Genomic DNA, 144,179 nt, shown 5'->3' with positions numbered 1-144,179 from the left:
GACAAACATTCTTTTATTTTATAAAATTTGTTATGATTTTGCACTGAATTTGTTTTTATCAAACTGATTTATGGCATGAAATTTGAATATGCAGGGTGTTGTAATAGTTGGTACAGTGTATGCTTGATATCATAGAATGCATACTTAATCTTTCGTATAATGTACGCATAGTCTATCATTACCATGCTGCTTGAATTTTAGTTGACGTGTTGTTTGATCGACTATGATTCTATCAAAAATAGTATTGACGTGTTGTTTGATCGACTATGATTCTATCAAAAATAGTATTTAATATTATAGAAAAATAGAAGTATGGTTATTTATTCAATATCACTACATCCATGTTACACTTTTTCAAAGAACGAATACTAGTATTATAGCACATAATATCATTTTTAGGCCATTCTCCCTTTCTTCGGCCAAAATCAATTTTTGTTTCAGTTGATCCCTCTCCATTTGTGTGTCATGTAGCAATACTTTAAAGTGATCCCTATATTCTTCGTCTTCTTTGAACAAAATCATGAGAAAATCTTTATTTTCTTCACATTGTTAGAGCCTTTGTAGTAGATTAAATTTTGTCAAACCTTGAAAATTTAATGTCTCGGGTCCCGAACTCAACGTTGATGGACTGATTGGAGGTGATAGCTCATCAACCCATTTAAAAAACGAGCATGTGTCATTATCCTAGAAAAAAATAATTACATAATGATTAACTTAACTTTATAAAAAAGACATACATAACTTACCTTCACAATTGCACAATTATAAAATTTACGACCTGAACGTGAATTCGTACGTGACGTCCTCAAGACAGCCGCATTCCCACAATGACAAATTAGAGTATTTTTAGAATTGGATGTTTGAGATGCTATAGACATTGTAGAATTTTTAAAAACAAAACAAAGTGAATAAAATAAAATAATGAGGGACGGACACCTTATATATGAAGTAAAAACGAAGTGTTAACACTGATGGATTATAAAAGTAGAAATTTATTACCGTTGGAACATTAATTTTTTTCGGAACTGGTGGTGACACTTAATTGACTTTCGTAAATCATGACCTATGTCAGCCATTAATGAGATACCAAAGTCTACTGTAGACACTCATAATCGATGGACCCTCAATAATATGTTAAAATAAAAAATATTACAGTAAAAAATATACTTGTGCTTTGAGGGTCCATCGATTTGGTTGGTCTGTCGTAGACTTATGCCTCAAGGAGTGCATCGATTGATCTCCTGATTATGCGTAGACCTCTGCTATAGACCAACACGTGGATGTTGTTTAAAAATGAATAAATAAATTAAAAATAAATATAGTGTGGGTTTGTACACATATGAAAGAGTGTAAACAAGTCACATAAACATATTAGAGCTTATACAAATTAGGGGTGATGAATTAAGGAGTCTGTGGATGAGTATTGATCGAACAAATAATATCCTAAGAGTAATGGTTGTAAAGCACAAGTATGTTTTGAGGATGATGATTGTTCAACCACTATCCATTCCACATACTCTTTTGATTTGGGGGTGGTGATTGAAGAAGTATATGGAATGGGTAGTCATCAAATACAATCAACATCCTCAAAACATACTTGTGCTTCGACAAACATTAGTCTTAGGATATTATTTGTTTAGACCAATACCCATCCACACACTCCTTAATTCACTATCTCTAATTTGTATAAGCTCTAATATGATTATGTGACTTGTTTACACTCCTTCATATGTGTACAAACTTACTCTATATTTATTTTAAATTTATTTATTTATTTTTAAATAACATCCAAGTGTTGGTCTATAGAAGTGTACATAGAACTATGTGGTCTACGAATAATCAGGAGACCAATCTATGCACTCCTGAAGATGTAAGTCTATGGTAGATCAAGTAGTTCAATGGAACCTCAAAGCACAATTATATTTTTTATATGAATTTGACATGGGTCAACATCGATGACAGTCTATTAAGTGTCGCCAACAGTTCTAGATTGTTTGTTTAACCACCCCCAAATCATGTGATTATGTGTTTAAACCTTTTTTAATTTAATTATTTTCTTTCAATACTCCCAAATTATGTAATTATGTTTTAAAACTTTTTTAAATTAACTTATTTTCTTTAACCAACCCCAAAACACACGATTTATCTATTTAAATCTTTTTTAATTTAATTATTTCCTTTTACCAACCCCAAAACATGTTATTATCTTTTAAAATCTTTTTAAATTTAATTATATCCTTTCACCAGCCCCAAATCATGTGATTATTTCTTGAAACCTTTTTTAATTTAATTATTTTATTTCAAAATACAATCTACTCATGGGCCATCGATTCATATAGTCTACCGTCGACTACTATGTTTGGTTGATGCAAGACTGAGTCTAAGATCGATGATGGACTATTTATGTGATCTGTATTTACAGATGCATTCACTACAGATGCAAACACAAAAAATAACAATAACCAAAAAGAGGGAAACAAAATTTGAAAATAGAAATACTTATATTAAAATTTATTTATTGCACAATCATAGAAATTTTACATGGGAAACATTGGCACAATGGCCAGAACAACCAAAATAAGCAAAAAATGAAGAAGCTTTCTTCTAACAACAATCCTACCAAGAAAGCTTCTCCTGCAAGGTGTCATACTTTTCTTCCCTCAACAACCAGACACAACCATGAGATAAGCATTTCAACTTAATCAATTTGGTCCAGCTCTTCTCCATATAATAATTAAAAGACTGCCTCGTTGTTGCTGCGTCAAGTAGCATTTTTAGCTCTTTCTTATTGGTGAATGTTTGACCACAATAGAAATTGATTCCATCGGTGAAGGAGTGTCTTGGTTGTGATCTCATTCCACGATTTTCTTCATTATCTTGTGAGTTCGATGAAAAGTCTTCCATATGCACAGAATCATTTTCCATATTAATTGGATGATCGCCATTGATCTCATAATTATTTTAATCATCATTGGTCAAATTATCGTCGACTGTCGGGCACCGCGGTGGGGGTGCTGATGAATTCAGCGGTCCTTCAAAGGACCTCTCAACTATATTTATCCTCAAAATGGGCCTAAATCCATCTACATCAGCATCCATTATGTACGTCAGCACACGTACATCGTTATTTATGATCGTAGGATTCATCTTTTCCCTAGAATGTATTAGATAACTAATCATTATGTCGCTCGGTGTGCAATCTAGATCCCCGCTATGCATTACGCTTGCAATGAATTCATCGTACGAACTGTTGTGATGAATAGGAATAGGAATTGTCACCTTGGTAAATGATCTCTATTTTCAATATTTGAGAGTCTCCACCCATTCTCCCATGAAATCACCAAAAACCAGAATAAATTCTGCAATAGACATCCTAGAATTAAGCTTTGGTCGATGGTATATTATGCTAAGGGTCTATGTTGGGATGTATGCACGGTCGATGACTGATGATGACGGATCGATAGCTGCGCAGATATCTGTACAAAAACTTGAAATTGCAAATATTGCTTCTAATCAATAATTGTTGGGTTTATAGAATAGAGAAATGAACTTAGAGTCGCCTGAGCTACTGTAATGTACTTTCTAAAGTGGTTTTGAGTAATGTGAGTGATTTAATGCTTTTTAACAATGGTGAAAAGTGTGTTTGAGAAGATAGAAAACAAATGGGGTAACAATGGATGCAATGAACAAGCTTATGATGTTTGTGGACTGATTTACAGCTTATCGCCAAAAAATAATGTAGGAAAAGTGGCCGAAATCAGAGCTTTTTGGAGAGAAAAATAACCACCTTCTATTTTTAGCTTTTGGATTTTTTTTAATATTTCTGGAGAATCTAGATATTTTTGTATATATAATGGTCGATGATGGAGGGGGTTGAAGCGTATTATTAGAAACTTGTGGGTGAATTTATTAAGTTGAAAGTATTGGGTTAAAGTGAATTATTATAAAAGTTGTGGCTGAAATTGTTAAGTTGGAAAAGTTGGCGGTAAGGTGGAATTAAGTGGGTATATGACCAATTTTTTTAAACTTTTGGGTATTTGGCAAAATAGTTTTGAAAAAGAGTCTTTTTGGCATACTTGGCCATGTTTCTACAAGTTCTCTTTGTATGAAGAATCTTCCAAATCTTGTGTTTACTATCTGTCATTACCTTCTTCTAGCAAATATTTATTGGGTAGGTTATTATTTTGTTCCACAAAGATTCATTTCAAGCCATCCATATATAGTATGTTACTGCAACCAACACTGCCCAGATTATAAAGGATTTGCTTATCTTCCCTTTTCCCTTCCTTGCTACTCTCTTCCACATACCTTGTATCACTACTAAAAATTACCCCTATGGTGACGGTTGCAAAACTGTTGTAATAGGCAAAAAAACCATTTCCATATCTCTACCGCAATGGTTTAGAAAGCGTCCCATAGGTGGGCGTTACGATAGGTCTATGGCAACGGTTTATGCGACGGTTGTCTAAAACGTCGCCATAGGTTGAGCTATGGAGACAGTTTCCAGAAACTATCACCATATATTAGCCTATTGATGGTTATTTTCTGACTTATTAAGATGCCTATTTTCATCTATTGCAACGGTTACTAACTGTTGCAATAGATGTTATTTCAACGGTTACTAACCATTGCAATATCATCTGTTGCGACACTTTTGTCATTATTTTGCAATGCTTATTGAGTACCTATTACAACTATTTTATTACTTATTTAAACGCTTATTTTCATCTATTGCAATGACATTAAACAGTTGCAATAACATCTATTGCGACGCTTTTGTTATTCTGTTGCAACACTTTTTGACTACCTATTGCAATGTTTTTTGATCTATTGCAACAATGATCACCACATGTTATAAATTGAAATAATTTAATTTATATAAATAGTTGTATTAATGTAAATTTTTATTTACATACATAATAAATTATAACACAATATATACACATCACAAAATCATTCATTACTTATCTCATAATTCAAAATATGCAACAAACTAGTAATTTAAACCCAAAAGTAAAATGTAATCAAGTCCAAATGATTATTTAAATTTTTACTTACTAGCAAGTTCAAGTCGTGATAAATTTCAAAAAATTCAACACAAAACTATTGATATTAGAGCGTTTATCCACAACCCAAAAATCTTCTCAAGTAAGGTCAATGTCTTCATCATTTTCTTCATCTCTTTCTTCATTTTGGACACCTATGAAAAGATAACAATATAAATTAGCACTTAAATGACAACATAAAAAGGACTATATTGATGATAATATTGATGCCTACAGTTTTAGTCCTTCGGACAGACAAGAAATAAGAGATCAGAGATGCTTTGAGGATAAAGCAGAACCATAGATTGAAATATATTGCATTCATGTAAGAACAAACTTTCAAGTAGAGGACATTTTGAGAAGAAGCAACATGTGAAATGTTCGTCTTTATCTTTAAGACTTTCAAGTAGAGGACATTCTCAAGATGAAGCAATTTGAGTTGACGAAATACAAAATGATTAGGCAGTTTAAGTGCCCCATACAGTAAGTTTATCTTTAAGACTTGCAAAGATTCACATATAGTAAGTGCTAGTAAGCAATTTGCACATATCGCCTTTGATAACAGAATCAAATTCACATTACACACTCCTTACGGAATCTCAATCTACATAGAGTTGAAATATACCTTAATGGAAATAAGAGAGATTTACTTTCTTTTTGATTTTTTTCAGCGGGATGTGAGCCTCCAAAGCTTTAAGTATGGAATCATAAGCTCAATTGTTCCTCTTTTGTCCTACTAAATTCAATGGGAAGACACAATCACATTCATCTCACATAACTATTATAGAGAAGCTTTACGTTATCGACAAGAAAGAAAAAAATGAACAAACTAGAAACTAACGACAGAATCTCAAGGAAGTGGAAAGCAAAATAACTACACCTATGAGCAATAGAAAGATACTTCATATCAAGAAATATATCTTGGTAGTTGGTAGAATGTTTGTTCTGTAGGTAAGACAAGATGTCAAAACTATATAATTACACTCTGCAGATTAAAGTACGTTCCCAATATCTTCTTAACGTGAGTTAAAAATAGGAACCATTACCAAAAGAAATGCACCTCAAATGGCCTATCTCTAGGGATTTGGCACATTCAGTACTCTCTTAGTCTTGCTTGTATATTTCTTAATGTTCAAAGCAATAAATTCACTTGTTACTCCCCTTTGGGGCCAAGCATTAAACCCCTGTGAGAAGTTCAAGCCAAGAGAATGAGGCATAACTCTTTGAACCTTTTCAGAACAATCTTTAGTCCCTTCTCGAAAAAATAGAAGAGATGGGGAAAATCCATTAAACTACTATGTCTCACTAATCAAGACTTACCATTCACATGAAAACATAATAGATAAAAAGCAAGCAAAATAAGATGGTGGATGTGGAAATGTAAGCTTATAATTGCCTTTATAAACCATGGATGATTATAATTATGTGGAAAGCAAGCTTATAATTGCTGAATGTATTCAACATAGACACACTTGACTAATCCGACTCTCTTCCTCTGTGGAAACATCTCTCTTAACAAAAATAAATGCAGATAGGTGACTTAAAACTGCAGCTTCATATCAATAAATAAGAGAAAATTGCAGCTTCACATTTATATAAGTCTAACATATGTGAAGACATCTAATTCTACCAGATCTCACATAAAACTATTTCTCTCAATAGAGCAGCTGTCTATAAGGGCTGGCTATAGGAAAATGAAAAAAAAAAGAACTAGTAAAATATGATGAGCATGCTTCTATGGCCTAAAATACTATAGCATTGGCAGGTCTATCTAACCAAAGAATTAGAATTATGGGATCTAATCTCTTCTAGCTGTGAATTAATAATACCAAACTAATAATACCAGGCCACAATACCAAACTACTAATATCAAACTTTCACCAGCAAATCAGCAACAGGCTTACACCAAAAGCAAAAGAAGTTCTACCAAAAGATTGTTACTACTAACAAATCAAGAAATGGGAACTGACCTTGATTGTTACTACCAACAGATGGATGATTTACTGGTTGATTAGCAAACGCTTTTCCTGACGAATGAACATTGAATCCCAGCATTTTAGGACCATATGTTAATCTTGGATTTAGACGCGGAAGTTGTGAAATGATGTTCATTGTAACTTATCTCTCAATGACATCTCTTTGAGCATTCATTCTTTGTTGCATCCTATCTTCTAGCTCATCCAATCTTTTCTCCACTAGTTCATCAGCTTTTGAAGAGGATCCAAAATAGCTTGCTTTCTGTTTCAAAAGAGTCTTGGTAACCTGATACGCCAAAATTACACCTCTCTTACGAGAGAGTAGGCGGTCGTTGTCAAATATATAATCCAACTAGGTTGGGGTTGAATCCCACAGGGAATATGGTGCTAATTAAGTTGTATGAAGATTAGTTGACTTTTAATCATTTGATTTCGTAAAATAAATAGGGGGATTTGATTCAGTTCACAAATTAGTAGTTTCAGTTTAACAAAATGAAATATGTGTAGTAGTATTTAAATTCAGAAAAATAGCAAGCTAGGGTTATGTCCACCTTATAGTTTTCAATACTTTCTAACTATGGGCGTTATGAATTCATACATGCATCGTGTTTACAGAGAAACATATTGTATTTAATAATATAATCCTAGTGTTTCTCAACCATCAAGGACTAATTCACTTTAGTTCTCTCGAATCAAAAGCATTTACTAAAAACAATACGAAATCTCCAAGTAGTTAATCCTGCTAAGGCATTAACTTATGAAATAGGGGTTGGTAATCCTATTTTCTTGTCATTACTCTCTTTTTCGAACAACAACCTTTCTTTCGAACAAGTTGCATTTTAAGGCATATCCTCTATATTTGAAACCACGAGAATTTAAGATAAGCGAAGAGAGTATGATATAAACAAGTCAATGCATAATGAATTCAAAATCCAAAGTAATAGATTGTATTCTACAAGGCTTCCATAACCCTAACTAATAAACTTAGCTACTCATGAATAAAACAAAAATCATCATAAATATATTCATCATACCAAAAACTAGAAAACGATCTTGGTGTGCGAATGGTGAAAGTAAGAGAGAAGAAACGTTTTTCTCTCTCGCCACCCTAAGCCACTATTCTCCTCTCTTTGAATAATACAGACTAATCGAATCCTTCTTAAAAATTCAGCGTTAAGCCTTTTAATAATCTTTTCTCTCATAATTGTCTTCTAGGTCCCTGAACTAATTATAAATGATAAACTAGTCTTGGACATAGTTTCTAGGAGCCACATTTGGTCCAGATTGTAGTTTCTAGGCGCCACATTTGGTCCAAGTTGCTACTATCTCTTGTGTCATATGCCATCCGCATTCCATAGTCCCATAATGTCTTCATCTACCTCATTAATACCTGAAATCATGCTAATCATATCGGTTAGCTCAATTACATAAAAGTAGAGTAAAAACATTAGAAACTAGGCACTTTGTTCTCTAAACATAGCTAAAATATGAATAAATTATGGTGCTTAGGCGTATAAATACACCCAAGATCATTACCCCACGTCCTAGTAGTCTTACTTGACCAGGATGATCAGGCCCCATAACTATACATCAGTTAATTGAGTACCATCTTCACTTTCTTGAGTATCCATTCTCTCTATTTCAACCTACACATCATATTCAAGAGCAAGTAAATTTAGTTGATTCAATATTTAAGAAAACAATGATCTTGATCAATTTTTAAATTAAAAATTTCATACTATTTTGTCTGTAATCTCTTCAGATGTGTCCTTATATACTCGATCATGTTTCCTTCTTCTAGTAGCCACAAAGAATTCCTCATTCTACAAAGCACCAAAATTTTCTTTTTTTTTCTAGTTATATGCAAGTCAGCATTAAAATATTATCAAGTAAACTCAACAAGTTCATAGTAACAATGTGAGAAAACACCAAACCTCACAGATTAAAGCAAAACTTATTTTTCCATAGTGTGTGGATACTTAAACTTTTTCCTATCCTCTTTGTTAGTCTTGGAAGTATCCTGCAAGTCAATATTTATGAATAATTTTTTAATAAAAAGATCAAGGCAGTGAAGATTTAAACATACAGAATTTGATGCCTTATATCGAAAGAAATAACAACATAAAAATAAAGAATAGGCGTGATGAATTCAATAATAAATGCATGCTAACAGAAATATAACAGTTGTCCATATTGATATCACACCTTAGCTTTTTCGGAATTTCAATACTTAAGGAGATCCTCAAATACAGGTTCTAGAACAGTGCTAGGCCTTTTTTCCCTTCGAATTTTATCATTGGTGTAGGCATAAAAGTGATCTTTCTTGATTCTGAACTTATACCCTCTAAACGCAGCATCAATTCATCTCATAGCCCAATCTTTCCTATTGTTGGGAATGTTATATTTCTCCTATAATTTGGTTGAATTGGGTTAGTGTAAAAACTGTGAAAAGCATTCAAGTATAAATCAAAATATTGAGAACTTAAAACCTGAAAATAACTCCACATTTCATCGTGTGCCTTCAAATTTGTCCAACTGAGATTTAGAGAACAAAATATGTCATTCCTTGCCAATGTGCCAAGAAAGTTGAAAATTCAATAACCACTACTTTAGTTTGACCAATAGGCTAGTTCAACTCATTTAGCACTATCAGTTGACGGTTAGTCCATCCATGTACTTCTTGCATTTGTGTAGCGCCTCTTTTTTTATTAGTTGAAGGTCCTACAATAATATCAACAGTAAAATTAATGAAATACAAATAATTTTTGAAATAGTTTGAACTAAAATATATATATTCTTGCCTTTTCCAGATTGTTCATTTGCTTGTAAATTAGAAAGTTGTAACTGATCTTGCTGCACTCGTTCAACTGTGGGTAGTGATGCAAGAATGGTGGAGTCTCTCAATTCTTGTGGCACTTGCTCCTCTACTGGTGTTGCAAGAGAGGTGGAATCTGGAGACACCTGTTGCACTTGTTCTGATACTTGAGATATAGCCGGCACCTGTTGCACTTGTTATGGTACTTGAGGTATAGGTGGAATGTTTTTTGACTTCTCCTTCTACTTTTGATTCTTTTTCTTTGCATTTATGTAGCCTGTGTTCTTTTTCTTCTTGTGTTCTATTATTTGTTTGTTTCGTAGAACTGCTAGTGATCCAGCTGAAAGAAAGCTTTTAGCTTTCTGATGATTTCTCAAACACCCTTGTTTATTCATGATTCTTTAAGTCTTTGTAAGATCAAGATAAAAAATATAATGTCAAGCTGTTTAAACCATTACATGTAAGATCAAGAGAAAAAAAATATAAGACAGTGAACAACCCTCCCACTTCCCAGAACAAGTGCAGGTAGGATCTAACAGTAGAGAACAAGTGTCAGGAATTCATTAGATATGTTTGAATATTTAAGTATGAATCCAGTAACTAAGATGAGCTATTGGGTTAGGTGACAAATTCAAAATCCATAAACTTCAAATCCCATTGCCGGAGACCATGTTCAAATCCAACTAATTGAACAATGATGCATGAAATTCGAAAAACAATAGAACACCAAATATGAGTTATCCCTCTTCCAAGCATTAAAAAAAGAATAATTTTCCCATTCAATGAACTTTATAAATCACGTAATCAACTTCATAGAATTCAAACTAGCTCAAAACTAAAGACATGTTATGAAGAAAATATAGTAGTCTCAGTTTAGAATACAATGTGGCACAGCCAATCAGGTGAAAAACCTATTTATATAATTGTCAGGAACTTTGTAACAAATTCCCAAAGCTTATTCAAATTAAACTAGGAGGTGGTAGAATCCTATTTGGCCATGAATTCATGGAACATGCCATTCACAAGTTAATTTCTCAGGATTTTCAACTTTGTAACTGTAGAATACCTGTCCCCATAAGGATATAATTGTTACTCAATTGCAAGGATCATATGGATTTGGGTGGATTCGGGGATTGAATAATTTTCCAGGAAGAAGCTCGAGGATACAATCAGTGAGAAAAAGAAAAAGAATAAAGAGAATAGAATTTAAGAGAAGAGAATATTTGCAATTTAAAATATAGATGCAAGGATGAAAATGTACGGGAAGCTGTGAGAGGATGATAAGTCTCCTCAGTTCATTTCAACAAAGTGTATTATCATTTTTTGTAATTGCACATCTTAAGCACCCCCCTAAATGTTTTTTCTTTTTATCTGATCAGAAAATAGAGCACCTAGAGGATTTATTGGAAGCTTACCTTCTAAACATAGTTCCAATTCCTATATGAGGATTTATTTTTGAACTTATTAAAGAGCATAGTATTGATAGCATAACACAGAAATTATCTGTGCTCTTTCTTATTAGTTATTTTGTTGTTGTGTTACTTTTCTTCATGTTGTTGCAAGGCAATGTTCACTCTACTTTTATTTGGCCTTTAGAAGTTCAAAATGATGGATAGTTTTCCATTGACTAGAGGGAAAGACTGTTCAAATATACAAAACTAGTAGTCTTCAAAATTTCAGGACCCCTTTGTCAACAATGTAGCTGTTTTAATTCGGCAATTTTTGTGTATGTAGGTTGAAGATTATTGATCGCTGTTTCTCTCGAAGAACAATCATAGAAATCATATCGTCTCTTGTAAGTTTGAGAGATGGACAATTATTAGATGCATTCTTTAGATTTTTTGTGGTGACATTCTTTCTCTTACCCCTCCCAAGGAGCTCCCATCTTTTTTGCTCCTTTGATGACTTGAACTTACAACCTTTAGGTTGGAAGTTAGGGGTGCCTACCATCGGAACAACTCCATCTTGTCTTTCTATGGTGAAGTTACTTTGTTAAATTTTGATAAAACAAGTTATTAGAATACTGATGTGAATTTTGCATGAATCATCAACAGGAAAATGAGGCTTTGAATAATAAGGATAACTAGATCTCTTCAACCATCCAATACCTGAAGAAAGCATCCCCAACAAGTCTTAAAATTTCATTGAGATCAGTAAGTCAATCACTACTTGGTTCATTGCTTCTTTATGTTTTGGAATACAGAGTTTCAGAGGCTGGAAATAGTTTTGGTTAGTTATGTGTTGGAAAAAATTTACTCCTTCAATTGAAAGTTATGTAATGGAGATATAGATGATTTACGTCATTATTGTTTCCTCGAGTACCCGCATATTCTTGCTTTGTTAAGCCTAAAATGCCCTTTAAACAGTTATCAGGTGTCAATTCATGGTAGTTAATTTCTGTGATGAAATAGAGGAAGAAAGGACAATGTAAAACTACTTTATTTTATATTGCACTTCTAGAGAAGTTGGTCGGACCAGCTATTTTGTTATGATCAGGTCAAGAACTTTACTAATAGATTGTTAATAAAAAGTGACTGATCCTCAATTCGAAGCACAGTGACTGGTCCTCATACTGGAAAACATAAGGTTTAAGGGCTAGGCGTCAAAAATTGATAGACTTCAGTTCCATTATAAGCATTTACCCAGATTCTCAACCTCATATAATTACAGTGTATAGTTGGTAGGAAAAGGAACAACACAAGAAGTAGGGAGTGTAATTCAACAACACTACTTTAGGTTTGCAAAGTCAAGAATAATTCAACTTGGAAAAAATCTACGAGTCATTGATTAAATGTCCCACACTCGATGTTGATGCAAAGCAAAGATAGAGTAAACTTGATACATAAGATAGGACTGTGAACAACCATCCCACTTCCCAGAACAAGTCCAGGTAGGATCCAACAGTAGAGCACAACACGACACAAAAGAGAGTACGATACACCTATATTATCATTAAACAAATTCAATTGCTTTCAAGAATATTCAAAAACAACTTCCAAGACTAAATATGGATCCAGTCTTCATTTACAATAATAATTTAAAATCTACTGAGAATCCAAATTCATCATCAATAGTGGAGAATTAAGAAAATCAAGAATGTTGCCTTATTTCTTACTGAACACACAGACTATCACTATCCGCAATACTCCAAGAACTAAAATTGATTGGCCAATACTACATCTGCAAGTAATTTTATCCCGCTTGGAGCTCAGTCAAATGTATCACCTTCTTTGGACTAATTTACTTGAGTTTCTTTTCTGTTTTCTATGTCCTAATTCTATTTTTCTGCTTTTGTTCATTTCCTATAATATCTTAACTAGGTTGGGTGGTCTTCAACTTTAGGCACAATATTTTAAATTCCAAGCCAATTCAGAGGGCCCAACACTGTAGTTCTAGCCCTCAACTAACTTAAATAGAATAAGGTATTAAGCTCAGCAAAAGGTAGTACAAAGTATTAGCCACAAGTTCAAACGAACCCAATAGCTTTTGCTAGGAACACGTACTGCTCGTGTCAGGAATTCATTAGATATGTTTGAATATTTAAGTGTGAATCCAATAATTAAGACGAGCTATTGGGTTAGGTGACAAATTCAAAACCCATAAAATTCAAATCCTATTGCCGGAGACCATGTTCAAATCTAACTTATTGAATATTGATGCATGGAATTCGAACTTGGAGAAATAGCAGAACACCAAATATGAGTTATCCCTCTTCTAAGCATTAAAATAAAGAATAATTTTTCCATTCAATGAACTTTATAAATCACGTAATCAACTTCATAGAATTCAAACTAGCTCAAAACTAAAGACATGTTATGAAGAAAAGGAGTAGTCACTGTTTAGAATACAATGTGGCACAACCAATCAGGTGAAAACCATATATATAATTGTCAGGAACTTTGTAACAAATTCCCAACTTATATGCATACTCCAGTTAATGCTTCTTACCTAATGTTGGTAGTTGATGTAGCTTCCTTCAGCACTAAATCAGACACTTACCCTGCCAATATTTCCCAAATTAGATTGACAATTTTGAGTATCTTAGTTTGCTACCTCCCAACAGAACAAGTATATGGTAACACTCTACCCATCAACCACAAGCAAATATAAAAAAAATCACCTATAGTATTTTGACTCCATAGAATTTAAACCTTCCAAAACAATAGTTTCTTACGCTATAACACAATAAAAACCAAATCTTAATGTTTATTCTCAATAAAGATAAAACAAAATTATAACACCTCTAACATACCTGAAATGGATATCTTGAAAGAACGGCTGCCAGCTTAGAAGAAGCTCCTACTATTGCATACTCAATTGAATTCTGTGAAAGAAATGAAAGAGCAAATACTGAGACGTAATGTTCTCTCTATATTGAGAATTAAAGTTATCAACTTTCTAAACAAGCATGGATATAAAATATTTACGAAAATAAAATTTAACACTCACAAAAAAAAAACTAATGATTATATTTAAAAGAACTTTCTTGTCTAATCATCTGGCTCCATCCAATCCCAATCATTTTTCTCAAACTCATCCTCATCTTTCAATGTTTACACAACTATATCTTCTGAATATCCTTTTGTAGATGGAATATCAACAATAATAACGGCTCCATCTTCTCTTGCCTATCTAAAGTCACCCTTATCTAATCTAGTTGAGGGACTAATGTCATCATTAGGCTCTCTACAAAATGTTTCTTCTATATTAGGGTAATTCTCTTCCTCTAGATCATACAAATCAATAGGGACTTTATTCCTTGCATAATAAACATCTTTCTCAATTGGATCCACAACATAAAAAACTTGATAAACTTGTGATGCCAATACAAAAGGATTATTTTGACTGCATAACTTGTTGAAGTATACCCGAGTTAACCCATACTCATCTACTTCATTCTGATACCAATCACATCTAAACAGCACAACACTAAAACAACCATAGTAATCAATCTTAATGATATCTTGAATGACTCTATAATAAACCACCACTCTATCTATGGGATTTTGGTCCTTAGCATTAGTAAAACTATCAGTTGTTGCTGATTAAGTCACTCCACTATTCTGAGTCTTACGTGGGGCATCCCAATCTTTTGTATGAAATTGATATCCATTGATGAAATACGCATTATATCTCTTGGCCACCATATTAGGCCCCTTATATAGCCATTTTAAATGATGGGATACTTCAATATTTTTAACTCTCTTTTCAAACCAACTACTGAATTCACGACTATGATCCTTGCTCTTACCCATGCATTGGATCTAGTATGATTACTCAATGAATTTTCATGTTCCCTGCAATCAAGAATATTGAAAATATAATTACTAGGCCGTTATAAATAGATGTTTATGTACCTTATCATAAATAAATAAATAAATAAATGAAGTTTAATATGTAAATACTTACTCGATGAACTTTTCCACTTCTTCATCTCCCGTGTTAAAAAGGACATATCGATGTGCTTCATAACGTAACTTTGCATCCATAAAAAAAGTGCAGTTTTTACTTCTCATTTCCAATTGGATAACCATTCTTAGTGAATATAGGGAACAAATTCAGAATAGATTCCTCATCTTCAGTTTGGTACCTACTAAATCGCGTCTTCACACCATCATGTAGGTATCTTGAACAAAAAGTCAAGCACTCTTCAACCAAATAACCTTCTACTACTGATGCTTTTGGACATGATCGATTATGAACGAGCCCTTTAAGGTTACATAGGGTCCTCTCAATGGAATACATCCAACGAAGATGAATAGGACCCCAAGCTTAATTTTATTTACTAAATGAACAGGTAAATGTAACATTATATAAAAAATGATGCATGAAAAATCATTTCAAGGTTAGATGTAATTTCACAAATTTCAATTCTAGTTTTTCAAGATCTCTCGGCCTAATTACTTTACTACATATGGCTCTAAAAAAATTTCACAACCTAATCAATGTCAAACCAACATTCTTAGGTAACACTTTTCTAACAACAACCTGTAGCAAGTGATGCATTATAAAATGAGCATCATGACTCTTGTACCTTGATATCTTCATCTTCTTCATATGCACGTGATCTGATATATTTGAAGCACAACCTTTAGGTAATTTAACATTTTCAAGACGCTGCAAAATAATTTTTTCTATTTCGGTTTCATGGAGAATAAAGATTGAGCCAAACTTACATTTTTGTTACTATCTTCTACCGGTTGTAGATCCTCCCGTATTCCCATTTCTTGTAAGTCATATTGAGAATTTATATGATCCTTTGGCTTTTCATTTATCTCCAATAAAGTTCCAAGAAAACTATCACATATATTCTTTTCTGTGCATTGGGTCAAGATTGTGCCTCAATTTGTTATCCGGCCAATATGATAATTCAAAAAAAAAAAATAGATCTTTTCTTCCAAGGACCCTTTTTATCTCAAAACCTTTTCTTTTTTCCTTTTCCAAAAACATTGTTGAATTCTCACAACTCTTCAAGTACTTCTATACCCGGCAAAGGAATGGGTACGGGTCTATGTTCCTCCTTACCATCAAATGACTTCCTATCTTTTCTCAGTGGATGATCAAGTGGCAAAAATCTACGATGACCCAAATAACACATCTTTCGACTATGTTTGAGATATTGAGAGCATGTGTTATGATTGCAAGTAGGGCATGCTAATTTTCCCTTAGTGCTCTATCCTGAAAGCATTGCTAATGCTGGAAAATCACTAATTGTCCATATTAAGGTTGCATGCATTTTGGATGTTTGTTTGGTTTCAGCATCATCTGTATCTATTCTAGATTCCCATAGCTCATTTTATTCATCAAGTAGTGGTTGCAAATACATATCAATAACATTTCCAGGAGAAGATGGGCCTGGAATAATCATTGACAACATAAGATACTCGGGCTTCATGAAAATCCATGGTGATAAATTATAGTTCATCAGCATAACATGCCACATGCTATGAGAAATACTCATGTTTGAAATTGTAATACCCCAAAGTTTCCTAACTAATTATGTCTAAAGAATGTCAAGTATTAGCTTCTAAATTGAATGATATTTATTCCAAGAGGAATTTTCAATATTTTCACTTATTGTTATGTGGGAAATTCAATAAGCTTTTCATCGATATAAAATTCACCTAAATACGATAACCGGTAAGAAGTTATGACTATTTCAAGTCCCTATCGTAAAACAGCGTCATATTGGTCAGTAGTGCACCGCGCCACAAGATAAAATGACAATTGTCCGCTCTGTATCGCGCCATTTCCCTATTTCTCAATTGTTAAATTCCAGTGACACGGCGCGATAGCGCAACGTTAAGCCAAGAGTCCAATTTGGGAAAATTTCACTGAAATTAAAAGACGCATCCAAGGTTAAAAGGGTCAATTTCCCACCCCTGTTTAAGCCATTTAACACGAGATTCAACTATTCAGAACCCAAAATATACTAGTTTCTCTCAATTTTCTCTCAAGAACAAGCTAGGGTTTCAATTGGGGATTCAATTTCAAGAAAGTCTCTCAGTCAATCTTCACTAAATCAAGAACTAAGGTATGCGTTGTGTTGATTTATGGATTCCTTTTATCCATAAAGCTCAAGAACCCTATTTTAAATTATGAATCATAATATTTATGTTGTGGGTTGGTTGTAACCATGTTTATCTTGTTCTATGATTCCCGAGTTGGAATTTATGTGTTTTTTCATGAAACTACATTCGCAAGTGAGTGAAGTCCATCAATTGAATTATTTATAATGTGTCAATTTGATGATTAGGCCTATGCCCTAAGGGTGCATGCAAGGTGTTTAATTAAAAGCCTAGGAGGATAGAAATTATGCACCATAGCTTAAGTGTGATCCAAAATGACTTCCATGCTATTCTTATGAATTGAAATTGTTTGTCGGATTGCTCATGAGTTAGCCATTTGACATTATGCTATGTATACATGCTATATTATTCACATACCAAGCTATGATAATCAAATGCCCATGAAATATCTTCAATTATTGTATTATGGATTGTTGATGTTTGTCATGTATTCAAGAATGTCATGCCTTGTCAGTTTCCTTCTATTGAATCCTGGGGGTACTTGTACCCAAAAAATATAGTTGTGTGCCTAGAGTCTATGTCATGTTTTCATGATATGCTCAGTCAATCCATGATCCATAGAACTCAGTCAGTCATGTGACTCAGGAAAGCTCAATAATACAATAATCTCAGTACTATTCCGCCAGTCAACAGAACTCAGTTAATTCAGTCCAGTTTAGTTCAATAATCCATTATCAATATCTATTCAGATGGGAGTAGAAATTAGCATCGAGTAAACCCAAGAATGGGAACACACATTGTCAGATGAGGGTGTGATTCTTAGAAGTCATCCTTGCATTCCAGAACTATGTAGTCAACATAGGTTGAGACATCAACACTATCAAATGAGGGTTGATAAGGTGGATAAGCACTGTTAGATAAGGGCCCCACCATTCTCTTTTGGGGACACTATCAGATAAGGGTCACTCATAGCTTGCTCTTACAAGTGGCACGGTATTGACACCCTTCTAATTGGGGCTATAGATTGGACCCCAACTCAACCATAATGTATATTAGGGTTATGTCGGTTAGATAACTACTTTCCATAGTTTCAGTTACAGAATCAGGACTGTTAGATACAGTTAATCAGTCTCAGTATTAGAACTCAAATAGTTCTACAAAATTCAGAACTGTTAGTACAGTCAACTCAGAACAGTACGAAAATCAGCTAGTTCCATTAGACTCAAGACTATTAGGTACATTCACTCATGTTATCAGTTATATCAGCCATCAGAACTCAGTTATCAGTCATATTAGTTCTCAGTAAATTCATGTTATCTCAATCTCAGATATAGTTACTATGTATTCATACATGTATTCTCACATTCATAATAGTCAGTTAGCTATTATTGTTCATGCATATGAACCCCATGAATCTAGTCTACCTCACATGCATACTAGTACATTCAAAGTACTGACACATTTGCGCTATGGTGTCTTATACCATAGGTTCAGAAGCATGAGCTCCAAAGCATTAGTAGCATTTCAGTCTTAGCAGTCAGAGTTAGTAGTGAGTCCTAATCTCTTGAGGAAATGATTATTTATTTATTATATCATTAAGTAATTTATTAGTTGAAATTAGTTGGTGACATGTCCCATCAACTCCTTATTCAGATAGTTCAGTCAGTTAGAGGCTTTCCTGACTATCATGTTTAGATTATCATGTTGTTTCAATTTTGTTTTTGGTATTTCATACCCCATTCAGATGTTATATCTTTATTATTTATGTTACAGTCTTGAACCTTATGGCCTTTCAGTTCATGTTTCTACAATCATATAGTATATTATGTAGTAACAAGTACAGATATCAGTCATGGGTTAACTTATAGTCCTTCGGGGTCATGAGCACCATGTAGCATTTCGGGTACTAGATTCAGCGTGTTACAAACTTGGTATCAGAGCCTAAAGTTCAATAGTGTCCTAAGAAGTCTGAAAGTCGTATCTAGTAGAGTCTTGTGCATGGGTGTATTGCGCACCATATTTATGTATAGGAGGCTACGAGATGTTTTAGGAATAGTTTCCATTCTTTTAGTATTCATGTCATACCAGTGAGTATAATCTTAAGTCAATCTCTCAGTCTAATCTATTTCTCTCTTTTTTCTACAGAACAGCCTCCTAAAAAAGAAATGAGAATCACTTAGCCCCTCAGCCCGAAGAACATTTGGGCAAACATATTTCTTATGCAGAGTTTAGAGCTGCATTTACTACTCCTGCTCAGTCAGTTACTGTTCAGAATGAATGACTAGCTATCTTTCCCGCCAACCCAGTGGCCAATTCAGCTGCAGCCAGGATTCGGGACTTCACCCAAATGAATCCTTCATCCTTTCTCGGGTCTAAGTCAGATGAGGACCCTCAGGAATTCATCAATCAGGTTCAAAAGGTTATAGACATCATGGGGGTTTCTCCTGGTGAGAGTGCTGAGCTAGCTGTATACCAGTTATAGGATGTTTTCCACACTTGGTTTAAATAGTGGAAGTCAGAAAGGCCAGATGATGCAGGGCCTATTGAGTGGGAGGAGTTTGTCACCGCATTCTTAGAGAGGTTCTTTCCCCTAGAGCTGAGAGAAGCCAAGGTATTAGAATTCATCAACCTCAGGCAGGTCAACATGATGGTAAAAGAGTATTCTCTTAAGTTTACTCAATTAGCTAGATATGCCCCTCATGTGGTTGTAGACAGCAGGGCCAAGATGAGTAAATTTGTTTCTAGTGTAAATGATAGTATGGTCAACGAGTGTATGTCTACGATATTGAATAGTGACATGACTTTATCCAGTCTTATGACTCATACTCAATAGATAGAAGATCAAAAGATTAAGATGAGGGATAAGCAGAATAAGAGAAAAAAGAGAGGTAGTTTTAACTTTGCTCAACCTAAATCAGAAGGAGGAAACCATTCTCAGTTTCATCCTAAGCCGTCAGTTCCAACTCCTTCTTCAGCTAGTGCTCCAACTTCTAAGTTCAGGGATGGTAATAAAGATAGGGCGTTAGGCTCTAAGTCTCAGGGCAGTGTCAGTAATGCCTGAACTAATCCCCTTTGTCAGACTTATGGTAAGAACCACAAGGGTGCTTTCAGAGCTAGTAGCAATGTCTATTTCAGATGTGGTAAGCCAGGCCACAGAGTCAGAGATTATCCCCAGTCAGGTTATCAGGTCAGCAAAATTATTCCTCAGCTCAGCTTGGTCGCCCAACTCAGTAGGGTGCCACTTCCAATACTACTAGTAGGTAACGTCCAAATAGACTCTATGCTCTCCAGTCCCAGCAAGATCAGAAAACTTCTCCTTATATGGTTACTGGTACGTTACAGATTTTTTATGTGCATGTTTATGCTTTACTAGATCTAGGTGCGTCCCTATTTTTCGTTACTCCCTATATAGCAGTTGATTTTGGAGTCAGTCCCAAAATTCTAGCAAAGCCCTTTTCAGTCTCTACCCCGATGGGTAAAACCATCACAGCCCGACGGGTATACGGAACTACTCGATTATGATATTTTAGAAAGTCACTTCAGCAGACTTAGTTGAATTAGAGATGACTAATTTTGATATCATTCTCGGCATGGATTGGCTTCATTCCTGCTATGCCATAGTCGACTGCAGAAATAGAATATTCTAGTTCCAGATTCTGAATGAACCCATCCTAGAGTGAAAAAGTAGTGTATCCACTTTTAGAGGTCAGCTTGTTTCCTACCTTCGGGCAAGGAAAATAATATCTAAGGGATGTGTATATCATCTTGTTCGAGTTAAGGACTCTAGTTCTGAAACTCCCAGTCTTGATTCAGTCCCAGTCATGAGTGTTTAGATGTCTTTTCCAAAGATTTTCCAGGAATTCCTCCCGAAAGAGAAATAGACTTCGGCATTGACCTTCTTCCAGATACTTAGCCTATATCTATTTCTCCATACAGAATGGCACCAGCAAAACTCAAAGAACTGAAAGAGCAGTTGAAGGATCTCTTAGATAAGGGATTCATCAAACCCAGTGTGCCCCCGTGTGGTGCACCAGTCTTATTCGTGCGAAATAAAGACTGTTCTCTCAGAATGTGCATAGACTACCGTCAACACAATAAAGTCATGATAAAAAAAGTATCCACATCACAGAATTGATGACTTGTTTGACCAACTTAAGGGTGCCAGTTATTTTTCTAAGATAGACCTCAGATCCGACTATCATCATATCAGAGTCAAAGAATGTGACATTTAAAAAACAGCCTTTCGTACTTGGTATGGTCACTTCAAATTCCTAGTCATGTCCTTTGGTCTTACCAATGCCCCAGCATCTTTCTTGGACTTGATGAATTGTGTATTCAAGTAGTACTTGGACATGTTCATCATAGTCTTTATAGATGATATTCTGGTTTATTCCCGTAGTGAGCGTGATCATAGAGATTATTTCAGAATTATACTTCAAACTCTCAGAGATCATCAGTTGTTCACCAAATTTAGTAAGTGCAAATTTTGGCTAAGGTCAGTAGCATACCTTGGCCATATCATTTTCGGTGATGGCATTAGAGTAGGTCCTCAAAAGACTGAAGTGGTAAGAAACTGACCCAGACCTATCTCTCCATCATATATCAGGAGTTTCTTGGGTTTTGCTGGCTATTACAGGTGGTTTATTGAGGTATTTTATTCTATTGCATCCCCTATGTCTAGATTAACTCAGAAAAAAGTCAAGTTTCAATGGTCAGATCCTTGGGAGAAGAGTTTTTAGGAGTTGAAGACTCGACTCACCTCAGCTAGAGTCCTAGCTCTTCCAGATTGTTCAGATGGTTTTGTAGTGTATTATGATGCATCCAGAGTAGTTTTGGGTTGTGTCCTCATGCATCATGGTAAGTTCGTAACCTATGCCTCCAGATAGCTTAAACTTTATGAGAAGAATTATCCTACTCATGATCTTGAGTTAGCAGCCATGGTTTTTGCCTTAAAGATTTGGAGGCATTACTTTTACGGAGTTTATGTAGATGTGTTCACCGATCATAAAAGCCTTCAGTATGTCTTTTTTTAGAAATATCTTAATCTTCATCAGAGAAGGTGGTTAGAGCTCTTGAAAGATTATGACATGAGTGTCCTTTACCTTCTGGGCAAGGCCAATGTAGTGGTCGATGCTCTCAGTAGGCTGTCTATGGGTAGTGTTACTCATGTCAAGGATAGTAAGAAAGAGTTAGCTCAGGAAGTCCATCAGCTTTCTAGAATAGATATTCGCTTAGTCGATACAGAGGAGGTGATATATAGGTTCAGAGTAGTTTAGAATCATCTCTAGTTTCTGAGGTAAAAGAAAAAAAAGATAGAGATCCCCGTTTAGTCAAGTTGAAAGAGTCAGTTAAGGATCAGAAAATGAAGGTTTTATCCCAAGGGTGAGATGGTGTTTTGCGTTTTCAGGGTTGTCTGTGTGTTCCAGGTGTAGATGACTTAAGGCAGTGAATTCATGAAGAAGTGCATGGTATGCGCTACTCTATTCTTCCAGGGGCCACAAAGATGTACCGTGACTTGTGGGAGATCTATTTTTAGAGTGGGATAAAGAGGGATATTGCAGACTTTGTGGCTAAGTGATCTACATATCAGCAGGTTAAGATAGAGCATCAAAAGCCTAGTGAACCTATGTAGGAGTTTATTATTCCTACTTTGAAGGGGGAAGAAGAGAACATGGACTTCGTGATGGGTTTGCCTTGAACTCATCGCTAACATAATTCAGTTTGGGTCATTGTAGACAGAATAACCAAGTCAGCTTATTTTCTCCTAGTTCATACCTCTTATTTAATCGAGGATTATGCCAAACTCTACATTAGAGAGTTGGTCAGATTGTATGGTGTTCCGTTATCTATTATCTCAGATAGAGGTACCCAGTTCATCTCTCATTTCTGGAAAGCATTCCAAAAGGGTCTTGGTACCTAAATTTATCTCAGTACAGCCTTTTATCCTCATATAGATGGTCATGCAAAAAGAACCATTCAGACCCTAGAAAATATGCTAAGGGCGTGTGTAATTGATTTCAAGGGTAGTTGGGATGACCACTTGACTTTGATTGAGTTTACATACAATAATAACTATAATTCCAGTATTCGGATGGCTCCATTCGAAGCTCTCTATGGGAGGAGGTGCAGATCTCTAATCGGTTGGTTCGAAATTAGTGAGTCCTCAGTTATAGGGCTTACTTAGTATTCGATGCTTTAGAGAAAGTTCAGTTGATCAGAGAAAGACTCTAGGCTACTCAGATCTGATAGAAGTCTTATGCTGATATGCGTAGAAAGGATCTTGAGTTTGAGATTGGTGACTATATCTATCTAAAGATCTCTCTCATGAAGGGACTGAAGAGGTTCGGCAAAAGGGGAAAGCTTAGTCCCTGATATTTTGGTCCCTTCAAAATCCTCAGTCGCTTCGGCAAGGTAGCTTATAAGCTCGAATTGCCTTCATATCTAACCTCAATTCATCTAGTCTTCCATGTCTCTTTGCTGAAAAAGTGTATAGGTAGCCCAGTGTAATACCACGGAAAATTTTTTTAATAAAGATTTCGTGAGAAACGTATCGAGTTCTACGCTTTAGAGCGATCCATAAATTTTTTGTGTAGTATTTCTAAGACGTTGACCTACCATTGCATAGAGTAACGAATAATCTTTCCAACGATATGTAGATCATCGAAAAAGGACACTTGAGCGATGAGTTACGACCATTTCGATCGAACTACGACCATTCTGATCGAACTGTGAACAATAAAAACTGCAGGAAAAAAAAGTACTGAGGCCTGGCATATTTTTTCTCCAATAAAACTGCAAATTTATTCAAGATTCTAAGTTCCTAGTTCAAGAACTTCAAGAACCTCCAAAGTTCACCATTAATTCAGCAAATTTATTCAAGATTCAAGTTTTTAGCTCAAGAACTCCAAGAACCATCATTCAAAGGCACGATTAACATCTCAAAAATGAGTATCGATCTAAAGTTCATCATTCAAGGTATGTGGGGTTTTTCAACAAGAACTCTCTTTCGTTCTTGTGCCCAAAAGTAATTTTCTTTACAAAGGCATGATTTTTATTTGATTTTTATGAATTTGAAGTATGAACCCATATCTTATGATGATTATTATAAAATCTTGATGTTTATGATTTTGAAAGATAAATTTACATGTGTGGTGATATAAAGCATGAATCTTGAATGATATTTATCATGATTTTGATATTTGAATCTCCATTGGAAATTGTGTTTTTTTTAAGAAAGTGTGTGTTATAAGCACGTTGATGTGGAATATTTGAGATATTTTGAATGATTTGACCTTTTGGTCGTGAATGAGTTATTTTGAACTCAACTGTAAAAGAAATCCACATTTTTATTGATTATGATAAAGGGGTAGCAAATTGGATCCCGATGAAAATTGTTGAAGTGTTTATTGTGGATTTTCTTTAATGTGAGCCTCAGGCTGATTTAAATTTCTGAGCTAAGTTCGGGAGTAATATTTAGCACCGAGTGGGAGGTATAAAGTGACCTTACTTCGCTAGAACTACGTGCCCCATAGGATGTGAGCCTGAGGCTGATTTATATAATGATCACTAATGTTTTTGAATTGATACTAGAAGTCCTACTACGATGGCAAAGACAGGACGACTCTCCCCAACGTGGATTGTACGTTGGACTCCATGTAGCTCACATAGTTTATGTCGGTTATAGGATCTCCCAGTGTGTGTGTGTTTCCTTATGTCTATGGTGAATGGTGAAGTCATTTGAAAGTGGAATTGTGAAAGTTATTCTTTCAAAAGATTTAAATGATATTTACATTATGAGAATTGATATTCTTGATGAACTGAAAGTGATTGACAAATTATATGATGACTCACATGTGTTATTGTACTTATTTCATCCTCTCATAATTTTGATGATTTAATTCGAGCTAAGTGAGTCATCTATATCAGCATGCATAATTTTATAAACTGTGATGATATTAAGATATTATTTTATATATGCACTGCACCCCCATATGCTCGGTATTTTTCCATGGTACTGACCCACATATTCGTATGTGGGCTATATTTTCTCGGAATGTAGGTACAAGGTATAGTTGTACCTTCAGATCCAGTCAGTTTGTGGTATCCAGTTAGCAGGTGATTAGTCCTTTTGATTCAAGGGCTTGGGTTAGTTATGCAGAGTTTATAGTGTTGTATTTTCTTTATTCAGTCGTATTGATTTGGGGTAGTCGGGAGTCATGACCCGGCTACCTACAGTCAGTACTAGTAGAGGCTTCATAGACAGTCAGTAGAAGTTGATGTATTTTGTTTCAAATTTGGTTGTAAAGGCAAAATTATAATCCTGTAAAATTCCATTTTTGTATCGATCAGATTCAGAAAAGAGTTAATTTTTGTTGATTTGTATGGATTTGTATTTTTATTCAGTTGCTTATGATTTATGCCAATAGAAGGGTTAGCCTAGGGTCACTTGTGACCTTGAGCACTGTGTGACGTCTCGGGACCCAATTTCGGGGCGTTACACCCAGCAGTTATAGTCCCTATTCAGAGCATAGATATTCAGAATAGCCTCTCTTATGAGGAGATTTCAGTCAAAATTCTAGACTACCAGACTTGTAGACTGAGGAATAAAGAAGTCCCTCTAGTCGAAGTTCTTTGGCGGAATCAATCTGTTGAGGGAGCTACTTGAGAAGCAGAAGCAGACATGCGTACCAAGTACCCTCACCTCTTCTCTGCCGACTCAGATCAAGATCAAGGTAACAGTTCTCCTTAAATTTTTCAGTTTTTATGTCCAGATTTCAGTTATAACTTGGTATCAGCCTTATGTTCAGGATTCCATTTTTAAACTTGGTACTAAATACTATTGCATATCTAATAATATGTTCATGCATCATATTAGTCATGTGTTCACGCATCAGACATGCATTCTCCTTGTGAGAAGACTCAGTTATTAGAAATATCAGTCATGTAATCAGTTCCGTCATGTATTTACTCATAAGATATGTGTGATCAGCTTATCAGTACTCTCAGTCATGCATTCATGTATCAGCTCAGTCATGAAATCATGCATCAGATATGAATGCTCTGTATGAATCTTAGAAATGTCAGTAATGTAGTCATGTTTCAGTGTTCATATTCAGTATGTACTTTGGCTTATCGTTTCTCCCCTCTCAGTCAGTCTCATTCGAGGATGAATGTTCCCAAGGGGGAGATATTATAATATCCCGAAGTTTCCTAACTAATTTTGTCTCAAGAATGTCAAGTATTAGATTCTAAATTGAATGATATTTATTCCATGAGGAATTTTCAAGATTTTTACTTTTTTTCATTTGGGAAATTCAATAAGCTTTCCATCGATATAAAATTCTCCTAAATCCAATAACCGGGTAAGAAGTTATGACTATTTCAAGTCACTATCGTAAAACAGCGTCATATTGGTCAGTGGTGCACCGCACCACATGATAAAATGGAAATTGTCCTTTTTTCAGTGTCCCATCACGATTTTTTCATGTCACACCAAACTTTAAGGTCACAAACGAAGTGGCAACATGGTGGCTCTGCGTCGCGTCATTTCCCTATTTCCCAATTGTCACATTCCAGTGACACGGTGCGATAGCATCGCGTTGCGCTAGGGGTCCAATTCAGAAAAATTTCACTGAAATTAAAAGACACATTCAGGGTTAAAAAGGTCAATTTTCCACCCCTGTTTAAGCCCTTTAACAGGAGATTCAACTATTTGGAACCCAAAATATACTAGTTTCTCTCAATTTTCTCTCAAGAACAAGCTAGGGTTTCAATTGGGGATTTAATTTCAAGAAAGTCTCTCTGTCAATCTTCGCTAAATCAAGAACTAAGATATGCGTTGTGTTGATTTATGGATTCCTTTCATCCATAAAGCTCAAGAACCCTATTTTAAATTATGAATCATGATATTTATGATGTGGGTTGGTTGTAACCATGTTTATCTTGTTATATGATTCCCAAGTTGGAATATTTATTTGTTTTTCATGAAACTACATTAGCAAGTGAGTGAAATCCATAAATTGAATTATTTATAATGTGTCAATTTGATGATTAAGCCTATGCCCTAAGGGTGCATGCAAGGTGTTTGATAAAATGCCTAGGAGGATAGAAATTATGCACTATAGCTTAAGTATGATCCAAAATGACTTCCATGCTATTCTTATGTATTGAAATTGTTTGTCGGATTACTCATGAGTTAGACATATGAAATTATTCTATGTATACATGCTATCTTATTAACATACCAAGCTATGATAATCAAAGCCCATGAAATATCTTCAATTATTGTATTATGGATTGTTGATGTCAGTCATGTATTCAAGAATATCATGCCTTGTCAGTTTCCTTCTATCGAGTCCTGGGGGTACTTGTACCTGAAAAATATAGTTGTGTCCCTTGAGTCTGTATCATGTTTTCACGATATCCTCATTCAAACCATCATCCATAGAACTCAGTCAGTCATGTGACTCAGAAAAGCTCAGTAATACAGTAATCTCAGTACTATTCCGCCAGTCAATGAAACTCAGTTAATTTAATCTAGTTCAGTTCAGTAATCCATGATCAGTATCTATTTAGATGGGAGTAGAAATTAGCACCGAGTGAACCCAAGGATGGGAACACTCACTGTCAGATGAAGGTGTGATTCTTATAAGTCATCCTTGCGTTCCAGAACTTTGTAGCGAGCATAGGTTGAGACATTAACACTATCAGATGAGGGCTGATGAGGTGGATAAGTACTGTCAGATGAGGGCCACACCATTCTCTTTTGGGAAACTTTCAGATGGGGTCACTCACAGCTTGTCTTTACCAGTGATGCGGTACTGACACCCATCCAATTGGGGTTACAAATTGGACCCCAACTCAGCCATAATGGCATATTAGGGGCATGTCGGTTAGATAACTACTTTCCATAATTTCAGTTACAGAATCAGGACTGTCAGGTATAGTTAGTTAGTCTCAGTATTAGAACTCAGATAGTTCTACATAATTCAGGACTATCGGATACAGTCAACTTAGAATAGTACGTAACTCAGCTAGTCCATCATACTCAAGACTGTCAGATACAATCACTCATTTTATCAGTTATATCAGCATCAGAACTCAGTTATCAGTCATGTTAGCTATTAGTAAATTCATGTTATCATGATCTCAGATATAGTTACTATGTATTCATACATGTATTCTCACGTTCATATTAGTCAGTTAGCTAGTATTGTTTATGCATATGAACTCCATGTATCCATCCTACCTCACATGCATACCAGTACATTCAAAGTATGGACGCATTTGCGCTATGGTGTATTATACCATAGGTTCAGAAGCACGAGCTCCAGAGCATCAGTAGCATTCCAATCTCAGCAGTCAGAGTTAGCAGTGAGTCCTCATCTCTTGAGGACATGATCATTTATTTACTATCTCATTAAGTAATTTATTAGTTGGAGTTAGTCGGGGATATGTCCCATCAACTCCTTATTCAGACAATTCAGTCAGTTAGAGGTTTTCCATACTATCATGTTAAGACTATCATGTTATTTCAGTTTTATTTTGGGTATTTCATACCCTATTCAGATGTTATATCTTTATCAGTTATGTTACAGTCTTGAACTTTATGGCCTTTCAGTTTAAGTTTCCTTAATCATATAGTATATTATAAAGTATACAGGTACAGATATCAGTCATGGGGTAGCTTGTGGTCCTTCGGGGTCATGAGCATCATGTAGTGTTCCGGGTACTAGATTCGGGGAATTACAGAAATGGATTGAAACCATCACTCGAGAGACCTAACCTAACATTACGATGATCTCTATAGAAGTCTGGATACAAATGATCAAAATCCTTCCATGCTTGGACATAAGCAGGATGCCTTAGATTTTCGTCATTCGATCGTTCGTTAGCATGCCATTTCATTGCAACAGTTGTTTCAGGACAAATGAACATCCTCTGAAGCCTAGGCTTTAAGGGAAAGTATCTTAAAAACTTTGGAGGACTTTTAGAGCTTGCATTAGTTGAGGCACCACCAACACTCTTCCATCTAGAAGTCCCACATACAGAGCAAATCTCAGCTTTCTCGTTGTCCTTCCAGAATAACATGCAATCATTAGGGCATGCATGTATTTTTCATAATCAAGACCCATATCTCTTATCATATTTCTGGCCTTATTGAAAGACTCTGGTATCTGAGCAAAGGGAAAGGCCTCTTTTATCAACACTAAGAGATCCAAAAAAGCTGCATTACTCAACCTATGCAATGATTTAATCAAGAACAACCAACTTGTGAAACTCAACTTACTAAAAGTCTCACAGCTCGGATATAATTGTTATTTTCCTTCCTCCAATAATTTAAAAAATTTAGTTGCATCTTCAGGTAATCCCTCTCCATCTTCATCTCCATGGCTTGATTCAATATCTACATTTCTAAATGTATTGTGACGTAGTCCATCAATATCATCACGCATATTAGAACCTTCATCATCATTGATTGGATGATGTGCCTTTCTCGAGGAAGCGTTTTCTCCATGAAAAGTCCATTTGGTGTAACTAGGAAGAAATCCTATAGAAAGCAAGTGATCCTCCACCACATCTCTATAACGCCAATATTGATTCTTGTAGTCTCTACAAGGACATAATATCTCATTTCCTTGAGGAGCTCATTCAAACGCCTTATCAAGAAAATATTTCACTCCACGCTCGAACTCATCAGACCATATTAAACAATTCATCCAACTTTTATCTTCACTATCCATTAAAATCCTACATAACACAACGAACTCACCAAAATTATGATTCACGCTAAGCTAAAATATGAACATTGTCAACCACGTGAAATAGGCAGCCAATAAACTTGTACAAAAATTTTAACAAGTTTAACAGACATAAGCAATCCATACTAAAAACACTTCACTGAATAGAAAAATAAAATTATTAGGTTTTTGAGATTGCAAACTTAACGATATCTCTTATCTAGGTTGCTTAGACTCTTCAAAAATGTGAACCAACAATAACAACATCAATGAACACAAGTAGCATAACTAGAACTTTCATTATGGGAAATTCATTGACCATTTGTGCATTCATTAATGTTGGACTCGGAATTATATTGTTTAAAGTTTACTTGATGTTGTTATCATATTGAAAATGTCCGTGCTCCTAATAGACTTAGCATAACGCATAAACAGACACTCAAACATAGATATACACCAATAAAACACCCTTAATGGCATGAGACTTGTATGTAGAAAAAAAAATTAGAAGAAGGATTAGGGGTGATTGAATGCATAAACTAGAATGAACATGAACTCTGCTTCCTCAACTCAGCTTAATTGCAATGAACATGAACTCTGCTTCCTCAACTCAACTTTCCAATACAAAAACAAACAAACAAATCAATACCAATATCAAAATTAATCAAAACCCAGCTACATTAACCGCTAAATTATCTCGTCACTTTCCCCAATAAATTATCAACATGAATAAAACCCACACTTTATAATCGATTAAAAGGCCGCCGGTGTATTAAACCCACATAAGCAATAAACAATATCTAATCATTTATCATCACATAATTCAGAAGACATAAAGTAAAAGAAACAAGCTTAAAATCGCCATATAATTCAAAAGACATAAAGTAAAACCCAAAATCCCCAAAAATTAGGTCAAATAGAAGAATACACTAACCAAAAATCCAAAAATTGAAGCAATTGAAGTGCAAATTTTATTTTATTTTATTTTATTTTTGTAGAGAAATTGCTCGTTCAATAAAAGGTTGACAAATGCATGTACACATTTCCCAGTCTATAGAACATCTAAGCTTCTAAGACAATAGATCTAAGGAGACCACTAATATTTAGGAAGGCAATAAAGTATGAGTACTGACAGGAATATGTAGAAATAATGCAAGGCATACTGTACGAATTACATAAGATTTGGCATTGATTTGAATAATGACATCGAGCCTTCTCTACACAACTTCTTCATGAACAACATTAACACTTTCTTACATGTTCTCTGATATCTTCAAAGTGAAAAACTCCACAATCTATCTAACTGTTTCAAATGTCACCCTGCCTGTCACATCAAGCACAAACCTTCTATTGCTTGGAACTGCCAATGTTGATGACACGCTACTCAGCCATCTATTACTTTGTAGATGAATCGGTTAACTCATATTAATTTTTCTTGGAGGCACTTGCTGAACTGCCTTATCATTTGCTTGCGTTAAATAATCACTTTGGTCAACTATCGAACAAGAAGAATTCAAACTCAAATCAGAATCAGATCCAGAAGCTGTCATCACTTGATGAGACGTCTTCACTGGCGTTTCAATAGCCCCATTACAAACAGAAACTAGAAAGTCCTTCACATTGACTTGATTCTTCAGATTGGTTAACCTAGAAAATAAATCATCATATCGTTTATATGCATTATTTTATTGAGGTAAACTGCAACAATAGTGCTCAGAAATGTCTGGATATAATCAGCAATCATTAGTTTACATCTATCAGTACAAACCACGTCAACCCATCTTGGCATTTCTGATGAATCTGCCTTCATTTACGGGACCCCAGATTGGAAATTCCCATTTAACCCCTCATCCGACCCGTTATTCGAATAGAAACCCATAACCAAGTTCCTTGCAAAGTTACCAACAACAACAAAAACAAATCCATTCCAAACAGTACTCATCATTCTATCCATAACCTTATCAATAAAACTTGAGCCACCTACCTCCTCAATCTTACTCCTATTTTCACTCTCATACCCCCTTGATATCCTAGCTATTAGATCCTGCGAAACTCTAACCACAGAATTGGTAAATTCCTCAGATCTTACAATTTTAGATAACTGCTTCAAACTCCTAGGAAGTTCATCAGAATCAAACTACAAAAACTCCTTTAAATCCCTAGACACAACACTAACAGCTTCAGAAGAATCAAAAACCATTTCAGCCATTGAGATAAAAGCTCCCAACAGCCTCATGACCCTCTTTAAACAAATTTCCCTAGAGCTTAAATTAAGCAAAAATTGAATCTTTAAAGACACCCACAATTTAGAAACCCAAAAAACTAAAAGCACACCAAATTCAAGGAAATACAGAACACCCACAATCAAAATGAGAGAAATTAACAGCAACTATAGCTAAAATACAGAACACCTACAAGCAAGTAATCTCAAAAGAATAATGATATACACAATTAGTGAAAACCCCACAAACGAAGCAAGAAAAATGAAGGTCCAAAAAACCTAAATTTTCACTAATTGCAAAAATCAATCGAACAAACTTACCTGAAACCAAATTATCCCTAATCACAAAATGCCTCAGAACTATGTTGTTTCCCTCTTCTTCTTTTCCCAAGAAAATACCGGCAACTCACTACCAACACCGGTAGCTCACCGCCAGCACCAGCAGCTCACGAAATATTGAAATCGCACTTTTACAGCCATCATTTAAGTGTAGAAATGTTTAAGCGAATGAGCAGTACTAGATCGGAATAAAATAAGCGTTGCTATAGCTTATTTTATTTATTTATTGCAACACTTAATGTCAAAGACAACAGTTATAATGTTAAATTATAGTTAATAGAATAATTATTTTTGGCAATGCTTGAAACCGTTGCAATAAACCACCTATTGCGACGCTTTTTTAACTATCACCAAAAATTTCGTTGCCAGAGAGGTAATTTTCAGTAGTGTATATCTAGATTCTGCATAGTACTCTCTTCCACATACCATGTATGTCCAGATTCTGCATAGTGATATGCATTTTGGTGAATAAGCACATTAAAAGAACATGTTATCTCTTGGTTCCAGACATGCAACCATCACATTGATAGACTTCCAATTTAGCTATTAATCTAGCTCCAGTGAGCAATTTATTGTGCATAGCAACCCAATTAATAAAATAATCTTTTGGTACATTATCATTAGCAGTGGACATGGACCGGGTTGGTTTGTTTTTTCTTTTTGCGCTGGGTTTTTAAATTTATAAATCAAACCAATAAATTTTTTGGGTTTTTCACCTTCAGGACTTTTGATTTTCCCGAATTTTTGGGCTTTTTTGGATTTTCTTTGATAAAATTTTCGTACATACATATAATCAACTTATACTTTAAATATTTCTTTAATCCTAGCAAGGTACAACTATTTTAGGTGTTCCTTAAAAAAATAACACTAAATATTAAATAAAAAGATACATTTAGATTATGTATTTATTCAAAAATAAAGAATATATATATCCAACATTATTATCCCGTTTGGCCATGAATTTTTTTCACTTTTTTTAGAGTTTTTTTTTTTCACTTTATTTCAAAAGTGGCATTTGGCATGAGAAGTCCAAATACAACTCCAAGTTATATTTGAAAATCATAAGTGAAAATAAGTAAAACTTGTTTTTACTTTTACTTTTCTCACAAATAGTAAAACACAACTCCAATTTATATTCATGATAAAAAATAACTCCAATTTATATCCATGTCAATATGTACCAAATCTATTATACATACTAATCCGCGCACCCCCCTACAAATGGTATCAGAGCCCAGTAATCTAAAAAGTACGGAAGAGATATGTATTAGAGTTAGAGTTATAGAATTAGAATTAGATTTAAAGTTAAAAAAAATTACCTACGAAAATATTAAATTAATTATGCGAAGACCATTTAAAAATAGAGAAGCTTTTAGAAAAATTAAAAAATCATTAATTAGTAATTATTCAGAATATATAAGTCTAAATAAAACAAAAGAAAATCCACAAAAACTAGCCTCTTTAATTACATTAATATCTAGTATTGAATCAAAATTAATAACACATTTAAAATCTAGAAGAATGAAATATATACCGCCTAATTATAATAAAATTAGATTTAGATATCCACCAAGATATTATAAATATAATTTAAAATGAATAAAATACAACAATATAAAGAATTAAAACAAATTATCTCTGAAAAACGTAAAGAATTAAAAATACGAATAGAAAGACTAAATTATAATATATTTGCCGGAGTTAGTAAAAATTCAATAAATACACAAAAAGATGAAATATCAAAATTAGAATCACAAATAGATAGCTTAGAATATATATATCAACATGAACTATTCACAATAAAATGAATAAAGAAGAATTTATAATAGATGAAAAAATATATGAAAATTACGAAGGATCAAAAATAAAAATAGTATTTTCTAATCTAGGACGAAGATATAAGAAAATAGGTGAACATTTATATCTAATGTTAGAAAAAGAAGAATTAAAATTAGAAGATAAATTAACAGCAATGGTAAGAATAGAAAAAGAAAATGAAGAGATAGATGGGAAAAAAGAAATAGAAAAAATAAAACAACAAACTACGGAAGAAATACGAAAAATAGAAGAAACCAAAAATAGTAGAATTGCTGAATTAGAAAAAGAATTACAAATGTTAAAAGAACTGTATGAACAAAGACAGAAAGAAAAAGAAGAAAAAGGTAGAGAACAAAAATTACTAAATGAGATAAATCAATTTAAGGAAAAATTAGAAATAAAAAATGAAGAATTAGAAATAAATAATATAGATGTCGAAGAAACAGATAATTATGAGTCCGAAGATAGCGAAACATACACAGAAATATTAACAAATACAAAAAATTTAGAAATCAATGAAGAACAAAATATTAATGAGGAAAACTTAGAAAATACCCAAACAGAAATAAATACTCTTGATACAAAAGAAAATGAAAATATAATACCTAAAACAACAGAAATAAGGAAACCTATATATTATAAGAATAAGTTTAAAAAATATAATGAATATGATAAATGGATACCAAAACAAATAATAAATAAAAATTATAATTTTTTAGATCTAGACTGTGTAATAGATACAGAAAAAACAATACAATTATGGACAGGATATATGACAAAACAATTATTAGATAATAATATAAATATAATAGATGCACCGGAATATATAGAAAAAACATTAATAGGATCAGTAAAATTATGGTTTGCAAATCTAACCGAAAATAGCAAAAAAGTATTAAGAACTAGTAAACCTATAGAAGGAACATCATCGACGACAACTAAACTATCACCTATAGAACTATTAAAAAAATATGAAACAGCTATAAAAGATGAATTTGGTAGTACGACAACAATCGAAGAAGAACAAAATGAAGAAAAAGATACAAATAGAAATTTAATGTTAAAATTAGCAATATGTAATATGTGCTATATAGATGAATATACTTGCGCATTTAAAGAATATTATTACAAAGGAGCATATAGTATAGAAGAAAGTAAAGAAATAAGAAAATTATATTTTAATAAATTACCCGAACCATTTAGTTCGAAAATAATAAAAAGTTGGGAAGAAGCAAAAATAGTAGATACGTTAGGAGCAAGAATAAAATATTTACAACAATGGTATAGAAACTTATGTGAAAAGTATAGAGAAGAATTAAAAATGGAAAAAACATTAATAAGAAATTTAGCTTGTTGCAAAAATAAAATAGCACCCCAATTTGGATGCGAAGAAAGATATTATAAGAAAAGAAAAAGACATAAGAAGTATAAGAAATATAAAAAATCAAAATATAAATATAAAAAACCAAGAAAAAGATACTATGTAAAAAATTATAAATATAAAAGACCATATAGGAAAAAGAAATCTATAAAAGAATGTACTTGTTATAATTGTGGAAAGTTAGGACATTTAGCTAGAGATTGTAAATTACCTAAAAATCCAAAAAATAAACAAATATCAGAAATAAAAATAGAAAATACCGAATACATGCAGATAGATTATATAGACTATGAATTAGAAAGTGAAGATAGTATATATGAAATTTCAGAAAATGAAACAGATAATGAACTAGATAGCGAAATAGATGAATCAAATGACTGAAGAAGATATAAAAATAATAACAAAGGAAGAATATTTAAATGATGAAGGAACGAAACAAAAAATAATATTTGACAGTAATATATTTGATGAAATAAAAGGAAAAGAATTAGATTTAAGTGTAGACAAAATATTTAAAATACCAACAATAAAAAATATTTTTACTAGGAAAAAAGATGAATATTACGTAGTATGCCAAAAAGAACATGTAATAGACTGCAGATATGCAAAAGGAAAAGCTAGTATACCACTAGTAACAAAAAGAATAATTAATAAAGAAATAAATGATATAAAAAGTAAAGGAGATCCAATAAAATATGTACACCTTGGAGGTACAGAGATATTAATAAAAGCATGTTTTAGAGAAGGAATAGATACACCAATAGAATTATATTTAGCAGACGATAGAATTATAAAACCTATAGAAAAAAGCATAATAACTGCCGTAAAAGGAAATCTAATATACCAAAAATTTAAATTTATAATAAGTGCGAATTATTCAGTAGCAGTAACAGATAGGAATATAGATAAATCATTAGTATTATATTGGAAAATATCAGGAATAGAGTTAACCCCAGGAAGTAAAATATTTACAGCAAGATGTAAAAACCTATATGTATTAACAACAAAACATAAAATAACGGGAAAAAATAAAATTAACAAAATACAAATAGAAAGCCCATTTGAACAAATAGTAAAAACAATAGATTATAATGATTATACTTATAGAGACATAGATACAGAAGAAAATTTAGAAATAGTAAATGATAGAATAAGTACAACGAAAAGAATAGCTAATGAAAAGCCAGAGTCATCAAGCTCATCAAAAAGAACAAGTTATGAAACAAACTCAATAAGTAATTTAAACCAATATTACATAACAGGAAAAATAAATGAAAAAGAATATCTAATACTTTTGAATACAGGACAAGAAGAAAATTATATAGCAAAATATCTAGTAAAAAATGAAGAAATAAAAACCGATAATAATATATGCCCAGACTTACCAAGAAGTTTAATAAATAATAAAAATCTAGCAGAAAAAGAATTAATATTAGGAGTCAGAAAAATAAAAATAGAATTCGAAGTAAAGGAAGAAATGCAAAAAGCAGATATAATATTAGGAATAAAATGGTTGGAACAAGTAAAACCATATAATATAGAACATACACAATTAACCTTAACATATAACCAAGAAAAGTTATTCTTAAAAAGAGCCTTAACATGAAATGAAGATACATGTATTAATGAAGATAGTAGTAGAAGGATATTACAGTAGATATTATACGCCTATGATAGATACAGGAGCAGAAGCTAATTTATGTAGATATAATTGCTTACCAGAAAGCAAATGGGACAAACTAAAAACACCAATAATAGTTAAAGGATTTAATAATGAAGGAAGCTTAATTACTTATAAAGCTAGGAATGTAAAAATACAAGTATGGGATAAGATATTAACAATAGAAGAAATTTATAACTATGAATTAACATCAAAAGATATACTTTTAGGAATGCCATTTTTAGATAAATTATACCCACATATAATAACTAAAACAGACTGGTGGTTTACAACACCATGCAAACAAAAAGTAAGAGCAAAAAGAGTTAATAATAAAATAAGAAAGAAAACTGATTGGATAAAAGGAAGTGAAAAAATTACACAAAAGTTAGAAAATATAAACAATACTGAAGATACTGTAGAACTAGTAGTATTTTCGATAAATAAAACAGAAATAACTATATTTTCAATTAATAAAATAGAAATAATCCAGAAAAAATTAGAACAATTATATAGTGAAGATCCATTAAAAGGATGGGAAAAACACAAAACTACTATAAAAATTGAATTAATAGATAAGAATAGCATAATAACACAAAAACCATTAACATATAATTTTGATGATTTAAAAGAATTTAAAATGCACATAGATGAATTATTAGAAAAACAATATATACAAAAAAGTAATAGTAAACATAACAGTCCAGCATTTATAGTAAATAAACATAGTGAACAAAAAAGAGGAAAAAGTAGGATGGTTATTGATTATAGAAATTTAAATGCAAAAACTATAACATATAATTACCCAATACCCAATAAGATATTAAAAATAAGACAAATCCAAGGATATAATTATTTTAGCAAATTTGATTGTAAATCAGGATTTTACCACCTAAAGCTAGAAGAAGAATCTAAAGAATTAACCGCATTTACGGTACCACAAGGATTTTATGAATGGAACGTGTTACCCTTTGGATATAAAAATGCACCAGGTAGATATCAACATTTTATGGATAATTATTTTAAACAATTATCTAATTGTATAGTATACATAGATGATATATTATTATATACAAAAACTAAAGAAGAACATTTAAAATTATTAGAACAGTTCACAGATATAATAGAAAAATCAGGAATAAGTCTAAGCAAAAAGAAAGCTGAAATTATGAAAAACCAGATAGAATTCTTAGGAATACAAATAGATAAAAGTGGAGTAAAAATGCAACAACATATAGTACAAAAAATAATAAATTCGAAAGAAGAATTAGATACAAAAAAGAAATTACAATCATTTTTAGGATTAGTAAACCAAGTAAGAGAATATATACCAAAATTAGCAGAAACCTTAAAACCACTGCAGAAAAAATTAAAAAAGGATATAGAATATAATTATGATGAAAAAGATAAAAAACAAGTTCAAAAAATAAAATTACTTTGTAGAGAATTACCTAAATTACAATTTCCAGACGAAAATAAAAAATTTATATATATAGTAGAAGCAGATGCAAGTGAATATAGTTACGGAGGAGTACTTAAATATCGATACGAAGCAGAAAAAATAGAACATCATTGTAGATATTACTCAGGTACGTTCAACGAAACAGAAATAAAATGGGAAATAAATAGAAAAGAGTTATGTTCATTATATAAGTGTTTATTATCATTTGAGCCATATATTGTATATAACAAATTTATTGTACGAACAGATAATACACAGGTACGTTGGTGGCTAACAAAGAAAATACAAAATTCAGTTACAACAAAAGAGATTCGAAGACTAGTTTTAAATATATTAAATTTCACATTTACAATTGAAGTTATCAGTACTAACAAAAATGTTATTGCAGATTACATATCAAGACAAAGCTACACAGACTGAAATAGTAGAGGAAGATACTCTAGAAAAAATACTTAACACCCTAACTACGCTTTCAATGAAAGTGGACAGTATGGGTAATGAGATAGAAAAGCTAAAGACTAATGAAGGTAAACTGAAGTCTATAGCTACAAATCAGCTAACTCAGCAATGTGCAGAGCTATGTCGATCGGAAGACATTAAAAATCCAGAGATAGAAGGAGACGTTGGGACACTCCATAAAACCCATAACATTTATCAATCTACTTCTGCAGGTACAAGCAAAGGAGTTAATAGACCAAGATACCAAAATACAAATATGAATAAAATATTCGAAAAACCATTTACCCCTAAAACACAAAAAGACCATTTATTCATACCCCCACAAGTTAATACATACCGGGACAGCCTAAACCAAGACAAGAAAATATACAACTACACAGCCCAAAAATACATAGAAAATATATACAGAGTACAAACTTTTCTAAACCACAACCCCAGAGCTACAGATATCAAAGAACCAAATACCAATTATATAACCCAAAAATTACAAGGATACAACAAACTGATAGCACTACCCAAAACTAACCCAAGCCTAGTTAAAACTTGTTTTGACTATGGACTACTAAATACCATATACACCCAAGACGGAGAAGAGTTAACAGCTATGGAGGAATTATACAAGATATTTACTACCTATAAAAGAATAACAAAAGGAACTTTATTTTATATAAAATGTTATACTGCACCAGCAGAGATATTATATGATGAGATAAAACCAGTGATACAAGTTGTAAAGATAGGACTGACAAGAGACATGATTATACCGGAAGATATATCGCGACAACCGGAGATACCTAGAATAGAGATACCAGATTTTTACGCAAATAAAAGACTTATTGGACTAGCTACGATCATACAAGAACTAGCAAATAACTACGCTAACGGAAATCCAATATGGAGCTACTATTCAAGAGACCACCAAATGATATATTCAAATTCGAAAGAACTAAGACAAGCAGATATGGAAGATGTAAGACAGTGGATATTGACACTACTCAACCCAGAAAAACAATCTACCGCACGAGCAATAAAAAAGGGATTTATTTCAGACGGACTACTAACGAGATACTGTAAGATAATTGGACATAAATATCCAGACCACCAATGTTCGAGGTGCAATGGAGAAGATAATATTATTCCAGAGGTACATCTAGAATAAAGAAGATAAAAATGCCAGCTGGAAGGATAAAAATACAGAGCAATAATGGAGCAGATACAGAGCAATAATGGAGCAGATACAGAGCAATAATGGAGCAGATACGACAAAATCAACGGAGACAAGATACTGTACATTAATTAATTTGTTAGACTTTTTACGTAGAAAAAATATATGTAAGCCACTATTGTTGACTATTTTTTTTCTTTAGTTTTAGAAATTGTAAGTTAGATACCTTTTTGACTTCTTAGGCTTAGTTTTAATTGAGAAACTTTACGTAACTTAGAATTTTAGGAAAAGTTAGATGGGGATAGGCCCCACTTCTTTAATTTTCATTACTTCTTAGGCACAGCAGATATGTAAATTCATTCTATAAATACAAAAGGTCGAGGGTATTGCGGAAGGCAAGCCTTCTTTTGAAGCAAACCTTTCTCTCTCCATTCCACAAAAATTACTCAGTTAATTAGATAAATATACTCCAATGGAAAAAGCTATGGAACAACAAAACTCAGAAACATCAAAGCTACCGGAACAGGTATATCTATTTATAATTATGAATAGCTAATTTCATAATTCCCAACAATCATGATATGATAAAATAATTCATATTAGTTACTTTATAGTAGAATTATTCGAAGAATAATATGTTAAGAAGTTTATTAACAAAGAGGAAACGGAGAAATATCCCTAAGGACTATGCCATCCTAAAGGTGAAACCATTGAGGCAAGAAGCCGTGGCGGGGAGTAACCAGAGTAGAGGCGCTGTTTAAGGGAAAAAGTATCCAGATTACCATGTTAATAGTGACAGAAGAACATATTATTTAAGAATAATCTAGTATATAGTAAGCCAATATGACCATATTTTGTTGTGTACGTGATTGAAGGGAATATTTTGAAAAAAGCAAATTTATGAAAAATGAATGATAATATATCTGATGTGATGGTAGATAAATTCAAGATACTTATTTTGTATGCACTTAGAAATATAAAAGTAGCAGATATAAGAAAAATAATATTAGAAAAAGCTTTTGGTAAAAATTATATGTCTAGAATAAGCTATATACCACAAATACCTAACTACTCTTATAAATACTTAAGGTGATAAGTTACATAAAAAAAAAAAAAGATAAAAAAAAAAAACTTTTGCAGTTACTAGAAAAAATAAAAATAAACACATGGAAAACAAAGATATAAAATTTCTTAATAAAAATATGCAAAAACTACTAAGACTAAAACAAACAGCTACAAAACAATTTTAAAAATAGATCATTTAGATTATCTTAAAGTTTTAATATTATATATACTTAAAAACATAGAAATTATAGATATTAAGAAAATAATATTAGAAAAAGTAATAGACTACGAAATTGAAACTATAAATTATCTAGAACAGTTATACGAAGAAATTTACCCAGAAGGATATTATTCAGATTAAAAAATGTTAGAATATATTAGACAAACTAGAGAAAATCAAGAAAATCTAAATAATGAAATTAATTATAGAAACCGAATTAGACAAATAATGAAAGACCTAAAAGAAAAATTAAAATGGATAGAAAAAACCTTAGAAAATTTAGACAAAAGTACATGTGATAGTCTATATAATTTAAAAAACTCACTACGAGAAGAACAACACAAAATAATAAATAACATTGAAAATCTAGAATTAGATATATATTATAGCACAGATAGGATAAATTATTATACAAAAATTTGTAACTCTGTAATTACTACAGGATAAAATAATTAATGAATATATCTTGCGACAAAAGTAAATCATTAAAAGATAACATCCACGCACTAAATAAAAATAGATTCCCTACAAAATATGCACCAAATCTATTATACATACTAATCCGCGCACCCCCTACAAATGGAACAACAAAACTCAGAAACATCAAAGCTACCGGAACAAGTATATCTATTTATAATTATGAATAGCTATTTATGGTCAAACATAACTCCAACTACAATTCTAATATTATTTTTTTTTCTTTGCCAAAACACCTACTGAATATTTTTATTGAATAAACTATACAAATGAATTGTGAGTTCGATATTAATAAAACAACTTTCTCTCTCACTAGGATGAGGGTTCCTTTCAGCTCATGCTGAAATGGCAAGGAAGTCGAAACTCCGGGGAAGGAGGGGGGAGGGGAAATTAGATCCAAGGGGTAAATCGAGACATATGAGTGAACAATCAAAGAATTCCCAAAACTGCGAATGCAAAGAAGATGAGGAATGCGAATTTGTTACAGGGAATTGTACCATTGAATCTGAATCCAAGTCCGAATCAGACTATGGCAAGCTCAGAACTCTAAAATGGAAACTCTACACCAACGACCGCCTCTTCATCGTGGGTGGACCAACTGGAGAAGGAAATTGCAATACAAACAACTCAGCTTCGAAACCCCAAGTCAAATTTGAAAAATAAATAGAGTGATGTAGTGCGAAGTCCTTCGAGTTCGAATGGGCTAGAACTGTCTAATATGGTCGAACATGGGAGGTTTGCAACCTCGGAGGCAAAAGGTACACCACATGAGTGGCAAAATGCCCCAGGGAGTGTCAAAATCACCATGTGGATGATATCCAAGATGAAATTGATCACCAAAGAACTGCGGTAATCTGCTACGTTTTGGGATCAAATCCACCACAAGCTATTATGGAAGGATTCTTTAAAAGGATATGGAAGGACAAAGGTATTGATAAGGTGGCACAAGTTAAGAGAGGTGTTTTCCTGGTTAGTTTTAACTCTGTGGAATATTGAAAAAAAAGTGATGGAAGATGGTATATTCATGTTTGACAGGAAACCTATAATGCTGAAGTAATAGAAACCCGATATAAAAGTAACAAAAAAGATCGTGGACAAAGTACCAGTATGGGTTAGACTTGTAGGTCTGGATGTGAAGTACTGGGGAAAGGCCGCTCTAACCAAGATTGCTAGCTTGATAGGGAGTTTCCTCAGGGTAGATAGAGCAATAACCAACAAGGAGAGATTGACCTATGCTAGAATACTTTCAACAATGCCGCTAAACCAGGCCTATCCTTCAGGTGTGATGTTTTAAAATAAAGTAGGAAAGATTGTGTCCCAAAAAGTGGAGTATGAATGAAAGCCAGTCCTTTGCACAAAATACAAAAAAAATTGTGCATAAAATTGTGGAGTGTAGAGGACAGGGCAAAGATGTGCCAACTCAAGAGCATCAAAATACAAGGGATAAATAGGAAATGGTTCTAGAAGATCAGAACTAAAAGCCAACAGAAAAAGGAAACATGGAGTGCAATAACGCAAAAGGAGTGGTGAATAAGAGAATGCAAGACTATCAGCCTCAAGACACCGACACAGTTATCAGTAACACTTTAACAGTGTTACATTCTGAGCAACAACAAGTCCAAACAAAGGGGTAGGGGAAATTAATGTAAGAAATGATGGGAACTAGTAGCTCGGTACTTGGAAGTTTAGGGGGAAATGATATACCCATCCCCAATGGATAAGATTGGTTTTGAATGTAAGGAATCTAAATAAGATTGATAAATAGAAGGTAATGCATATTTTTATGCAGACTTCTAATGTCATCTTATTTGGACTCTTGGAGACAAAGGTTAAGAAAGCCAAAGCTCATAGAGTATCCCATATAACTAATCTAGTAGCTCATCCAGGAGAAAGAATTTGGATAGTATGGAATACTCAAATATACACTATTGATGTGAATATGAGCACAACTCAATTTATACATGCTGAAGTCCAAAATAGAAGAGACTGAAGAAAATTTTTCATTACTTTGGTGTATGGTTTTAATGATCCAGCATTAAGGAGAGACCGTTGGAAGGACATTAATACACTGAGTGGGCATATTGAGGGAGCCTCGATAGTGATGGGTGATTTAATTGTGTTCTTAGTAGGGAGGAGTGGGTAGGTAACTGTGTCACTTTTGTAGAAATAAAGGTGTTGAAGCAATGCATAGAGGGATGTGGTTTGTACGATATGAAGTCTTCTGGAGCTTACTACACAGAGAGCAACAAACAGAGTGGTAATAATAGAGTTTTTAGTAATCTTGGTTAATACCTATTGGCAATTGCACATGCCAGCAGCTGAGACACACTTTTTGAATGTGGGGTTATTTGATCATTGTCCGGCTATTATACATTAGGATAAATCTTGAGGTCCAAGGAAGAAAAGGTTCAGATATTTCAACATGTGAAGCCTTATATCAACTTTGAAGGAGAGAATTTCTCAAAGTTCGGAGACTGTTATAATAGAAAGGAAAATATATCAATTAGTGAGGAAAATAAACAAGCTACGAAAAAGTGTTTACCAACCTAAATAAAGAGAGGTTCAGCAATGTCCAACAGCAAGCTGAGCAGACACTTGAATTATTGCTTTCTTTTCAGACTAAGATTCAAGTTGATCCTATGAATACGGTTTTTGTTGATGAAGAGTGCAAAATGGCAGGCCACTATAAACTATGCAAAAAATCAAGAGATCAATTCATGAGGCAAAAATGCAAGGTGAAATGGATCTATGAAGGGGATATGAACACAAAAATTTTCCACAGCATGGTGAAATCTAGAAGGAGCACAAGAAGAATTTTCAGTGTCAAGAACAAAGAGGGGCAACAACAAACTATCTACAAGACATAGCACATGGATTTATTATGTACTACAAAGAATTACTAGGCTCCAATGCTAGGGGTAGAGAACGTGTAAACAAGATAGTCATCAAAAAGGGGCGATGGTGACTGTAAAGCAGAGGAGTCAACTGGATGGACTTTACTGAGGTAGAGGTTAAAACCACTTTATGGGCTATTGACGAGAATAAATCCCCTAGCCTGGATGGGTTTAGGAGTTAATTCTATAAAGATGCTTGGAATGTAGTGGGAACGGATGTGGTTGCTGGTGTCCAAGAATTTATTGATAATAAGAAAATGCTCAAGCGACTGAACGACACTATTATTACCTTGATCCCAAAGGCTTATGATCCAGATCATATTGGTGATTATAGGCCCATATCATGTCGTAATAGAATATACAAAATAATTTCTAAAATGTTATGCACCAGATTAAAAAGGATCCTGCTAAATATTGTCTCAGATTACTAGAGTGCTTTTGTAATGGGAATACATTTGTCCAAAATATACTTATTTTCCAAGACCTAATGAGATTGTACAATTGAAAGAATACGAGTAGTAGTTTCTTAATCAAGATAGACTTGAAGAAAACGTATGATTCACTAGAGTGGGAATTTGTGGAAGAGATGATTTATAGGCTGACTTTCCATATATACACTAAATGGGTGATGGAATGCATAACTACACCACAATACTCTATAGCCATAAATGGAGAAATTCATGGTTATTTCCTTCACCTCTATTATTCATGTTATATATATGAAATATTTCACAAGAACCATGAATATAGTAGTTGATTTTACAGGCTTTAGCTTCCATACCAAATGCCAAGCCATGAGACTAGACCACCTATGTTTTGCGAATGATATGTTGATTTTAACAAAGGCAACTTCAGATCAGTTATGCTAATGTTAAGAGTCTTGTTGACGTTTTCAAATACGTCAGGCTTGTCAACCAATGCAAGTAAGTCAAACATATACACTACCAACAAGGAGAAAAAGAAAGAAAATGATGTCTGTGAGCTTACAAGATATGTAAAAAGATTGATGCCCAGTACCTCGAAATTCCAATCTCTTCAAAAAAGATTTTCGTTATTGATTGCAAGATGCTAGTTGAGAATATTTCATATAGAACTAAAGCACGGGGCACTAGACACTTATCATATGCACGGTGGGTGCAACTTGTTAACTCAGTTCTACTGCATATCCACTCTTATTGGGCATAGATTCTTATTATAACAAGGAGAGTTATGAAAAAATATTACAATATGTAGAAACTTTCTATGGAGTGGACAAGAGCAAACACTAAAGATCCAGTTATCACATGAGACTTGGTTTGCTGACTAAAAAAAGGTAGGGTTTAGGCATCATGAATACTGTTTGCTGGAATGCAGCTACTATTACAAAGTACATATGAAAGATTGCTCAAAAAGAAGATAACCTGTGGGCTAAATGGGCGAACCACAAATATTTAAAAGGGAAAGAGTGGTGGCAGCATCAAGTTGGTATTGGAAGACAATCAATGAAATAAAGAAGGAATTTGCTTCTAGTTACGTACAAAATCATTGGCTCACACCAATAGGGAATTATACTATTCATAATCGCTATATGTGGAGATGAGGTGAAAGTGTGCTATGGCCACATTGGAGAGAAATTTGGAGTACGGTTAATGTTCCTAAACACAATTTTATATGATGGATTATGATGCATAATAGTCATACTATGGATAGACTTAGGAAGATATAGATGAGTCAAAGTGACCTATGTCTTCTACGTGGGAGTGCTCCAGAGACAAGAAAACACTTATTTTTTGAATGTAAATTCTCCCATGCTTGTTTAATGGGCTTCTTGACTGGTTACAAATCATATTATTAGGAGAGACGTACTAAAAATCTGGACAAGGCTTGCATGAATGGCAAAAGGGAGAGTCAGTAGAGCCTTTATATGGGTAATAACGACAATGATGATCTATAACATCCGGAGAGCGAGAAATGATGCCCTACGGAATGTTAAAGTACAACAACCAAAGTTCTTGCTGAAACAGGTGATGGAGAAAGGAAAAATCAGAATTTTGGAGATTCTAACGAAGAAGAGAACATGTAAAGACAGGGGTTGGATAGAGAACATGGTTCAGAGAGCACTTGTACATATAAGCATAGTGTAATTTCGGACTTGTTAGTGAAGTAGAAAATAGCTAAGAGTTAAGTTGTAGTTGAGACTTCTATTTATTTTTTCTCCTTTTTCTTTTTATTTTCTTTGATTTCTATTTTTATTTTTTAATATTTTTTTCCACAACTTTGTTATTTTTATTTTATTTTTCGTTTCTTTGATTCCTTCCAAACAACAAGTTACGTCTCATGGGTAAGAGTTGACACCATCACATTATATCTTGATTTATGATATGTTCTATAAATCTTGTCTTAGAGGCAAGACTTGGGAATTTCAAAGAACAAATTAATGTTCTATAAATCTTGCCTTAGAGGCAAGACTTGGGACTTTCAAAGAACAAATTACGTCCCATTAGTAAGAGTTGACACTACTAAATTGTGTTTTGATTTATGAGATATTCTATAACTCCTACCTTAGAGGCAAGACTTAGCACAAAAACATTCAAGCAACAAGTTATGTCCCACGGGCAAGAGTTGACACTACCATATTATATTTTGATTTATGAAATGTTCTACAACCCTTGCTTTAGAGACACAACTTATCCAAAGGATTTTCAAACAACAAGTTACGTCTATTGAGCAAGAGTAAACACCACCAGTAACGTTCAAGCTACACCTCCTCTTAGAAGATGATGCGACTGTTGCCAAATATAGTAAACAAATAAAGGTTGGGGTTGAATTCCAAGAGTATACGTGGAGAGGTTGAATAGAAATATCAGACAAGTGGCAAATATCAACTTTGGTTGTAATCAGTCGTAGGTGAACACTAAGGTTGTGTTTCCCCTAGCTTCTCTACTCCGTAGAATTATAATGCTATGATAAACCAACCCAATAACTTGCATGCAGAATTGATAATTTATGTACCTTCTACAGTCTTTTGGACGAGTAGAAGGATCTTACCTTTTACCTTTTGAGTCTCAGGATGTTGCCTTACTAACCCTTATCTTGATCCCAGTTAACTATTACATTTTGAGTCTCTAGTTATTAGATGAAATCTAACCATCTTTCAAAGATAAACCCTAGAAGCGTGTATCGATAGCTAAACTCCAAATTACTGTTGTCATTATCATTTCCTAGCTACTACTACTCTTTTGGAGTAAGTAGCAATAATCTAGGCGAAATTCTAACGTGTGCACCTATTTAGAGAACTATTATATTAAAGATAAAACAATACATGCATGGGTATCGGTTTAAAACAACAATAACACTTCCCTTACTTCATCAATCTGCTAGGGTTTCCACAACCCCAACTATGGGTTTCTAGCCGCTCATGCTTATGAATAAATCAACAAAGTTCATGATTGAAAGCATATATGAAATCACAATAATAAGAAGTATAAAAAACCACAATCATAACTGAATTAATCAACTGAAGTTAATACAAGAGAATCCCAAGATCACATCTTGAAATCAAAATATGTTTGTGAATATCAAAAGTGCGTAAATCCTACTAAAAAAGAATTCTTTTGAAATGGTTTGGAAATTGATGAGGTTGCAGGAGAGAAGATTTTCAAAATGAGAAAAAATATTTGATTTTAGACATTAAATAGGGTATGAGAGAATGGTTGAGATTAATCGATTAGGTGTGTCTGATGAGATGTGTCCGATCAGATGGACTCGTCTTTTGGACTTAAAGTACATGTAACAGCTTTTTAGAAGAGTTGGGAGAGTAACGTGGCACAATCACTAAACATTTAAAACAGTCACTATTTAGGAATAGTAAATGATCCTAACTTGATTAGGGACCTGGTCCCTAAACAATTTTTTGAACTTAATCATCTTGTGCTATCTCACCTCCTATTTTATATGTTCTTCTCCTTACCATAAGTGTATATCTGCATATGATATGATACTAAATTAGACATGTAGAACATTATCTAACCAGGATACCTGCTTACCAAATCATAGTCACGTATGAAGGATCATAAGAGTCATCTGTATCCACCTGGATCTCATCAACTCCACCCCATATTATATCACTCAACCAGTTCCCTACCGACTTTTATTAAGAACCTACCAAGAATATGTCCTCCAGTATTATGAGGACATTTTTTGACCAACTAGGTACACAGCATCACAAGTATCAACAGACTCTAATTCTTAAAATCCATCACCAAGAAGACATTGCCTCTATTATGGGCCTTCAACAAGAGGTGATCTTCAGATATTCAATCATGTGCTCTAAGCAGCCATCATCAAGATCCTTATGTTGGTTGCTTCCTTATACTTTGCCCTGCATTATTCATCAGTTGTTAGCCTTGAAAACCTATTTAAGTCTGAGTTCCCAGTACGTTGATAGAGGAAATATCAACTTCTTCCTTGTACAGCTAGGCAATCTCTCTTTCTTTTCTCTTGATTCAGTGAGATTTCTCATCCCTCTCTGAACTGTTGCTTTGGAATAATGCATTCCTTTTGTGTGACTATCCCTCATACAATAAGTGCATATTAGATTATCCTTCTTATTTACTGGCTTGATGAAGGAGTTAGAGGTGGTAGCTTAACTGTAATAACCTAAACCTTTCCTTCTATTAGATCCTAGGTTGGTGAGGGTAGTCAGAACTTGTGAAAATGTAGTCCATTTGAGGGCCTTTACAAGATCAGTCTTCACCCAGGCTAGTTCCCTCTCAAGCTTTGAGTTTCTTTTAAGTGAAGCATTCATATTAGCCTTGGCTTCAGTCAATTCTTCTTCCAGCTGAAACTGTATCCTGCTTCCTTCACCTTTTCCCTTAGAATCCTGCTTAGAGATTTGACCTAACTTTTGACTCAAAAGATCATTATCACAAGATAGATTTTTTCAAGTTTCTTGATGCTCAGCCACTTGCACATTCAATTCAACCATTTCTTTCTCACACTTTGCCTTTTCATTGATGAGTGTAGCCATATAGACACTCAACTCAATTACTTCTTCCTCACATTTTTCTAGAGATTTCTTCAAATTTCCTTTGTCTTTATAAATCTCATTCACAGAATCAATCAGCACAGAGACAAGAGATGTCAACGTACTAAGGGAATAATTTTTCTTATTTTCTTTGATGTCAAGGAAAGTCACAGGTTTATCTTCATAATCATCAGTATCTACTATCAGAGCAAAAAGTGAATCAAAAACTTGGACTTCATCTTTCATCACTATAATGGAGACATCTTCTCCTTGCTCTAATTTATTTGAGTCACTTGAAGAGTTCCCCCAGGCTACCAACACTTGATTTGCAACCTTGTCAGCTTCAGATTTGTTGTTATACTTCACAGGGCCCCGGTCTTTGCCTCTTTCTTTCTCAACAACTTGATTGACATATTTCTGGTACTCTACTTTGTGCATTGGACAATCTTTAATGTAATGACCCAATTTGCCACAATTGTGATAGGTGTCATTCGTTTTACCCTTATTGATGTTCTTTCTAGATTCACCTCTTCTAGGCAAAGCCTCATATTTCCTCAAGGCTTTGAGTACCCATTAGCAATATAACAAGTTTATTCATATTCAGCTTTGTGAGTTTCTTTTGTGGCCTTCAGACCAAGATTTTTTTCCACCTTAGGTTCCTCCTTTGACTTCCCAAATTTTTCAGCATCTCATAGGCTTTGAAATTGCCAATAAGCTCATTTATAGTCATTGTATTAAGATTTCTAGCCTTAGTGATTGCATTAACCTTGCTTTTCCATATATTAGGAAGGATACTTAAAACTTTTCTAACTTGCTTGGAGCTTGGAATATCCTCACCTAGAAAATGAAGCTCATTAGTCACTGCAGTAAACCTGGTGTGTATTTCTTGGATTGACTCTTTTTTTTCATAGTGAAGGTTTTATATTGGGAGGTCAGCATGTCCACTTTTGATTCCTTCACCTGACTGGTTCTTTCATGAGCAGTTTTGAGATAATCTTAGGTCTCTTTTGCAGTTTCACAGGCAAAGATCCTGTTGTATTCATCTAAACCAATACCACAGACAAGCAACTTCTTTGCTTTGTACTTTTTCTCAACTCTTTTCCTGTCAGTATTATCATATTCCCTCTTTGTCTTGGGGACTTGCGAGTTCACAGCTCCAACCTTTACTGCCCTTGGAGGAACAAAGGGATCATCCTCAATTACATCCTATAACTTAAAGTCCTCATCCATGATATAATCATGCATCTTGGTTTTCCACCATCCATAATGTTCTCCATTAAATCTAGGAGGTTTGATAGTAGATTGGCTTTCTTTAAGATTAGCAGGAATAGTCATACGCAAGATCCTTCCAAGGTGTTACCCTTTCTTAGAAAAACCTTGCTCTGATACCATATGAAGTGTTGCATTGGGTTGCTCCTCAACTTTGGGACCTGTTCCCAAATAACTCATCTAACAAAAACTAGGAGAATACTAAACAATAAAGAGCATGGAAAGAGTAAAAATTAGGCAAAGCAATTTTTACGTGGAAACTCCTTGCTCAAGGGAGAAAAATCATGACCTGACTCTAGAATTTCTATGCTCCACTATATATAAGCAAAGTTGAATACAAACTCTAAGGATTAACCTCCTAATCCTTTGTCTCCTAGCAATAACTCTATTATAGCACAAGCAATAATTCTACTGCCACAAGCTTCAGCTAACTCTAACTTGACAATAAGCTAACTCTAGCTTAAAGAATCACCTAAATCTAGATGATTATAAAGGACTGAGGTTTACACCACAAAACCTATTAACAATCATAAGCAACAGTAGGCAAGCGTTTAAGAGCACATTACAAAGATTCAAATACAACTAGAAAATAAAATACAACTTGATGGTCTATTAGTTCCCTGTTGCAAAAGGGGTCTTTGATTTCATCTTCAGAGAGATATTTTGTTGTATATGGTAACATTAGGTTTTCTTGTTGAAGAGAATAAGTTATATATAGTATGACATAAGAAAACCTAGAAACAATCCCATTGGCTAAGACAAAAAGGTGGCAACACTTTTCACCAATTTTTGTACTTTCATCCAGTTGTGGGGTTGACTGTAATAGTGATAGGTAAGCCCAACATGTTCGCTATGTAGTAGCAGCTTTAGTCATCACAAGATCTTTAGGAAACAAGTTCCACGTAGAGTTTGTCACATCAGCAAAACTAAGAACTCAACAATACCAAACTTAACCATGGAATATCTCATTTTATATTGTGTATCAAACGAAACAGAATTGGAAAAATTACATAAAACCACACCATAACTTACCATTGTAATCTAAAATTCCAACCCCTTAAAATAATTATAAAAATTTCGAATTGTAATTCATATCCCCAAATCATCGGATACATCACTAAACAAGCAATAAAAATAATTAGAACAATAAAAAATAGCCCACGGAAGCAACAACATAGACAATCTCCATTAACACCATTCATCTCCTTCATTTGTAAAACCCACCACCATTGTCTCATATTCACCATTGCTTTCGATCAAACTCCAACGAAATCTAGGGTTGTTCAAAATCGAACCACAACTGATAAGTCAACTGCAAAATTGACTTATTGGCTTATTGGTATTGGGTTATCGGATTAATGGCTGGAAAATAGATTAAAATTTTATAGTTAACGATTTATCGGTGCGGGGGTGAATTACTCAATTTTCTTATTGGGTAAACTGTTAACCCTGTTGACACCTAATTTTTGCCCTCCACAACTACGTTTAATCTCGAGTTTCTTCGATTTTCAAATAAAATCACATCAATTATTTTTTCCAAATAAATGCATTTTAAAATAGGTATTTGGGCTAAATTTGTCATTTAAGTGATAATTATATATTTTTTCGTATTTGTATATACGAGGTTGTATAAATGATGTCATTTAAATGAACATTTTCATCAAAATTGGACTTTAAATTAAGGATTATTTAGAAAAAAAATTTAAATAATTAAATCTTGATTTAAATATAATTTGTTCTCACAAATAATCTATTTGGAGAAATACTTGTTTGGTTTTATTAAATCAAGAAACTCGGGATTAAAAGAAGTATTAATTCGTATTTAATTTTAATTCAATTTAATCAATCTATTAAATTTGATCATAAATTGAAATTAAATTGGCCACAATCGCAATACATTTGGCCAATTAGCCTTTAATTTGATCAAAATTTAATTAGAATGGGTTAAATGTTAATTGAAACTATTTTTCTAAACTATTCATCCCAATTTTAAACCCAATTTTGCCAAACACTTGGGCCCATCTCATATTTTCTTCAAATAGCAGCTCATTTCTCCCTTTTTAATTAAACGGGCCTAACACTAAAACCACCAGCCCAACACCAAAAATAACCCAACCCGGCCCACCTTATACCTTCTTCAATATCAACAAACAACGAACACCAACCATACGCACCAGCTTCAACCAACAATCTCAACATCAAAAACCAAACCCTAACCTGATTCAAACCAACAACGACCCGATGAGCCCTTCATTTCCCCTTTCATTCACCTCCATCGTACCCCTCACGTGCGTAGCTTATGGTTTTATACTGTGGAAAGTCCGAGAATCGTATAGAACATGCCTAGGTGTCCCTCCAAGTCTTAATCCCGTAAATCGCAGTACAAATGGTACGTATTCGTACATCCTTGGCGATTTTTTATTGGTTCAGGAGGGAATTTTGATTACTCATCCCTTATTGGCTGTTTATTTTGGATTATTAGAGAAAAACTCCAAAATCAGTACCAATCTTGGATGAGAAAACCTTATCCAAAAATGGATATATTCAAAAAATATCTCTTCCTTAAAGCCCTAAAATACCCCTGTTCATCTTCTATTTAAGAGGCCTTTCATTCTTTGTTTGAGAGGTTGGAAAATGCAGAGGCAGAAAGGGGCTTTGAAGAAAAAAAATTTTGAGGGAAATTAGGAAGAAATTTTCATGTTGAAAATTTGGTGGGGGCTTCTTCGAAGTCACTGCTTTTAGGGTTCGAGATTTTTGGGTTTGAAAGGTCGAGAGAAATTTCGGAAAAACTGAAGGAAAATTCTGGAGTTCTAAATTTAGGTTGAAATTTTAGTCGAAAGTCTGTCTGTTGGTGGTTGACGTTGCGAGATGTTTTACTGATAGCTCATCATCCCGTTTGCTGCTCCTTAAAAGGTAACATACCATCCCGTTTAAGCCTTCGACGTTGTTTGCTTCATCTCAATCTCTGAAAATATAAGCTTCTAAAAACCTGATGTTCTGGGTTGTTTGCTGTAAAAATCTTAAGGGACATAAGTTTCTTTTAGTTAGGAAGAATATGTGGTTGTGTTATTGTGTTAGGAGGTCTTTTATTTTGAATCTTATTATACGTGGTCTCTGTCACTCTTTTCCCTTTGGGCATTGATTTGTATCGCTTTCTATATAGCCATTGGTTTTGCAATCTAAAACTTATAAAGTTTTGCAAGACTACGTTTTATGGGATATCAGTGATCACTGTTGTCTATAAAGACTGTCATAGATCGAATAATCCGACTTCCCATGGCACAAGGCTCTCATTTGTCTTAGGTTTGTTGCTCCGATATGCAAAGGATTTTGCTAAAAATATTCTTGTCGTTTTGTCCTCATTGCTGCCTTCAGCTAGTTTGGGATTTGCTTTTTGGATTTGATTTTCTCTAGCTGTATTAAAAGGATTAATACCCGGATTTAATGTTTGTCCATTAGTGCTATGAGAAAATGACTGACTAGATTTCTTTGGTTTAAAACTGTATTGCATCAACTTTCGTTGCTTATGTTCTGGGTAAATGCTATATGGGAGGCTCTGTTTCCCCTATATTTTGGTCAGTAAGGAAGTCTTTGTTAATATTAGTTTTATTTCCAAAGTGTGAACCTGGATGTGACAATGAATGTTAAAATTTTCTCACGTTGTATGCCAGTCTATAATTACGCCTTGAGCATGAATATGATTTTTTAATTGTCATTTGCTGATTATTACGATGCATGCTTAATTATACTAAGCTCAAATAGCCTAGCGCAGAGCCTTAATCTTTTCTTTATTTTTGATAGATGCGAATATGCCATGACCGAGTTCACCATGAACTCTTGATTGCATTTGCCTCATCGAGCCGACTCCTAGAAGAAGTCCCAACATCAATCTCATGACATACCCAAAAAAAAGGGGTTGAAAGAAGAATGGGGTGAAAGTCCTATCATTTGAAGCAGCCACGAGACCCAAAAGTCTCATTTATCATTTTGTCCACTTACTTATTGTCGTCTTCATTTATGTATTTATTTATTTTCTTATGTATTCATTTGGGCCTCGAAGCCAAAGTTGTACTTAATACAGGTGGAGCAAGATTCGAGCCAAAGGCTCGAAAAGTAGACTAGGACAAGTGAAATGGGTCGAAAGACCAACTAAATTAGGACAGGGTAGACGGTTTGGGCTTAAAAGCCTAAATCATTACTTTCCCGCTTCTTCCCCTTTTTTCTTGTCATTTACTTTCTTGCTTGTCTCTTTGAGAACCTAGTTAAATCCCTAACTAAGTTGCTGAAAAACTAATTTCGCGAAAACCTTTTTCTTAATCAATTACTTTTTCAGCAAATCGATTTTCCAAACTTAATCAAAAGAATATTTTCAAACAGTCTAGATAACCAAAAGTTAGCGGACGTTTTAGGTGTCTAACACCTTCCTAAAACGTTAATTGGAACCGCTTACTCAGAATCTCTAACTTAAAACGATTTTTTTGTTTTAAATCGTTTGAAGTAACTCTCTAAAGGTTTCTTAATTCCTTTTCAAAATTAAGTGGTGACTCTTCAAAAAGTCAAAATTTCCGCAAAACAAACCCATTAAGAACTATTATAGTTAATTTTTACCATTAGCTATATACTTTAAAGTACTTATTATTGACCCTAAAGCTTCATTTAATATTCTACCGCTCCTTAAAATTTATCAAACCAAAACGTCTCTCCTTAAAGATCAAATCAAAACAAGTTTTACTCTCTATTTTGGACTTCCATTATGACAAGAAAGCTACATGTTTTATTAGCTAGTTCACGGACGTCATAGTTATATGACAATACGATTTGCAAGTTGAATTTCTTACTGACCTACTAGCTCGTTAGTCTGGAGTTTGGATCATATTAGACTTCTCTTCACTTCTAATATATAAATATGTATACTTGAAGAATATTTTGATTAATATTTGTTAAATAAATACTTATGTATATGCACCCTCAAAATTTAAGCTTTTATGTATTTTTCTCTCTCATTTAAATTACAATTATAAGCTTAAGTAGAGTAGTAAAAATGATTTTGTGGGAGATCAATATATTGGTGAATGAAATTGTGAAAGTGAAAGAAGGGAGCATGAAATGGTTGAGCCAATACACCCCCCGTTAACTATCCGATAATTACTAATCCAAACCGAACCAATCAATATCTTATTGGTTGGCTAGTGGATTAGTATATTTAAAAGTCGATATCTAATAAGCCGAACCATTAAGCATAGTTATCCATCCTATCCTTGAAGATGATGATGTTAATGAAGATACATAAGAATGATGTATCTGTTAAGAAAGTTCAGAGATACATAAGAATGATGTATCTGGTAGAAAAGGATAAAAAGATACATCACGCGATCCTCCACCAAATGTACAAAAGTTATGTATCTTGCTGAGTATTGAGTTACAGATACATAGGAAAGATATACTTGCTTAAAATCTACAAAAATCATGTATCGAAATGCTTTTTGTGTTTCTGATATGTAAGTCTTGTGGGTAACTAAATAAATATATATGATATTAATACATAAGAGTTATCTATTGATACTTATGTATCAGATGATGATGTATCGCGAGTAATAGTTATGTATCGCGACAATAAATGAAAAATAAAACTTTACATAGATATAAAAACAATTGAAATTTTATATAATTAGGAACTAAACTGTTGGGATTTATAAAAACGGATTGTATCAACTTGACTCCCCTAATAGTCCTACAGACGTTTCAGATATTATTGTCATGGGTTTTCAATGGGATTGATTAGATAGAGATGTTTTTAAAAGACCCCGACTCAAGACCTTAATGGGATTAAGCATTCGTTAAATTTTGGACTGTCATTGTTACTCGTGCAGCCTTCATGTTCGGCTAAAAATACACATATTAACTATAACTTATTTCATATTTTAGCACTTTTATCATTGTTTAAGTATTAATTATATCACTTTGTGCTTATTATGATATTTTTACGTTAAACTTACATAAATCTCTCAACAAGTTTACCCCTAATTTCTTTCTATCTCTGCTTTTTGCTAAATTATAAATAATACCTTATTTTGCAATTTTCGGATACATAATTACCGTTTGAACTCATAATTTTGAAATTGAGATACATAATTTTAAACTTGAGAATGTAACGTTAACTACTCCATTTTTGCTCGGATACATAATTAGCATCCACATACATAATTTTGAAGTAAAGTTACATAATTTTGATTACTAAGATACATTCATTTCTGAAACTATTTGATCAAGATATATAATACATTAATTAGACCAAAGGAAGATACATAATAAAATTTATGAACTTGTAGATGTGTACAACTGTTTTTTCTTAAAAAAATAAAAAGGAATTTAGGTAATCAATAAAAAGGGAGAAATTTTATGTAATATAGTAAAAATCAACTGTTTTTTCTTAAAAAAATAAAAAGGAATTTAGGTAATCAATAAAAAGGTAGAAATTTTATGTAACATAGTAAAAATAAATTGTGGTGTTATGTAATTTTTCCCAAACACAGGAATAAAGAGGGGTGGAAATGAAGAAATTCGAAGTAAATTAAATAAAAACCGAAAACTCCAGCTTTGAAAATTATTGAAATCCAACAAGTAACAAGAATGGGAGAAGGACCCAACGTTCACTAGAGTAATGCATCAACTGAATCTTTCTTTGTAACAGGAGACTCATGAATAAAAGGAAGAAGTTATATCCTACACATCTACCTGTCTGCCCAGATGGTAAAAAGGCAGCCCCGTACATGAAGCATTCAGCATTCACGCAAGGTCCGAGAAAGAGCAGCGCCCCAAAATGATGTGATGTAGGCAGTCTACCCTAACGCAAGCATGAGTGGCTGATAACACGGCTCGAACGCGTGACCTCACATAGAGACAACTTCAATCTGATTCCAAGGCGCCCCTTCAACAAAAAATAATATAACCACATGGGCTAATTTTACCTTTGAAGTATCTTCAAAGAAATTTATAAAAAGCTTTGGAATATCCAAGCTAAAGGTTATACCCCCTTCTCCACTTTTTCCAACTGTGAATTTTGACAAAACAAATAACTAAAATATACAATTTACAACTTAGCTAAGCTTGACTATGCTTTCAGAAAAGAAAAAGAAAGCACATCAAGATTGCTGCATCAGAAACATTGATGAGGAGCAAGGGAAAACAATCAGAGTTGCAACTGTACTGGGGTCTCAACGCGATGATGTTGAAGACGGCCTGTTCAAGTCTGTTGTTGCAGCTGATTGCTTTGGTTCTTCTGGTCTTCACAACTCCTGAATTAAGATCGGTTCAAGCTAATATTCAAACATTCTCAAAGAGCAACATTTAGATAAGCAAGTACAGTATATTCAACAAAATAGAGTATATGGGTCCCAAGGCTTCGGTTCAGTGAGAGTCACAAACATGGGGTGTGTGAGTTAAAAGAACATCACAAATTCGAACTTAAAAGTTTAGTATTAAGTTAGAAGAAGGGCATAGGGCCAGGGAGTATGGCCTATACTCCCCGGAGTTCTGAACTTATGTGCCAACTGGAGTTGGGATAGAAACCACCGGCAATTTCTCCGATATAAAAAAGATAGACATAATAGAGATAAGGAACTTCACAACAATGGAACACTTACAACCCTCATTGTTTATCGCAAATGCAACCCACACCAAATATACCTTAACATTTGTCATATTTAAAGAATAACCAGAAAGTCTAAGAACTCTTTTTCTCCATACTCAACCCAGATAGACAGACAAGAAGTGCCTCACCGTATACCTTAACATATAGGATATTTCTACCCTCAGATATTATCTTTTGATCAAGTACCAGGGTGTAATACGCAACCAAAATATTATCAGCAAAATAAGTAGAGACATTATGAAGCACACATACCTTCGTTGATGAGGCAGAACTAAATCGTGAATAAATCTGTGACTTTGAATGCAAACGATGCTCCTGTTGAATTTGCTTAAAATGCTTCAGCCTAGAAGCAAAGTTTATTCCGTTATGCATATCATGTGAATTCTCATTTGGGTTGCCATCCTCGGAAATTTGTGATCCACCTCCACCATTAAAAAAAGGAATCCCAGAAGATGTTCGTGCAACTTTCTCTTCCTTGAAGGAGTATGAAGGAACAGTTTTTAACCGAGTACGAAGAATCTTGAACGCTGCACTTTGCTATCAATTGATAAAGAATATCTATGTTAGCAAACTTTAGGTGCAGCTTATACTTATAAGTTGTGCATATGAGTGATAATCAGGAAAAAACAATCGTATAAGCTCTTGTAAAGAGTTCACAGTATTGCTAACACAAAAACCAACTCCTGAGCAAACCCCAGTAGAGACAAATAACAATGGGTGTTTTTTTCCCGTTTACCTCAGCCTTAGTGAGTGAAGTTACCCTGTAACTGTGCTAATGGAAGGTAGCATGTAGTGGCACTAGTGATTATTATTTCAAGTATAAGCTGGAATTAATAGCCGTGACATACGAACTCTTAGATATAGTAATAGTAAATGGACTGAACTACTAATGCAACCTGGTGACTGATTTTTTTCAGTATTCTAAAAATGACTCAACAGAAATTCAACTTGCACAACTGCAAACTTTGGCTGGCATGCATCACAAATGAGATGTGGTTGATAGCAATAACCTTCAACTCAAGTTACCAATGGAGAAAACAATCGCTAGCATACCTGCGGTAACAGCATCAACAGTCCATATAGTGCTTTTAACAACCATATGTATCTTCCAGGTTCAAGAAGCTGCGAGAAAAAGAACTACTAAGATACTCCTAAAAGAACTAACTCATGAAAAAAAAGGAAAAATCCATTATACTTGCTTAAACATCAAATTTGTTCAGCTAAAACCAATACAAGATTCATACTGTCAATGAGCAGATATTCAGGTTTAGGAATAAATTACATCCCTGATAATCGTATGTGGTGTACTAAGTCTTGGACGTAACACCAACATCTTCATAAAACAGGTAAAGCAGAACAAAATAAATGGTTTTTTTAAAAAATAAATAAGTAAAAAAAAAATTGTTTTTTTCCAAGTTGACGAAATCAACGAAACAAGCACAAAAATAAAATAAAGATAAAGAGTTATCTTAGCACCCCAAATATTTGCAGTTAATAACAATGTTTCATTTGAGCACCAACAAATCATTAGAGCCAAGGGACTTCAAATAGCAATGCAGCAACACTTCGTAGGTAAAATGCACATCTTTTTACCAAAAGAAATAAGTATAGGATACCAAGACAAGCAGTTATAAGTTTGCAGCCACCCCAAAAGTACGGAAAAGCTGGGAACCTGACAAAGGGACAATAAAATCCCAAAATGGAATATATAGCGTACCCCCAACCCCCCAACCCCCCAAACCTCAATTTTATATCTGCCGATTGGTAGGTCATCAATTTGAATCCTGTAAGAAGCAATGTCAGAATATCGTACAGGATTTCTCTTATTGGCGCAGCAAAGCAGATTGTCAATATAATTTGGTAGTACTGCAAGCTTCCCAATTCCAATCTGGTTTCCCTTCTTAACATCTATGCAAATGGAGACTGGAGCAGCAATTTTTTTCACAACTTTATTTGTGTACTCCACAGTACACGCTAAATGCAAAGAAGAGCGCTTTTACAAACAACTAACGGCTACACTTCAATTAGAACAATCTAATCTAGAAAGAAAAGAATATGCATTTCCTTTTCCTTCAATTTACCGCTTAAAAGATAAGCACACATCCGTAGAAGTTATAAGACACTCAGGTTTCTCTGGTGCTATTCTCTTTTCCAGCACAATTCCAGCGCAGAAGGAATTACAAACATACATATGTTTATTTTCTGGATCATAAAGAGCCATAAATGATAATGGAATTCAAAGTTCTAGGTTTCACAATCAATAAAAGGAAAATTCAAAACACCTGGAGCCTAAGGTAAGCAAAGGTTGGAGTCTCCAGAAGGTGGATCAACTTATGTAGTTGCACTAAAAACTTCACATTGATATCCTCTTCAACCAAAGACTGAATAACAGAACTTGCATGCTGATATGTCTGTAAGAAGGATGGAGCTCATTGTATTCAGTGTGGAAAAAGGGGAACAAATGTTTGATACAGGTATGAGGAATGCCTATGCCTGAAAACTTGCGAGCTGTAAGGCTTACCTGAGCTAATAGGCAGAGGCTTATCATTGCCATTGGTGAATGGCACCAAGATGCATACAAAGAAAGAAATAAGTCTCTCCCAGCATCTTTGACCAGTGATTGTTTAAGATGATCCCGAAGGTCAGACAACTCAGGTGAAGTAAGCAAAATCAAGTTTAAAGCCTGAAACAAAGATCAGCACACTCAGCTTACAGCGAAGACAACATTAAGCACCACACATTTAATATGAGCCCCAGATAACAATATCTTAAAACTGAGCTTGAGTTCTGTGATCACATCAAATTAATTAAATAAAGCAAAGTGTGAATTCTATATCGTTTCACTCTCTATATTGAAAATGGTGATATTCTCTTGATAAATAAGTAAATTAGCACAACCTGGACCATCACAGATGCAAAGTCCAAATCTGATTCTCCTTCAAGTATTGTGGACAGTTCACGGTAAACTCTTTCAGCATTTAGAAGTACACACAGCCGTCGAATTATCAAAGCTCCACGTCTGAAAGATATTTGGAAAGCTAAGATACCAGCAGTAAAGAATCTTCAATAAACCAAACAACAAAAGCATGCCTTAAAGTTTCCCCCAAGAAACAACAAAAAAAGAAAGAATAAAGCATTTACTTCTCCAGGAGTGAGTGATCATGCTGAAAACTGTGAACTAGGAAAACAACTAGCTGGCGGAAGTGTTGTGGATCTTCGGCTATGCACGCGTGCACCTCGAGCACCAAGAGCACTACCTGGAAGAGAATTTAAGGAAGACTCTCAGAATAAACAAAACAACAGGAAGCACCCTCTAAAATCACCTTCCCAAATAATGAGTGTCTAGACTCATTTGCGACAAGTATTAAACTTGAAGTTAGAAGATAACTGCAGCAATCTCAAACAAAATTTGGACTGGGGCAATGTTTATCAAAACATCTATCCCATATCTTATATCATCTTTAACTTTCAAAGAGATTAATAGGGCCAAGCATAAAATGCTTTTTTATATAAGGTGGTAATAAGGTCAAGCATAAATTTTACTAAAAGTGGAAAGAATATAATTCTAAAGTTGAAAAGACGAAAATATCCCTAAAATATTGATGGACATTTTTGTCCTTCAAAAAATATATTAAACAATTCTATAATATACAAAAATATTACTTTATAAAAAGAATAATGTTCAGTCATATTAATGATACCTGAGAGCTGTTTCCTTTTTTGATCTCTTTGTTTACTTGTATTTACACCTATATATTTGGCTTCAAACTTCTAAGCCAGTGTAAATTCCTCACCCATTTTCTTTGATCTTCGAGCACTATTATTTATATGAGAAATAAATCATGAATTGTTAAAGGATTTGAGTTCGAACAGATTTGTCTCCCTTACAGATATTTCGATGACTTTCATTTTCTTTCGTGAAATTGGTCTTGATTTGCTTTTCCTTTTTAATTATAATTAACTCCATGGAAGGATTAGCATGAGAATACTATAAATTTGGGTATAACTTCTTGAAAATAACACAAAAATACAACGAGTCAACACTAAAACTATTTAAAATAAGTTTGAGAAAATATAATCAAAGAGAAAACCGCTTGACTCCCCAAACAGTAATACTTTCACATAAAATGGGATGGAAGGAGTAAATGAATTGATTTTGTAAACATTTTTTACACTTGGTATGCAAGTCATCATTCAATAGTAAATTCTCTCGCTAACTCCCATTAATATCCTTTTGGAATGTCTTTATTAAGATCTACACTGGACTATGAGTATCTGTTCATCTGAAGCTCGTAGATTATTAGTTGCTACTTATGTAGCAACTCTCGTTGAAACTAAAAAGGTAGTATGATAATTTGTAAAATTGAATTGACAAAATTATAAAAGTGGAACAAATTATTGAATTATTGGCAGATGATTTAACATTCATCATCTTTAAGAAAAAAAATATATCCATCATCAACTTAAACTTCAATTCTAAATCTCAACATAATTTTTAAATAAATTTTTATTCCTTGAGATAAAGTAAATGTGCAACGCACGTCTCCCGATTCTATTAACGTATTAAGGGTCAAGAATAAATTGTTAGCATATCCTCCAAACAAGAGAATATTTGTGGCAATAAACTCAGGAAATACCAAATAGCATATATGCAGTCTACACCACATTTAGAAATCATGCAAGACGCAAATATTACCAGCCTTAAAATAGTATTAACAATTAGGTTAAGGGTGATGGAAACTAGAATGAGGGAGTGATGTACAGCTGTAAGGATTTCCAGAAGAATCGAGAAAGGGGTACAAAAAAAGAATCATAGGCATAAACTATAAAGTGCGGGAAAAGGCAAGATGATTATGGCCAAAATTTGTCAAGAAACTACTCTACGGGAACCAAACAAAAGACGCAGCTAATACACAAAAACCTAAGTGAACTTTTGAAAGTCAGCAAATGCCCGGAAAACACAGCCATAATGCTACCAGAAAAGCGACATCACTTGTCCATAAACATTTCCCCATCAAGATAAAATATTCTGGGAAATAGCTTTGTCAATCAGAAGTTAGAACAATGGCTAGACTTAGCAAAGCAAACCAGCATGACAAACTCAATGAAAAAGAATTAAAGCAATAGGAGATACCTCATCAGAGGGATCTGATAGCGCCCTTAGGAGAGTGTCAAAGACATCATTCAGAAAAACCAAGACCTGTTTTGAAAAATTGGAAATATGATCTCTCACTTACCAGATCAAACTTTAGAAACCATAAAAAAGTTCAGAACAAAACAAATATTGCTAGACTGATAATAAGATATCTTGCATTATTTGAGTGTTATCAATGCACTTATTCCAATACCAAGTATATAATACTACTTCTGAAAGTTGAATCGAATTTGTAACATATACACCTAATTGAAATGAAAAAAGCTTGTCATGATAACAATATTCCATTATTTATGCATGATTTTCTGAAAATACAAGTATCGTAGCCTGAATAATGAGCTTTATTTTAATAGAATATGATCAAATACAATTATGATGGAGCAGAACCTTAAGTGATGCAGCTGCACAAGAATAACCATGTCACAGGATTATAATATGGCTCTAAGATTATTGCAGAAACTAGCACCACATTTCCCTGATCCTCCATCTCATTCCAGTGAAGGAAAGAGAATGAGATGGAACAAGTACGACCACAAAGAGCAAGGAACCGAGACTCCTCTCCTATTAAAGCCCATTGCTTCTTCTACACAGATTCATTTAGAAAGTACAAATTTGTGAAATAGAAAAATTGTAGGTTTCAAACATGATTAATGACCTTTCTCGTTACAAAAATTTTCCAAGAACCCCATGCCCTTGTTCTTTAATAAGCATCCCAACAACACATGAGCTAGTGACCTTTAGCAACTCTGGCTCCATACACAGCATTAATGGAAAACAGTATATAGTATCCCCACGATAACCAATGAAGTAATTTTTGGATATCTACTCATATGTCATTCATTAAGTCCATGAGAGAGTGTTCTCATCATGCAAAAGAATAAACAAGATAAACGTCATTAAATTTTAGGTCTTCACCTCTGATCGATGTCCATTAAGCAGAGTCCACATCCAATGTAATGCTTCAATACGTGTTGCCTCCCATTCACTAGACAACTGCCTGATAAACAAATTGATACAGAAAGTTAACCAGAAGCAATATATATAACATATAGCCACTTGGATACAACTATTCGTATCACGAACTCTGTTATGTTTTGATTTTCATAAATAAATCAATCACATTTTTTATTAAATAGTTATATGGTGAATATAAACTTTTTCTATAAGTAACTATTTTATTAACAGCCAACCATCTGGACAGTAGAAAAGGGTGGTAACCATTTACGAAGCATGTTCACTGTTGCATAGAACGAATGAATTATACCCCCATTTTCATTGTCTGCAATGTGAAAGTTACAACAGAGAGCTAACAGATCTAGCTGTAAACTCCCTCAAGTATCTCTGGTTCCTCTCCTTCCATATCAACCAGCAAACACAAGTCCCACATTGCTCAAAGGAAAAGGTTGTTGTCTCCTTAATGATATTGGGAAACCAGCTTGTGGAATTGAATTAGGCCAAAGGTCCATTTCTTAACAAAGTCAAAGAACGTAAAAATTTAACTTTTAAGGCTGTAGTTCTATAGTCAGAACTATTTGGCTACTACCTAAAAATCACTTTCCAACAAAAAGACAACTATTTTTTAAGGAAACTAATCAATTTTTCAATTGACTATCTATTGACCACTTCTATAAAAGTCCAAGATTGTTAAAGAATCCAAAACCAAAAGAGAGGATCTTACTGTACTATCAACTATCAAGACTGTTCAACTTCTTTAAATCTTCAAAATCCAAATATCCCTCAATAAGTAACTTCATACCTCCTTGCAACAGAGAGGATTGCTCCTACATCAAACCCCTCAGCTGGATCAGCCTCAATTGCACGAAGTTCGTCGTTTGTTTCACGAGAAACCTAAAAAGGGAGAAGCGCAGACGAATAGAAAGGTGACAGCGACAGACAAAGAAGGAACAAAAAGAAGCAACAATGAAGGACGGTAGCATGAGAAGGGGAAAAAAACACAAATACTAAAAAAAGAGAATCATGTCCCCTTACAACTCTTATTTTTTCTTCTTTATCAGATATACAAGGCAATATTGCTCCCAGAATGTCAGCATAATAAGGGACGAGTTGATCTCCACCAAGTTTCACAAATTCATTTATCTGCATGGCATAAAATAATCTACTCAATCAGATTTGACAAGTTAAAGCACAAGTATTTACATGAGAAGAATCATAGACAAGAGACACAATATCGGTCAATAGAAAACAGGATAACATGGTATACGAGCAACATACGTAGCAATGTACTTACCCAAGTGATAGAAGTCAGCCTAGTAAATTCATCCGGTGAGCCTGCCCTTTGCACTAGTATTTCAGCCATGCGGCCATAATCTACAGACTTAAAGAGCAGCATTCTTCAGGTAAGAAAACTAACAAAGGACAAACAAAATCTATATATTATTATAGAAGTTAGAAGCTTCAAACCAAATGCTGATAGACAAAAATATCATTGCAATACTGATAGGCATGTATTCCCTTAACAATTATATTATTTTTTCAAAAAAAAACCACTACATTAACCCACTTCTCTTCATTATGCTTTAAATACAGAAAATTAAAGAGTTGCAAAAGTACTTCCATATGGACCAAATTCATCTGATTGTATCTAAATGGTCAGTACAACAAAAACAACAAACCCAGTGAATGAATGGTCATTTTAGATTTGATATATCACCAAAATACTTTTAGAAAATAATATAGCGGTAGGTTGTAGTGATGGCTAGTGGTGGTGGTGGTTGTGGGTGCTGATTGGAGATGGTGTTATCGGTAGTAGCTAGTGGTGATGGTTAGTGGCAGTAGTAGATGGTGGCGACAGATTGTAGTGATTGGTAGGTTATGGTTGAGGATGGTGATTGTGAGTAGTTGGTGGCGCTAGTTAATATAATGGTAGGCGATGGCATCGGAGTTGATACTTGTGGGTGATGGTGGTGGCAGCATAATGGAAGGAATTGGTGAACTGTCATCTTTGTGAAAGTCCTTCAATAGACATCTTAATGATATTAAGACTTCGTTACCGCTCTTAATCATTCAGATCTATCCAGACCCATTAAGGGGTTGTAACATAAAAAAAACAAATGCACTTAATGTAAGATCTAATGATTTAAGATTCAAATATAAAAAAAAGTGAATAATAACTGAAATCTGAATCATTAAGATTAAGACTAAGTGCAAACATGTGAGGCTGGACAGGCTCTGAGACTATTGTTGCCCATTTTACTATATAAACTCTTCCTTACAAATGATATGTTCATATTTCATATGTGCTGAGATTGAAGTTGCTTCCTTTACTATAGCTGATAGTGTTCGAGATGAAGTTGGTCAAAGACTACTACTACTTTCAGCCTCATGTATAGGAGAGGTCCAGGATTATGTAATGACACCATTTCAGTTTCAATTTTATAACTTGAACAAAAAGTCTTTAGAAACATACACATACACAAATATATATGTATATGCGAGTAAGAACTCTTCATTCTTTAATTTTTTTTTTTAGATGAAGAAAGAATTTTTTATTTTTATTACAAATTCTATAATATGGATATGGTATCCACTAGCACCGCACGTGCCCAATTCTAATCTTGTCAAAACAATATAAGATTTTTTTTTTTGTTTCAGATTTTTGTTGAAAACAAGAAATCTTACTAATTCAAAATGCAGATACAAAATTAGAGGAAAAGACAACTATCTTCGGTACATATGAAAACCAAACACAATTGCTAAAAAAAAACATAGTGAATCTAAGTTGCACGTTGAGAGACAAACATATATTCAGATATCTTTCATCCTACGTCTCAACAATGTCAGTAGCTAGGAAAAAATTGAAAGTTCAAAAATTTATTTTCCTTTGGAAGACCAAAAAATTAAACAAACCACACATGACAGAGATCTTACTGGAGAATTCTTAATCTCTTGTAAAAACTCTGAAAGTGCAGAATCAGCCTGTTGCCGTATTTCATGGCTAGAATCACTCAACATATTAAATAATCCTGCACTTCATCAAGTCAAGAGAGACCACATGAGTTAACAAATTAGAACATTGAGTTGCATCACTAGAATGTTTGAATTTGAAAAACAAGCAATTACCATCAAGAAAATCAGGAAGAAAACCGAGCATATCAATATCCGGAACACTGTCTAAAACTGTGATCCACCCAACAAGAAATTGGCGGACATGAGGATTGAGGACATTCATTCGTTCTCTCAGCAAAGGAATAAATTCTTCAATGCTGTGTAAGAAATAAAATATCCAATTCAGTGATGTCAAATAATACCTCAGCAAGAACAAAAAATTAAACTTTGTTTCCAGCATGACTCACCTGAAATGCTCACTCTCTGTGACAATATCCTGCATCACAACAAAGGTTGTAGCAAACGTTATCACCCAAAATTGAGCAGTATAAATACCAAAACTGTGCATATCTTTTGATTAAAGCAACTCCTAGACTCTGTGCCCTGCGTTCTCCCATAAAGTACCGGAGGTAAAAAATAAAAGAATTGGGAAAAAGAAATGAAAGAACAGGACACCCAACTTTCTACCCTAAATTAGTAAATCTACACCATTTGAACTCCCCAATGAAACAATTACTCAAGCCTCATCTTTAGACTCTCCTTTCCTCTGCAGCGCTTCTATCCTCCTCCTTGTTGTGGTATCTCGAACTGGAATTCACTATCATCTAAACAACACATCATCTATTAAATGTTACTCTTCCCGCTCTAACCAATGCCTTCAAATGAAGTGATGCATTACCTTCACAAGTCTATCTAAAAGATGAGCAGCACTTTGCACATTGGCATCTGAATCTGCTGAAAGCTTACACAAAGCATCAAAGATCTGATTGAAGAATACGATGAAATCTCCTCTTACAACCTGCAAAGTAGAAAAAATGAAGTCCAAACAGCAAGACTGAAGAAAACATGTGCTGTACAGGTCCTTTAGCTTTCTCACCTTTGCTATGTTATACAAAGCTTCACAGGCATAATAACGAACTCTGCTGTCTTGGTGTGAAAAAGAGTGTAAGACTGGTGGGACAATTTGCTGGACATCAAAATCCGGATGAGAGATAAGTGGCAAAAAGGGGAAAAAGAAAAGCACAGTCCTCAAGGCAACATCCCAAAATAACAATAAACACCACAGAAACAACATCAGTAACCTTTTCAAGACAACAATATATAAAGCGACTTGTTCTCTGAAAAAGTAAAGATGAAAGCCACAGATGATCTCAAGGAAGAAGATATAGGAACAGAAAGTAACTTGTGAGTGTTAACCACAAAAGTGGATGTGTGGTATGAAGTGGGTGTGTGGTATGAAAGAAAATATTTTCCATGGAAAATATGTTACTAGAAAATGTTTTCATGGAATAGAAGTTGGTTTCTTACTTATTTTCTTATGTTTGGTTGGTGAGTGAAAAATATTTTCCGAAAAATATTTTCTAGTGTTAGCTTGTGAATGAAAAAATATTTTTCAGAAAATACATTTAGTGTTTAGCTAGAGAGTAAACAATACTTTTTATAAAAATAATTTTTGACCTCGAAAAGTAATTTTTTTTAGGGTGTTCAATATGGAGGAGGAAAACATTTTCTAAGAAAATAAATTGTTTCTTACTTATATTCTTGTGTTCGTTATGCAAGTAGAAAATGTTCTCTAAAAGTATTTGTATATACTATTCAACTAAAAACAATGAGAATGAATAGGGTAAGAAGGGTAAGTGAGAAAAATGTTTTGAAACTTTTTAATAAAAAAATTAATTTTTATTTTTTGGAGAGGGGGTTTGGGGGATAGGGGGTAAGAAAAAAGTTTGAATTTTTTTAAAAAAAAAGTTATATATTTTTTTTGGAGAGGGAGCTAGTAGGGGCTAGGGGGTTGGTTAGCAGTAGGGGATGGGGTAAGAAAAAATAATTTGAAATATTTTTTAAAAAAGTAAATATGTTTTTTGTATTGGGGGTGGTAGGGGATTGAGTGTTGGGGGCAGGGATAGGTGATTTTGAGAGTTGTATGAACATTTCAACTTGAGAGTGAGGTTGAAATAGAGTTATGGAAAATGTTTTCCTTATTTTTTAAGGGAAGTCATTTTCCTTAGATTTGAGGAAAATAAGTTGATTTGGAAAACATTTTTCAAAACATTTAAGCCAACCAAATATGAGAATTGAAAAACATTTTCCGAAAAATATTTTCCGTCATACTAAAACACTCTAAATGAGTACACTCTTGTTGGCATGATAATTTACTTCTAGGATACCAAAACTATAAAAGAACATCAAAGAAGCCAAGCAAAGATTTCTAGAAATAATAAAATCGGAAAAGCAACAAGAAAAAAACTTAATCAAGAAAATTTTGTGGTATCCCTAGTCACTACTTTTTGATGCACAATATATTGGAGAAGATGTCACAAATACAGAAAAGTTCAAAGTAGCTAAAAGAAGTAACCATTATATGTTCCCATAATAGTTATCTTGAATATTTTACATGTTAAAAGTCAAAAGGTTATAGAGAATATCTTATGCAATATTCTTATAATCACTATGCCATAATAGTTAGGATAATTCACATGCTGCACCGTTTTCTGGTTCACTAGCAAAGGCAGTACAGCTGAGTGTCTGTGGTAAAGGCACTTCACAAGTTTGAAACCTGCTGGGAACCAATTCTGGTAGTCAAATGGAGAAGGATAGCGAAGCAAGCTCTTATTTTACCTTATTTAGAAAGGAAAAAAAAGGAATAAAAGGGCCTGCTCATTATCCACTGAACTTCAACACTTTATCGGTTATCAAAAATATAATCAGGCAATTTGCTTAATTCATGCAACTCAAAACTCCCATGCAAGGAACTCTTTTATGTGTTATTGACCATCAATTTCAAAACAAAGTTTTTGGTTCCTCACTCTTTCATATGGCATTAGAACTGTGCCGCCTCTTCTCAGTGACTGTTTCGGTGGAATCGCTCAGGTCATCATTCTTCTGACTATTATTTCAGCCATTCTTTATACAATAGTTCTCAACGTGATCATCCCAATGGTTCTATATCATCTTCTGGAAATCACTCCAGCAGTGCAGAATCTCTTCTTTTTGAGAAAGAGGTACCAAATCTCTTTATTCCGGTGACAAAAACCTTATTCCGGGCTTGCTTCCACGTCAGTTTTCAAGTCACCGCTCCGACAACTTTTTGGATGTTCTTTTACCGCTAATTCAAGTTACACCAGTGTGTTGGAGATTTATGACACCACCTATTTCCAATGACTGAGAACAGACTCTTTATTACAAGCGTATAAGAAGCACATTCTTTTGTCAGGCAACCAGAAAAAGAATTCTAGCACCGCTATTTTCAAATTTCAAGTGATTATTCAATATTCCGACAACATTATTCAAGTGACTCTTTATTATTTCAGTTATCATTTAGTATAGTTTAATTCAAAATAAGCAACTTCAAGTGTTTTACCACTTATGAGGCTTGTTAAAAAATCAAGAGAATCACTAAAAACATAGTGTAAAGAATATTTTTTGGTAGGTTGCCATGACTTAATCATTCCAAATACATTGATTAAATGGACACATTGGGCATGTTCGTAAACTCCTGCTCTTGAATCAAGTGCATGGCTAACACACACGAGATTTTTAAAGATACCACATTAGTGGCAAGAATGTTGTGTAAAGATTCTGTGTTAACTATTCTTAATAATTATGGCATTGTACATGATACTGGACGAAAGATAACTGACCGTATATTCACCTTAGTATAGCATCCACATGCATGTTCTCAGTTTTATTTTATCATTCTTCTCGTCTACAGACTTATCTATTAATAATTACTAATAGCAGATGATGTTCTCCAAAATACCAACCTAAACTTCAGACTAGGCACAAATAACCTCACCCTCAGCTTTTCTTTGATAATCGAGAAACTCTCAAGTGCCAGTCGCAATTTGGTGGATAATGGCCCCACCCATCTACCCATGGCGTGGGCCTAAACCACACATCTACCACTAGACCAAAGCCATAGGGCATAACCTCACCCTTTCTCATTGCTAAACCAAAATTTTATAGCGCAGTTCCACAAAATTGAAAACAGATAGGAAACAAAGTGGATCACGAAGTGAATGTCCTTACCTCAAGGTGTTGTGCTGCTTCTGTAGTCAAACCAACAGTTACTGCAGCCAGTCCTATCAGACCTCCCTAACATAAGTTGAACACAAAAGGCAAAAATAACAAATTCATATTACACAGAAAATATAGTCAGGGGGGGTTATTTGTTATAGAAGGGAAATGTTTTCTTTAAAAAAAAAAGGTATAAAGTAGGTACCAAATGATAATCATATATGATGTTAAATAGAGCATGAGAATAGTGTTTGGTGCTATTCTGCATTACAAAAGGTTGAAAAATATGTAGTTGATCAAGCGATATAAGTAAGAAATATAATATTTGTAAAGAGAAATTTTAAAAGAAAAAATTGATTCCACCCATACGAAAAACACAAAGCCGTTTCCTCCTTTTTTGATGGAAATTAGAGTATATCTTTCTTGGAGAAATCATTTTCCACAATGTAGTGGATATCATTTTTCACTATACCAAACATACCACTCTAAAAGAGTAAAATTCACACTCACTTTCCGGTTATGTGCCTGAGGTGAGTACGTATACTCCTGAGACAACAAACTGATAACAGCATTGATCTTGTCGTGATCACCCGTAGATGTCAAATGCTTAACAATCCCTTCCAACTACACAAAATAAATAAACAACAATATATATCAGCAAAATCTTTTACTCCTTCCATTTACTTTTACTTGTCATGTTTCGCTTCTCGAGAGTCAAACTATATGAACTTTGATCAAATTTTAAAATGTATATTCTCATCATGCCCTCTTTACCTCACCTCTGAGGTAGTGGAATGGATTGCATACATTCTCCCCTCTCCAGGCCCCATTCCCCATTTTGTTGGGAATATACTGGTATGTTGTTGTTGTATATTCTCATCATACTAATATGAGAAGGATTACGAATTACACTTCCTCTATCCCAATTTGTATGATACACTTTCCTTTTTAGTCAATCCCAGAAAAAATGACACATTACTATATATAATTCCTCCGTTCCATTTTATGTGACACACTTTCTTTTATAGTCCGTCCAAACAAGAATGTCACCTTACTATAATTAGAAAAAAATTAACTTTAAAATTATCCTTCTACCCTTAACGAAATGATTTACAACCACAAAAATATTCAAGGATCATTTTAGACTACAAATTTCAGTAGTCTTCCTTTTTTTCCTTAAACGCCGTTCAAGTCAAACGGTGCCACATAAAATGGGACGAAGAGAGTATATGTATAGTAAACATTTAACTTTAAAATTGCCAGTTTCACCCTTCATATGATGATTCATAGCCACACAAGCACCTACTTATTTTAGACCATAAATTTCAAAAGTCATCCCATATTTCTTAAACTATATGCCTAGTCAAACTGAGAAAGAAAAAAAGTGCAGCTCAGCGCACTAAAGCTCCCGCTATGCATGCAGTCAGGAGGGCCGGACCACAAGGGTCTATTATACGCAACCTCACCTTACATTTCTGGAAGGGGTTGTTTCCACATAGCTTGAACCCATGGCCAAGAGCAGCAACTTTATCAACTACTCCAAGGCTCCCCTTCATACCCAGTCAAACTACATCATATAAATTGGTATGGAGGGAGCACTATTTTTCATATAGTTTTAGAAAATCTAAATTCAAAACATTAAACTAATTTAACTCAATTTATCTCCAAAGATTGATTAAATTGACTCTCGTAAAGCGACACAAGACAACGAACAAAACCCAAATCCCCAAAACAAGAAGAAAAGAACCCCTAATTATTAATAACTAAAATACCCAAAATCACTAAAAAAAATCAAGAAAATACCATAAAAACAAAATCTCTTACTCCCTCCAATCACTTCTAATTGTCATTTTTCACTTCTCGAGAGTAACCAACATTTTAAGATGCATATTTCATCATACTAATATAAGAAGGATTACAAATTATATTATTTTTCCCATAGTTTTCGAACATCTGAATTTAAAATTTAAAATATTAACCTAATCCAATTCAATTTAGCTCCAACCATTGATCAAATTGACTCTCGTAAAGCAAAACTCGACAAGAACAAAACCCAAATCCAAAAAACAAGAGGAAAGAACACCAACTTTGGAAAAATCGGAAAAAAAAACAAACAAAATCACTACCAAATAAGAAAAAACCAAGAAAACCCAGAAAAACAAAATTATTTACTCTCTCCGTTCACTTTACCTTGTCATTTTTCACTTCTCGAGAGCAACCAACATTTTAAGATGCATATTTCGTCCCACTAATATAAGAAGGATTACAGCTTATTCTATTTTTCCCATAGTTTTCAAACATCTAAATTTAAAATATTCAGCTAATCTAAACTTAATTTAACTCCAAACATGATCAAATTGACTCTCGTGAAGCGAAACGCAACAACAAACGAAACCCAAATCCCAAAAAACAAGAGGGAAAAACCCAGCATTTGAAAAATCTATAAAACCCAAAATCACAACAACAAAAAATCAAAAAAAAAACCACAAAAGCCCAAAATCACAGCAAAAAAAATTCAAGAAAACCATGCCCATTAAAATTTCTTAAACTCTGTGTCCAGTCAAACTAAATCGTATAAATTGGACCGGAGGGAGTATTATTTTTCATACTACCATTTTTGAACATCAAAATTTAAATTACTGAACTAATCTAATTCAATTTATCTCCCAAGATTGATCAAATTGAATATCGTAAAGAGAAACACAACAAGAAACAAACCCAAATCCCAAAAACAAGAGTGTAAAACCCCAACATTGTAAAAACCTAAAAAACCCAAAATTACAACAAAAAAAAATTCAACAAAAGCCCAGAAAACAAACCTCTAAAGCAGCATTCTTGCGCTTCTCATACAGTTTATCAGACAGATTACGAAGAACAGCGGCTGGTATCACAGATAATGCTTCCGCAGTACTCATAACAACAATTCAACAATTCCAAAAAAAAAAACCTAAAAAAGGTAAAAACAAATTCCCCTTTTTTCCTCAATTTTCAAAATCAAATCTATTTCGATTTCCCAAAATAATTTGTGATATCCAAAAGCTGGCCCTAACATCACCGTGTAAAGGAAAAAATAAACACACACAAAAACACATATATAAGACTGTAGTAACTAATAAATTGAAGTAAAATAGATCTAAAAAAATAATTTGATGAAAACTAAGATTGAAAAAAAAAATTATTTTTATTTTTATTTTTCTGGTTTGGGCAAAGTGTTGTTTGGTGATTTATAGGAAAAAGACTTCTTTTTCGTGATATCTTTTTGAAAAAAAAAAATGTGCATTAGACAAATGATAGTACTATCTTTTTTCTCTTTTTATATTTTAAACTTTTATTTATATGTACTCCACAGAATAAAACAATGTCGACAAAAATTAAAATGGTTAGTTTTGACCAGAAGAAAATAAATGCGCACGCGCATTCTCACTGTACTACATTCAAAGATTTATGTAATCAAATTCATTAGATTCTCTATTTTTAATTTTAACCAACAAAAAAAACTAAACTGTTAATTAAATAAGAGAGTACTTCTTTATTAAACTAAATAGTTTAAAACTATTGTTGTAATATTTTTTATATTCATTAATATAATAGTATGTTTTTTATAACTCATTAATATAATATATAAGTCAAATATTACTATATTACTAAACTCAATGAGGGACATGTTATTTTTTTATTCTTATCCAACATTTTTCATTTTAAAAAGAAAAAGGTTAGTTGCGATTTGTTTATGTAGACGATCCAAATGCCTTGGACTTAATATTTCAAAAGAATGGTTGATAATGGATAAAACTAGAGACCCAAACATGGTGTTTGTTGATTTAGAAAAGGTATAGGTTAAAGTTCATAGAAAGATCCTTTGACAGTATTTGGAGTATAAAATTGTGCTTATAAATTAGGGCTATTAAGAACACATATGATGAAGTCGAAATTTGGGGTTAGGAAAATTTGAAGTGACTCAAACACTTTTTGACTAGGGATGAAGTTTTACCAGGAATTAGTCTTTAGCCTTTTTCTTTTTATTTTAGTGATGGACATATTGACATAACACATTTAAGAGAAGTGATATGGTATATCTTATTCACAAATGATAGGGTATTGATTAGTGAGACACACATTCAAGTTAATGATAGACTGAAAATTTGAAGAGAGGCCCTAGAATTTTAAGGCTCCAAATTAAACATGACTAAAACGAAGCACTTTAAGAGTGTAAATTCTACAATTATCGTAGGAAGCGAAGGTGAAAATAAAGATCGAAGCACCAGTCATACTTAACAGAGAAAGATTCAATATTCAATCATCTTGGTCCATTATTCAAAGAGATTGGCGATTGATGATGATATTGCACACGGTATTGGAACAGTGTACGTTAAATGTAGGCTTGCATCTAGGTATTATGCAATAAGAATGTGTCGTCAAAGCTTAAAGATAAGTTCTATAAAGTGGTGATTAAACCAAATCTATTATATGGGTCAAATGCAGGTCAATTAAGAATACCACATTTAAAAAATAGAGGTAATATACATGAGAATGCTTAGACGAATGTGTGGACATACTAGGAGAGATAAGATTAAGAAAAAAGTTATATGGGATAAGGTGAAAATGACCTTCATGGTTAAAAAGACATGAAAAGTGGGTTGAGATGGTTCAGATATGTAAAGATTAGATGTGGAAATTTGTCAATGGGGAGGTAAGAGACGTAAGTTATAGCAGGAGTTAGGAGAGGTAGTGTCACAGATCCAAAAATGAGGGTCATGATGGCACTTGTCGCGGCATACCTTGACTAGTAAGACTATCACCCAAACTGATATAAAAAAAGAAAAGACAGAAATATCCCAAGGTAAGACTTCTAGAATGAAGTCGAACCATACAAATAATCATAACAATGCAGAAATAACCTATTTAAAATATCGATCATGCCTAAAACCAGGTGTCAATAGTGTAAGAACTACTAATACAATTCAAGAGTCAAATACATCAGAAAAATAATCACAAAGGAATAACATTTGTCTCCGAATACTAATAAAGACATAACTAATACAGAAAGAAAGAGGTGAACTCTAGACGTATGAATGTCCAACCGCTACCTTGAGTAATCGGCGCCCAAAAATCAACTAATATAAGTTGCACTCAAACCTGAAGCTACACCGAAAGGGTGAAGTAAGAGTGAGTACGGTCCACTTGTACTTAGTGGGTATCATAGGCCGACCGAGCAAAGTAAAAAATAAAACATACAAATTACGCACTAAGGGCACATCACCTGAAATTAAAAAATATCCTACAAAGGTAGCCCACACCGCTTGCAATATATCACATATATTACAACAACACACCAAGATAGAACACAAGTATGCATTATATCACATATAAGTAGAACAAGGGAGAATATGTAGATACAAGATCATCAAATACAAGTAAAGGAAGGTAAGATAAATACATAAATGACAAGTCAATATGACAATACAACAAAACATAAACACAATAAAGTAAGTGCAATGTATATGATAATGATGATGACGCACGAAGTCACCGCACAACCTCCGAGATCATCAAACAATCCCTATATAAACCTACAAAGCTAAATCTTCCCAACATAGGACTTATGGAGGGTTCATCGACCCATATACAATCCATACATCTCATATCTCCTTTCTGGCACATCCCTCGGAAAAGATTTTAAAGGTCTTACAATATCTCTTACCCGACGAATCCCTCGGGGAGGGTTTTAAAAAGGTGTTGCTACAGAGGTATCAATGTTTCATGAATGAGTATAATATGAGGATGTAATGCTCACAACCAATCATAATGAGTATTTTTACAACCAATCATAATAATATATTTCCACAACCACGTCCAATATTTACTCATCATTTTCGTTTCATCCATGAATTTCCACATGTCTCATATAACAATAAGCATGAATATATCACAATACACCAATGGTACCACATCAGACATTTCAATAGAACAACAAAATTATCCATATATATTTAAGGCTATCAACATCACATAGGATCCCACACGGTCACACATACCACATAATATCTAATTTTAACAATTATATTTCATATAAGCCTCCATACGGACACAATACATATATAGCCATTTTTCATGATTAGTTACCACCCTTAACATGCATTTTGTATTATCATTTACTACCCAACCCAGTCTGAAAGAGTTAAGCCATAACTTAGCTCAAAAGTCGAAACTGATATGTTACACTTTGAACCCGTGACCTTAATTTTCATGAAAGATTCCAAAATTTACTAAAAATATCTAATATGGAATATACGCATCAAAACAAAATCAACAACACTCATATTGACTATTTTTTGTTTAGGATCAAAATGGACTCCCAAAATGGGTTTTTGAAAAAAGGGGAAAAATCAAAACTTTACTTTAAAAATATATTTTCATATTTTTAGGAACTTACAACTAAAAACCCAAGTCAAATTGAGTCAAAAATGAGATTCAGATCAAAGAAAAACTATTTTTAAGCTTTAATGGGTAAAATTTTTGAAATCCGGATTGAAATCAAGAATTAGAGTTGTTTGAAAGTTAAATTGATGAAAAATAAGTAATCATAAGATTAAAATACTATTCAAGTAAAAATGAGTGAAATTGGGGTTTAAAATCAAGCCCTAAGATTTTTGGGATTTTGAGAAATTAATTAAGAAATTACTAAGAAAATAGTGAATTTTTACCTTAAATTCGTAAGAGAATCAAGAAATAGATGTTAATCTAGCTTTCGAAGCTTCCACAAGCTTCATTTTTAAGCTCTCACAACATTTTAGGATTTAACTCTCAAGAGAAAAGATGAAAGAATGGACAAAATGGGCCAAAAAAGAAGTAAAAAGTTGCTTTTTATACTATGCACCAGCTGGAATGAAACACCCCGGATTTTTGGTGCTTGAAGATTCCCTGAGCTTGAGCTCACTAGTATGTTGATGACTCACCATATGAGTCGTATGTGTGGTTACGGGTCTAGGGATCCAAGTTTTAACCAAACCAGTATGTAATTGGCTAGGTTCTGCTCTGAGTATAAGTGACTCACTACGAGTCATGAGACCATGTTACTAGTGAAAGGGTTGAGTCATATGTTGTCTAGTGTTAATCCCTTTGGATTCTGTCTTGGATACGACTAGACTATACGAGTCGTATAGTCATGTCATGAGTGGGGATCATGAAGTTGTAAGATGGATAGTGTATAGGTATCTAACTCACTGTCTAGGATACGACTCAAGGCTATGAGTCGTATGATGTGGTGACAAGTCATGGGATCGACTCGTAATCAAGAACGACTTTTTACAACTTTAAGCCAGGGGCACTTTGGACATTTTCACTTAAAACCCTTAAGGAGCCACGTCTATATAACACTTTTTGGTCATTCATTCCACACTTTACAAGATTAAACAGCCTCTTTACTCTCTGAAAATCCTCTCAGGTAAAATTGGCTAGGGTTTCTCCAAAGTGGTCATCTAAGGGTTCAAGAGTCAATTTCTCTTCGTGAATATTCGTAATTCAGGCATGTGAATCTTCCCTCATTGTTAGTTTGCTAAAAATATAATGATTAAATCATTACTTATGAGCCATTAATGGTCGTTTTAAAGCTAAGGTTGAGGGGTTTGAATGCATACCATTAAATATTGTTTTCTAAGTTTTAAATTATGATTATGCATGTTTTAATTATGGATTTGCACATGTGGGTGCACGGGAATGATGATGATTTAATTGAGGGGTCATGGTTGAACCCCAAATTTGATGATTTTTGGCTTTGATAATGGAATGTCCTCAACCTGTTTGCAAAATCACTAATGAGAATGAAATTTTCACAAGTTTAAATTGTGTTTTGAACTAAGGCTTTGGCATAAGAATGTTAATGATTGTGAATAACTTTGAAAGGGCCTTAATGGCCATAAATTGAATTGAATTAAAACCTTGAGGTTTGGTTTGCTAAATCGTTTTGAGTCCCAAATGTTAAATTAACTTGATGTCCTTGTCTGGACAATGGGTTCAAGTCTCAATTGATGAAATTGTTGTTATGGCATAATGAACACTTGCAAGTGGGGTTGGTATGACCATAACAATGGGGTGCTTGTATGTAAATGAGGTTTAATAAATTTTGATGCATATCAAATGATTTAAATTGGGCTTAAAAGCAGGATGTGTAGACGGGCCGTGAAAGTAGAGGTCCAAAGGACTACCACTAGAAATCGAGCTAGCCGGTATAGGTGTTTAAACAACCAAAAGGTTTGAGTCCCCCGTATTGAATATATGAATGGGAGTATCGATTCCCCCATATTATATATTGGTGCTTAAGTTACCTTGACTATGTTGAGAGGTTTGAGTTTCCCATAAAGGCATATACTGATATGGATATTCTCTGGTTCGTGTGGCTACACACACTAGGGCCCTTCCAGCTAGGGGATAGTTAGGCCCATCTAGCCTGTGGGTGCCTTGTTTTATGATGGTCAAGCTACACAACCCAAGTTAAGGTTTTTAAAGTTCATGCTAAGCCTTGTTCCCTACCCTAACATGTGGTATTATACATATGTATAGATATTTCACATGATATTATGAATTGAATGTTCTATTAGTTTTGAATTGTTATCATGGCATTATTTTGTTCCTCTATCCCTGAGTTACATGCTAGCTCTCCAACTGCTAACCATATTCAAATATTGTATCCCCACGCGATACAGGAACTGACCATATTTCCACCTCTCTTGCTCAGTGACTTGGATTTTAGATGGGCTAGCGAGTCTGATTAAAGTGGTGATCTTCCATTCTTTGAAAGGCCCAAGTTCATATTGTGGTTTATTTTTATGCTTTGATTATCTATTAGGCATTAGTTTTGGCTATTATTGGGGGCATGTGATGATATTTTATTAACTTTTGGTTATGTAGAGACTTTGTCGGTCTACTGTGGACTTGGGTGATTTGGCTAATTATTTTATTAAAGGATGGTTGTTTGATTTTTGGTGGTTGGTATAGACATATTATGAATTATCATTAGTTTTGTTATGTACTATCTTGTTATATGTTCAGAATTTATCCGACAATTGAGGGTGTTGTGTTGGTTTAGTTAGGTAAATGGGGTGATCTCTGGTCCACATGGGACTTGAGATACCTATCACGGTCAGGCCCTAGTTTGGGTCGTGACAAAGGTGGTATCAGAGCCCTAGGTTCATAGTCAGTTGGGTGTCCACAAAATCGTGTCAAGTAGAATCTCTTTTATGGGTGTGTAGCACACTACACTTATAAGAGAGAGGCTACGAGATATTTAGGAATATTTCCCTTTTTTGTTGTCTTACTTTGAGCTATAGAGTCTAAAGTCTTGAATTCTTTTAATTCTTGTTAGCTCACTTTTTCAGATCATGCCACTCAGATGATCTGAAGCTCATGGAAACTCCTCTTTTCCACTTAGGACACTATTGATTGGACTCATCTTGGTTTTGAGGTTCAAACCTGGTCTAGGGGTTCAGTTCTTGATTGCCCTCCTAGAGTCCACTGGTTCCCTCTAGCCCTCCTCGATCACCTCAGGCTGATATGATAAATATTGAGTTTCATTAGTCTATTCATATTTTGGCTCAGCTGGTAGCTTCTCAGTCCAAACATAGTAATCCATCTTTTGAGGCCACAAAGGTTGGCCAATTCATAGGGTTGAGTCCTCAAACTTTTACTGGTGTTACGGTTGAGAAGGATCTTCAAGATTTTATTGATGATGGAGAAGATATTCTGGATTATGCATGCTACAGATGTTGAAGGTGTGGATTTTGCTGTCTACCAATTGAAGGATGTGGCGTACCAGTGGTACGAGGAGTGCGAACAATCCAAGGGAGATGATGCAAACTCTGCACTGTAGAATAACTTCTCTAGTGCCCTTTTAAATTGTTTTTTCCTCAGGATTTGAGAAAGGCAAAAATGAAAGAATTTGTGAATCTGAGATAAGGTAGGATATCAGTCAAGGAGTATGCCTTGAAATTTCATCAGTTGTCCAGGTATGCTCCTGATTTAGTGTCTAGCATAAGAGCTAGAATATGTATATTTGCTTCTGGGTTATCCCATGAGTTAATTTTGGAGAGTAATATTGTCTTGTTGAACAAGGATATGGATATTTTTAGGCTTGTGTTGTATATGCCGTAGGTTGAGGAAAAAATAAGAAGCAGTATGAGATTGGTGAGAGAGAGTAAGAAATTTAGATTTTTTAGAGGCCAGCAGAGTGGTAGAGATGGGGGAAAGTGGCCTAAGAAGAAGTGGGGAAATTTTGGTTCTTTATCTACGGCTAGTACTCTTTACCCGAAGCCATCGGGTGATTATTTTTCTCAGCATGATGGAGGGTACAAGGCACAGGGTTCCTAATCTCAGGCTGGTGGGGCTCAGTCTACTTTGTTATATCCTTCTTGCAGATTTTATGGTCAGCCGCAACGTGGCTAATGTGAGAAGAGGAGAAACTGATGTTTTAACTGTGGTCAGATTGTCCATATGCGGCGTGATTTTCCTTCTAGGGTTGCTTCTGGGGACAATAAGGTTCTTATTTTCTCTTCATCAACTCTTGCACCAAAGGGTGCTGCTTCTGTTTCTGGTACCGGCACTGGACAAAATTGCTTATATGTTCTTGCTTCTCATCAGGACTCTAAGGCATCTCCTGATGTCCTTATCGGTTTGTTGAAACTCTTTTTCCCATGATGTGTGCTGTTTACTTGATCCAGGGTTCACTCTCTCGTATGTGACCCTATTTGTAGCTGTACATTTTAGTTTTGGTCCTGAGTGTATTTCAGATCCTTTTTCTATGTCTATCCCAGTGGGTGACTCCGTGGTTGTTAGAAGAGTCTATAAGGGGTATGTGGTATTTGTTGATGGCAGGGAAACTCTGGTGGATCTGATAGAGTTAGACATGATTGACTTTAATATTATTTTGGGGATAGACGGGCTTCACTCGTGCTATGCTTCCTTAGACTGCCAAACCTGTAAGGTCATATTTAAATTCCCTAATGAACCAATTGTTGAATGGGAGAAAATTTCCCTAGAGCCTAATGGGAGGTTCGTATCGTATCTTAAAGCCCGAAAATTGATTTTCAAGAGATGTCTCTATCATTTGGTCTGGGTTAAAGATTCGCGGAGAGTCCTTCATTTACATTCGTTCTCGTGGTTAGTGAATTTCCAGAGGGTTTTCCTATTGATCTTCTCAGTGTCCCTTCCGATAGGGAGATTGATTTTAGTATTGATCTTATTCTGGACACTCGTCCTATCTCTATTCTTTTGTATAGAATGGCTCCAGTTGAGTTGAAAAAACTCAAGTAACAGTTGAAGAATCTCTTAGACAAGGGTTTCATCCGTCTTAGTGTGTCCCCGTGGGGAGCACCTGTCTTGTTCGTGCGTAAGAAAGATGGTTCTCTTCGGATGTCTATTGATTATAGATAACTGAATAAGGTAACGGTAAAGAATAAGTACCCACTTTCAAGAATTGATAATCTATTTGATCAGTTTTAGGGTGCCAAGTTCTTCTTTAAGATCGATCTTCCATTCAGGTATCATCAGTTAAAGATTAGAGAGATGGGTATCCCTAAGACAGCTTTCCGCACCCGATATGGAAATTTTGAATTCTTAGTTATGTCGTTTAGCTTGACTTATGCCCCTGCGACATTCATGGACTTGATGAATAAGGTCTTCTGTCAGTTTCTGATTTTGTTCGTGATTGTCTTCATTGATGATATTTTGGTATACTCTAAGAGTAAGGAGGCTCTTGTCAATCACTTCCACATTGTATTGCAGACCTTGAAAGATCAACAGTTGTATGCTAAGTTCTCTAAATATGATTTATGGTTGAATGTTGTGACTTATATGGGTCATGTTATGTCTAGTGTGAGGATGATGATGGATCTTCAAAAGGTTGCGGTGGTTAAGAAGTAGCCTAGACCTACGACTCCAGTCGATATTCGAAGATTCTTGGAATTAGTCAGTTATTATAGGAGGTTCGTGGAAAGCTTTTCTTCTATTGGTTCTCCACTGACCAAGTTGACTCAGAAAAAGGTAAAGTTTTTGCGATCTGATGCTTGCAAAGGTAGCTTTGAGAAGCTGAAAGATAAGTTAACTTCAGCTCTAGTCTTGCAAAGGTAGCTTTGAGAAGCTGAAAGATAAGTTGACTTCAGCTCTATTGTGATGTGTCTCAGGTTGGTTTGGGTTGTGTTTTGATGCAGCATAATAAGGTGGTCGCTTATGCATCTAGATAGTTAAAGGTTCATGAGAAGAACTATCCGACTCATGACTTGGAGTTGTTAGCCATAGTGTTCGCGTTGAAAATCTAGCGTCTCTATCTATATGGAGTCTAATAGTGCTTGTATTGCCTTGACCCATCATTCGAGTACGAATGATCTTAAAGGAGGGAAGATACTGAAATGCCTTGAATTTTTTATCCTTGATGATTTTATGAGCTTGAGTTCACTGCCCTGTTGATGACTCACCATGCGATTCGTATGGTGATCCAAGTCGTAACCAAACCAGTATGTAATTGGTTAGGTTCTACTCTGAGTATGAGTGACTCACTATGAGTAGTAAAACCAAGCTACGAGTGGTAGGATTGAGTCGTATATTGTCCAGTGTCAATCTCTTTGGATTCTGTCTTACATACGAGTAGACCATACAATTCGTATGGTCATATCACGAGTAGGGATCATGGAGTCATAAGATGGACATTGTATAGGTGGGTCTAGGATACGACTCATAGCTACGAGTCGTATATGTGGTGATGAGTCACAAGGTCAACTCGTAACCAAGAACGACTTTATACAGCTTTAAGCTGGGGGCACTTTGGACATTTTCCACTTAAAACCCTTAAGGCCCCACGTCCATATAACACTTTTTGATCATTCATTCCATACTTTATAAGATTAAACATTCTCTTTGGTCTCCCAAAATCCTCTCAAGGAAAATTGGCTAGGGTTTCTCCAAAATGGCCATCTAAGGGTTCAAGAGTCAAATTCTCTCCATGGATCTTCATAATTCAGGGATGTGACTCCTCCCTCATTGTTAGTTTGCTAATAGCATAATGATTAAAGCATTATTCATGGGTCATTAATGGTGGTTTTGAAGCTAAGGTTGAGGGGTTTGAATGCATACCATTAAATAATGCATACCATTGAATATTGTTTTCTATGTTTTAAATTGTAATTATGCATGTTTTAATTATGGCTTTGCACACGTGGGTGCATGAAAATGATGATTTAATTGAGGGTTCATAGTTGAACCCCCAATTTGATGATTTTTGGCTTTGATAATGGCATGCCTTTAACCTATTTGTAAAATTGCTAATGAGAATGAAATTGTCACTAGTTTAAATTGTGTTTTGTACTACGGCTTTGGCATAAGAATGTTAATGATTGATGAATGACTTTGAAAGGTCCTTGGTGGCCATAAATTGAATTGAGTTAAAACCTTGGGGTTTGGTTTTCTAAATGGGTTTGAGTCCCAAATGTTAAATTAACTTCATGTCCATGTCTGGACAATAGGTTTGAGTCCCAATTAATGAAATTATTGTTATGGCATAATGAACGCTTGCAAGTAGGGTTAGTCTGGCGATACCAACGGGGTGCCTGTATGTAAACCAGATTTAATAAATGTTAATGCATGTTAAATGATTTAAATTAGGCTTAAAAGTGGGATGTATAGTCGGGCCATGAAAATGCAGGTCTGAAGGACTAACATTGTAAACCACGATAGCCGGTGCGGGTGTCTAAATGAACGGGAGGTTCGAGTCTCCCATATTGAATATATAAATAGGAGGTTCGAGTCCCCCATATTGTATATATTGGTTCTTAAGTCACCTTGACTACTCCGGGAGGTTCGAGTCCTCCACAAAGACATATACGGATATGGATATTCTCTGGTTCGTGTGGCTACACACTAGGACCCTTCCAGCTAGGGGAGAGCTAGGCCCATATAGCCAGTGGGTGCATTTTTTTATGACGGTCAAGCTACACAACCCAGGTTAAGGTTTTTGAAGTTCATGTTAAGCCTTGTTCCCTACCTAAGCATGTGGTATTATATAGATGTATAGGTATTTCACATGATATTATGCATTGAATGTTGTATTTTGGTTTGAATTTTTATTATGGCATTATTTTGTTGCTCTATCCCTGAGTTATATGCTAAACTTCAACTGCTAACCGTCTTGAAACATAGTATCCCCACGTGATGCAGGAACTGGCAATACTTCCACCTCTCCTGCTTAGTGACTTGGTTCAGGATCAGCTAGCGAATCAGATTGAAGTGGTGAGCTTCTATCCTTCGAAAGACCCTAGTTCACATTGTGGTTTCTTTTTTATGCGTCGACTAGTTATCGGGCATTGGTTTTGGCTATTGTTGGGGGCATGTACCGATATTTTATTGACCTTTGGTTAAGTAGAGGCTTTGTTGGTCTACTGTGGACGTGCGTGGTTTGGTTGTTTATTTTGGTGACGAACAGTTGTCCGATTACCAGTGGTTGGTATTGACATATTACGAATTATCATTAGTTTTGTTATGTGCTATCTTGTTATATGTTCGGAATTCATTCGACAGTTAAGGGTTTTGTGTTGGTTTGGTTAGGTAAAGGGGGTGATCTTCGGTCCACTTGGGACTTGAGATACCCATCACGGCCAGGCTCTGGTTCGGGTTGTGACATGGAAACAAGTTATTTTTTTAGTTTGATCCGATCTCCGATGGGGTGCTCGGAATTCGTTCGGAGTTTGATGAACTCAAATGAACTATAAAACCACACTAAATTTGATGTTCCAAATGCGTTGGCGAAGTCGAATTGCCAAAAAAAAAATCATTTTCACAGAGTTAACCCCCAAAACCCAAAATCATAATTTTTCAAACTGAGGGTCGAAAGGAGATTTAAAATCCATAAAATCACACCAAATAGGTTACCACTCTAAAATCGATATTTTGGATCTATTGGAGAAGTCAGATTTTTCATCCGAAGTCATTTCGATCAAATGTGAGTCTCACACTCATATTTCCAACTTTTCAACCAATAGGTCAAAATGAGATCGGATGCATGGGACCCGAACCAAAGATCTACCTAGCCTAAAATTGTTATTCCGGAGCTGCTGAAATATTTGTTTTAGTCATTCATCATACAGATCAAAAGATATCCACATAAGTCCAAAATAAGGCTTTCAAAGCTATCAAAAATTACAATATTGCATAAATAGTACCAAAATACATCGGAAACCATGTAAATCACCCCCACACTCCAAAAATATCATAATGCAACTACAAAAAGGGATAAAACTGTCAAATCACACAGAAACACACAATTCACTTATTTCATCAAAAAACTTATCGTTATAAGCAGAGGTAGTCGGAGAAGAATTGGGGGGAGGTGGTGTTGGTACATTTTATTATTAAAATAAAATATATTGAAGTGCACGACAATTAGTAGGCATAAAGTGGATAAAGTGGTGTCATTATCCTCATAACTCACCACATTATATTTTTGTAATAGTGAGTATAAATGAACAAGAATGTTGTTAAATATTTTGATATAACTCATGTAACCACGATGTCATTATCTCCTACTAATTGCCCAACAAATTCTCAAATGGCAATCCACATTCTTGACATTTATTTGTGAAAGAAAATTTACCCCTATATAAAAATATCTTCTTCGGTGCATTTATACAAGATAAATATGTTATGTGTGAGAAAATATTGTAGTATATAGTGAGGTAAAAGTAATGAAAGCGAGAGTTGAGACAAAGAAATATTCTAAGTCTCCAACTATATCCACTATACAAAAGAAAGTTATATATGTTGAAGGAAGACGTTCTTATGGTGGAGGTTTGGACTCATCAATGAATTCGGAGTTGCTTGAGTTGTACTTCATTGATGAGTTGTTGTATCCTGAATGGGATAAGTCAAGAGATATACTATTGGATCGGTGTAGATTATGCCGCAGTGAGCTTGAATCTTTTTAAAGAGAGTGAGATATCCGCGCATCAGCCAATAACAAGATTATCTTATTTATTTATTTATATATTTTATATTCACTTTTATTTTAACTATAATCTATTTCAATTATGGTAAATAACACCAACAATTTTAAGGAGATTTATGTTTTGTTGCAATTAAAAAAATTATGGATATCAAGATGGAGATCTCAAAATCTTAACGTCACTAGTCTCTTTAAGAGATGGAAGGAAAGAGATGAAAGGTAAATATTTTCTACTTTCTCAACTCAATCGAACGAAAGATAAGAAAATTTCTTCTTGTTGTGGAGGAAAGGTAAAATAAAAAATTACCTAATATTTTCATGAATAGAATGATGGTACTTTTCATAAAAAATTATTTTTGTTAAATTCTCAAAATAGTGGGGGCTAATGAGACGTGGAAAAAGTCACCATGATAAATGTGATTTTTATATTTTTGAGAATGTTTTGCAACAATAAAGTGTTACAAGTGCATGTATTATTCTTAGGACAAATCACATGTCATTATTATTTTGCATATGATTTGATGTCTTTAATTTGACTCTGACATTAGTGTTATCAAATAAATAAAAAAGTTAAATAGCCATTTGACATTAAATATTTGAATGAGATAAATTCATTCTTGAAATGAAAAATATTATAGACTGTGGTGAATTTTTTCTTGACAAGTTACATTATGGTAAAAATTTTGTGAAATACAATTTTATTGATTGTACGAGCCTTGCAATTTCTTTTGATACAAATATGTGAAAGTGATATAACAAAATAAAAAAAGGAGTTTACTAGCCTAATAAAAAATATGAAATGTGTGACTTATTGCACTTGACATTAGAACGTGTATGCACTAAAAGTACTTAGCAGATACAAGCAAACTAGGTAAATTTACTTGGTATGAAAGTTGAGGCTTGTTTTATAAAAAAATTTTTGTTAAAGTATTTTTTTATGCAGTGAAAAAAAAACTTGATATTATTTGTTGAAATGAACAAAAAAATTATTTGTTAACTCTACTATGGATGTTTAACTAATTATTTTAGTTTCAGATAGTGAAAAAGTGAATTGATCAATCACTTTATTTTGAGAAATTGATTTCTCTAATTTTGAGTTATTGTGATGGCATCAAAATTATTGATATGGTTTAGAACTGTTATTATAATGGTAATTCGTACCTATGAGAAAAAAGTAATGTTGTGATATAATATTTGACAAATGGTACCAAAATATTGATTATGTCAAATCTTGTGATAATCTTGCAGATGAACTAACCAAGGTCTTGGTAAGATAAAGAGTCTGAACTGTATTGAGGGAGAGAAATAAAGTGTATAAAAAATCATGAGTCATATATGAGAAACACAACCTGGACTAGAGATCATATAACCAGGTTCAATAGGAAAAACGAATCATATGATGACTTGGTGTGGGATGCACTATTGTTTAATCCTTTCTATAATGAGAGTGTGTTTTTATTTTTGTAATGATTTGAGAATGTTGAGCCTAAGAACTCATAATAAAATTTTGTATCTCGTATGAGTGGAGTGTCGAAATTACAGGACCATCTTTAACAGATTTTACCTATGTGAGTGTAGATGTAAACCGCTTCCTATGAGAACTGAGCTTATTTTCAAAACATATTTATGAAAGTCGAGATAGCACAACGTTGTAATGTGTTGGTTACTAAAGCTTATGTCGACACCTTGTTGTTGTGTATAAGCAGTGATACTTTATTTTTCTTAAGCAGTCATAGTTCAAGTCTGAGACCACTAATGACTCTAGAGTAAAGGTTACTGTTTTACTAAGTGAAGGTTTAATGCAAAACACACCTTCATTATGTACAATAGTCTCCCTTCAACTAAATTGGTGATAACTATCTTATTTCAATATCAAAATGAGTGGGGGAATGTTGGTGTATTTTATTATTGAAATAGAAATATTAAAGTGCACGACAATTAGAAGGCATAAAGTAGAGAAAGTGGTATCATTATTTTTGTAACTCGCCGCATTATCTTTTTGTGTTTGGTATAAATGAACAAGAATATGGTCAATTATTTGGATATGACTCATGTAATCACGATGTCATTATCTCTTACTAATTGCCCCACTGATTCTCAAATGATTGTTCACATTCTTGACATTTATTTGTGAAAGAAAATTTACACCCATATAAAGAATGTTTCTTCTTTGCATTTAGACAAGAGAAATATGATAAGTGTGGGAAAATATTATAGAATATAGTAAGGTAAGATTAGTAAAAGAGAGAGTTGAGACAAGAAATTTTTTTAAGTATTCAACTATATTCACTATACAAAAAGGAGTTTTATATGATAAAATAAGATGTTCTTATGGTAGAGCTTTGGACTCTTCAACTAATCCAGAATAGCTTGAGTTGTACATCGTTGATCGATTTTTGTATTCTGAAGGGAATAAGTCAAGAGATATGTTATTGGATCAATGTAGATTATGCTACAGTGGGCTTGAATCTATACTACCAGTAAAAGCATGAACTCCAAAACTTAAAGTGAAATTACTAAAATACCCTTAAAACCTTATTAACTATTTATAAATGCAAAATAAAAGAAACTAATCCTGCGTAGGAACAATTTCCAAACCATAAATATCGTTTCAAGTAAACTTTTCTTCCTCTGCCACCAGATTAGTTCATCGGGAGAGGTTTTATTCCATAATACCTCAATATATATTTGGTCAGAATGCCTCTATATTAAGAAAGATGTGACATTTTTTATTTTCTATAGTTGTGTAGTTGAATCACAATTTTGTTGAAACAATACTTGCTGCATAGAGATGGAGAATTTGGGTGGAATCAGTGTCCGTTTTCTTTCTTGCGCCTGGCCAATTGCTAAAAAGAAACTCAGTTGAAAAAACAAAAACAAAAAAGTACGCTTTTGTTGTTCTTACTCATACATTTTTTGGTTCTTTAGTTCGAATTGAGTGTACATTCTTCAAATTTCTCAATGATAGTTATTGTTATTTAACTGAACTATGATTCAATATATGGAGAGATGATTATTTTATATATAAGGGGCAACAGAGACGAGAAATGTGTTAGCTTTAGATACCTGCATCTTTTGATGTCATAATACTAAGCATATAGTTGGATTGCATATTGAAATGAATTAATAATATTATAATATAAATGAATGAGATTGTTCTTACACTATACATCATTTGGTAAACCACATGGAATAAGTGGGGATATCTCATGAATTATTTTATACCATCCTCCATACGGTATAATAATAAAAATACTATGAGATTAGTTTATACCATATACCAAACATGCGATAAAGTTAATTCCAAACTTTATCCCGTGATTATTTTTCTTATCCGATATACCAAACAATATTTATACAATTCTCTCAATTTATAATTTGTGCAAATAAATCTTTGATGCTTGGTGTATTGGTTAGTGTCTCATATTTGCAGAACATACTTATGGGAGTAATGAATTAAAGTGATTATTTTTTGCTTTAATCTAGGCGTTTTGTTTTGAGTTGGAAGTCAAAAGGCTTTGCTTCTGTACCTATGCAACAAAATGTTGTGGAATGAAATAGACAAGAAAGAAAATTAAAGAGAGACTAAATGATAACTTTTGGTATTGATTCTTCCATTGATTCAAATAGAAAGTTACATTTTTATTTATAAGAAATTAAATAAAATAAATAAGAAAAATATGATATTTTTCTTATAGCTATTAGACTAAATATTCCACAATTAATAAATCCTAGACTTGAAAGAAAGGAAATAATGTAAAATATTCTTAGATAAAAAAAAGAAAAAAAATATTCTACCATTAATGAAAATTATAGAATAGAAGGAAGGTAAATCTCAACATTCCCCTTCAAACTCAAGTTGATGTATCCAACTTGAGTTTCAACACTTAATTATTCTTAAAAAAATGTATTTTTCCTTTATTTTATTGCAATAATCTAAAAAAGGTTGGTCTTCCTCATATTCTTCTTCCACAAGTAGTGTTTTTGAATTATATTGAGTGTCTTTGAACTTGCACACTTTTGTGGCACGACCCTTTTGTTTGCAACTTCCATATAAATCATCAGATCTCTACCAATAATTTTTTTTAAATATATTTTATTTTTATAATATTTGCAAGGAGGATAATCAACTTTTCCTTTTTGATGGTTTACATAAAAAAATGTCTTCAACAACTTTTTCTTTCATGTAAGCTCTTCTTTGTTCTTGTGCTTGAAGAGAGCATATCAATTCAGGAAGAGAGATGACAGAGTGATCTTTAGGCTCTTCCAAAGTAGAGATTTTGAACTCAAATCTCTCAAGAATAGTCATCAGAATTTTTTCAACTATTCTAAGCAACCTGATTCTATTAACAATCAAAGAAATTTTGTTAAAATACTTAGTGATTGTCTCACCTTCTTGCATCCTAAGAGATTCAAAATCTCTTTTGAAATTCAGAATTTGATTTTGTTTGCCTTGTTCACTTTCTTGATACTTCTTTTCAAGTATTTTTCAAGCTTCTTTTGTTGTTTCACATGTAATAATCATAGAGAAAATTGAATCAACAACTGAATTTTGAATTACAGGTTTTGCTTTATATTTTTTGGATTTCTCTTCTAAGTGAAGTTTGATTTCGGTAGCAGAAGGATTAGTAGGGAGTGGTTGTATAGGTTTGTCTTCCTTTACAACTTATCACAAATCATAAGCTTGAAGATAAGATTTCATCATAACTACCCAAATTCGATAGTTTTCACCAGTGAAGATTTGTGGGGCATTGAAAGAGAGAGTATTGCTTGTCATAATTTGAAAAATAATATTTAAAATAATATGTGTTAAAAACGATTAAAAATAATCCTACGTTAAAAATAAAAGTAAGGACTAAAAATAATCTTTCATTTAAAAATAAAAGTAAGAATTAAAAATAGTCCTACACTAAAAATAAAAGTAAGGATTAAAGTAGGTTGAAAATAGGTATGAATTAAAAAGTGGTTGAAAGTTTTTCTTCAATAAATTTACAGATCCGTGAGGATCAATGAAGACTCTGAAACCACTGTTACGGAATGAAAGAGATAAGAAAGAAAATTAAAGATAGACTGAATGATAACTCTTGATATTGATTCTTTTATTGATTCAAATAGAAGAGTACATTTCTATTTATAAGCAACTAATAAAATAAATAAGGAGAACGTGATATTTTTCTTATAGATATTAGATTAAATATTCTGTAGTTAATAAACCCTATACTTGAAAGGAAGTAAACAGTGTAAAATATTCTTAGACTAAAAAGAGAAAATAAAAGTATTTTACCATTAACGAAAACTATAGAATAGAAGGAAAGTAAATCTCTACACAAAAAGGGCAACTCTTTTTTGGAGTATACTAAATGGGCAATCTTGTCCCTTTTTCCAGACAAAGTTCTACCATCTTCAGTTCTTCATATGGTGGCTCTAGATTCCAACACTCCCATCTCAAAATAACTGACAACTTTAGGTTTTGCACAATTCATCAAAAAAGTTAATTAGTAATATAAGTTGACTTATTTCTTTTTTGGCTAATTCTTTAATATTCATCCATTTACGTGCATCTTAAATAAATATATATATATATATATATATATGTATGTATATATATATATATAAAGGAGAAACAATAACATGATGATGTAGCATGCCTTATTGACAAGAGATGCTATTTATTTTTTTTCTTGTTTTTTTGGCATTTTTTTCTTATTGAACTAAATTATTTTATTATAGAATTAAGTAAATTACTTAATTTATTACAATTAAAGATTTTATTAATGAAGGAACATTTATAATAAAAACTCTTCACATATCAATTAAGAGGAGTAATTATTCATAATTCACACCTCTTTAAATTACACTCTTAATAAATTTATTTATTTATTTTCACATTTTTCTAATTATAAAATGACAATATCTTTTAATATTGTAAGTACTTTTTGAGATGCTATTTATTTTTTTTTCTTAATTTTTGGACTTTTTAATTTAAATTAATTATTTTATTATAAAATTGAGTAGATTACTTAATTTATTACAATTAAAGATTTTATTAATGAAGGAACATTTATAATAAGAACTCTTCACATATTAATTAAGAGGAGTAATTATTCATAACTCAAACCTCTTTAAATTACACTCTTAACAAATTTATTTATTTATTTATTTATTTTCACATTTTTCTAATTATAAAATGAAAATATCTTTTAATATTGTAGGTATTTTTTGAGATGCTATTTATCTTTTTTTCATGCTTTTTGGCCTTTTTTAATTTAATTTAATTATTTTATTATATAATTAAGTAGATTACTTAATTTATTATAATTAAATATTTTATTAATGAAGAAATATTTATAACAAATTTATTATTTATCACATCTCACTCTTCAATTTTTATCATTTATCTTACTAGTTGTTAAGAATAAAGTCACGTCTATTATCCCAACTTTTTGTAATCTTTAATGAATATTAGAACTCATGCATCTACTGATTTATGATACCATTGATATTCCTATTAATGAATCCTTAAAGCTTACATTAATTGCAAAAAATAAAGGACAAAGAAAATATACCTGATCATATGAAAAATATATATAAAGGGCAAATTTTTTTCTTCAAATAACTCATGACTTCTTCTCCAACATAATTTTTACGTATTGTAAGGGTTTTCATTTTGTTGTTTATCATAATTCTTGTGATGAAAAGACATATAGATGTTGCTATATATGTTTCAAAGAAAAAAATTGTGAGCTCTTCATGTTTTTGTAGTATTTGGATTACGTAGTGTATTCATCTTCTATATAAAATTGATAGTATTTGAGCTCGACTTGTGTATTTATTGATTTTATGTATCAAAAAGGTGTATTCATTATGATAATTTTTGTGATGAAAAGAGATACGGATGTTGTTGTATATGTTCCAAAAGATTCTTTTGTGAGCTTTTCATGTTTCTGTAGTATAAAAAATCTTTTGTGAGCTCTTCAGGTTTTTGTAGTATTTGGATTACATAGTGTATTCATCTTCTATGTAAAATTGATAGTATTTGAGCTCGACTTGTGTATTCATTGATTTTATGTACCAAAAGAAGTGTATTCATTACTTTTTGTTAGGAGAAAACAAGTTATAATTCATTTTTCGATTCGTTATTTGCTAATTATTTTAATGCCACGAATTAACAAGAGATATATTAATTTTGAAAAGTCATATGTTGTTCAGCAAAGTGGTATTATATTTATTCTCTTTGACAAGAGTCTTGATGTCTTCCGATAGGCACAAGCATAATCATTACGTTACAAGAAAATTCTGAAATGTCATTAATTACAGATTATCTTTTTTAGAGTATATTCTTTTGATCAATTCAATCAAATGTGTTACTGAATAACAGTTGCTCTAGGCCTTCAATTTCTAATCACAAGATATCTGTGGACTTCATTAGCTAATTTTTCTCCTCTTAACGAAAAAATGAACAAAACAACAACTACAAACTGCTTCTTGATTTTACAGAAAGTTTTAACTGCAAAAAATTTAATAATTTATTTGAGTATATGATAAAACTTTTTATATAAAATGTATGAGTTTTTGATTCCTCCCTTAAAATTAAGAAAGGTATTATTTGAGATCCTTATAATTATGTAATTATAAGAAAATAGTCAATTATTTATTTACTAATTTTGCAATTCTATTTGAGATTTTTATTGTAGAGTATATCTTTGCCATATATGAGAATTTTTTTTTCTCATATGAGCTTCTTATATTACCTGCACATATTTTTTATTTTTGGTATTTTAATTTTTTAGTTCATTTATATCAACTAATTATTTTATATCAATAAAATAAATAAAAGAATTTATGACCACGTGAAAACTATTTTGAGACAAGTAATTTTAGCAAACATTTCAACTATTTTAGATGGAGGCAACATTTTTAAATAAAAGATATAGTAGAGCAAGTGAGCGGCCAGCTCAAGCAGACAACTGCTGGTTGTCATGCCTGCTTCTAGCTGTCTGCTTGTTCCATGCGTTTACAATATCACCCTTAATTAATTATTACATTTCATTTACGTATTATAAAATTAATAATATTTAATAAAAATTAAAATAGACATTTATGATATGTTTTCTTTAGCTACTTCAACCGTAATTTTACTATATCACTCTTAATTAATTATTATAGGACATGTACATATTAAAAAATCAATAATACTTAATAAAAAAAGGTAAAATATATATAAAATGATAATTAACTCTTGATGTTTTAAATTAATTTGACATCTTATACGAGATACACTTAAATTTTTTTACAAGTATTTTTATAGCAATTTTGCTATATCACTTCTAATTAGTTATTATGAGTTACTTAAGACATGTCTATTTTGCTAATTCAATCGTGATATTTGGTTCACTCTCGAAATTATATCAGTGTCGCTTAAATTGAAATAGAAGAAAAAATATTATAAATCACAATAATTAAAAATTTAAATTATTTTAAAAATATAATTAACTATTAGTACTACAAAAGTTTGAACAAGGAAAGTATTGTAAATTACAATAGCTAACAACTTAAAATGGTACATTACAATGTCCAAAAAGTATTATAAATTACAATAACTGACATCTTAGAAAATCTAAAAATTTATTAAAAATATAATTGATTATCTAAATTTTATTTGTATCACATAAATTGAGACAAAAAATAACATATATTCGGGCCCCTCGATATCTAGTCCTATATAAGAAGTGAGAGTGGAGCTGCTCAAGCAGACTCCACTCCGTTGACATGCCTCTTAGCAGGGCCCACTTCTTCAAATTTTATATTTCTTTTCATTTTAAATTATTTGTCTTATTAAATTATATTAAAAATATTATAAATAAAAATAATTAATAACTTAAAATATTTTACTATATATTTGACAATTACTATGTAAAAAGTATTATAAATCATAGTAACTAACAACTTTAAATATTTAAAAGAACATAAAAACATTTGATTGACTTTCGAAATTCTATCGGTATCATGTTAACCACTTAAAGTATTCTTATACAAATTTCATTGATCTAAATATAATTAGTATAAACCACACAAATCTCGTGTATATTGAAAGTATTACAGATAATCCCTTTAGGCTTTCTCTCTCCCTATTTTGCAAAATATACTTATACATTCGGGTGTGTTATACATTGTTGGGATGCATGATAAAATTGTTTTGCCTATATTTATGGAAAGAGTAGTCAGAAAATATCTTTCAATTCCTTAAATAACGCCATTAATTACCTATAATTATGTACTGTATGATTAAATATAGTAGTAACTGAAATTTAAATTCAAAAAAATTCTTAAACATCACTATTAATTGTCTTTATTGTTGAAATACGTTCTTGAAAAAAAATTAATCGTCTTCTTTCTTCAAATTTCAGAAAAAAATATGAACATCCCCATATTGTTGAAACCTTACCCCTTTTTCAATGAGTTAATCACCAAAAAGACACAAAAGGGAGCGATTTCGGGGCTTGTAGTGGATTTTCCGATGGTTTTTGGGTGTTCGCTGTATTTGATCGGGTTTTGGGAGAAAGTGGTCAGATTACATGATGTGGAGGAAATTTTGGTTAAAACTTCACCGAAAAAACTAAGCCAGAGCCGAGTTTGCCTTTTTCGTTCACTATTTGTTTCCTTCAATGTTTTTCACTCACTTTCCCACTATTTCCTCTCGCCTTTCCTTTGTTTCTCTCTATTTTTCTCCATCTGTATGAGTTTGTAGATATAGATACTGAGTGTATATCCTTGTGTATGATTGTTGTGTATCGTTGAGAGTGGTATGTGTTTATTTCTATGGGAAAAAGAGTAAAAAATTTGAAGGGTAAGGAGAGGGGCACATGGGAAAGGGGTTGGGTGGTGGGGTGAATTTTTCAATATTTATTCGGTAATGGCAAAATATGCGATATCAAATGGATTCAACATCTTTGTAAACGATCTGACAAACAAAGGTATGAACCGAAATATTATCTTAATTTGTTGAATGTTTAATGTATGTTTTTCTTTGTAATAGGTGTTTTGAAGGAATTGTTGTTTGGACGTTGTTATCTGTTTATTGAAAGATGAATAAATAATGTATAATATGTACTTATACATTAGAACGAATGTCTAATGAAGCAGTAACAGGGGCAATTTCAGTATTTTAATTAAAATCATGAATTTTATATCTATATTAATACATCGACTACATGTTTATATTTGATGTATCTATGTATTGCACTGTCGTAACAAAGACTACAAATGGATCCTCAAGGGGTCTTGTATGAATCATTTGGAACATCTGTATTAAATAATTCGTTTCAAATTAGGCGGTTGTTGAAACGCAGAGTCAGTATTCATTATACGTTCTAGAATTTGAAGTAAAAAACTTCATTACTAATTGCAAGAACACTAAAATAAAGGTTAACCAGCTTGAAATAAATGTGTCAAGATCCCAATTGGAATTAGACTGCAATTCACAATTTAAGACTAGAAACAGTTGTTTTTTGGGACATTTTTCTGATTATATCCAAAAATAGAAGAAATTGATATTTGAATATATATTTTATATCCACGGCTTCAATTGGCTATAGCTCTTTATTTGTTAACTACTACTCGAGTCGAAATAACTTACTCTTCAAGGTGATGGAAAAATATGTAATGCCTCTTTGAATCTATCAATCATGCATTAACAATATTAAACAATAATACGATACAAAAATCAGAACCAACAGTTAATGTTTGATCTCTGCAACAGAGAAAGGATAAGAGAAGATTACAATTCATCTAGTCGAAAATATATAATCATATTTCATGGTTGATATAGTGAATTACCCAACAAAATCAATAACATACTCATTTGTTTTTTGCTTAATAGGTAATTATATAGTATAATGATTAAAAGTTAGAAGACATACTAATACACTTATGGTGCTTAACGCCTATAAAATCCTTCATACATACTTGAAATGAAGTTGAGAAATACTATAGTTTCTTGACATATGTTTCCCTTTTATGCTATTACTTGTATGCTGTAGAAAGAAAATTGTAAGAGACAACATAATTTTAATATCAGTTGCAACAGTTTTCAAATGTCAATTCCTCTGAACATGATACATGTATAGAAATGTCAGAATCATTGAAGTTTCATTTACTATTTAACAATACATTGGTTTGAATCTCCATTAAATATCCATCACTTTAACGCTGACTTCAGTAAGGGTTGAACAATCATTTTGGGCTTGTAGGAACAAATTTTTTCGGGCTTGAATTAACAACTCTCCTCAGGCTTGAAGGAACACTACTACTGAATTTACGAACCAAGATTGTAAAATATGGCAACAACAATACATAAACCCCTGTCAGGATGAAAGGTGTAGCAACAAGCCAACCCAACAACTGTAAAATAGTTCATTATTAAAGAATCCGCAGAAGAAGAACAAATGTTTCTTTGCCTCTTGCGTTGAAAAAAGAAGAGAAAAATATGAGGCAATAGATGGGAAACATACATTAGGATCAAAATTGTATAACACAGAACTATTTTAAAACCCCAAAAATTGTATTTTTAAATGCCCCCAAAATCTGTCCTATCAAATTGCACTGAGGCATGTCGAGAAAAACCCCAAAAATTATATTTCTAATTGCCCCCAAAACATCTTCTCCAAAATACTCCTTTATGTCTTCGGAAAAAGCACAGTTACAGAAGCTACCCATATACAGTGGGTGAGTCGGAATTTTGCCAATACAGTATTTAATTCCCTGAAAAATAAAATCAAACTCTAAATTAGATTTAAAAAGATAGCAGCAAACAAATACCTTATTAAAGATTACATTATACACAAGTTTCATATGTATGTGAATATATTATACATTTAAGAAAATATCTGCAATAATGTATAATGTCATTAAGACTTTCAAAATGTATAATATCAAATAATACATGAAATGCCTCTTCTATGTGATAAGAACATCTTAATGTATAACAGAATGAAATACATAGCATAAGTTTTATATTGTTATTAAGTCTTCCAAAATAAGTAATGTATAATGAGTGATATATTATAACTTATACATTAAAATGTAATATGTCATAATGTATAATATCACACTATTAAGTGCAAAACTTTGGCCAAAGTAAGAATGTATAATGTCACCTTATACAATATTCAAATATTCACAAAGTATAATTTCACTTATTACAATAACTGTCTCTTTTATGTACATCTTCTTATTGTATAATATAATGGAATATAAAGCAGAAGACCAATATTATACATTACTCTGATAAATAAAGTAATATATAATCAAATTATATAAAATTTATACCTTTGGAAGACGTGGTCGTCCGGAATCGTCAACCTTCTTCTTACTTGTCGATTTAGAAGCGGACTTCTTCAAATTAGAACTAGCCACTTTCTTCAATTTCTTCATGATTACCAGGTCGTTTCGGTGCTTGGAACGGTTCTCGAAATTGGGTTCTTCATAATCAAATATGAAAGGAACAAAACCAACAAAAATATTTTATTCTTGAGCATCTAACTGACTAAGTCCTAAACTAAAGCTAGGACGAAAATCCATTACAAAATTTATATTGTATTAATTAATCAATTGCAACTATAAACAAGAAATTCAAAGATCTGACTTGTATTATTGTAATACCCCGTACTTCTACCTAGCTTAAAATCGTCCCAGAAATGTTAAAGACTCGTTTCAAAGATGAATTCACTTTTATACATGTGGTATTTTCAAAATTTTCACTTTTTATCATGTGGAAAATTGAATAAGCTTTCCATCAATACCAAATTCGCCCAAATTCGACCCCCGAGCGAAGAGTTTGAGCCATTTTAGTAAGACAGTGTGCCACCTGAGCCATCAACGCATTGCAAAGCCAGCCAAAATGACAATCGTCAAAATCTAGTAAGCCTCCGCGATTATGGAGCGTTGCGCCAAGGCTCAAATTCAGATTTGTCAAATTCCAGTGACACGACACGATAGCATCGCGTCGCGCCAGGGGTCCAGATCGGGAAATTTTCACAGAATTAAAATACGCGTCCAAGGGTTAAAAGAGTTAATTTCTCACCCCTATATATACCCAATAACACGTGATTCAGCCATAATTCACCCAAATCATATTGTTTCTCTCAAGTTTCTCTCAAGAACAAGCTAGGGTTTTCAATTGGGAATTCAAATTCAAGACTTAAATTCAAGAATCTCTCCGTCAATCTTTGTAGAATCAAGAACTAAGGTATGCATAGTGTTCATTCATGGATTTCTTTCATCCATGAAGCCCAGGAATAAAGTTTTAAATCTTGTATTGTGAATATTTTGTTGTGGGTTGATTATGTTCATGTGATTATGGTTGTATGATTCCCAAGTTGAAATCTTTATGTGTTGTTCATGAATCTATGCCAGTATGTGGTCTGAAACATGTGAAATTGAGTTGAAATATGGAGTTTTGTTGTATTAATTTTATGGTCATGCCTATGCCCGAAGTCATGCATCCTAGGTGTTTGATAAAATACCTAAGAGAATAGAAATTATGCATTATAGCTTAATTATCATCCAAGTGATAAGTGTATGCTTTACCCTATGACTAAGAATGACTTTCATGATATTGTGTGTATTATGAATGGTTGAGGGAATGTCCATGAGATTAGGTTGATGAAAGTATAACATGTTTATATGCAATTCCATTCATGTACAAGACTATGATAACCATGTGCTTCATGAAATCCCCAAATTAATGTATTATGAATTATTGATATTGGTCATGTGTTCAAGAAATATCATGTCCTGTCAGTTTCATGCTATCGAGTCCTGGGGGTACTTGTACCCAAAAATTTAGCTGTGTGCCTAGAGCCAGTGTCATGTTTTCTCGATACTCTCAGTCAAGTCATGATCCTTAGAATTCAGTCAGTCTCATGACTCAGGAAAACTCAATAAATTCAGTATCAATCTAGTCCTACTCAGTAATCTCAATGACCTCAGTGTTCAGTAACATCAGCACTCAGTAATTCGGTAACCTCAGCATTCCCCAGAAATCTCAGTAAATACAGTACTCTCCGTCAGTCCTCAGATCTCAGTAACATTCCGTTAGTCAACAAAACTTAGTGAACTCAGTTTATTTCCGCTAACAATACCATTAGTATCAGTTCAATTTAGTTAATCAGTTCAGTGTATATTCATTTGGGAGTAGGATTCAGCACCGAGTGAACCCAAGGATGGGGACTCACCTATTATTCAGTGGAGGGTGTGATCTTTAGAAGCATTCCTTATATTCCAGAACTACGTAGACAGCGTAGGTTGAGATGCACCCTACGCGTTTAGGGATTTATACACCTCATTTAAGTTTCCTACTAGGAGGGGTTGACGAAAGAGCTCCATGTCAGAGAGGGTATACTCACAACTTGTTTTTACCCGTGGCACGGTACTGACACCCTTCCAGTTGGGGTTACAGTTTGGACCCCACCAGTTCAGTTTTGGGGCATGTCGGTTAGATGATTACCTCCCACAGTCTTAGTTTTAGATCCAATTTCAGTAATAGAAGTCAGTTCAGTTCTACAGAAATCCAGGACTGTCAGCTACAATCAAATTAGTACATTACGGAACCCAGCTAGTTCCATCAGTATCAGGACTGTCAGACACAGTCACTCATGTTATCAGTATTCAAACTCAGTAATCAGTTATCACGAACTTAGTTAATAGTATATTAATTATACGAAACCCATGTTATTAGTATTCAGTTTCAGGACTGTCAGATACAGTCAATCAGACCAGTTCTTCATAATCAAAACTGTCAGAAATAGTCATTCCTTTATTAGTAATATGACATTAGTTCCTCAGTATTCAGTAGACTCAGTCATTCGGTATCCTAGTATCAGTACTCAGATATTAGTAAATCTACGTTATCAGAATTCATGAGTCAGCGTTATCATGATCTTAGTTACAATTACGTATTTAAGCATGTATTCTCACGGTTATGTTATACAGTTAGTCATTATTGTTCATGCATATGAACCCTTGTATTTTGCCTACCTCACTTGCATACCAGTACATTTAACGTACTGACGCATTTGTGCTATGATGTTTTATACCATAGGTTTAGAAGCACGAGCTCCCGAGCATCCTTAGTAGATCAGACGTTCAGCAGCCAGACTAGTAGTGAGTCCTCATCATTCTAGGATAGCATAATTATTTTATTACTTTATTATTTCAGTAGTTCGGAGTTAGTTGGGGGACATGTCCCATCAACTCCATAGTTTTCAGATAGTTTAGAGGCTTTCAGACTACAGCATGTTTCGAACAGTTTATCTCAGTTTTGGGTATTGTCATACCCCATTACAAACATTGTATTATATTCAGTATTAATTTAGTTTTGAACCTTATGGCCTTATAGCTTATATTCGTATAAACTTCAATAAAAAGTTGAAAACTTACAAATCGGGAACCTGTAGGTAAACAAAGCTTGATTTGGGGCGTGAAAAAAGGATTTCAAAAACTGTGATAAAACCGAATTTGTAATGGGAGAGAGATACGGGGGAGGAAATACGGGAGAATTAAGTGTATGTATAATGGATAGGAGAGAGAACGTAAAAAAAGATGGGATTTAAGTAATTACTTTAGTATTTATGTAATTGCTTTTCAAATATGGGATTTAAAGTAATTAGGTAAAGTTAACTTGTGTATATCTATAAATTTTAGATAAAAATAATTTATACATAATGCATATCTAAGAATCTATCAACTAAACAGATGAAGGTTCTAGTTAATACTCTGTTTTGATGGTTGTATCGTATTGTTTTATAATGTATGATATTGTACGGTATTTTGTTCTATTGAATGATGTGTATTGTTTTAATGAATGGGATTAATCTACTAGCAAAGTAGGATACGGGGTAGGACTACTATAAAAAAAGTAGAATAAGTAAAATAAAATTATTAAATAATAAATGAAGATAAAATGAAAAGAAAATTAAGATAACGACGGGATACCACCAAATCAGTGGTTACATAAAGTGAGTTTCTTCATAATTACCTAACCATGAAATCAACAATATCATACCATATATTCTAAGAAACATTAAACAAACATAGTACCATGCTATATCATGATTAACCAACATCAAAATAGAGTACATAAATGATAGAATTATGCATATCTTAAAATTTTCAAGTATCAACAATGGATCGTGCGTAACATGAAAATAGCCAATTAGTTTTAAAAGAATTTTTTTTTCCATTTAACTAATCAATTGGATAAGTATTTATAATTTTTTTCTTTTACTTTTTCGCTGTCAAATGTGTAAAATGATTGCGATTTTCTTTTTTCTTTTCCACTGACAATTGTGACACGAAAAATAATAATAAATAAGTAAATGAGAATTCAGAAGAAGAAAAAGTATTAAAGATAAGAAGATGGTAATAGAGGAAGTGAAATATACCATGAATGGAAGATTTTATTGTCATTATCTGGAGGAAATATGTATCTTGAATTTTATGCTCCTAAGCCTCTAAGCTTGATTTTAGAATAATAAAGCTACTCTAGAACAAGAGTCAAGACGTCAGGATTTTAAATTATTTCAAATAATGTTAATTAAAATAGAAAGTACATGCATAACATATAATATTTCTATCATGTATCGTTTTTGCTTTTCGTCTAATCATCTCTGGCTTAGTCAAATGATAACTAAAATACTAGAATAATAATAAGCATTTATTAGCATAGTGCGAAAATATATGTCCGATTGGTGATAAAAGTGTTACTAATTCGAAATAGATTCAGTAAGATTACATACAAAATTAAGGTAAGGAGACTATGATATTAGTTGACAAAAAAATAAACATTATTTCAAATTTGTATTATATTCTTTACTTATTTATGTTGCCTTTATTTGTGATCAAATGTTGCTTAAACTTTAATCAGAAAAAAAGAAACAAGCACCACAAAATGCAAATCATGTAGAAAAATGAAAGACGTATTTTTAATTGAACAAAATAAGAGAAGCTGAATTAGATTTTAGATCAATGATAACCCCAACTACTTTTCCGTGTATAAAAAAAGTTGAAATAGTTTTTACTAATAACAATATTAAAGAGGTGTCTGAAAATGATCATTCTCACAAGAAATTTTTTTATCTGATTTTGTATCATTGAAAGAGATAAGACAATTAACTAACAATAATTTCCTTGATAACTCGTCATGAGAATTTTTGAATTATCTTTGCACGTAACTAATTGATACTTATCACTAATTTTAATCATATATTTTTAAATTACTTTGTACATTAGTTACTGTAAAACCACTGAGAAGAAGGGTAGATCAGGATATGAAAGATAATAATTACATATGAAATGTAATTAAAATAACACAAATATACATAAACTTATAATTTGACGTATTATATAGACAAGTTATTATAATTTGTACAATTTGTAATCTCAAATACTTATATGTCGATTGATGCAAAAAGAACATGCTTAAATAATATTTATAAGATTTTGTTAAAATTTAAAAAAGGTGTCTGATAACGAAATGATGTAGTAAATAACGGTTGACTCTTACATTTTATGAATTTTTTTTTGAAATAATAAATAGGGTAATTTAACTAATGATTAAATATTAATATAAATTTAGTATCTAATTAATATAATTTGAGGAACTACAAATATTGAATATACTTAAAAATTAGATTTTTTTCAATATAGAATTCTCGATACAGATGTGCTTAAATTATCAATTTATTGATTGTAATCAATGATACGAATGATATGATAGCAATAAATAGGCTTCTATCTTTCATAGTTGAAAGAAAGGATCACGAAGAAATTGCTTATAGTATTAGGTATGAAAATGTGCTTAAATTATCATGAATTTATTGATTGTAATCAATGATACGAATGATATGATAGAAATAAATAGACTTCCATCTTTCATAGTTGAAAGAAAGGATCATGAAGAAATTGCTTATAGTATTAGGTATGAAGATTAGTGGAGATTTTTTGTTGAGTCAATCCATTACATGCATAAGTAACTTCAATATAAAAGAGTTAATATAATGTTTGATCCATCTATGGAGTTAATTAACAATAACGAAAGTTTGTGGCTTAATTATTTTGTGTATGTAAGTACTATTGAAAAGTCATTGTCTATTTCAAAATTAAGAGCAAGACTAACAATGTAAAGAACAAGACAAGCTAAGAGAAATAATGAAAAGTAAATAACAAGAGAACAATATAATATGAGTTTCTTCTTTCTTTCAAGTGTGTAGAACATCTTTCTCAAGACCTCTATTTATAGGATCACATAGGGGGATTTCAAGAGGTGTCATAAACATGACATTAACTCATAAGAAAGTGGAGAAGAAAATAGGAGAATGGATGATCAATGAGGAGATAGTGGAGGTGTGGAAGTTACTACATTTAAGGGAGAAATTACATCAAAAAGTAATGGACATTCACATTATTATAATTATTTACAAGACTCTCCCTTAGATGTCCATTGCTAGACAATGTGCCTCTCCCCCTTAGATGTCCATTGATAGACTATGTGCCTCTTTAAAATCTTACTAAGAAAAAATCCTGTGGGAAAAAATTCTAGTGAAGGAAAAAGAGTACACATATATTCTTGTACGCATCGTTTGCTGCCTCATTAAAAACCTTGCTAGGAAAACCCATTTGGGACAAAACCTAGGCCAAGGAAAAAAGTGTGTAGCGCGTACCTTACTCCCCTTGATGTAAATATCATTTCATTTCTTGGAGACAATGCATCCCAATCTTGAATACCAACTTCTCAAATTTTGAGGTTGGTAATGCTTTAGTGAACAAATCTACCAAATTATCGGCCGAACGAATTTGTTGAACATTTATTTCACCTTTCTTACCAAGATCATGAGTGAAAAAGAATTTTGGTGAAATGTGTTTTGTTCTATCTCCTCTAATGTAACCTCCCTTCAACTGAGCTATACATGCAACATTATCTTCATACAATGTAGTTGAAATATCCTTATTCAAAGGAAATCCACATATTTTCTAAATATGTTGTCATTGTCTCAACCAAACACACTCCCGACTCGCTTCATGAATGGTAGTGATTTCTGCATAATTTGAAGAAATTGCAGCTAATGTTTACTTCATTGAACGTCATGATATAGTTGTGCCACCAGTCTGAGATTGAGCCTTATGTAGATCAGACAAGTATCCTGCATCTGCATAATCAATCATTTCTGAATTAGATTTATTAGAATAAAATAATCCCAAGTTAATAGTTCCCTGAAGATATCTGAATATATGCTTGACACCATTTCAATGTCTTTTTGTTGGGGAAGAGCTGAATTTTGCCAATAAACTTACCGCAAAATAAATATCTGATCGAGTATATTGACAAGATATATGTAACACTCCGAAAATAGGTCCCAAGATGTCACACAGTGCTCAAGACTATAAGTAGCCTTAAGCTAACTTTGTAAGCCATATACTAAATCTGAAACTCATAATAGTAAAGAATAGATATATAATCAAGCTAAAATACGAAACTCTGTATGGGCTAAGCTGAAAGTATCTGAATATAATATCTGAAAATGCCTAACTCAAGAGTCTGACAAATCAATACTGAAAATCTGAAGCAAATCTAGCAGTCTGACAAACCTCTACTACTAATGCTAGAAAGTCACTGGGACAAACCCCCAGCTGACTTAAATTGTCTGAATATATTGAATCATCTATACTAATAAGCTGAAAAATTGAAAGACTAAGTCCCTGAACTATGAGGACTCACCAACTATCGAGATGTAGATGAAGATGCTCGAAATTACTTACGCTGCTAAAATTGAGCACCCGAACCTATATTATGAGATAGTGTAGCACATACACGTATATGTGGATCAGTACTTCTGGATTGTACTGAGTATATGGGGGTGAATGCACAAGTAAATCAATAGCTCAATATTATTGTAAATTTGTAAAAAATGCATGCTAAATGTAGATGATCACATAAGATGGAATATCTGAAAACTAAAAATTATAATCATGAATAGCAAAATATATTGCATAAATCTAGTGAGTCATAACATTTAGTTTCTAAAAGCTGTACTTATACTCTATCTTTAAATCATGTTGTCTAAGTGTAGAAGGACTCACTTTTATATCTGAAATCTGAAATCTTATAGCTAATGTCATATGTAAAGCAATATCTGAATAAAATGATGAGCCTTTACACTTAGTTTCTAAAAGCTGTTTTGTCATAATTATTTTGTAGTCTTCTCTATTAGGATTACTCTTTATGTAGGGAGGTTCTTCTAACTGACATACACTATATGAGCTATCATAGTATCCAAAGTCTAGTTCCCTTATGGAAAAACCTCACATTGGGGAGAGGTGTCATACTCTTGCCAAGGAGTATAACCTAATCTAAGTGATCACATTTGTAACTATCATTTAGAAATGTGAATAATCTGATAATCTGAACCTACATTGGCTCGTAGTTCTGTGGCATGTGAACATACCCAACTCGGTGCTAAATACTACTCCCTTTAATCTGTATGCTTATTCTGTTGGAAATCCACTTTAAAACTAGTATAATGGTTTATAATGAAAACCAACTGTATATTTGTTAGTTAAATTTATAACTGAAGCTGTAAGGTGGATTCCAAGTTTAAACTGAGATCAAAAGATCAAATCTTTATTCAAAATTTGAATATAACAAATCACGGGATACTTAGAAGCATAATCTTTTCTTGAAATAACAACATTCAAACTAGGGATAATAACCCATGCATCAAATTCATGCCAAGTCATCATAAAACTCATGCTAAGTAATGAAAATATTGATAATTCAAGTCTAAATATGGAAATCACTGCAATACGCATGAAAATACAGAAATAAACATGCAAATTCATCATCTAAATTACTTCAAATCTCATAATCTTTCAATTAGCAATATTGGGTATGAACCCTAATTTGAAACTCATGTAATTTCATACAAAATCAACTTTAAAATTAATTTTGGGCACAAGGATGAAAGGATTATCCTTGTTGAAAAATTCCACATACCTTAATTGATACAATTGATGAGAACACTTGATTTTGGATCCCTAATTATGCTCTTAAAGATGGATTCTTGATTATCTTGAATTGGTAACCTTGAATTTTGAGTTTCCTCGCAGAAAGAATGGTGGAATTTGGATTTCTTGGGAATTAAGTTTTGATGTTCTAGGGTTTCTTTGAGAGGACGTTGATGAAAAGTAAGCATATAAAGGTTAGGATTAATTCAGTGTTATTCATAAATTGAGAGCTTGGAAAAAGACTAAATTGCCTCTTTAAAATCAACTTCGAAACTGGAAATTTCGATTTTAGGCACCTCCGCGACGCGCCACTATCACGGTGGCTCACTAAAATTTGACTATTGCAAACTGAAACTTCATCGCGATACGGAGCTATCGCGGTAAGCCATTGAAAATTGACAAATTTCATTTGGGCCATCACCGCGACGCGGTACTATCGTGGTGAGCTATTGGAAATTGACAAACGGGAACTGGGACTTCACCGCAATGCAGGCCAATCATGGTGGTCTACTGGAAATTGGACAAGCACTATTTTTCATGTCACCGCGATGCGGTGCTGCTCATTATGCGACACTGTCTTCACTAAAAGTGTCATAACTTCCCAACCTAGTATCGAATTGAGGCAAAATTGGTATCGTTGGAAAGCTGAGCCAATTATCTACACATTGGTGGGTATAGATCTTGAAAATTCTACATGTATCAAGAGTTATTCATTTACAAATATAACCCTTGACATTCTAGGAGCTAAACTGAGCTAGGAAAAGTATGGGGTATTACAATACACTAGTGCCCCGATTGCACTAAGATATGGAGTTTCATCACCAAGAAGCTTTTCATCATTTTCTTTAGGTCAAAATGGATCTTTGTTTATATCAAGCGACCTCACAACCATTGGGGTACTCAATGAATGTGATTTATCTATGTAAAATCGCTTTAAAATCTTTTCAGTGTATGTTAATTGATGGATAAAAATTCTAGTTGTCAAACACTGAATTTGTAGGCCAAGACAAAATTTTGTCTTTTCCAAATCTTTCATTTCAAATTCTTTCTTCAAACACTCACCAACTTTTGAAATCTCTTTAAGAGAGCCAATGATATTCAAGTCATCAACATACACAACTATTATAGCAAATTTAGTTCCAGACCTTCTTATAAAAATACAAGGGCAAATAGGATTATTTTTGTACCCTTCTTTTAGCAAATATTCTCTAAGACGATTGTACCACATACGTCCTGATTGTTTCAATTCATATAAGGATTTTTGAAGCTTTATAGAGCAAGTTCCTTGCAAATTTTTATATGGTTCAGGTACTTTGAAGGCTTTTGGGATTTTCATAAAAATATCATTGTCCAATAAGCCATATAATAGGCTGTGACAACATTCACTAGGTGCATATCAAGTTTTTCATGAATTTCTAGATTTATTATATATATGAAGGTAATTTCATCCACCACAGGAGAACATGTCTCCGCATAGTCAATACTAGTCCTTTGCGAAAAACCTTGTGCCACAAGTCATGCTTTATATCTTACAACTTCAACTTTTTTATTTAATTTTTGCACGAAAACCCATTTTTACCCTACTGGATTGACACCTTCAATTGTTTGGACTATTGATATGAAAACTTCACGTTTTTCAAGTGAAGTCAATTCTACTTGAATTGCATCATTCCATTTTGGCCAATCATTTCTCTGTCCACATTCATTGAGAGATTTTGGGTCCAAATCCTCATCTTGTTTCATTTTTTTAGTAGCGACATTGTAAGAAAAAATATTGTCAACCACAATATTATTTCGATTCCACCTATTTCTCATGGAGACATAGCTTATTGAGCTTTTTTTATTCTCATTAGTTTCAGGTATTTCAACTTTCTCGGTAGTCTTATCATTTGTTAGACCTTGAAGATCTTTTTTAGCAATTTTCATTATATCGTGATCATTCAAATCATTTATTTCTTTTTTTTTTTAGAATTTTTATCCTTGGAACCAATTGATCTACCACGTTTCAAATGCGGTTTATACTCATTTACACTGATCATTGTCCTATTAGGACGTCAACTCGAACTGAAGCATTCACAGCTAGAATATAAGATTTAGTAACCCTTGGAAGGTTAGTAAATGCATCCGGTAGCTGATTTGCAATATTTTGCAAGTAAATTATCTTTTGAACTTTTTTCTCACATTGATTTGTTCGAGGATCTAAATGAGATAGTGATAATGCATTCCAATCTATCTTATCTCATGTTTTAGGTGCCTATGTTCTCCCCTTAATGTTAGGTATACTGATTCATCAAAATGACAATCAACAAATCTTGTCGTAAATAAATCTCCTGTAATAGGCTCCAAATATTTTTATAATAAAAGAAGATTCATACCCAACATATATTCCCAACCTTCTTTGAGGTCCCATCTTAGAGCGTTGTGGTGGAGCAATTGAAACATATACCACACATCCAAAAATTATAAGATGGGAAATGCTTGGCTCTTGACTAAAAACCAACTATAATGGAGAGAATTTATGCTAACTGATTGGCCTTATGCGCACAAGTGTTGTTGCATGCAAAATAGAATACCTCTATATTAAAACAGAAAAGTTTGTCCTTATTAACATCGGTCTAGCTATCAACTGAAGATGTTTGATCAATGATTCTGCTAGACCATTTTGAGTGTGAACATGAGCAATCAGATGTTCCACTTTTATTTCAGTTGACATACAATAATCATTAAAGGACTGAGATGTAAAGTCATCAATATTATCAAGATGAATAGTCTTTATTGTATTATCTGGAAATTGTGCTCTTAACCTTTTTATTTGAGTCAACAATCTCGCAAAAGTCATATTGCAAGTTGATAATAAACACGCATGTGATCATCTTGTAGATTTATCTATCAAGACCATATTATATTTGAAAGATCCACATGAAGGGTGAATTAGCCCACATATATCACCCTGTATACGTTTCAAAAATGCAGAAAATTCAATTCCAACCTTAGCTATTGCTGGTTTAGTAATCAACTTTCCTTGAGAACAAGCAACACAAAAGAATTCCTTTGATTGAATAATATTTTAATCCTTCAAAGTATGTCCATGTGAATTGTCAATAATTTTGAGCATCATATTAAAATTGGGATGGCCCAACCGCTCATGTCAAATGATAAAACCATTAGAGTTTATAAACCTTTTGTTTACTATGGGATATGATTCAACCATACAAATACTTGTAATATAAAATTCAAAAGAAAGTGCGGATAGTTTTTCATGCACAATTTTCTTCTTATCTTTTGTTGCGGTAATATAATGGTATTCAACTTTTCCTCCATTTGCAGTCTCAATATGATGGCCATTTTGGCGAATAACCTTGAAACTTAACAAGTTTCTTTGAGACTTACTACAATATAATGCATTATCAATGACCAATACTGTTTCCCCAGGTAGTAATAAAGTCGCTCTTCTAGAGCCCTCAATTAACTTTGTACTACCGGATATTGTATTGACATAGGCCATTTTCATAATTAAATTAGAAAAATATATCTTTTCTCTTAATATAGTATGAGTTGTAGCACTATCAAAAAGGCAAATATCTCCATTACTCATTTTTTATTTGATTGAAGATTAGGAAAATTTTATTATCTTCATAAAACAAAAATACATGATAAGAAATGCGAAATCACACAATCTTACAATGAAACTTAAATACGTTTTTTTATAGTAAAATAAAAAATAACATAATGGAAAAGCATGATAACTAACATAATAAAACAACATTATTTATTTCCCCAAAAAATTGACCAAGATTTATTTTTGATCTTCAAAGAAGTCTTCAACTTCTCAATGAGTGATATCATCAAGGCCATCAAAATCATCATATTTCAAAAACAAATTTACCGCAACATTGTCATCATATTTTTGTGAAGGTCTTGCCTCATCATCATTTTTGAAAATAAAATGTGACTCAATTCGGACATTAGAAGAGGTCCCACCTTCATTTCTCTTTCTTTTGAAAGATTCTTGATAAAGTCTAGTTAAAGCTTAGGCGTCCAACATTCATTCTTCCAGTGGCCTTTCATGCCACAACGATAACAATTGTCTCTTGAAGGATTATTTTGAGGACCCATTTGGTTTTTCTTTTCTTGTTACCACCACCATAATAATTATTATATCGTCCCCTACCGTTGTCACGTCCACACATATTATTATGACCCCGATCTTACAGTCTTTCAGGTTAGCCATGTGCTTGTACCCCATTTGCTTCTGGTAGTTGAGCAGCTCCAGTAGGACGGGCTTCATAATTTTTCATCAAAATGGCATTGTGTTACTCAGCCACCAGAAGGCAAGCTATCAATTCAGAATACTTTTGAAAGCTGCAATATCGTATTTGAGGCATGAAAAGTAGTAAGTGTTTTTTCCATCATGTCCTCATCATTTATAGTTTCCCCACATAATTTCAATTGGGAAATAATCTTGAATACAATAGAATTATATTCAACAACGACTTTAAAATATTGAAACCGAAAGTGCATTCACTCATAACGAGATCTAGACAGTACCATGGCCTTTAGGTGGTCATACCTCCACTTCAAATCAGTTCACAATTCAAGTGGATCTTTCACTGTCAGGTATTCAACTTTCAGTCCTTCATTCAGATGACGACAAAGAAAAATCATAGCCTTGGTCTTGTCTTGACTCGACGCTACATATCTGGGGTAATAGTAGCACTAAGACCATTAGCAGCTGGGTGAATCTCAGCGTCGAGAACCCATGACAAAGTAATTTTTTTGGAGATGTCAAGTGCCACAAACTCAAGATTCGAAAAATTTGACATGATGAAAACTATCATAATAATAATGAATTTAGACAACAATATAATAACATATATAATCGCAAAATAGTAGACTTTTTTTTCAAAGATTTAACATTTTTTTTAATAAAACAATGTGTTTTCTTCTTTTTTTTTTTCACAAAAATAAGGTTTTTAAAAAACACTATGAAAACATCAACCCAAAAAAATGAAACAAAAAAATTTACACAAAAAATGTTACTGCCTAATAACTTTAAATTAAATTTCATGTTGCATGTGATAAGAAAAATTAAGCGCTAGAGACACAAAAACTATGAGAGTGAGAAAAAAAATGAAAGTGGCAAAAAATTAGTACAACAAGCATGTAACATATTTTTCTAGTATGCATATAAAGGTGACCAATGTTATTATATTATTTAAATTTTTTTCATGTGTAACTTTGACATTAAAATCAAAACTTTGATAAAAGAAAATAACAAACTACAATATTCAAGACAAGTAAGTTGACTATACCTGACGGATTGAAAACTTGAAAAAGAGTAGAGTCGTGCTGATAACATATTTCCGTATTAAGAGCAAGACTAACAATGTAAAGAACAAGACAAGCTAAGAGAAACAATGAAAACTAAATAAAAAGAGAACAATATAATATAAGTTTCTTCTTTCTTTCAAGTGTGTAGAACATATTCCTCAAGACCTCTATTTATAGTATTACATAGGTGGGTTTCAAGAGGTGTCATAAACATGACATTAACTCATAAGAAAGTGGGAAAGAATATGGGGGAATGGATGATCAATGAGGAGGTAGTGGAGGAGTGAGAGTTACTGCATTTAAAGGAGGAATAACACCAAGAAGTAATGACATCCACATTATTATAATTATAATTATTTACAAGATTGTCCAAATTCTTTATTTTTTAAAAAATATTAAATAACTGAGGCTTCAATACTTAAAATTTCTTACATGACTGGATATAAACGGGTAACAAACGTGATGAAATACTAGTCTCATTAAAGAAAGCGAGATATCCGTGTCTCAGCCAATAAGAAGATTATCTTATTTGTTCATTTTTATTTCAACTATAATTTATTTTAACTGTAGTATATAACACCAACAATTTTAAGGAGATTCATGTTTTGTTACAGTTTGAAAAATTATGGATATCAAGATGGAGATCTCAGCATCTCAATGTCACTAGTCTCTTCAAGAGATGGAAGGAAAGAGATGTAAGGTAAAGTTTTTCTACTTTCTCAACTCAAGTGAAGGAAAGATAAAACTTTTTTGCTTGTTGTGAAGGAAAGGTAAAATAAAAAATTATCTAATATTTTTCTTGAACAAAATAATGCTACTTTTCATGAATTTTTTTTTGTTAAATTCTCAAAATAGTGGGGGTTATGGAATGTGAAAAAAGTCACCATGAAAAATGTGATTTTTACATTTTCGAGAATGCTTTGAAACAATAAAGTGTTATAAGTGCATGTATTATTGTTAGAATAAATCACATGAGACTATTAATGTACATATAATTTGATGTCTTTAATTTGGCTCTAACATTAGCGTTATCAAATAAATGAAAAAGTAAAATAGTCATTTTGACATTTTTGAATGAGATAAATTCATTCTTGAAATGAAAAATATCATAAACTGCGATGAAATTTTTTTTGACAAGTCACATTATGGTGAAAATTTATGAAATATAATTTTGTTGATTGTATGAGCCTTACAATTTCTTTTGATACAAATATACAAAGGCGATATGATAAATAAAAAAAGGAGTTTTCTAGCCTAATAAAAAATATGAGATATGTGACTTATTTCACTTGACATGAGAACGTGTATGTACCAAAAATACTTAACAGATACAAGCAAGCTAGGTACATTTACTTGTTACGAAAATTAAGGCTTGTTTTATAAAGAAAAAAATATTTTGCTAAAGTATTTTTGATGCAATAAAAAAAGCTTGGTGTTATTTGTTGAACTGAAAAAAAATTATTATTTGTTAACTCTACTATAGATGTTGAACTAATTATTTTAGTTTCAGTTAGTGTAAAAGTGAATTGATCAATCACTTTATTTTGAGAAATTGATTTCTCTAATTTTGAGTTATTGTGATAGCCTCAAAACTACTGATATAGTTTAAATATGTCATTATAACGGTAATTCAGACCCATGAAGAGAAAATAATATTATGATATAATATTTGACAAATGATACCAAAATATTAATTATGTCAAATCCTGTGATAATCTTGCAGATGAACTAACCAAGGTCTTGACAAGATAAAGAGTTTGAAATGGATAGAGAGGAAAGAAGAAAACCTATAAAAAAATCATGAGTCATATATGAGAAAATCCAACCTGGATATTAGAGATCCTATAACTAGGTTCAATAGGAAGAATGAATCATATAATGACTTGGTGTGAGATGCACTATTATTTAATCCTTCTTAGGATGTGAGTGCATTTTGTTTTTGTAATGATTTGTGAAGATTGAGTCTAAGAACTCTTGATGAAATTCTGTATCTCGTATCCACCTTTGACAAATTTCATCTATGTGAGTATAGAAGTAGGTTTCTTCTATAAGAATTGGGCTTATTCTCAAAAAATATTCATGAAAGTCGGGATAGTACAAGGTAGTAATGTGCTGGCTATTATCGCTTATGTCAACACCTTAATTATTGTGTGTAAGTAGTGATACTTTATTTTCCTTAAATAGTCATAGTTTAAGTTTGAGAACTCTACTGACTTTGGAGTAAAGGTTACTAATTTACTAAGTGAAGGTTCAATGCAGAGCACACCTTCATTATGCATAATAGCCTCCCTTTAACTAAATAGGTGATAACTCTCTTAGTTCAGTATCAAAATGAGTGGGGGGAATGCTGTTGCATTTTATTATTAAAATAAAATATTAAAGTGCACGGCAATTAATAGGCATAAAGTGGAGAAAGTAGTATCATTATTCTCATAACTCACCACATTATCTTTTTGTGTTAGTGAATATAAATGAACAGGTTTGTGGTCAATTATTTTGATGTAACTCATATAACTACGATGTCATTATCTCCTACTAATTGCCCCACTAATTCTTAAATGACTATCCACATTCTTGACATTTATTTGTGGAAGAAAATTTACACTTATATAGAGAATGTCTTCTTTCTTGCATTTAGACAAGAGAAATATTTTAAGTGTGAAAAAATATTGTAGTATATAGTGAGTTAAGAGTAGTGAAAGAGAGAGTTGAGACAAAAAAAACATTCTAAGTTTTCAACTATATTTACTATAAAAAAAAGATTTATATATTGAAGGATGATGTTCTTATGGTGGAGCTTTAGACTCTTCAACTAATCTGGAGCTATTTGAGTTGTACATTGTTGATGGGTTGTTGTTGTATCCTGGAGAAGACAATCCAAGAGATATACTATAACGACCTAAAAATTTGATGAGATAAGTGAAATTTGTGATTTTATATGATTTGACTATCTTACCCCTCCCCGTAGCTGTATTATGGTATTTCTGGGGTGTGGGAGTGATTGACAGGATTTCCAATGTATTTCGGTATCATATATGTAATATTGTGATTTTTGATGGCTTCGAGAGCCTTATTTTGGACTTATGTGGATATCTTTTGATTCGTGTGACGGATGGCCGAACGGACTGCGCCAGTAGCTCCATTATATTTATTTTAGGATAGGTAGACCTTTGGTTTGGGTCCCGGTGCATCGGAGATCATTTCAACCTATTGATTGGAAAGTTGAAAAACTAAAAATATGGGTGTGGGACCCACATTTAATAGAATGACCTCAGATGGAAAATCCAACTTCGCCAGCAGATCCGGAATGTCAATTTTAGGGGGTTAGCATGTTTGATATGATGTTATGGCTTTTAAATCTCATTTTGATCCTCAGTTTAGAAAATTGTGATTTCGGATTTTGGGGGTCAACTTTGTGAAAATGATGTTTTATTGAAAATATGATAGCCATTGAATTTGGAACGTCGAATTTAGTATAATAGCATAGCTCGTTTGTATGTACCAAACTCCGAACGAATCTCGGGCACTCCGTCGAAGTTCGATCAACCAAAAAAAACTGTTATTGCAGAAAATTAGCAGACTTTCACCTCTTTTTGATCCATTTTGCTCATTTTCTTCTTGCCTCTTGGGAGTTAAACCCTAAAATAGTGTGGGAGATTAAAATTAAAATTTTTGAAAGTTTGGTAAGCTAGATTAACACCCATTTCTTGGTTTTATTATGGATTTAAGATCAGAATTCACACTTTTCTTAGTAATTTCTTGATTAATTTCTCAAAACCTCAAAAAATCTTAGGGCTTGATTTTAAACCCCAATTTTACTTCTTTTAACTTGAATAATATTTACCTTATGATTACTAGTTTTTCATCAATTTATCCCTTAAAACAACTCTAATTCTTGATTTTAGCCCGGATTTCAAAGATTTTTACCCAGTAAAGCATAAAAATAGTTTTTCTTCAATTTGAACCACGTTCTTACTCGATTTGAATTGGGTTTTTAGTTGTAGATTCTAAAAAATATGGGGAACATATTTTTGAAGTAAAGTTCTGATTTTGCCCTTCTTTCTTGGAAACCGGTTTCGGGGGTCCGTTTTGACTCTGAATTAAAAGTAGTCAATATGGATGTCGTTGATTTTGTTTTGCCATGTAGATTCCATATTTGATGTTTTTAGTAGAGTTTGAGATAGTTCATGAAAATTAATATCGTGAGTTCAAAGTGTAGCAGACTGGTTTCAACTTTTGAGGTGGGTTATGGCTTAACTCTTTCAGACTAGGTTGAGTAGTAAATGATGATAAAAAATCCATGTTAAGGGTGGGAAATAATCATGAAATTGGATATTTATGTGTTGTTCCAGTGTGGGGGCCTATATATGATGTAATTATCGAAAATTGAGTAATTATGTGATATGTGTTACCGTGTGGGGTCCTATGTGATATCAATAGCCTTGTATACATGTGAATAATTGTATTGTGTTGTTAATATGCTTAATATGGTACCATTGGTGTATTGTGATTATATTCATACTTTATTTGACATATGAGACATGTGGAAATTTGTGAATGAAACTGAAATAATGAGTGAATATTGACTCATATGGTTATGGAAATATATCATTATGGTTGATTGTGAAAACACTCATTGTGATTGGTTGTAAGAATTATATCCTCATATCATATTCATTCATGAAATATTGGTACCATCGTGGCAATATCTAAGAAATACTGGCAACCCCTTTTGAAAACCCTCCCGAGAGATGTGCCGGGGAGGAGATATTGTAACACCTTATAAAACCCTTTTTGAGGGATGTGCGGAAAAGAAGATATGAGATATGTGGATTGTATGCAGGTTGACGAACCTCCCATGAGTACTACATTGGGAGGCTTGCCTCCATAGGTGCATGCGGGGATTATGCGATGATCCCGGAGTTTGTGCAATGACCTCGTGCATCATCACCATCATCATCATCATCATTATCATATGCATTGCACTTACTTTATTGTGTTATATTGTATTTTCATATTAACTTATTATTTATGTATTTATCGTATCTTCTTTTACTTGTATTTGATGATCTTGTATATGCATGTTCCCCCTTGTTCTTCTTATATGTGATATAATATGTATTTTTATTCTATCTTGGTGTGATGTTGCAATATATGTGAGATATATTAGAACTCTTAGTACAAGCGGTGTGGGCTACCATTGTGGGATATTTTCTGATTGCAGGTGACGTGCCCTTAGTGTATATTTGGTATGCTTTATTTAATACTTTGCCTGATCGGCCTATGATACCTATTTAGAATAAGTGGACCATACTCATACCTAATGCGCCCTTTCAGTGCAGGTCCTAGCTCTAGTGCACCTCAACTTACTTGACTCGGGCGATTGCTGGAGCTTTCAAGGTAGCAGTTGGACATTTATGCATTCGAAGTTCACCTCTATCTGTCTATAGTAGTTATGTCCTTATTAGTATTTAAAGACAAATATTATTCCTTTGTGGTTATTTATCTAATGTATCTGACTTTTGGATTGTATTAGTAGTTTTTACACTATTGACACCTGGTTTTGGGCATGATTGTATTTTGGATAAGTTCTTTCTGCATTGTTATGATTACTCATATGGTTCGACTTCTTTCTAGAAGCCTTACCTTGGGATATTTTTTTTTCTTTTTTTGTATTAGTTTGGGTTATAGGCTTACTTGTCAAGGTACGCCGCGACAAGTGCCATCATGACCTTCATTTTTAGGTCGTGACAAATTGATATCTGAGTAGTCAGGTTTTAATGGTCTCAACTATGTAAGAAAGAGATACATAATAGAGTCTCGTGGATTAATACATAGATGTTCGTATCTATCTTTGAGAGGCTATATGATATCTTTAGGAAACTTTTCTTATTTTTATTCCTTACCGTGTGATGTTCTTTCATATATTGTGTTCTGAGTTATATTTCACTCTTTCTGCACAGATGGTGTTGACTAGGTCCCACGAGAGTAGTGATGCAGAGCCTTCACCCAGAGGGAGAGCCTCAAGTCATGGATGAAATCGAGGGAGGGGACGGCCCCATGGTATAGCCCGGTCGAGGAGAAGTGCTAGGGGACTCTTCCCTGAGCCTCATGTTATGCAGGTTGGAGGTGTGGATCCTACTTTAGTTCTTCAGAGTTCGTCTGCCCAGTATTAGATGGATTATTGGTGTGTTTGCTGACCCGGTTTGAGGGTTCTCCTTTGGTTATGCCGAGTGTTTGTCCAATTCAGAGTGCGGATCCTTCTATTGAAACAGTTTCTGGTTTGGGTTCTCTTCAAACCCCGAGTATTATTCTACCTCCAGTGCCGACATCTAACTATGGGGTTCTGAGATCAAGAGCTTATCCGTCATCTATGTTACCTCCTCAGATGGGATCATAGCCTGCTAGATTTACTACACCTTCTCTCATAGCTAGTGCAGTGATGTCTTTTGAGGATCAGAAGAGGTTCAAAAGGTTTACTCGATTGGGTCCTCCCAGATTTAGTGGTGTAGTAGGTGAGGATGCCTACAAGTTTCTGATTAATTGTCGATAAAAGTTACACAATTTGGGTTCGCTCGAGTCCTATAGAGTTGCTTATACATCTTATCCATTGAAAGATGCGGCGAGAGATTGGTGGAGGTCACTTTTCAGTTGTAGACCCCGTGATTCTCCTGAGATGAATTGGGATCAATTCGTTGAGGCTTTTCTTTAGAGATTTATGCCTTTTAGTTTGAGAGATCGTATGCGAGATGAGTTTAATCATTTAGAATAGGGCTCTATGATAGTTACTGAGTATAAGGCACGCTTCCATGCCCTTTTCAGATATTCCTATGATAGTATTTCCATCGATTCTGAGAAGATTTAAAAATTTATGAAAGGTTTGGATGTCTCCCTTCAGTTGGCTACGTCTCAGATGGTTGTGTTTGAGGCTTCTTTTTAGAGTATTATGGATCATGCTAAGATGACATAGGGTATTCTTAGTGCATCTTAGGAAGGCGCTAAGAAGGCTCGATGTTTTGGTGAGTTTAGGAGTCAGACCTATTGAGACAGAGATTTTAGAGGTTCTTGTGGATATCATGGTAGGCCAGTGAAGGCGGCTTTATAGAGCTCAGGTGGTGGATCTTGTAGTTCATCAGTTCAGGCTCAGTTGTACCTTCTTTTGTTGAGACTAGTCGTAGAGGTTGCTATGTGTGTAATGAGATTGGCCATGTGGTCAAGGACTATCCCCGCCAAGTGGTTCGGGCTACACCTATTCCAGCTATGAGGGGTAGGGGTGCTACCAGATATGTGAGGGGCAGAGATAGTAGAGATCGAGGGGGTGGGCGTGGGGCCACCCAAGCAGTGGATGATCGTGAGACCACCCAAGCAATTGGTAGTCGAGGTCAGTGTTATGCTATACCAGCCAGACCTGAGGTAGAGGCTTCTGATGTTGTGATTACAGGTATCGTCCCCGTTTATTTCAAACCTGTATCTGCATTATTTGATCTCTGGTCGACTTTTTTCTATGTGTCTGTATATTTTTCTTCAGGTTTTGATTCTGTTAGTCAGCCTCTTGCCATGTATATTCGTGTATCTACCCCGGTAGGTAGTTCTTTAGTGGTGGATCGGGTGTATCGATCTTGTGTTGTGACTTTTGTCAGGTGTGAGACTTTGGTAGGTTTGCTTGTATTAGATATGGTCGATTTTAATGTTATTTTAGGCTTGGATTGGTTGGCTCCTTATCATGCTGTCTTAGATTGCTTTGCTATGGCCGTGACTTTAGCTTCACCGGGTATACCAAGGATAGCTTGAAAGGGTATACTTTATTCGGGTCCTAAGAGGATTATATCTTATGTTCAGGTTCGTAAATTGGTTGAGAGGGAATGTTTATCTTACTTGGCCTATATTCGTAACATCAGTGTTATTTTGCCTCCTTTCTTAGATTCTATATCTGTTGTCCGTGATTTTATGGATGTATTCCCTATGGACTTGCCTGGTATGCCTCTGAATCGAGATATTGATTTCAGTATTGATGTTGAGCCGAGCACCAAGCCTATTTCTATTCCTCCTTTTAGTATGGCCCCAGTAGAGTTGAAGGAACTGAAGGATCAATTGCAGGAGTTATTGGATAAGGGATTTATCCTACCTAGTATTTCACCTTGGGGTGCGTCTGTCTTGTTTATGAAGAAAAGGGAAGGGTCTATGCAAATGTATATTGATTATCGGTAGTTGAATAAGGTGATGGTTAAGAATAAATATCCTCTTCCTAGCATCAAAGATTTGTTTAATCAGCTGCGGTGTTTTAGAAGATTGATTTGAGTTTTGATTATCACTAGTTAAGGATTAGAGCTTTGAATATTCCGAAAATAGCTTTTTGGAATTGATATGGTCATTATGAGTTCTTGGTCATATCATTTGGGTTGACCAATGCCCCTACTGCATTTATGGAGTTGATGAGATGGGTGTTTTGACCGTATCTTGACTCCTTTGTTATCATATTTATAGATGATATCTTAGTATATTCCAAGAGTGAGGTTGAGCATGAAGAACATTTGTGTATTGTGCTTAAGAGATTGAAGGATGAAAAGTTGTATGCTAAGTTATCTAAGTTCAAGTTTTGGTTGGAGTCTGTTTCTTTCTTGGGTTATGTAGTGACTAAGAAAGGTATTATAGCTAATCCAGCCAAGGTTGCAGTGGTTCGTGATTGGGCTAGACCTACTTCGCCTATCGAGATTCAAAGTTTTATTGGCTTGGTCGGGTATTTTTGGCGTTCTGTTGAGGGTTTTTCATTCATTACGGCTTTATTAACTAAGTTGACCCAGAAGAAGATTTCTTTTCAGTGGTTCGATGCTTGTGAGGCGATCTTTCAAAAGGTCAAGGATTTGTTGACTTCAGCTCTTATATTGGCTTTGCCCAAGGAGGGCGTGGGCTTTACCGTATTTTGTGATGCTTCAGGTGTTGGGTTAGGTGTTGTGTTGATGCAGGAGGGTAAGGTAATTGCGTATGCGTTTCGTTAGTTGAAGCCTCATGAGAGAAATTATCCTACCTATGATTTGGAGTTATGTGCAGTTGTGTTTGCCTTGAAGTTATGGAGGCACTACTTGTATAGAGTCCGTTGTGAGATCTTCTCAGATCATCATATCCTTCAGTACTTCTTCACCCAGCAAGATCTTAATATGAGGTAGCGTCATTGGCTTGAGTTGCTTAAGGATTATGACTTGACTATTCTCTACCATCCGGGCCAGGCTAATATGGTTGCGGATGCCTTGAGTCGAAATCCGACTAGCATGGGTAGCTTGGTTTATCTTTTGACCCAGGAGAGTCCTTTGTCCTTAGAGGTTCAGTCTTTGACTAACCAGATGGTTATGCTTGATATTTCAACACCAAGGCATGTTTTGGCATTTGTGCATGCTAGATCTTCTTTGATGGAGCAGATTCGAGCTCATCAGTTTGATGATGTTAGATTGAGGTCGATTCAAGATAAGGTATTGAGTGGGGAGGCTAAGGAAGCCTCACTTGGTTCAGATAGAGTTTTATGGATTGGAGGCCGAGTTTGTGTGCCGAGAGTAGGTGATTGGATTAGATTGATCTTGGAGGAGGCCCATTATTTCAGATATTCTATCCATCCAAGTGTGACTAGGATGTATCGTGATTTGAGGCAACATTACTGGTGGGGTGGTATGAGGCAAGATATAGAAGATTTTGTGGCTCGTTGCCTATGTTGTCAGAAGGTGAATGCCGAGCATATGAGGCCTGGTGGGTTGCTTCAGAGGTTACCCATTCCCGAGTGGAAGTTGGAACGGATCACCATGGACTTTGTGACTGGTTTGCCTCGTACATCTTGTGGTTCTGATAGTGTTTGGGTCATCGTGGATCAATTGACCAAGTCAGCTCATTTTGTTTTGGTTCAAGTCTCATTCAGTGCTGAGAGGTTGGCCCGTATCTACATTCGTGAGATTATGCGTCTGCATGGTGTGCCAGTGTCCATTATTTCAGATCGAGGTTCTGAGTTCACATCTAACTTTTGGAAGACTTTTTGAGAGGAGTTGGGTACTCGGGTTGATCTTAGCACTGCGTTTCAGCCCCAGACTGATGGCCAGTAAGAGCGAACTATCCAGGTTTTGGAGGATATGTTTCATGCATGCGTGATGGATTTTGGTGGCTAGTGGGAGTGTTGACACCCAATTTTGACCACTCGATGCTCTCTTAGGCTGCTATTTTATCAAAGTTATTTAAATTTTAATACTAATATTTATCACGCATTATTTTGCTATCAAATAATTTTCGACAAGTCACATTCATGATTTAGAAATGCACACATTATTTTATTACTTTTTAGTATCATTTTTTATCATTTATTAATTCAAATACGATATTTTTTTACATAATTTTATTAATATTTATTAAGTTATTTCTTTCATAAAATACGTACACTCACAATTTACAAACACATTGTTTATTATTATAATTATAATTATTATTATTATTATTATTACTGCTACTACTACCACTCTTGACAATTTTTTATATTAATTTTATGTAACATTAATTTTACATGCATGATTATTTTAATAGTCACTTCTTACCATTTTTCTCGTTATTGTTATTGAGCTTTTATCATAATTATTAAAATAGCAGCCTAATTTAAATTGATTTTCCTAATTTATTTAAATTCTAGCCAATTTGTATTCAATTAATGTCAATTTTAGCCAAATTGACATTAATTCTAATTTTTAACCCATTTAAGATTATTCTAATCTCAGCTATTTATAAAATATGATCTAACGGCTGAGATCAGATTTTAAACAAAATCCAAACCCTAACTCTCTCTTAGCCGCACCTACCAGCCACACCCCTCTTTCTTTTTGTACCTTCTCTCTATCCTTTTCCTCTTTCACTGGTGCCCCTCTCTCTCGTTTCTGGCGAAAACAGCCACGAACACCCCCAATTGGTGTACCCAGACAAACGACCAGCGCCGTACCTCTCTCTCTCTCAACTGGCCTAAGTCGCTGCTGCTCCACCGGTGAAATACACTGGTGAACCCCACTATTGTTACTGAACACTACTTCCCTCCGTTCTTTTTCTCCAGCCGAAATTCCATCTGGCTAGACACCTGCCACGAATAGCCGTGCCACCATCAGCTGGCAATCCCGCTACCCAGTCATCAGAGTTCCACCGCTCCAGCCTTCGCTGCCTTAAAACAACTAGCTAAGCCCGCCGTCGTTACTCTTTCGTGATTCACCATGACTGGCCAGCCAGTCAAACAACGGACCTACCCCATGTGCCACATCCTGTTTGTGTTTAAGATCTGTCCAGAAAAGCCGTTGTCGACAAAATATCGACCAAAAATCACAGTTAGCTCTCTTACTTTGATTGATTTCTAGTTGTTACTTTATCACTTTTCGGTATTTTCAGCTATGCTTGATAAACAAATTTAGTTTAATTAATATTAACGGACGTTTTAAAGTTTTGATATCGTCTGATTATTTGTTCAGACATTCTTCATCATTACTTTGTCATGATTTGGCTGTCCTCCGTATGATCCTCTATGCTTATTAATGTGTTAAAGGTTGCTAATGGTTGTCTAACTATTCTTGCTGGTTATTTGTTTCATCTCTAGGGATTGGTATGTTATTTTTCTTAATTTAACATAAAACTTGATGTGACCTAACCCAGAAGCTGGTACTGCATCTCAAAACTGGATATTGTGATCCTATAATTGGCAAGTTGTTTACCTCAATCATTAGACATAATCAATTCAGATCTGATTACCCTCCTTCCTAAATTAGACTTGCAACAATCTCGTGTCTAATTACAGTCGTAATTGGAGATCCTTTGTGCTATATCAATTATTTGGTGGCATGTGGCCGTTCTGAATATCTGTTTAATTTTGGTAAATCTTCACATTTGAGTCTCCCCATTCTTTTTATTTTTAAATTTTTTGACAACTTTCATACTGGTTATTTATGGTAACCTTTAATCTGTTTTGGATTCGTAATCGATTCACCACCTTAATTTTGTGACAACTTCTATAACTGGTTATGGTAACTTTTGATTTGTTGTTGATCCTTAATTGATTCATCCCTTTGATTAAAGATTCATTCATAAAGTTTTACAATTCACTCTTTTAATCTTATTGTTTTCCTTTTATTATGCACTTCATTTTGCTATATAAACAATATCCTTTTTCATTGTTGAGGACAACTTAACTTCTACTCCCCTCTACTCTCGGATACACAAAAGAAACAATAGACTCACTCTTCTCTTTTACACTTGTTTTTCGTCCTTCATTATTCTCTTATACAATAGAAAGTTCTACAAACAAAACTTCACTACATTTTACTCTTTGCAACACCTGGATTGATGTTTCTATCGTGAATTTCAACTTGTTAGAGCGTTCTTTTATTTGTTGCCACCTATTTGTTACCGCCTACCGGTATGTCTTCGTAATGCTTTAATGTTGAATGTTATTGTTCTGAATTATGATGATTCTCTATTTGTTGTTAATTGTCATGTATGCCTCCCTTTGAATGTTTATAACTCTAGGACTTGAGAATATATTTGGGTGGCAGTATATTTTTGCAAATGTGTTTGTATTTGACAGGTTTCGGTTTGAGTTTTCAGACTCAGGTAAAATGAAGAGTAGCCGGGAATTTGAGAATGGTTAAGGCTGTCCCACTTAAACATTTTCTTATTTTTATTTTTGGGTCTGTAATAATTATTATATAAACCTCTTCATGTAATAATAAATTTATGAGACTGCATGGGGGGGTATGTGCTACGTGAATCACTTAGGCAAACAAATTTAAAATATAGGAATTAGACAACTTAATTCCTTTTACTTTCCCACTAACTATAGGTGAGGAGATAGTATTTGTATAAAGAGGAGTAAAATGTCATGTACAGTCTAAATTATGAAAGTCAGGGACCACACCATAGTTTTGATAGAGAAATAAAAAGTCATTTTTTATTTTAGTATGTGGATGCTGAAAATTGTTTCACTGTGTTGAAATTAATAATACATACAAAAAGATAAATAGGAATGCTGAAAATTAATTAGACTATGTGCTAAAAATATTATTTTAGAATGCTGAAAATTAAAATATAATTGTTAAAAAATGTAATTTAGAATGCTAAAATGTCATTTAGTAATATGTCAAAGCTTTGTTAAACATGCCAAAAGTAAATAAACATGTTGTAAATTAAATGACCATATACAAACATTAATTAAACTCCTAAAACATGATTTCTAAGTGATCTATACATAGAAATCACCACTCACCAACGTTTTAAAAAACATAAAGATTATGTGTATCTATACATATGTAAATATTTTTCTGTGTTTATATTTCAAAACTCAAATTTTCACTTGTCTTCAAAATTATATTATTATTATTTTTACTTAAGATCGACCTCCAATCAAAATTGTTGCTAAGGTAAAAGGCGTGATTAGTAATATCGTGACACCTTTCTAATAAAAGCGACAAACATTTTCCTCAATCAATTTTATTCAATTTGAAAATGATTTACTTTATTAACTCAATTAATATTATGTTTTTTAGGGTAGTTTCTGTTTCTAAATATTTTGTTATAATCATGTCGCTTCTCTCTTCTTGCTTGTCTCTCTCATGTGTTTGATTTCTTTTATCACTTAGATAATTAACAATTAGAAATGATAAAACAACATGTGGTTGTTTATTAATCACTTTATCACCTAGTGGACATTTAAGTTAATAAAACATGAGACTTTTATTTGATCACATAGAATCCCCACGTAAAATATGAATTCGGTTGGGAACCACCTTTGTGGACCTCAAAAGGTGCCTAACACCTTCCTTTCGAGGTAATTTGAACCCTTACCCGAATCTCTGGTGAACTAAGATAAAACAACAAAATAGGTTCATAGTTAGCCTAGACCGGTGCCCTAACACACCTTAATTCGTTAGGTGGCGACTCTTCACACTACCTCTTAATCAATCCCTAAAAAAGAGTGGTCACATCGAATCCCGCTTTTCGTGAGAAAAATGGGGTGCGACAGAATGGCGACTCTGTTGGGGATCTTAGGTTCTAGCCATTATAAATTTGTGTTTTACGTGAGATTCTCTCCATTTGTTTTGATAATGTTTGACATCCTGATTTATTTTTTATATGTTCTTCTTTTAGCTTTTACTTAAATCATGATTTATTAGTCCTTTCTCCTTTTCCTTTTTGTTGTGTTTTTTTATATGTCTCCATGTCTGTCCCTTTTTCTTTTTCCCTTTTTATTGTTTATTCGTTATCATGTTCATCTATATGCATGTTATATTTTTCTATGTGCTATGTGTTATTGCTTTTATATAATTGACATTCCGCTCATACTTTCCTCCAATTGAAACCTTTTTTTTACGAACGGTTGCGTGGGTACACGGACGTTCTTTCCTAAACACCCTTTGGGAAATGCCTTGTAGATCGGTCGATCAGCGGTGCGTCGACAGTCACAAGCTTTCCCACTCTTGAGTCGTCCACTCGAGGGAACCATGTCATAAACCCACTCTTGTCCTTTAGGTCCTGGCTACATATTTCTTTTATTAAGGAATATGCGTCTCATTCAACGTAGGATGTCTTGGCATCCTTGACGCGTTGAATGTTAGTCTTATTCAAAGTCCAAAGAGGTTCACGACCTCAAAGGGACTCACAATTATTTTCTATGTGTTGCATTTATATGTATGTATTGATATCTTGCCTATCTTGTTGTTTCCGTTCTTGCTTTAGTCACTCCTTACTTTTAGTATTCCTCACTTGAGAACTCTTTACTTTTATAATTCTTGTCATGTTAGGACCCTGCAATGCACTCTTAGGGCCTATTCAAAATCCTTCAATTCATCCCCACTTGCCATTTAACTTCTATAACTCTCAAAATTTTGAACTACGTCTGACCTGATTCTTGTTCCAACAAGATACGTAGGCAATCCTTTGTAAGGATGCGGTCTTCCTTTTCCCTTTCTGTTACAAAACGTCCTAATATTTGAAAATGTGAAACAATTGTTATCATTCCAACAATTTTTCTATCAAATCATATTCTCCATGTCTTTCACCTTTCCATAATGTCATAAGGGTGCAACTTAGAAGCTTTTTTATTCAAATGACTTTTCAAAATCTTTCAAACTCTCAAACATTTCAAACTAAATACTTCAAAATGTTCAAAACATTGTCAATCTTCAATTCTCCCATTTATTCAAAACAATTTATTTAAAATTATATGTACATCTTTGAAATATCTTATCATTATTCACTTGTTCACTCAATCATCTTCAAGTATGAATTTAGTATCTAAGTCTTTGTTAGAATCTATCTTCCATCTTGTGATATCAATTGATTTTCAAGCTTAAGTTCTAGCCCACCCATTCGTCCTAAAATCCTCCTTGACAAAATGACTCATATTAACATACTATCTCTTTTCGCATTGAGTACGCTGATACTTATTTTGTTTAGTTTACTATTTATTATTTAAAGGTTATCTAGCGTTTGAACATCGACTCAATTGAAAATATGCAATGTGACAAATATACTCAATATTTGAAAAGCTTTCAGTCCTCCTTCTCATCGCCCAAGGCAAAACACTGCGCCTCCTTACCCTCGCCTTACCCTTATGAACTATATTCGACCTGACTTCCATTTGATACGTAGGCAACCCGCTTTGGGTCCGATCTTAATCTGATAAAACATTTTCTTTCCCTCTCTTTTAGTTACACTTCCAAAGTATCAGGCTAATAAGTCCATCTCCTGAGCATATTAAGGGCAGATTACAATTGAGGCTATGATATTCAAATGTAGGACAATTGTTTCTCTGGCTCTAACATTTTCTTTGAGTGGTACAGGAACATAAGGCTCCGTCAATTATGGAACATTTTATTTGTTACAAATTAACATATTTACTCTTTCCCTATATGTCACCTATACCTTACTAACTTGACTCTTTTTTTTATTATTTATTTTTATCCCACACCCCAAGGATTGATTTGTGCATTCTCTTGCCCATCACATCAATTGAAAAAGGGCTCGGTCTTCTTCCCTTAAGGCTCAGTCATCAAGACTAAGAAATGGGTGATAACAAAACTAAAAACGAGCATAGTGAGATGGTTTTACAAATGGAACAAAGAATCTTTAAACTACAAGGGGAATTGTCACAAGCCCATAACTTGTTAATCTATCCCTTGCTTTGAATGCTCCTCTTGAACCACAAGTTGAGGGTAACATTGCTGCCAAATCGCATGCCACATTCATAAGTCACCCCTTACCATCACTTCCTATTTTGATACCTCCAAATAATCCAAGTCACATATATACGCTTCCTAAAAACAACCAATATCCATATTCTCTCCCACCACAATATAACACATGCCCAGTTCTACTAAATCTGCAAACAATATCATATGTCCACAATGTACCACCAAATTTTACCTCAAGTATGCCTCATTTTCATGACCCAAGTAGCCATACTTTAGATCCGAGTTATGACAAAACGACTTCATTCACCCACCACCAATATAAACCCAAACCTCCAGCAAACGCCGCTCTGATGCAATCTGTGGTTGAAAGATTGGAACAAATTAAAGGTAATAAGGGGTTGAACGGTCTAATTTATGAGGACTTATGCATATACCCTGATGTTGAACTAACGGAGGGGTAAAAACCTCCCAATTTGAATTGTACAATGGGACTGGAGATCCGAAAGTCCATTTGAAACTATATTGTGACAAGTTAGTTGGGGTTGGTAAAAACGAGCAGATTCTTATGAAATTATTCATGAGGAGTCTCACTGGAGATGCTTTGTCATGGTATGTCACACAACATGCAACAAAATGGTCAAAATGAACTGACATGGCCTCTGCTTTTACAGAAAGATTTGAGTTTAATGTCGAAAATGCACCTGATTGGTTCTACATTCAGAAGCTAAAGAAGAAACCTAGAGAATCTTTTTGAAAATATGGAATGAGATGGATACGTGAAGCTTTTAAGGTGCATCCTCTTTTAGAGGAAGGTCAAATGAAAGATTATTTCATACGTTCCCAAGAGCCACAATATTATGAAAGGATGAGTCTTATAGAGGATCAAAAGTTTGTTGGCATCATCAAATTGTGCGAGAGAATTGAAGAAGGCCTTAAAAATGGCATGATAACAAATTTGGAGGCACTACAAGCGATTAAGACTTCACAGGCTGATGAGAACAACAACATGAAAGAAGTAAATATTATCTTGACTACGCAAAATCCCAAAAACCAAACACCACTTCCTCTGCTTCAATACCAAACACCCATATATAAAGCACATTCATTCCGCACAATGACATATAATTACCCCATACTATCTTATAATCCTACCAACTATCTCGCACAACCTGCATGCTCACAAATTCTTCCAACTACTTTCGAACAACCATTAGCTTATCAAAATCCGCCCATAAATCTACGACCCTGTCAATTCATCAAACCTTGAGCCAAGCTTCAGATTAATTCATCAAGATAGTACACTCCTTTGGATGAGCCTATAGACCAACTCTATGAGATATTAAGGGTCGATGGTTATATTACTCCAATTTTGCAATTGTAATGAATACATATGCTTAATGGATTGATCATTCCAATGTTTGCGCTTATCATTTGGGGATAACAAGCCACACTACAGAAGAATGTCGTGCTTTAAAGGACAAAATTCAAGCACTGATTGATACCAAGGTGATAAATGTGACAAGGCCATATCTTGATGTTGATTAAGCATTGGCATCTATCTAAGAGATATCACGTCGTTTGTTCATTCCAGGCTCTCAAGCACTTGAGTCACTATAATCTTTACATATTCCTGGAATAATATGAATTTCTCCTATGTAATTTGAACTATGTTTGACCTGATTCCCATTTAAGAGGGATACGTAGGTGCTCCTATGGAGTTCGATCTTATCATAATGAAATTTTCACATTTTTCTGAAGCATGTAACTGGGGCAGAATTTTTGAAAGGATTTCCAAAATTCTATGATTCTACAAGTTTAAGACGGACGAGACATGTAACTGGGGCAGAATTTTTGAGGGTCTCAAAAATTCTATCAAGAAGCATTTCAACAAATTCAAGGCTAGCAAGATTGGGGCCATAAAACTAGGGTAGAAAATTTTGAGGAATCCTAAAAAATTTCATCAAGGATTCCATCTCAAGAAAGCGATATAAATACAATGGACTCAGAACTTGAATAAAAGAGCTGGCAGAGACACGAATCAATCCTTCCTTTTTTTAAAAACTAATAATTTTTCTTTGACTGCAGGAATAAAGTGACGAGTACAAATCTTGAGTACACTATACACCATCAAAAGATATAAGGTTAAGTATTGTCATTCTGTATTCTGAGCGGGTTAAGAACTACCCTCTTGAGAAAAACTTCTTGAGGCTAAACATTGTCCTTGAAAAGTTAATTGGGTTAAGCCGTACCCTCTCTTAAAAAAATTCTAGACTAACCATCATTTTGGAAACTCGATGGAGTTAAGCACTACTATATTAAAATCTCTCTAAGGCTACGCATTGTCCTTGGAAGGTTAAGTGGGTTAAGCACTACCCTCTTTTAAGAAACTGACTGAGGCTAAGCATTTTCCTTGAAAGTTAGTTGGGTTAAGAACTACCCTTTCTCGAGAAATTATCTGAAGCTAAACATTGTTTTGAAAATTCGATGAGTCAAGAACGAATCTATCATGAACTCTCTAAGGCTAAGCATTGTCCTTGGAAAGTTAAGTGGGTTAAGCACTACCCTCTATCGAGAAACTGACTTAGTCTAAGCATTGTCCTTGAAAGTTAGTTGGTTTAAGCACTACCCTTTCTCAAGAAATCGTTCGAAGCTAAGCATTATTTTGGAAATTCGATGGAGTTAAGCACGACTCTATCAAAAACTCTCTTAGGCTAAGTATTGCCCTTGAAAGTTAGTTGGGTTAAGCACTACCCTCTCTCGAGAAATTGTTTAAGGCTAAGCATTATCCTCTTAAAGCTGATCAATTTACTCAAAGACGAATACTGTTTTCTAATACTGAACATGCTAAGCACAATTACCTCGATTTTATTAAATCCTACTGCTTTACTAGACATAGTGTGGACAACCTCTTCAAATCTATATGAATAAAGAATTGCTCTCTCAATGATAGATACACTTTCTTATCTCCTCTTATCATTATTATTATAGTTGTTTTCACTACATTGTTCAATTTTCTACACATACATATATATCCCTGCTAACCATTTTATCTAGTTGAGCTAAAAATGGCAGGACTAAGAGGTACTTATAATGATCCCATGATGAGAAGTCAAACAGCTGATTACACGATTCCACAATGCATCGAGAAGCCCAAAAGCTGATCCAACGATACATCGAGAGGTCCAATAGCCGATACAATGTCATATCAAGAAGCCAAACAACTGATCCATATCATATCAAGAAGTCAAACAAATAATTCAACAAACGCAGGTAATAGAGAAGGAAAAACAAACAGAGGTAATTTTTGTTTCTGTTTCTAGAATATTACCCCATCTATTCATCCATCAATTCACCTATATTTTCAAAATTCTCCATACATCATTATTCCCTATTTATTTTTCTCTCTCATCGGCGCCCCTCTCTCTTATTTCTGATGAAAACAGCCATGAACACCCTCAACTGGTGCACCCCAACCAGCGACCAGCACCATCTCTTTCTCTCTCTCTCAATTGGCCTAAGTCACCGCTACCTCACCCGCTGCTGCACCGGTGAAATACGTTGGTGAACCCCACTATTATTAATGACCGCTACTTCTCTCCATTCTCTTTCTCCAGCTATAATTCTATTCGGCCAGCCACCAGCCATGAGCAGTCATTCTAGCCGCCATCATCCGGCAATCCCGCTACCCAGTCGGAGCTTCGCCGCTCCAGCCTTCGACACCTTGAAACAGCCAGCTAAGCCCATTGTCGTCACTCTTTCTTGATTCACCATGACTGGCCATCCAGTCAAACAATGGACCTACCCCATGTGCCATTTCCCATTTTCATTTAAGATCTCGTCGAAAAAGCCGTTGTCAATAAAATATTGACCAAAAATCACTGTTAGCTCTCTTACTTTAATTGATTTCTAGTTGTTTCTTTATCACTTTTTGGTATTTTCAATTGTGCTTGATGAACAAATTTAATTTAATTAACATTAACGAACGTATTAAAGTTTTGATGTTGTCTGATTATTTGTTTAGACATTCTTCATCATTACTTTGTCATGATTTGGTTGTCCTCCGTATGATCCTCTATGCTTATTTTGTGTTAAAGGTTGCTAATGGTTGTCCAACTATTCTTGCTGGTTATTTGTTTCATCTCTAGTGATTGGTATGTTATTTGTCTCAATTTGACATAAAACTTGATGTGACCTAACCCAGAAGCTGATACTGTATCTCAAAACTGGCTATTGTGATCCTATAATTGGCATGTTGTTTGCCTCAATCATTAGACATAATTAATTTTGATATGATTACCCTCCTTCATAAATTAGACTTGTAACAGTCTTGTGTGTAATTACAGTCGTAGTTGGCAATCCTTTGTGATATATCAATTATTTGGTGGCATGTGACCGTTCTGAATGTCTGTTTGATTTTGGTAAATCTTCACATTTGAGTCCCCCCAGTCTTTTTTCAAAATTTTTGATAGCTTTCATACTGGTTATTTATGGTAACCTTTAATCTATTTTGGATTCGTAATCGATTCACCACCTTAATTTTGTAACAGCTTCTATAACTGGTTATGGTAACTTTTGATTTGTTTGTGATCCTTAATTGATTCATCCCTTTGATTAAGGATTCATTTATAAAGTTTTGCGATTCACTCTTTTAATTTTATTCTTTTTCTTTTATTACTACACTTTATTTTGCTATATAAACAGTATCCTTTTCCATTATTGAGGATAACTTAGCTTCTACTCCCCTCTACTCTCAGATACACAAAAGAAACAACAGACTCACTCTTCTGTTTTACATTTGCTTTTCATCCCCCATTATTCTCTTATACAATAGAAAGTTTTACAAACAAAACTTCTCACTACATTTTACTCTTTGCAACACCTGGATTGAGGTTTATTTAATGAATTTCAACTTGTTAGAGCGTTCTTTTATTTGTTGCCACCTATTTGTTGCTGCCTACCGGTATGTCCTCCTAATGCTTTAATTGTTGAATGTTATTGTTCTGAATTATAATGATTCTCTAGTTGTTGTTAATTATCATGTATGCCTCCCTTTGGATGTTTATAACTCTAGGACTTGAGAATATATTTAGGTGGCAGTATATTTTTGAACATGTATTTGTATTTGATAGGTTTCGATTTGAGTTTTCGGACTCAGGTAAAATAAAGAGTCATCAGGAATTTAAGAATACTTAAGGCTGTCCCACTTAGACATTTTTTTATTTTTGGGTATGTAATAATTATTGTATAAACCTCTTCATGTAATAAAAAATTTATGGGACTGCATGGAGGCAGGGTTTTATGTGCTACGTGAATCACTTAGGCAAACAAATTTAGGATTCGTTACTTGACTTGTTTGTTATTTAGGCAAATCTAATTTAGGATTTATTTTAATCACTTATAAATCATGTTTTAGGAGTTTAATTAATGTTTGTGTATGATCATTTAATTTACAACATTTTTATTTACTTTTGGCATGTTTAACAAAACTTTGACATATTACTAAATGACAATTTAGCATTCTAAATTACATTTTTTAACAATTACATTTTAATTTTCAACATTCTAAAATAATATTTTTAGCATATAGTCTAATTAATTTTCAGCATTCCTATCTATATTTTCGTATGTTTTATTAATTTCAACACAGTGAAACAATTTTCAGCATCCACATACTAAATATAAAAAATGACTTTTTATTTCTTTATCAAAACCATGGTGCGGTCCCTGACTTTCATAATTTAGACTGGACATGACAGTTTACTCCTCTTTATACAAATACTATCTCCTAACCTATAGTTAGTGGAAAAGTAAAAGGAATTAAGAGGTCTAATTCCTATGTTTTAAACTAAGCCGTTGCGTTCCCGAAAGCAATACTCACCAACGTTTTAAAAAACCTGAAGATTATGTGTTTATATTTCAAAACTTAAATTTTCAATTGTCTTCAAATTTATATTATTATTATTATTACTTAAGATCGACCTCCAATCAAAATTGTTGCTAAGGTAAAGGGTGCGATTAGTAATATCATGACACCTTTCCTATAAAAGTGACAAACATTTTCCTCAAACAATTTTATTCAATTTGAAAATGGTTTAATTCTTGCTTGTCTCTCTCATGTGTTTGATTGCTTTTATCACTTAGATAATTAATAATTAGAAATGTTAAAAACAACATGTGTTTGTTTATTAATCACTTTATCACCTAGTGGACATTTAAGTTAATAAAACAGAGACTTTTATCTGATCACATAGAATCCCCACGTAAAATACGAATTCGATCAGGAACCACCTTTGTGGACCTCAAAAGGTGCCTAACACCTTCCTTTTGAGGTAATTTGAACCCTTACCCGAATCTCTGGTGAACTAAGACAAAATAATAAAATAGGTTTGTAGTTAGACCAGACCGGTGCCTTAACGCACCTTAATTCATTAGGTGGTCACTCTTCACACTACCTCTTAAACAATCTCAAAAAAGAGTGGTCACATCGAATCTCACTTTTCACGAGGAAAATGGGGCGTGACAGGGAGCAACATTTGGCTTAAGTAAAGTTTGCATATAATAATAGCTACCATTCTAGTATTTATATGGCTCATTTTGAGGCATTGTATGGAAGACGTTCTTACTCCCAGTAGGATGGTTCGATGTTTCAGAGGTGAGACCTCGAGATACGGACTTGCTTCATGAGTCTTTGGATAGATTCCAGGTCATTCAGGATAGACTTAGAGCGACTCAGAGTAGGCAAAAGTGTTATGTTGATCATAGACTTCGTGCCTTGAGATTTGGTGTTGATGATCGTATTTTTTTTCGAAATTCACCCATGAAGGGTGTGATGAGGTTTGGGAAGAAGGGCAAGCTTAGCCCTAGGTATATTGGTCCATTTGAGATTCTTTGGATGGTTGGTGATGTGGCTTATGAGTTGGCTTTGCCCCCTGATCTATTAGTTGTTCATCCAGTTTTTCATGTTTCTATGCTTTGTCTCTATATTCTGGATGAGTCTTATATTATTGGTTGTGAGTCAGTTCAGCTAGATGAGCGACTGTCGTTTGTTGAGAAGCCGATCTCCATTTTGGCTAGGGATGCTTGGTGGTTGCGCTCTAGAGTGATCCCTGTGGTTTAAGGTCCAGTGGCGACATCAACCTATAGATGAAGCTACTTAGGAGTTCGAGTCTGATATGCATAGTTCTTATCCCTAACTCTTTATTGATTCAGGTATTTCTTTTGCCTTAGTTCGAGGATGAACTAGATTTTTAGTGATGGATAATGTTACAACCTAAAAATTTGATGAAATATGTAAAATTTGTGATTTTGTGTGATTTGACTATCTTACCCCTTCTCGTAGTTGTATTATGTTATTTCTGAGGTGTGTGAGTGATTAACAGGATTTTCGATACATTTTGATATCATTTGTGCAATATTGTGGTTTTTGATGGCTTCGAGAGCCTTATTTTGGACTTATATGGATATCGTTTGATCCATGCGATGGATGGACAAATGGACTGCGCCTGCAGCTCTGGAATATTGAATTTATGCTAGGTAGACATTTTTTTTGGGTCTCAGTGCACCCGAGCTCATTTTGACCTATTGATTAAAAAGTTGAAAAATTGGAAATATGGGTGTGGGACCCACATTTGATCAAAACAACCTCGGATGGAAAATTTGACTTCACCAGCAAATACAAAATATAGACTTTAGGGTGTTAGCATATTTGGTATGATTTTACGGCTTTTAAATCTCATTTTAACTCTCGGTTTGGAAAATTATGATTTTGAATTTCGGGGATCAACTTTATGAAAACAATATTTTTTTGAATATCTAATATCTCCATTGTGTCTGGAACATCGAATATAGTAAGGTTGCATAGTTCATTTTTATTTATCGGACTCCAAATGAATCCCAACACCCCGTCAAAGTTCGATCGACCAATAAAAACTGTTATTGCAGAAAATCTACTATAAATAGAATATTTTCACCACTTTTTGACCCATTTTTCTCATTTTCATCTTGCATCTTGGGAGTTAAGCCCTAAAATAGTGTGGGAGCTTTAAATTAAAGTTTGTGAGAGCTTGAGAAGCTAGATTATGTAATGCCCCGAATCTGGTACCCGAAACGCTACATGGTGCTCATGACCCCAAAGGACCACAAGCTAACCCATGACTAATATCTGTACCAGAATACTGCATAATATACTGTATAAATGCGAAAATAAAGATTGTAAGGCCGTAAGGTTCAAAACTGTAACATAACTGATAAAACATAACATATGGATGGGGTATGAAATACCAAAAACAAATGAAATAAAATGTCTTAACATACTGTAGTCTAAAAAACCTCTAACTGACTTACTGTCTAAATAAGGAGTTGATGGGACATGCCCCTTACTAACTCCAACTACTGAAATAAATTAATTAATGAAATAATAAAGTAATGGTCATGTCCTCAAAGGATGAGGACTCACTGCTAACTCTGACTACCGAGATTGGAATGCTATTGATGCTCTGGAGCTCATGCTTCTGTACCTAAGGTACAAAACACCATAGCGCAAATGCGTCAGTACGTTTGAATGTACTGGTATGCATGTGAGGTAGGCTGAATCAAAGGGGTTCACATGTATGAACTATACTAACTGACAGGATAACATGAACGTGAGAATATATGCATGACTACATAATAACTATAATTGAGTTCGTGATAACATGATTACTGAGTATGAGTACTGATAACATGAGATACTGATAACTGTACAACTGAAAGAACTGATATTAAGCAACTGTATCTGACAGTCTAGTTTCTAATGGAACTAGCCGAGTTCCGTGTTGTTCTGAGTTGACTATATCTGACAGTCCTGAATTTTATAGAACTATCTAAGTTCTAATACTGAGACTAAATGACTGTATCTGATAGTCCTGATTCTATACTGAAACTGTGGGAAGTATTCATCTAACCGACATGCCCCAAATAATGCAATATAGCTGAGTTGGTTTCCAATCTATAACCCTAATTGGAAGGTGGTCAATACCGCGCCACTGGTAAGGACAATCTGTGAGTAACCCTTATATAACAGGTAACTCTAGTGATAACGGTGGAAAAACTCATATAACAGGTTAAGACACCTCATCTGCCCTCATATAACAGGCTATCATGTCTCAACCTACGCTGGTTACATAGTTCTAGAACGCAAGGATTGCTTCTAAGAATCACAGCCTCATATAATAGGTGGGTTCCCATCCCTGGGTTTGCTCGGTGCTAATTTCTTCTCCCATATCGATAGACATTGAACATGATTAACTAAACTGACTGGACTGAGATAACTGAGTTCCATTGACTGACGAAATACCATGGAGATTACTGAATTTCTGAGATTACTGAGTTTACTGAGTTTTCCTGAGTCACATGGCTGACTGAATTCCTATGAACATGGCTCAACTAAGAGTATCTGTAAAACATGACACCTGCTCTAGGCACACAGTTAAATTTTTGGGTACAAGTCCCCCAGGACTCGATAGCATGAAATTGATAAAGCATGACTTTCTTGAATACATGACCAACATGACAATCCATAATACAATAAGATGGGGATTTCATGAAGTACAAGTGCTAAAGCACCACAGTGGTTACACATATATCCATAATTCATTGACTAAGACATTTCATCAAACACTTAACATGCATGAACTTGTACATGAATGGGGATTTCATATTATCATACTAGTATGGCACTTTTCCTTCATATAGGCATTTAATCAAACACATGAGAAGTATGCTTTGGTTATACAATCATCAACACACCTTATAATCATAGATACATCAATCAACATGTAAATTTAAGGGTTTATCATGCTTATTACGCAAATTATCATATCCTAGGGTCAATCATTGGAATATATAATTTCAAACATGAATCAAAACACCCACAACATCATGAACATGAATTTCAATTCAATTTAAATCATGAACATTCATAAATACACAAATCTTGGATTTTGAAAAGAGATTCTTGAGCTTCATGGGTGAAAGGAACCCATGAATCAATACATGACATACCTGGGTTGTGAGTTTCTTGAAGTTCTTGGACTTGAAGAACCTGAATCTCTTAGTTTCTTGAAGAAGGATTTGGATCTTGTTCTTGGGTATTATCTTTGAGAGGAAACCCTAATTTAATGTTATGAATGAATAATAAACTAATGAGCCTTGGTCTGTTATAATTAGGGGTTAAAATGGCTGGAAAAAGACCCAAATACCCTTTAAAAATGACTAAAAATTCACTAAATGGGACCTGCGATGGCTCGTGCGATGGTCCGTCGCTGGCTCGATGGTCCTTCGTTGGCTCTATGGTCCATCGTTTCGACCGTCGTACGTGGACCAAAAAAAAGACTCACTGCCTTATAGTGATGGCTTGGGCAACGGTCCATCGCAAGTTCAACGGTCCGTCAACCTATCCGTCGCACCTTATCCAGAAGGTTGACTCACTGCCTTGGCTGCGACGATCTAGGTGACGGTTTGTTGCTAGATCGACGGTCCGTCAACCTGGCCGTCGCACCTGGGCAATTTTGATAGCTCTGAGTAAAACGTCCATAACTTCTTACTCCGATACCGTATTTGGACGAAATTGGTATCATTGGAAAGCTAATTCAATTTTCCACATAATAAAAAGTGAAAATCTTAAAAATTCCATGTGTAAAAATATGGATTCATATTTCAAAGTAAGTTTCTAACATTCTTGGAACGATTTCAAGCTAGGTAGAAGTATGGAGTATTACAATATCTCTCCCTTGAGAACATTCATCCTTGAATGAGACTGAGTGAGAGGGGAGAAGATAAATTGATGTACATACTAAACATGAATAACTGAAACATGATCTTATGATTGACATGACTGATAACTGAATATATCATACTGATCATGCATATTTGAGGTATGTATACTGATTCATGACTGCATGATTGAGTGTTCTGATAAACCAAGGTTCTCACAATGAGAATGCATATCTGATGCATGATTATATAACTGAACTGATACATGAATGCATTACTGAATATGCAATGGTACTTAATACCAAGTTTATGGTGGAATTCTGAACATGAACTGAATACTAAGCTTGTAACTGAAATCTGAACATGAAACTAAAAAGCTTAAGAAGAACTGTTACCTTGAGCCATATCTGAGTTAGCGGAGAAGAGATGAGGATACTTGGTAAGCATGTTTGCTTCTTCTTCTTAAGTATCTCCCTCAACTGATTGATTTCTCCAAGGAACTTTGACTAGAGGGACTTCTTTGTTCCTCAGTCTACGAGTCTGGTAGTCAAGAATTTCGACTGAAATCTCTTCATAAGAGAGGCTGTTATGAACATCTATGCTCTAAATAGAGACTACGACTGCTGGGTCACCTACACACTTCTTGAGCAAAGAGACATGGAAGACTGGATGAACTGAGGCTAGATCTGAAGGCAATTAGAGCTCATAAGCTACCTTGCCTAAACGACTGAGAATTTTAAAGGGACTGACATATTGGGGACTGAGCTTTCCCTTCTTGCTGAATATCTTCACTCTTTTCATGGGAGAGATCTTTAGATATACATAATCACCAATATTGAACTCGAGATCTTTTCTGTGCACATCTGCATAAGACTTCTGTGCTCTGAGCAGCCTGGAGTCTTTCTCTGATCAACTGGACTTTTTCTAAGGCATCGAATACTAAGTCAGGCCCTATAACTGAGGCCTCACTAACTTTAAACCAACCGATTGGAGATCTGTATCTCCTACCATAGAGAGCTTTGAATGGAGCCATCTGAATACTGGAATGATAGTTGTTGTTGTATGCAAACTCAATCAAAGGAAAGTAGTCATCCTAACTACCCTCGAAATCAATTGCACATGCCCTTAGCATATCTTTTAATGTCTGAATGGTCCTTTATGCTTGACCATCTATCTGAGGGAGGAAGGTTGTACTGAGATAAACTTGGGTACCAAGACCCTTTTGGAATGCTTTCCAGAAATAAGAGGTGAACTAGGTACCTCTGTCTGAGATAATAGATAACAAAACACCGTGCAATATGACCAACTCTCTGATGTAGAGTTTGGCATAATCCTCGGTTAAATAAGAGGTATAGACTGGAAGGAAAAGATCTGATTTGGTCATCCTATCTAAAATAACCTAAACTAAATTATGTAGGCAACAAGTACGAGGTAAACCGATCACGAAGTCCATGTTCACTTCTTACCACTTCCAAGTAGGAATACTGAACTCCTGCATAGACCCACTAGGCTTCTGATGCTCTATCTTAACCTGCTGACATGTAGAGCACTTAGCCACAAACTTTGCAACATCACTCTTTATCCCACTCCACCAATAGATTTCCCGCAAGTTGTGATACATTTTTGTGGCCCCAGGATAAATAGAGTAACGCGCACCATGCGTTTCTACAAGAATTTATTGCCTTATGTCATCTACACCTGGAACACACAGACGACCCTGACAACGCAGAACACCATCTCCCCCTTGAGAGAAAACCTCTACTTTCTGATCCTTGACTGAATCTTTCTACTTAACTAGACTGGGATCTCTATCTTGATTTTCTTTTACCTCGAAAACTAGAGATGATTCTAAACTACTCTAAACCCATATGTCATCCTTATGGACCATCTGGAAGAGCCAAAATTGGAGCTGAGGTGAGTCGAGTCTTTAACTCTTGAAAACTCTTCTTGCAAGAATTTGACCACTGAAACTTGACTTTCTTTTGAGTCAATCTGGACATAGGGGATGCAATAGAATAAAATTCCTTAACAAACCATCTGTAATAGACAGCAAACGTAAGAAACTCCTGATATCTGATGGAGAGACAGGTCTAGGCTAGTTTCTTATCGCTTCGGTCTTTTGAGGATCAACCCCAATGCCATCACCGGAAATGATATAAGCAAGGAATGCTACTGGCCTTAGCCAAAATTTTCACTTACTAAATTTGGCAAACTTCTGATGATATCTAAGAGTCTGAAGTATAATTCTGAGATGGTCTACATGATCACGCTCACTGTGGGAATAGAACAGAATGTCATCTAAGAAGACTATGGCAAACATGTCCAAGTACTGCTTGAACACCCTATTTATCAAGTCCATGAAAGCTTCTAGGGAATTGGTAAGACCAAAGGACATAACTAAGAATTCAAAGTGACCGTCTCGAGTACGAAAAGCTATTTTTG

The 144,179-nt window shown here is 33.7% G+C and overlaps 1 protein-coding gene and 1 pseudogene across 4 annotated transcripts; both read right to left on the bottom strand.

Annotated features, from left to right (window-relative positions):
- Positions 1 to 28,889: 28,889 nt before the first annotated feature.
- On the bottom strand, positions 28,890 to 50,709 carry LOC107871735 (annotated as a pseudogene).
- A 7,793-nt stretch (positions 50,710 to 58,502) lies between these two features.
- LOC107870558 (protein VAC14 homolog) lies at positions 58,503 to 75,718 on the bottom strand. Of its 4 annotated transcripts, XM_016717126.2 has the most exons (21): positions 75,248 to 75,718; positions 72,939 to 73,052; positions 72,634 to 72,690; positions 72,441 to 72,506; positions 69,289 to 69,378; positions 69,091 to 69,210; positions 68,660 to 68,688; positions 68,427 to 68,569; positions 68,235 to 68,329; positions 66,595 to 66,681; positions 66,336 to 66,443; positions 66,103 to 66,194; positions 65,262 to 65,343; positions 64,326 to 64,391; positions 62,333 to 62,448; positions 62,090 to 62,210; positions 61,713 to 61,874; positions 61,474 to 61,602; positions 60,245 to 60,313; positions 59,444 to 59,728; positions 58,503 to 58,835 (listed from the first exon to the last, which is right to left on the bottom strand). In XM_016717126.2, exons 1-21 carry the CDS (start codon positions 75,341 to 75,343, stop codon positions 58,827 to 58,829), a joined length of 2,136 nt encoding a protein of 711 aa, XP_016572612.1. In that variant the 5' UTR covers positions 75,344 to 75,718; the 3' UTR covers positions 58,503 to 58,826. The 4 variants fall into 4 exon arrangements, with proteins under 4 accessions (XP_016572612.1, XP_016572613.1, XP_016572614.1 ...); XM_016717127.2 differs by lacking the exon at positions 72,634 to 72,690 and having other exon boundaries at positions 75,248 to 75,708; XM_016717128.2 differs by lacking the exons at positions 72,634 to 72,690; positions 75,248 to 75,718 and adding an exon at positions 71,219 to 71,573 and having other exon boundaries at positions 72,939 to 73,013.
- Between the last annotated feature and the right edge of the window lie 68,461 nt (positions 75,719 to 144,179).

This window comes from Capsicum annuum, chromosome 5 (genome assembly GCF_002878395.1).
Source record: "Capsicum annuum cultivar UCD-10X-F1 chromosome 5, UCD10Xv1.1, whole genome shotgun sequence".
NCBI classification, from domain to species: domain Eukaryota; kingdom Viridiplantae; phylum Streptophyta; class Magnoliopsida; order Solanales; family Solanaceae; genus Capsicum; species Capsicum annuum.
The sequence above is the reverse complement of the archived record's forward strand: the minus strand, read 5'-3'. Positions and strand labels throughout refer to the sequence as shown.

Bases quoted from the DNA above. Each gene is read 5' to 3' on its own strand.
- LOC107870558 (XM_016717126.2), bottom strand. From the start codon at position 75,343: ATGAGTACTGCGGAAGCATTATCTGTGATACCAGCCGCTGTTCTTCGT. The intron at 72,507-72,633 runs GTACCTACTTTA...AACTTATGTTAG, and splicing joins TCATATATGATTATCATTTG to GGAGGTCTGATAGGACTGGC. The intron at 62,211-62,332 runs GTAAATGCTTTA...AATATCTTTCAG, and splicing joins GATCACTCACTCCTGGAGAA to ACGTGGAGCTTTGATAATTC.